Below are 144,179 nucleotides of genomic sequence, written 5' to 3'. Positions count from 1 at the left end.
ATTGAAAGGTCAGTGGCTTCTGCCTCATCAGCCAGCTATCTCAGCTAGCTCAAAGTGAGACAAGGATGAACTCTGGAGCTCCGTGGTACAGGATTTATCCTCACCTACTCCAGTGTGACACAAACACAAAACAGCAAACCAACCAACACAATTTCTGCTCATCTTGTAACTAATTTGCCTGTCTTCTACTCGTTCTCCTCTAGCCCTCTGAGGAGATGTACACAGCAGCCTGTGCCACCAGGTACACGACTGGGTCTCCTGCTTCCCTGTTGGGACCAGACGTCTCCACACTGGTGACAATCAGCAAGGAACAACCTGCCGCAACAGACTGTCCCAGGCTGGAATCGGTACAAGAGAAAAAGTGAGTATATTGCAGGATTCAGTGATAACCTCTGCTGGTTGCTGAGCCTACCAAAACCATTGCTCAAGAAATACAAATGCCAACTTAAGGGTACAAGAGCAATCCACAATTTCAATTTATTTTCGTTTTGGCAGGAGAGAGAAAACGTAAGGAACAGAAAGCACTGCAGTAGCTGAGAACCTATCATAGCCCAGCAATATTCTCATTTTACAGTGTTAGCACATCTTGACTTCACAATTCAACAGACCAATGGCCCATAGCGGAGGAAGCTAGATCCCACAAAACCAAGTAAAACGAAATGCCATCTACACTTTCCCCCATAGCTAGTGCAGAGGTGTGGGGGGAAAAAACCAAAACAAACAAATAAATAAATAAAAAAGGTTGCAGATTGAAGGTGAGAGTACATCTTCTCACAAAGATCGAATCGTTTTTCCCAGCTTAACCAAGAGTCCGAGATAAACATGCTGAGCTCCACCACGAGTTAGCCGGGCTCAACAATTTACAACTTTATCCTCTGCATCTTGCTTCCCCCACACCCAAAGGAAAAAAAAAAAAAAAAAAATATAATCCCAAACAAAGGCATGTTGGGCCAGACCAAAAATAGTTTTGGAGAAGCAGGCTGAAAAAACACTCAGGTAGCAGGAGATAACATCTGCCTGAAACAAGAGCCATCTGGCACCAAGGAAAAAGCCACATGGAAGTTTATCCGCAACTAGTCAGCTATCCAGAGAAGGAAAAACCCCTCCCCTTTTGAGTTATCAGCACAGCCAAACCAGAAATGAACCAACAGAAGAAACAGAAAAGCTTCACACCAGTGCACTACAGGAGCCTGAGCCCTTCAGCATCAGTGTGAGAAATCCAGGAGGATGCTAGATTCATCCTGTCCACACAGGAGGAAAACCAGAGGCTCTGACAGATTAACCCAGGAAGCCCCAGGAATTCTGCCTTTAGCCAAGCTTTCCAATTTTCTTCTGCAATTTGGAGAAAACCAAAGGCTGCAGAAACATCTCCAAAGTCTTCTCAAGTACCTGACAAGTTTTGGTATAATATATATTAAATTGACTACTTTCAACTGGTTGCATTTTTTAACAGACTTTCTTTCTTCACACGTGATCCCTTCCACTGACTTTTCATTAAAAACCATCCACATATTTGATTTATCAAAAACTCTTTCTTGAATAGATGAAGTATTTTGAAGCAGAACGCTTTAGCTATGGAAGAAGCAATGAAATATCTGTTTTTAATAAAAGAAAGCCTACATTGATAAAACGAGTAATTTCTCAGGCAAGAAAGAAATTCCATTTTAAGAGTTGCAGTGATGCCTGCTGCCACTTGTGCCTTCGTTGTTCTAGACCGCCTAAGACATCTCTCTCCACACCTTCCCACAAGCCAGAATCAAGGGGGGGCTGCGAGCCTGCCCCCGGCACGGCTTTCCCAGCCTCCGCTGCTTTGCCCAGAGCAAAGCCAGCAGCAGCTCAGCTACGACCCAGGAGAGCCAAAATGCTCAAAGCTGGTGAGAGGGAAACTGCAAGGGACAGCACGATCCTGTTTACGGGATTTAGAGACCGAGAAATAGGAGACTCGGTTTTAACTCTGAGGTCCACGACTTTTCATCTTTTGTGATCATAGAGTATATTTAGCTCTGGTATGTAGCTTGCTCCCATCTGTGGGGAACAAGTTCTTCATATAAGTCATATTTAGAAGTGACCCAGTGTCCTTGCTACCAAATTATCAGCACAACTGTCTAGTTCCCTCGCTGGTGTCCTCAGCTCAGAGGCAGGCCAGTCAGAGCTGCATTTATCATTTGAATTACTGGGCATGTGTTTAATAACTACGGAGTTAGGGACCGGCATGCCAACAGCTGCGCGAAGGAAAGATGAGATCAAGTACAAGCTGGACCGCTCTGAAAATTCAGACACGCGCGTGAGTCTGCCACATCGGGACGATGCGGCACCAGCCAGATCAGAATAGGAGAATTTTGGATCTGCCGCTCCCCAGCTCCTGCAACAAGGGGAAAGGACTTGGGTCTCCGCTGCCAAGGAGGCTGCTCTCGTGCTGGTGAGGATGAAGGCAGAGAAGGCAGCACAACCTGAGCCATGTGCTGGAAAGACAAAGCTAGAGCCAGCTCAGCCTGGCTCTCCATCAGACGCAGGCACGCTGTGCCCCGGCTGCGCTGGAACGGCACCCGGCACCCTTCACCCCGAGCCTGTCCCCTGCAAAAAGTCTACTGCTGCCCTGAGCTCGGCACACCATTCGTGTAGCCAAGCGCAAGGTCAGGACATCGGACCACGCTCCCCTTTTGTCCTACAGGCCTACGCTAGATGCGGGACACAAGCAAATTGTGCCCAAAACCAAAACAAATTGTATACCAAGCCCTCAGGTCTGATAACAGCATTTGCTACCTTGAAGCAGATGCTCAAGAAAATTTGCAAAGCCATCTGATCTGCTTATGAATACATGTCTACCCTTAAAAAAAAGGAGAGAAAAAAAAAAAAAAAAGGAACTCTTTCTGACTGGCAAGCATTTGGTCTGAATAGCAGTAACCATGCCCGAGAACCAGCAGCTGAAGCCATTTGGAAAAAGGATTTGAATGTTTTTTTAGGAAATCCGCCCCCCCCCCCCAAGCATTCATGTTATTGGCACACGACAAACAACAGGTGCCGGGTGCGCCCTCCCCACGGGAGCTGCTTGTGACCAGCAGAGCAGGCTGGGGTCCCGCAGCGGGCCAGCTTTTCGGTAAATGGTGCAATAGGAAGTCGGAGCACGGGGGATGCCAGCTGACAGAGGCTGAGCAGAGCAAGGCCAGCGTGCGCCGGTTTACAAGCATAACCACAGAGAAGATGAAAGTTTGTTTCCTTTTATTTTTAACCCAATAGAGAAGTTTTAAGGATAAACAGCTGCAAAGGGAGGGTGGGCTGACACAAAGAGGGACTTTCTTCACTTCCTAACTGCAGCGGCATCAATGCATGAAATTTCAAACTCAAAGATGTTTAACTCTTTCTGACGCTGCCCGAGACCAAACGTGGGCCAGAGTCAGGGGGCAACCAAAATAAGCAACCGCACAAGGCTGGGCAGCGATGACATCCAACGCGCAGACGCGGAAAGAGTTAGATCCTGCTGCGAGAGACAGCTCTGTGTTTCCAAGAGCTCAGCCACTTACTCAGTCGCTGGTAGATCTCCCACACAGATAGCTCCTTCGCTGAGGCACAGCCACAGGAACGCATCTGCCATACGCTGCTCGCGTCCAGAGCGGCGAGCACGGCTGCGAAGAGGAGAACCGGGGAATCCCTGTTCCCTGCACAGGCTCCAGCCTGTCCCAAGCACCGGAGTCAAGCAAGCAGAGGAGAGGACCAAGAGAGGGGCACCGAGGAGCTTTGCCATGTCACCATGTGCTCCCGGTCAAGCGGTCTACGCGGCTGCTCCTAGCAGCTTCCAAAAAGTTTCAGGTGTTTCTTAAGATTCTTAGAAGGGACGCTGCTGCAGTAAGAGACAGCGCCATTTGGAGAGAGAAGGTCTCCCCCTTCCCTGATGGCGTTAAGCGCAGCTCCGTGCTGTCCGTGCAGGGACACACTGGCACTGCCAGCTGCCTCCAAGCAAAGTGCAGTCCGTAAGCTCCGGATAAAGCCCTCCGGCCTACTGCTGCTTCCCTAAACTCAGAAGCCAGATCTCGAGTCACCCCGACACAGATGCGTCCTTTGCCTTGCATTACCGTTCAGATCTCCGGTTACGACAATCCAGAGACTACTTTTCAAAACGGGATTTACTATCGACTCCGTGCTGTCTGCTGTGCGAGTGCCTCCCCTGCCCGGACAGCAGGAGGAAGGAGAGAGGCTCTTCGTGGTTTCTCTTTCTGTTCCGCATAGCCCAGGCAATAGTTACAGCTGCCATTTGGGTGCCTGGGGCTGGGGGGGGGGGGGGGAAGCCTTCAGTTTATAAATAATCCTCACTGATGTTTGGGTAATTTTCATAGTTTCCATTCATTTCAGGTTTCACCAAAACCTGCACTTTGTGGCTTGATAGCTGGAAGATGACTGGCTGGCTTTCTCTTATTTAACTGCCTAGCAGTTAATGGGTTGTTCATTCATTTCTTCCTTGCCAAGTCCAGCTTGCACACCTAGTACCCCGTGTCCCTTAACAATCATCTTTAGGAAACTGCATGCCAACCCCCGGGGAAAAAAAAAAAACCTCTGCAGAGAGAGGAACTGCAGGAGGGAGAACCGGGCAGCGTCGTACACCGTGGGCAAAGCAGACGAACCCCTGAGCTTCGTTTGGGGAAGGTCAGGATCCGCTCCACGTGGTGCAAAGGGACAACAGCAATTCGATGAAGTTTCCAAAGACAGACAGACCCTGATAAACTCCTCATCTATCCTCAAATCCCACCGAAGGCCAAGGAAATTGTGGGTTCAAGGGAACGCAAGAGCGGAGCCTGGCAGGCTCTTAATTTTGTTGGGTCTGCTGACAAGACAAAGAGGGAACCAGCAGCCAAGCTCCGTTGCCTGACGGACCACCTGATGCTTTGCTCAGAAGCCACAGAGCAGCCCCAGATGTGGTGCTCAGGTAAACGGCTCCACATTTTGCCAAACCCACATTTTCAGTGATTCTGCTGCAGCGATGACTGAATGCAACGAAATTCTTGTTTACTGATGCTTGCAAATAATGATATCTAATCCTCTTCCTCCAACCCTCTAGTCTGCTGGTTCCTGTCTCTTGGCAACTGATAAATAATTTATAGTGCTCTCTGCTGCGTGTGCTAACTGCAGCTCTGACGGTTTAATGATGAAACCAATGCCTAAGAACTGGAACAGTAACTGTCTAGATCACAAGGAACACGTAGTTAGTTGATCCCACACTCCTCTGCATGTGAAACTAAAAGCAAACCGTTCAAAAAAGAAAAACTATGTTTTCCAGAGCTGCAGGGCTGCGGCTGCTGGGTAGGAACAGCACCCACAGGAACAGCAGATTATCTGCAAGAGGAACAGGCGTGCGCCGGCACCCCTGCCAACACAAGAAGTTTAACGTGCTTCACCATTTTGCTCTTTTCTGTTAGCGTGCGTGGAAAGACTCATTAACAGGCTGGTTTTATCGTCAACTTCTCTTATGCACTCCTGTGCAATGTGGAAAGCCTCTGGGGTTCACAGCTCGAAGGTACTGCTGCTGCCTGACACTGGGGGCTAAGAAAGCTATTGTAGCTGCCATGCAAAGAGAGCGATTACAAAGCAGCATCTTGTCTACGTAGACTACTGTGGCTCTTGTACCAAAAAAAAAAAAAAAAAAAAAAAAAAAAGAGAGACTTCATTTCATGACAGATGTTCTTTGAGTCTTTCCAACAGAGCCGTAACCGCTTATGAAAACTGGCATGTTTGAACCGTACACAACACCCATACACTGGGTGTGCACTATTGTGGCAACACAGTCTCTTACATCCATAAACTCATTGGAATGAGATTACCCAGGCAGTTGGCAACTGCAGCCATGAGGGCAGAGGAGCGAAAGTTTCTTTTGTTGTTAGCAGATCCCTTTTTTCTTAGAAAAAACCAAACCAAAACAAAAACCCAGCAAAACCAAAAAACTCCCACTCCCAAAAAACACGAGCAGAGAGCAGGAAAGGGATGAAGTCTTTCTGTTGACAAAGGCCAAAATCCCATCTATTTATATTACAGTCACACAAAAACCACAACAGAGCAGTGCTCAAAAGCTTTAAAAAATGCACCTACTTTCTTAATGCTCTTAGAAAATAATAATAAAAAACCCCTATCAATATTCACTTTCTGAAATGGTGTAAAAAAAGAACTGCATCAATCATTAAACAGTTAAATGAAGGCAGTATGACAGTCACTATTGTTCTCGTGAAGCACACTTGTCTTTTGCCGAGCAGCTGCCAGATCCTATTAGATGTATAAAAAGAGGACTTTTCTGGACCGAGTAGGGATGGTATAAGCTATTGAAAACAGCAGACAAAAGCCCACTTTTGCAGACTATTCAAGCCTTGTATAACATCTGTCCAAAATCAATTTTTGACCTAATGTTACTTTCATTAAGTAACAGACTTTGTTTCCAATGCAATTTGTTTTCTAGGATAAGACTGTATCCTAAGCATTATTACGTGGGAAACGGCACAGAGAAGGCAGATCTTATTTGAGAAACATGAGAACAAAATTTGCTTAATTGTTTTGACACCTTAAGTACTATAATAGAGAAACTATTTTCCATTTATTTGAATTCTTAAAGTTGGCAAAGCAGCAAGCAATGCATTGGGTTTATTATGACTAAGATTTACTGAGGATAAAGGAGGATCTTTGGGAATTACATTAAAGCTGACAAATGCACAAAACTTCTGAAATCTTCACCAGAAATAAAGTACTCCAAACATTAACAACAGCTGTTGAAACTGTCCACTCTTGACAGCTAAGGCTTTTTTCATGCATTTTAAATAATGAGGAAGTTGATGCATGAATTTGATTTCAAAAAGACTGTTAAGAAACACTTCCACTTACCCAAAGGGTCTCTGAATGAAGGCTGGATGTAGTTGCTGCACACCTATGGTAAAACCTAAAAAAAAAAAAAAAAAAAAAAAAAAATTCAGAAAAAAAAAAAAGAACCATTAACGAACAGCATCCACTATACCATTCGACTCATTCTATAGAGGCATAATTACAACTCGGACCACACCTACGTGGATTTTATCTGCTATGCATGTGAGCAAATTCAGAGCCCCATTTAGAAGCAAGTTAATTTTCATATGCGTATGTGATAAGCTCGAGGACCAGATGGGAATTCAGATTAAAGAACAGCGTGAAAGTTGACCAGACAATGGGGTATAACGCCTTACTTTACACACCGGGTACTGCGGTCGTTAAACCAAAAGGCAGACTGATGAAATGGATATTACTGTTCATACCGACGTAACGAAGAGGATAACGGGAAAACAGATTAGCCGGGGAGATAGACAGCTTTAACTCAGTTATATGAACTTAGGTGCTTAACACTAGTGTAACAGGTACGAGTAAGAAGATACGGAGGAGAGGCAACTGGACTACGCGGTGTCCTCAGTCGACAATCAGAACCGCGAGGGCTAAGCACGCATCGTCAGATCAGATGAATGCAGCCCGAGCAACTTGCTTTCTCGTTTTACAAGTTATTCTAATGGATTGAGACGGGATCTCCTGGATGCCTCACCAGTCTGAATACTCCTCGGTTTTGCTCCCAAATAGGCCAGGTTCACGTTTGCTTTCCTGCCATCAATGATGGGGTTTGGGTCTTTGCACGCTCTTTCAGCTGCGGCTCTGTCCGCCATGGTCACCTGGAATTAAGCACAGCCTTGTTTGTAGCAACAGCGCTTTGTAAACGCTCCGGCAACAGGCGCTAAGTGGAGTTTATTTATTGTCCTGTTTTGAATCAGGAGCTAAACTCCGCTTCGTGCGGACCCACTTGCATGGCAAGATCGACAGGCTCGGGGGGGGGGGGGGGGGGGGGGCTCGACAGAAAAGAGGGCTCCCCCCTCGCCGAGTTCCTCCGTTGGGCTCACACCGGTTGGTTTTTTCCCCCCTTGCCTTTCCACCTCCTCTCCCGTGTTGTTTTTTTTTTTAAGAAGTTGGTGGAGCAAGACCCAAAACTCCCCGAAGCAGAGCCAGCTCAGTGGGGGGGGGGGGGGGGCAGCTCGGGTCCCCGCTCCCGAGGGCACCGCAGCGCGACCGCCCGAAACCCGCAACGGGGGAAAGGAGGTGCTGAAAGGAACGGCACGACCCCGGCCGATACCGGGGTTTTGGGGTGTTTTTTTTTTCCTCCCGGGGTCCCCCACCCCGCTCCCCCGGCCGGGGGGGGGGGGGGGAGTCACCAGCCAAGTCCCCTTCGCTGGGGGCGGCGGGCGGAGCGGGGCCGGGGCGGGTGGGTGGGGGGGTTACGCACGGAGCGGCACTTACAAAGCCGTATCCCCGGGATTTGCCGGTCTGCCGGTCGGTGATGACCACCGCCTCCTCGATGTCCCCGAAGACCTCGAAGTACTTCCTGAGGGAGGAGTCGGTGGTGTGGTAGGGCAGCCCCCCGACGAAGATCTTGGTAAACGTGGTGTCCTTCTGCACGGTGTGCATGGTGCCGGGGCGACGCCGGCCCCAGCCGGCATCCACCCCGCTCCACCGGGGGCGACGAAAAAAAGAAACTCCCCCCACCACCCCCAGCTCCGAGCCCCCCCCCCCCTGCGGACGGCCGAAGAGGAGCGGAGCGGCGGCTGGATCCCCCGGTTGGGGCGGGGTGGAGGGGGGAAGGGGGAGGGGGGGGGGTGGGGAATCGGAACCTCGCAGCCTACACCCGGTTCATGGCCGCGCTTTGTCCCGGGAGCGCGGGCGGGCGCCGCCGCCGCCGCCCCCTCCCGCCGGTACCGGTGAGTAGCGGCCGCCCGCCGCCGCCGCCGCCTTTGTAGGGCCGCGCCCCGCCCCGCCCCGCCCCGCCCCGCCCCGCCCCGCCCCGCCCCGCCCCGCCCCGCCCCGCCCCGCCCCGCCCCGCGCGCAGGGGCGCTCGGGGCGCGTAGTCCGGCCCCGCGCCCGCCCGGGCACCGGCTTCGGCCCTGCCGGTTGGCCGTGAGGGGAGGGGGGGGGGGGGGGTCGGGTCAGTCCCGCTGCGGCCACCGGTCCCACTCCCACCCCCCCACGCCGGTCCGGCAGCGGAGCCGCCTGGAACCGCGGGGGCTTTGTCCCACGGGGGAAGGGGCCCACGGGAAGGTGGAGAGGTCCCTGCCGGGCATCGGGACCTCCGCCGGGCCTTGCGGACCCCCGGGGAGACGGCGACACCCCCCACCCCCCCGCCCCGGGCTGAGCATGGCCCAAGACTACAAGTCCCGGCGGCTCCCGGGGAGCAGCTCCAAACCCCACGGGGGGACGGACACACACACACACACACACACACGAGGGGACTGTTCCTGCAGGAGCCCGCCAAAGAAAACCGCCTCGAAAGAGGTTTGGGATTTTTTTTTTAATTTTTTTTTTCACCCCTCCTTCCCTCTTTTCAGTTGCACAATAAAGCTCAACTGCAAGCGTTTAATCCCTGGCAGGTTCGGACACGGGGGACAAAGCCATCGAGCTTTTGCCAGCCTTTGTGGCAAGCTGGGTGGCAAAGGCGCGTCGGGATGCCAAGGCAGGAGGAAGGGATGGTCTCCAACCAAGTCGACGAGGAGGAAGAGCCAGGGGTTTCAACGCCGAACAGAGGTCCAAAAAGATCTTTCTTAAGCAAGTTCCTAAGCTGCCTGCTTCTCCACTGGACGCACGGACAACATCTATCTGTGCAGCCTGCCTCTGGGGGACAGGGATGCGTTATTCCCATTTCCACGGGCAGTCAGCAATGGGGTTCCCCTCCGCTGTCCCCCTTTTGCATTTTGTGCCCTCTAAGGACCGGCAGCTGACAGAAGGGAGGCTGTGAAATAAACGCCGCTGCCTTTGGTCTGACCTGCAGTTTTCAGCCCTGTCCGGGGAAAGCTGTGATTCAAACCTCAGAGTATTGTTCCTGTAGCGTAGCCCCACGTTCGATTCACGTACCCCTCCGTTCATAACTGCAGGAAAACAAAAGCTGAAAAGCTACTCGGTGCCTCAAAATCCACCCTTGGAGAACACTCCAACGGTGGAGGGCTTGCAGTGCTTTCATTCCTCCCCTCCAACACCGGTGAGAGCCTGGGGTGTGGGAGGGGGTCCTGGAAATCGTTTTTCATTCACAGTTCCCATCACTCAGATACTGATCAAGAACTGCCCCTGTGCCTTAGATTTATCTTGCCTCTACAGGGTTATCATTTTGCATAGAAAGAGATTTTTTTGCCACGTGATAAATGCAGAGGTAATATTTTAGCAAAAAAGCCAGTGAAGTTCTAAATCACCATCCACTTTGGCTTCTATACAGCAGGTTCGGACTCTACAAGACATTTTTCTTTTACAGAGCCCACAGAGAAAAGCCAATTATTTCAAGAGAAAGGAATGCATTAATGTCTGCACTCCGTAGTTATTCATTAATATTTTTCTTGCGCTGCTTCCATAGTTCTAAACACCCTATGCTTCATAAAAGAAAGAGGGGGGGAAAAAAAGCCAAGGAAAGCCATTAAGCTTTTCATTCCTAAAGTGCCAGACTTCAAGACTAGGACACGTTTCCATTGATTACTGTGGAAGAAAGATGGAGCTGGGCCAGCAGCACCCAACATCACTGCGACGTTAACAGCCTTCTGCAAAAGGGAGGGTCACGTGGGAGTCCTCGGAGCCTTTGTGTTTTACGCAGCGATGTGTGTGTGTGCAGCCCCTCGCTGTCCCTGGTCCAGCCCAACGGCAAGCCCGGAATACACCTTTGGGGTCGGAACAGAGCCAGAGGCCGGGGCCTCTCCACCACTGAGTCATTCCCCTTCTGTCTGCATGACTTCCACCGCAAACTGCACATCAGCTGCTTCCTGGGCCGCCCCGGCTAACGACAACCCAGTTGGCATTCAGTCGCTGTCCTTTTACAGAGCTTCATTCTGCTCCAAATGATGGCAAAGATTCAAATCATCCAAATAGAATCCGGCTCCTCGGCAAGGGAGGCAAAGCTCGCAGAGTTCTCAAAAGCTACCAGAAGTCTCTCGGTTCTCGATGCTTACGCTGGTCGGGGGGAGAAAAACATTACATAATTTTTTCCCCTTCAAACACCAGCCCCACATCTCTCAGAGGAGGAATCCCAGTTCCTTTTCTTTCCCAGAGGCAGGAACAGAAGTTCCCTTACAGGCAGAGCAGAGCAAGAAAGAAGTTGGGGCTAAACCTGTACGTGGCGAACGCTGCCAACCCCACAGCGCTGCTGGCGTGGCTGGGGGCAGCGCGCATTTGTTTTGCCACACCCTGGAAAGCAGGACGGGAAATGAAATCTCCTGTCTCATGGTACAGCTATTACAAGCACAGGGTCTAATGAGCTGTTACCACAAACACAGCGGGAAAGAGGAGACCAAGCGAGTAAGGGTAACTTCATGGGAGGTTTTTTTTGTTGTTTTTTTTTTTTTTTTTTTTTACATTTTTTCCCTCGCTCTTGTGATAAGCAGTCATCTTCCCCAAAACACCAACAGTTTAAATCCAGCCGTCGGATCAAAACTACAGGAGCTTGGCAGAGCTGGTTTGCTGACACCTTCCTGTGCTTTTACTACCATGAGAAGAGTACCCGAGAAGAGTACATTTCAAGTTTCTGTGGTCAAAGAGAGCTCCCGCAGAGATAGGCGTATCTCAAAGTACGAAGCTGCCTTGGGGAATGCTGGACAATGCTTAGCACCAATCTGAGAGCAGACTGCAAACAAAAAGGGGACCGTGTATCTGAGACGTGCTATCGTAGGGCTGTATTTAGTTCTTTGTAGTTATTAAGAAATAAAACTACACTGGCCGATCACTGAAAAGGCTGGGAGAAAAGTCATCTTTAGGAGCGGTGTGCAATCATCCATATTCTTAATGTATAGGATTTGTATTGCAGGCCAGAGCATCCTATTCTCATACAGATTGGGAAGATTAATTTTATGGGAACTCAACATAGTCAAGAGAACTCACTGGCTTTTTACTTACATGTTAATATATTCATTGAGGCTTACGCAAAACTGGTACACAAAGGCTCCTTCTGGTGGACTTCAGCAGCATTATCTAAGACATGAAATGGAGCAGCTGCAGATCACCAAACCAGGTGTCCTGGATTCCACTGAAAATCTTAGAGAAGGTGCAAGACCATCCAGGTACAGAACTATGTAGAAAGGGTCCCCATGTAAAGGAAGAAAACCAAATTATGGCAAAGGCAGTTGTACCTCTGGGAGCACAAGGACAGGACAGAGAGATGGGGAAAGAATAGCAAATTCGTTGCAGGGGGAAAGCTAGCCCTGTTCCTTGCTCTCTGCAAAGCCGCAAAGTCTTTTCTGTTCTTGTCCCTCCCTTGGCAGGGAGCGGTGGAACGAATGTCAGTGAAGCTCTGCGGTGCTCTCCTTGTATACTTGTCTGAGCATTTCCCTTCCTTCCCCTGGTGTTTTTGGGAGGATTGTGTTGAGGCACCGCAGGTCTGATCCGAAAGCCATTGAAGAACCTCCTTCATCACTCCTCAGGGAACTGATGGGCTTTATTTTTAAAATGGAGCAGGGCTACTGTGGAGCTCTGACCTTTTTCGGTTTCTGCTGCTGCTTAGCCAAGACTTCATTGCTGTAGGGCAGTGCCCTTTGGTTTTGTCATGGATACCCGCTTACTGGTTATTGCAACAACAGTAGATGAAACATCCCTCTTAGAAGCTCCGCAGTTAAATAAGTTAGCTGGAAAGCAAGGGACTTACTGTGGGAACTGTTTGGTTTGTTAGTTTTACTAATGCTCAGTCTGGATGCTGGCCACCAGCGAGGCTGTGAACAGTAGCGTAGCTGGGAGATCTTGAGGGAAGCTGCATTCAGTGGCATTTGGTTTAGGTTATAGCAGGAAATTCTGCATCTGGGCCCTTTGTCTCAGATTTTCTGCTTTGATGCCCTGAACACACCATGACCATTGCTTAACTCAGAGCTGCTGCTGCAACAAGAATTAAAAAATAAAAATTCTTCCTCTTCGGGCCACTTGTAACAAAATATTTGAGTAGAGGATGTTCCTAATTGGGACTGCTTTTTGAATAGGCTTTTGCTTCAGTAGGAATCTTTCCATAGGACTATTTCCTCTTCTGAAATATTTTGGAACTGGGGATGCTGAGTAAGCTCTGTTTCCTTTGCTGGCTACACTAGTTACATAGAAGCAGACCATCAGCTCTAGTGGTCACAGAATGATCCCTTTCAATGCTGCAAGTAACCTGCAATAAAAGAACATAATAAGATGCCGCATGGATATGGAGATCGGTAACTCTGGGATTGAGAGAAGCGACAAATGGGACACCTGACTCGACTCTGCTGGACCACAAACACATTTTAGAGAGTGGTGAAAGGAAATGTCATTAAAAGACTAGTTCCACTTCTCCAAACCTGCCTGCCCTCCCACTTGATATCCCTTTGCAAAATGAAAGTTGTGAGTTTGTATCATGAATCACGGTAACGGCTAACAAGATTCCCTACGATTAAAACAGAGGCTAGGGAGAGACATCGCAGAGCTCATAACTGCTTGGAGGATCTGGCCACAGGAAGGCAGAGCTGCAACGCAAGCCTTGGGTAGAAGTCTAGATTAAAGTATAGGCATAAGAGGAATAACGGCCAATGAAGCTAAGAGGCTGTGCCATCACATCGCTCATACGCCTGGCAACTACCAGCAAGGAGAACTTCTATATTCAGGAATGTTGGGCTTTGTTCTTTATTGATGGTATGTGTCCAGAGCTTGCTATTTCTGTCGCCCCTCCTCTGGTCCTGCACTTCCCAGGACCAACAGGCAATGTTAGGAATCAATGTCCACTGGATGGTCTACTACTTCCAATTGCTACTGCTGGCTGCTGCCACTGTCAGAGCTTCCTTTGCTCCTGTCCACCAGGAGATGAGCTGTGGCGGTGTGAGCTGCAGGGAGTCTTGCTGCCACCATCACCATTTCCCACGAGTTTCTCGGAGGCTACGCTCAGCTGCAACGCAGCAGCGTGGTGCTTTTTCTTCCCCGTGCTCTTGTGCCGATCACGCGTGTCACCGGGGAAGAATGACCCACCTGTTTGGGACCAGAAAGGACTGGGTCAGCAAGGAGAGTTGCTTCAGTGGACCAGCGGTGAACACGTGCTGCAGCACACCTCGAGCGGTCAAACCTACATTTATTGGTGCTGGTATCAGCAAACGGGTGCTGGTTACTCTGCTCTTGGGGAATTTCTCCTCCGGGATCTAGGATGCGCTGTTCATCACAGGTAGCCTCCTGGGAGTTGGGTGTGTAAATGTCCCGGTTACCCGGACTATACCCAGGCTTGGCAAAGCACGCTGGGGAGCTGGAATGACAATGCAGCGAGGACGCAGTACATCTGGTCGGGCCGGCCAGCTGGGGATTGTCAGTCTGACAGCAGGGAGCTGGGCTGGCTTTCCGAGCAATGAAAATACTGCCCTTGATTAGGATGGTGACTTGTTTTCTGGCATGGTTGGCATCTATACCAAATAGTTTTGTCATCATCGGTATTGTAATGTCTTGGCGTAGAGCAACGGTAACCCTTGCCTTTCCTGTGACCTTGGGGATGATCGCTCTTGGGCATATTAGCGAATAAACTAATGAAAAGTGCCGTGATGTTCATCCTGCAGCTAAATTAAATTACACAACAAATCCATGAAACCCTTCACTAGCTGATTTCAGTTTCTTCTTTACTTTGTCGGAGAAGGCAGGAAGGGATGATAAAGGTTAGAAACAGAAAAGGAGCAGGACAAAGCAAACAACTCGTGTTGATTCCTGGACCAGAAGTTTCTATCCAGATTTTCTACCACAACTCCTCCACTGATAGTAAGTAAGTAATGGTGAACATAAGCTGCAAGATAAAGAGAGATCCAGCAAACATATTCCTGCTATCGACAGCATTAGGTGATGTCAGAAGAACATTAAATAAGTAGGCCAAAATACTGCCCGTTTCCTCAAGTTTACCTTTGGTGATGCCATGGAGGAAGAGTCTCTTCAGGAACAGGCTCAGGTATCCCCCAATCTGAAGGGCAGGGCAGGGCATGGGGAGAAGGGAGAGAAAGATAAAGAGACAAAACCACTAGTCATCATCTGCTAAACACAACCTCCAGTAAAGATACTGTTCCTTTCCTGAATTTCTGCACAGAAATTCTGGCTCTCTCTAATGGAAATATTGTCCCATCTCTCTCAGGCTGGGATTTTATTATCAAACATAAAGGGGTTTCCTCCCTGAAAAAGTTTTTTAAAAAAAACATTCCACTTGAGTCTAACTGCAAAGCTTACATCTCAAAATAGTTCAACAAATGTTTTCACTATTTTGATTTTATGTTGTACTTTGGGAAAATATTAATTGTTACTTCATACTTTTGTTAGCACTTTGAAAACCACAAACTACATTTTAAAATGAGCAAGAAATAATTTCATGTTCTCTAAAGGAAGGAAGCAGAAAATTTCAGGCATTTTGAAACAGCGTTAATAATTATTTTTATTTTTCTTCAAATATTTGTTGAGCTGTTATGTTAGGACTAAGTGGTATTTTCTGATTTCAAAAAAAGAAGAGAAAACGCCAGAAGGTTCCTAACAATCTCTGCCAGGGCCACATCCCATGACCCTTCCATGGGATTGCATGTGACACTGGTAGCACAAACCGAGCAGGAACTGTCCACCCGCTCCAACCAGGGAATAGTCAGGACACACAAGAACATTAAACAAGATGTCTCAGCTCCGGGACATACAACACAGTTGTATGGGCATAACAGACATTCTTAATAGCTAAAGAAAAGTTAATTCAGAGCTGAAACACATCGATAGCGCTGGGTCAGACCTCAGGCGGGCCATTTCTATCCACCTTCCCAGAGGCGAGCATACCCAGCTCTGATCCATGCACCTGGGGCGCCTCCTTAGGTGTCCTCTTCTCCGGGTTGCTGGATTTTGGACCTTATTAATAGAGACTCTTCTGCCTTGTCACATCCAATGAGATAAATAATCCATCTACTCTGATTATCAGCCTTCCAATTTCTGATACTTTTAAAAGGTATTTAATGCCTGCAACCAACGTGGCCAAGTACAGAATACCACGCACACAAAAAAAAAATAGATGATCGGCATGGTATGTAATTAACCTTCTTTAAAGGTTTAGTTAGAAACTCTTATAGCCTTCTAGTTACCACGTCTATGCTATTAAAACAAAAGGCAGCAAAGATTCACTGCAGTGGCTCTGAACAGGATACCAACACGAACTGTCAAGACATCAAAACAACCTATCAGCCCTGGATACAAAAGCTATATTCATGACATTTAAAAAGAAAAAACACAGTTACCTGGACTGAAATCTGGGCAGAATGATCCCAGCTTCTACATGATCTCAAAAGGCCTAAAATGTGCCTTTTATAAAAAAACTCGGTTACCGCACTGCCACGGAAGGGCAGCACAATCACAGGCTGCAAGGGTCAAAGCTCACTCAGGCGATGCCATCCAGTTCCTTACAGTACAACACTCGCACCCGATCGGCTGGGGCATCGCAGTCATTGCTAACGAGGAAAAGCCATCAATAGCTCAACGGGCAATTGTCAGCAACACCGTGTCCCCACCGCTGCAGCAGGACAATGGCATCAGCTGAACACGACAAGCGAGACAAAGGCAGGCCGGTTCCTGCTAAATCACAGACCGGTTACTACACCCCGCTTTTAGTTAGTGGATAAGCACACGGAGAATAGCATAAGACAATACAGAGGGTATGTATTACATGCATTCTCAGAACGACAAAAAGGCTGACAGATCAGTTGATCTGTATTTTTGAAGTAAAGGCACGCTCGTGAATGAAGCGTACGGATTGGTGCTAAATCAGGAAATCCATTCTGCTTGCCGGAGTATGGTTTTCCTTTTGCCAGCGTAGGGGTGCCAAGGCCAGTCCTACCTCAAAGGACATTTTCATCAACCTACAAGAACTAAAACCAACTCTGTTTCCTTACCAGAAGGGCAGCTTTGACAGCACTGTCCATGAAGATAAGGAGGCCTAATAAGAGCAAGACAGTAGCAAGCAGGTTCTCAGATGACTCCGTGATAGGAAAGTTACTACTGAGGAACTTTACCCTGGGCCAAGCCACGTTCAGAATAGTTCGGAGAGTTCGATCTTCTCTCTCATTTCCCCACTGCTGCTGGCAGGACCACCAAAGAAAGGTGCTCAGATGATGAACGGGATGACCTAAGCCATTGTGAAGGACATAGGTCAGCGTTACAGAATGACTCGAACTGCATCGCACAGCCTATGGTTGAACAAAAGCTCGATAGAAGGGTTTAGTGAAAAAAAGGTTTTGCTAAGCTGTTCTCTTTTAATAGACATTTCCCATCTTTCTGTGGTTTTGTGAAAAGCCATTTCAGTTCAGTGAATCTGTTTCTGAAATGCTACATATTAATATTTGAAGCCTGACAACATTCAACAGACGTGAAAGTTGGTCTTTACAAATATATAGGTACTGTTCCATAAATTAAACATTAATGCATAATCAACCAATTACTGTCTGCAGCCCTGCTGCTTTAGACCATGAATGGACATTATGTAGAAAAAGGAGACCTCCAAGGAAAAGAGTCAGCTATCTGCAGAAAGCAATTACCTGTCAGTAAGTGATATCTGTCCTTTTGAGTCCATACAAATCCCACTGTGTTACAGCAGGAGCATGGCAGACAGCTGTCCTTCCAAAGAAAGATTGTATTTTAACTCTGGTTTTAGTCATTTGAGAATAGTTTGAGCTACTGCATTATCTCTGCACTTTACCAAGTACAATAATGATGGTCTATTCTAAACAAAATGTATCTCCCTTTGCTGTAGATTGGTAGTTGTACTGTAGGGTAGCAGAGGAAGGTGATTGAACCAGCTGACAGTGGCTCAGAGGCCATTTTAAGTTAAATGCCCCCAAAGGGCATTTGAACTTACACCTTTCTGGGAGACGGCACAACTGTGATTAAGTACCTTGGGAAGGTCTGAAGAAAATCCGTTATTTGAGTTTTGCTTTATCATGTTTCCAGGAACTGAACGTTATCATTCTCCTTATCTGGTCCAGCAAACCAAAGAACGCAACACTAATCATTTGCACTTAAGAAGCATTACTGACAGAAAGCAACCAGTATCAAACGATAAAGCATTTGTTAATACACCGTAAAGTAAGGAGAGACTTAACTGACCCGGGTATTTAACATGCAGTTTCCAGCATTTTTCTATTACTACAACAAACTCATTACTGGATCACGGCATATACATACTTCACTTGTGTAAAGCAAGTGCAAAAGATATAGTGGACAGTAAAGGGTAAACTTTCGCTATTGACAGTTAAGAGCATTACCTTAATCTTTTATCTAGGCCTGCCTTTCAGTGGCACTTGATACAGGAGCTATACCAAACACTTCCTTGAATACATAAAGCCAGAGATTGAGTTACACATGATTGAAGATCTATGCTGCCAGTAAGACAAAAGCTCCTATATTACCTGGCACATGCCTGCTAAATTATTGAAGTGTCTCTTCAAACTGAATATATTCACTGGATAATTAGTCAACAGAAGAAAACGGTCTCTCTTTACAAAGCTAACGTTGACAGGTATTGTATCTTTTATACACTATCACAAAAAGTATTTGCAGAACTGATGCAACACAAACATTTGGAATTGCCCTGTCAATGCGCAAGTGTTCCCGAGGCACACGGCGTCCTTTGTGATATTGCCTCAGTCTCGTTATTACCTTACAAGCAAGTCCTAAACGGCGCGAATCCCTTTCACCTGCTGTAGCACTACCCCCATTCCAGAAGCCGGAAAAAGGTACAAATAAACAGAGGCTTGCTTTGCATTTGAGGAACGAGCCCGATCAAAGTGAAATAGATATCTGTAAGCCTGACTCCAGCCGCTGCTGCCGTGTCAAGCGGGACGTACCCGGGGCAGCGCAGACAGACCGCTGCCGCTTTGAATTCGTAATGCTTGTAGTTGCGATATCCCCGTGTGCCACTCCAGCAGCTGTATTCTTGGGAGCTTGTTTCCTGCTGCAGATTCTTGGGAACACAGCCTACTCCATGTGTACACAGAACATACCGCCCAATGGAAGAGCTAGCATCTGTCTGCTGAAACCATCACGGCCAGCCAGCTGATGTTGCTTCGTTTATCCTGACCTGGCAAGGAAAGAACAGTAGCCGTTTCCACACTTAAAATGGCTGTCCTATTGCCGAGAGCAGTGGGACGGCCACCGTACTGCCTGTATATAAACCTAAGCTTACCTGGAAATAAGAACAGACGGCTCTCAGCTGTTCGAACATGAGCTGTAGGATGAAATACACAGTTCTATCAACCCCAGCTCACAGCCTGAGGTGTGCAAAGGTGACATTCTGCCAATGCGGATATTACGGGGTTGTGGTTGTTTTTTTTAAACTACGCCTGTCGCCTGCCACTAAGGGGACAGAGAGGTTCTTTTAGGGATCCTTGGCAGAATGATGATGACACTAAATCACAGTTACAGTTAGAGCTTTATTTTCTTAACAGGGTATTATGATTAGCGTAGCACAGAATTTATGATTACAATGGCACAGGATTTCTACAAGTAGAAGCAATTAGTACAATCTATGAATAGCATAATACAGAATTTATAATACAACACAATTTATCACCTGGCCCTTCTGAAGATCAGGATGGATCTTAATACATGGTCTGCTGTATCAATATAACAATCATACTCTAGACTCGAAAAATCATATGAAAGAATACGAGTCACTCAGTCCTCGGAGGAAGCAGATGACAGCGGAGGCATCCCTGGCCACGGGGAAGGGGGTAGTCACGGGACTCTCCGGCAGCAGTTTGGGTCCCAGTTCCCCACTTAAGGCTTCCAAGTGCTTGATTTTATAGACGGCGCTCTGTGTGCCGCTAACGCTTCCCCGTTCTGCGACGGGGTCATCACCACCACCTGGCTGGCCGGGCGCCTGGACCTTCAAGGCCAGCGAGGGAGTAATGGGCCTGGTGCCCAGGAATCTTGGGGCCGGCAGGGAGGTGAAGAAGAAATCGGTTTGGTTTGTCTACTCGGTTCACACGACCTTCAGGGCTTGACAGAGGGAAAGGGAACAAATACATGACCTGCTCGGTCTCAGAGAATGGCTGCTTGCCTTATAAAATGGCATTGGTTACGCTAACCACATTGCCAGGGGTCGGGAGCAGGGGCTACCGGTCACATACACCCCAGGGGCAAAATAGCTGCATGGGGTAAATAAGCAATTTAAAACCATATTCAAATCTTATAATTCAAGACTATTTCTCACTTTCGTTATCTTGTGCATTTCCAAGCTTTGAAAATTAAAATAAGAAAGACATTGCGTTTCAATTTTTTTGAAAAAAGTGCCCTTGTTTTTAAATAGCACATCACTGAGCTTATCTGTTTGGTTTTTAGTGAAGTATTTTTATTGGCTCTTTTCTTTTTTCCTTCAAGAAATCCAGTTTATGAAAAAGCCTGGAGCTGCTTACCAGTTTTAAACCTACAGTCTCCTACGATAGCAGTATGAAAACCAGTCTAAATTATTAAGATTTGTCTTAGAAAGAGAAGTTAATTAGAACACTAGTAGCCAATAGTCCAGCTCATATGCCAACTCCCTCAGCTACACCCTTACCTAATTCTAAACTTAAATGCCTGGTCCCCAAACACGCTACCAACACCTTTAATACTACCCAGGTCCCCAAAACTCAAGCAGCCATACAGACATCTCCCTAAGCAGCTAAAAGAGCATCTCACAGTTTGTTCTAAAAAGGTCTTGGTTTACATTTATGGATAGGTATCATGTACACTCCTGTAGAACTGAAATTAAAAAATATTTCCATCTTGTATGTATCTTCTTCCATTCTCTGAGTATTTTGGGATAGCCTGATATTACAAGTAACTGTATCTTGTGTTACAGCACACGTGCAGTAGCTTGGCATGGCACTGCAAGCTCCACAGAGAACTTTGGCAGAACCAAAGGAGCAGCAGTCCATGCTGCAAGGAAAGCTTTCGTTAAGAAGCCACCAATACTGCCATCTCCTGGCACAACAGGAGATTTACAGCAACAGCTTTAAATCGCACATTTAGAGCATTTTGTGCATACTGCAACTGCTAGTGTAGAAAATTTTGTTAGGGAATTGTTTTTATTCCGAATTTGTTCCATTCATTATTTTGTGTTGCAGCACGAGATGATGATTCCCACCTGGCTGGTAAGCTGAACAACCTAAGGGAAGTTTTTGATGGAGATTCACTTTGAAAGAAGTTAAGTCTTACCCCAGACTGCAAATGACACTTAGCTATTGACTCTGGAGATGTAAAAATGTAACAGCATAAAACCTTAACATTTCATTTTGCCCTGGTCCATCTCTACAAACAGCAACAGCAGAAAAGAAAATGAGAAATAAGTGGCTTCTATCATTTCAAAGGCCAGATAGTAAAAACTTTTTGATATTGATTTGACACAATTCCTTATTCTGGACAGTTGCCCAAACACCTCATCTGCAAACAGCACTTAACCACCATTAAATTGAACTAGGCCTAAGCAACAGTTTTATTGAAATTTCCCACATACACCTAACCACACCTTTATCTCAAATCCATACTTCTCCGGAGAATGATTCAAACTAACCTGTTTTCCTAGCCAAGGAGCTAGGCTGGAGTACTCACCAATTCAGCTATTACATTTCATCTGACAGATGGTAAATTAAGATACTCTGCCTGACTGCTTGCCATTGTGCAAACATGTCTTGCTTTCATTTGTGAAAGGCTTTAGCAGACAAGCTTTTTGTCAATCGCTTCGTTTTCCGAAATACACTTCATTAAACCAACATGCAAGACCACTGACATGCAAGACCAGCAGGAGGAAGGTTAAAGATTGTTTATAAACAATTTTCAGATAAGCTAAGTCCCCATTTTGGGGGGTTTAAATGAGCTGCTCTTTATGCCAAAGATTATTTTTCTGCAATAAATCACAAACATTGACAGCAAACTTTCAAAAAATTAATAAAAATAATTTATTTTATAAATCTAGCATTCCTGTGGTTAGTGTTGTGTACACGTTAGAATCTTACATTCTACTCCATTCAGGTTTTTTTGACAGGTAACTGCCATAGAATAGCAAATTAATACATTTGCAGAGCATGTGCTAATGCTTATTTGCGTGTGAATAAGCTCTCACTACATGTTTGATGCTTGAAGGGATACAGCTGTGTGTACTTCACAAGAGAATCTTGCCATAATTCCAGGTAGGAATAAATTGCCAATGCATTCTCTTAACTTGGGTAATGGAAAACAAATCAGTTCAAAGTTTGATTCTGCCCTCCCAATTGAATATATCTAATGTGCACAGCAACGTAATGGAAAATATGCCCTTCTGAAATTAGTCTGAACAATTAATGCGATGACTAAATAATTCTGAAACCTTGCTGACAGATCAGAAGAAACTGATTCCAATAGGAGAGTAAGGACTCAACATATTAATACAGAACTGTATTACCAAACAAGAGAGACTTACCAGTGCTGGCTTGATAATGAAAATATATTTTGGCTAAACTTAGTACCCACTTAAGTAGGTGCAACTCTCATTGGATCCAGTAGAAACGTACCTGCTGAACTGGACTGACTCTATTTTCTCATCACTCGTTCACATTCTTAAGTATTTAAACAAAGAAACAGGGTTTTTTTTAACAAGAAACAGATGATACATTCCATTCTTCCCTGTTTACACCAGTGGGAGTTCTGCACATGAGAGATTAGAAATTTTATATTTTTTGGTCATCAATGATCACACACACTTAACCCTTCAGCCTTCAATAGCTTGGTGGCATTCATTTGACTGGGAAGACTGGAAAAAATGTACTAACAACCAAAGATTACAGCATAATAATCACAACCTTGAAAAATAAAATTCAACAAAACCAAAAGAAATGTTTGAACAAATGGCCAGCTATTGATTTAACTACTGAGAACTCTTCCCTATCTTAAAGAAAACAAATAGCCCATGAATGTGAAATCTAAAGATACGTAAACCATAGAAGTAGGAGGGGAAAAAAACCTAACTTGAGGAATAAAACCCAAAAAAGAGCATCTCTAAACAACAGCAGAGTATATTTTATGGGCTTCCTTCAACTATACCAAACAAGAAATACACACCCAACAAAAACTGATAAATGCTGTAGAGAGAAGAGTCTGAAGTTACAGGACCAGTAGGCTACAGAGAGTTTGAACGTAGTGTGATTCATTTGTACTAAAGACAAATTGTCAGGTGTTCAGCTGTTGAGATAGCAAAAGAACTTGATTCATTCTTGTAAAACAAAAGGCCTTTCATGCTAGTCCTCTTAATTCTTTGACGCAAAACCACAGGAATCGTTCATAATGGAATGGCGACTTGAAAAAGCATTAGATTTCCAGCTCAAGCAGCTGGGGAAAAAGTACTTTCAGAAAATGTATCTGAATTACAGTGAAAGGACAAGAAGCTGCTTTTAGAAGTGAAGCACACCACCTTGCCTATGTCATTATAAGAGAACTTTTGAATATAAAAAAGCATTTAGTAAAAATTTTATTTGAAATGTAGCACGAATCCATAACCATAAGCATTACAACATACAGTTTTACAGAGAATTTGTACAATATGACAGGTACTTCTATACATGCGCCCCCCCCATTTTTATTTAGTCATTAACAAACAAACAATAGTTAAACAGGAATAATAAGCATTCACTTCTAAAAAGAAAACTTTGGCATGTATATAATTGGCTAGTTAAAAGTAAACAGTGGTAGATTCAAGTCAGAAAGAGACCCACTTGTTTTGTTTCACAGCATTTTTGATCAGGATGAAACTCACCAGCACTATTTTCTAGTTAATACAAAAATGAGTACTTTTTTTCAGTCCAGAAACCCCTGTTAAGGGACAAAAGTATGTTAAGAGATGTAGAAGAATCAACTATTAACTCTAAAAGGTGTCAGTTTTAAAGCAGTTTAGGCCACAAGTATTTTGCACACGTTGGTGTGGTCATGAACAAAACAAACCCTTTAATGGTTTGCTCTTATTACTGAACTACGTATCACTTGGCACAACTGACAATTTCTCCTTTGGACTGAAGAATGAGCCTGAGTGTTGTTGGCTCAAAAATCATGTCCATTGCTGGAGCACAAGAAAAAACTAAAGCAGAATTTGCATTGTGCCCATCATCTGTCTTGAGTTTCTGTCACTGCTGTTGGCCACTCACATACCTACCAAATTAATCAAAAAAAAAAAAAAAGAGGGAAAACAATTTGCAAGGCATTTCTTCCTGGCATACAGTAGACAGTATTTCCATTTTAAAAAATCAGAAAACAATGAAAGAACCCCTGAACAATAAGTAATAACAAGCCTCCTTTGAGAAGAATTACTTGCAATTCTTCAAGTACTTACAAAAAATACAGTATTTATACAACTTCTCCAGAACTATTATAATTAACATATTTTAAGGTAGTACTAATAAAATAAATCCATAGATATAAATGGTTGCACTTGTAAGCAGGAATATCTAACCCAGATTTAGATTTTGCTGCAATTTCATTATTGCTGTGGAACAGACAGTGGTTAAGTCATGTGAATACTAGTTTCTCTTTCTTATACACATCAGAATTTCTAATTTCAAAAAATGTTCTCCAGCAAGTCAGAATACATTTAATGTAATTTTTACAGTTCCTGCTAAATGTTAGCGATCCAAAGTTGACTGAACCGTGGTGCAATAGGGCACAAATGGCAGAAGAGCAGTGGAGTAGAGGCAGGAATGGCAGAAAAACAGTAGAGTAACACAAGTCACACCCATACTCACTACTTCTTATTCCTGGGCTTTAACTCTTCCGCTGCATTTCGCAGAAAAATGTAGTTTTTCTTTTGTGGATTATAAAATTCATGACCCTAAAGAGAAAAATTATCTGTATTTACTCTCTTCAAAGAAGAAATACCATCATTACCTTAAAAGGTAAGAAGATGAATACACCATTAGTTTGGTTTATTAAGATTTAATCTTAAAGTCTTTAAGACCAGATATTGGACAACATTGGTGGATTAGAAACAGCTTACTATAACAAGTAATTACAAGAACTGTGCATATAAAGTAAAATTTAAGGGACGTTTATCCATTTTTAAGGTATAAAAAGCTTTTCATAAAAAAATAACCATGTATCTCTAAGCTCTGCTTTACAGATGCAGCATAAGAGCTCAATATGATTATTTTTTTTTAATGTCATTCTAGGCAGAGAAGAAACTAAAATGTTAACGGCCACCCAGTTTCACTTTATGTTTTCTATCTTCTAAATGAAATAAGGTCACATTTTTTCAAAGTTCTACAGACAACTGCAAAAATATCTCTGTTCCCCAACTGCAGATGCAAATATACTATTTTGCATATTGACATTATTTGCATACACATCACCCACTCAATATGCAAGTATTCAAATCGGGGAGAGTAGACACTAAAAAAGTTATTGAAGTCCAATGCATAATTTGAAAATTACCAACTCCACTTGACAGAAATGGTTCTAGAAAGGAAATTTAGTACCTACTGATTTTATTACATAATATTGGTTTACAGATCTGAAAGATACCTTGGTACCTATCTACCACTGCAGTCTACCCAAGCATCTAGAACAGAAGAATTCATCTGCCCTAGCATCTAACAAAGTTATCTTACTTTGGACAGCATCCCAAAGACTAGATACAATGCAGTAAATTAAAATTTTGCTCTCTTTGTGGCATGCAATCAAGTTCATCTGTGTGATCTCTGCATTCATTTCAGTCAAAACCACAAGGAATGTTATCCTCAAATTTAAAAGCACTAGTTATCAGAGGAAAGTAACGCTTTTAATGGAAGTTGCCATTCCATTAAAATCACTTACATTTCAGCCTTGCTACCCCTTCTTTAACTATTAAGGAGCATTGGTCCTCCACATACCATGGTTTGCTGCGATTCTCTTGCATCTGTATGACTTATTGTTGAGTCAAGTTTGGATGAGAAATACATAAATAAGTGCTACCAACAAGCTGTGCTGAATGGTACTGGAAATTTAGTACATGGCATTCAAACACTGGTTTAAATGTTTATAACCACAGTCACAGCTTTTTTTAAAGTTAAAGAGAATCTGCAAAAGAAGCAGAGATTTGTGGGAACCTGTCAGGGTGCCACATTGCCCCATGACACTCCCCACAACAGAACGTGTGCGAGCAACCAGAATAACTCTGAATCATGTAATTTACATTTTGCTCATCCACATTTGCAAGAGAGCATTATTTAGCAATCTTATCCAACTGAAGCTAAAAACCAAAGAACGCACTGCTTCAGTGCTAAATTGTCAGATGTCTAAAACGACCACTGTAAGTTCTCTTGCATGCTTGTGAAATTAGAAAGACTCAGCTACTATTTACAAAGAACAGCGAAAGCCTCATATGAAAAGATAGTCTTAGTTGTCAGCTGTAAATACAAATATGAGTCTAAACCTTTCTTACCTTTGACCAATCGTAACTGGAAGCATATGCAAATATATTGCCATTATGGTTGAAACAACAAGCAGATATTGGCTGGTCAAGTTGTTCTGATGTTTTTAGCTTTGTTCGTGCATCTTTATCCCAAAAGCTGAATCTACCATCAGATCCTACTGTTGCAAGAGTACCATGGACAGGGTGAAATGCTATCCCGTTTACCTGCAGAATCATAAAAAATACTGTGTAAAACACCACACATGGGAACACTCACAACACATGTACTGAATCCTGAGAGTAAATACACAGCAAAGACTTTTTTCAACTAGATATAGTTCTTAATTTTCTTTTAAATGTTTTCAGGTATGTTTTCTGGAAAAACAAAAACAAAAAAACCCCAAAACCCACCAAAGCAACAAGGAAAGCATCATCTTTTTTGCAGTACCTAAAAATTCAATGCATAATCCCATTACACAAAATATATTAAGTATTGCTTCAATATCAGCAAAATTAACAAGTGTCATCTCCACCACGATGATTTTATCAATGGTTGATCTGGTGCTTGTTTTAAGGGAAGTACAAGAGCTTGTCTTTTCCTCTTAATGTACAACTGGTCTTTAAACATACATCTAAGATAACTTCAGGCAAGATAAGAGGTCAGGGAGAACAAACAATTCACAGCCAATTTTACATTGAGTGCGTATTGCCCTGTATAAAAGCTCTAGTGGTATATGCTGAATACTTACAGCATAGATATCCTGAGGTGCTGAAGTGTTTGTTCCATTGGAGCGATGACACTTAAAAGTGAAATTATCTTTTGCACTGGGGAGGGGAAAAAGAAGTCTTTTTACTTTCCTCGTTGTAAATTGAGCAATAAAGAAGGGATGTTTTATTAAATGAGACTTACGGATTTGGGGGGTTGATATAATGAATAGCTACTCTTCCTTCAATACTTCCAAGGGCAAATCCAGTAGGTTTGTTCACTTTGTCTTTAAAAATAGCAACACAGCGATGCTAAATTTGAGAAAGATAGAGAGGATTTTAGATGGAGGACTGAGGGCCAGATTTTCTGAATGCTGTCTGTTTTCCACAAGGACACAAAACATCACATACATCAATGGAAAGTAAAGCAAAAACACAAACAAGGTCAAGAGATAGGCCAAATTCTATTGAGAATTTGGGCCACAGTATTTAGATTTCTAAATCCTTACAAAAATTAGCAACAGATCAACGGCAAACCGGGACACGTGCCATACCAAGATAAAGTACTTTGGTTTTGAAACACTCTTTTTACCCAAAAATGGCAAGCCTGGAATTTCAACAATCTATATAAATAAGCTTGTAATAAATATAATCATTTACCTGGTGTTTAAGAGGAGATTCTATTCTTCTAAATTCAGAAGGCTGATTCTCTAACTGATAAACTATCAAACCCCTTTCTGCAGTGGCCACAGCAGCCATAGGATGAACCTGGGTAAGGTTGTAAAATAGGTTGGAAGAGAGACATTTGTGTTAAATAGCATGGCAGAGAATTCTATTTATTATTTCGCAGAAATCTCTGAAGAAGTTAAAGGAATTAGACTATTTTCTGGGGAGAAGAGAGGGAGGGAAAAGGGAAGACGAGAAAGAACAAAATTCATTTGTAGACATATCTTCACACAAATCAAATCAGTTCTTCCCTGCCATTGAGAAATTAAACATACCAAAAATCATCTCATTATTAGCTGACCCTTCCAATGTGAGTCACAATAAGGGTAATGCAAACTCATCCAGAAATGAGGGTAGGTCAGTCCTGATTCGGTTTTGTGATGATTTGGAGTCCTGATTCGGCTGATTTGGTTTTGTGATGTTAAAAGGATACTAAGTATGTTTTGTATGATGCAAACACGTATTTTTCCAGAGCCTGATCAAGAAGGTCAATTTATGTTTTATTGCTAAAATCACACAGATGGAATACTATTCTATGATTCTATACTAACAGTCAGTATTTAGTGCGAACCTACAGAAGCCTCCAAAACTGCCAGTTTATTCATACTCCCAGTCACCTAGCTGACACTAGTTTACCGTATATCATGGCTTACCACATCTGCACAGTAACATCTTTCAGGGAGCTGCAATGTCATCATAGGTGTTGGTGAACGGGTATCCCAGAACTGATGGAAACAGAAAAATGAACGAACTTATGCTTGGAGTTGAGGATACACCATTTAAATTACTTTAGTAAAGAGAATGCAATTGGTACCGAGTTGTTTCATTCTTGTCTGTAGTCAGAATACTGCAAACCTCTGTGAAGTGAGGCTATTTCATGAATCTGTTTTTTGTATTAGTACTTAGTAAAATATTTTAACTTCACAAGTATTTTCATACACAGATTACTAGCACACTTTGTGTCAATTTGTTCAGGTAAAAATCATACCTTCAAAGTTTTATCCCAGCTTCCTGTCATCACACAGCTATAATTTGGTGCTTTAATCCAATGGATAGTCTTCACAGGAGCATCATGCTGAAGAAAAAAAAAATTACAAACACACGTACATTTACTAGGACAACAGTTCATATTTCTTAAGTTCCTCATACTTTTTGTATGTATTTATACTTTTTTAATCCATTCAAAAAAAGTGATTCAATATTTTAGTCACAACAGTTAGGATGAAGGTTGGTCATGACCTTATTGTGTTTAATGCTGTAAAAACACCCACATAAGAAAAAAATGGATCCTGACACAAAGAACTACAATCAAGTCACCCTGTATAGGAATATGGTCACAGCAGAAACACAAATTATGAACAGCAGGACTTTCTATTTACTTACAAAGGGTATTATCTAGCATGGTAAAAAAATCAACAATTTGTAATAAATAATGTACTAAACTAATTAACATATTAAACTAATGAAAAAACCAGCTTCTGCAACAGCTGCAGAAGGCCTACGTTAATTACATTAACAAGATTTTAAAATCAAGGCTGAGAATCTGCATTTTATTACCCCAAATGAGATACAAGAAGCAATCATTAAAAGGGCTACCTCTCTTAAGTTATATAACTGGTAACTCATTTTAGTCACCACAACTACATATTCTACAAACAGACATTTCACTTCTAAATTGAGAACATAAATTATAATCCCTGTTACTGCTGCAGCAGAAAGCTAGTATTTGTGAAAGTGAGTTCAATGATTTCTTAAATTTTTTTTCCTCTATAATGCAGCAGGGTGACTTAGTGAGATCACTGCAGCAATGGGAAGAGCTCTCTTGAGTACAGTAGAGGAAACAGCTGTACAGGTTATTCAAATCACTTTGATTGCAGGCCTCCCTGTGCATGTGCACTTCATTATCTCAAAAATATAAAAAGGACCCTACAGCCTCTTCTTCAAATAGCAGCATCTACTTCAGAAGCACTAAACATTAGCTTAATTTGCTAATAAAGGTAGCTTTTAATAAAAATAGAAAAGGAAAAAAAACCACCTAATAGCTTGGGGCTTGCTTGCTTACTTGTGCAATCTGAATAGCTTGATTACTGTTGAGATCCCACATTTTGGCAGTTTTATCACAGGAAGCAGTAAATACTTTACTCCCATCCTAAAAAAAAACAAGAATAAGGCCAAGAGATTAAATAGCCCTATCATGCAGTATCTATTAGAAAACTGTCAAGTCTTACTCTCTTCTAGTAATAGTATAACATGAATGTAACATATACAGGGACTGCAAGACAAAGAAAAAACATAAAAATGGAAATTTATTTACGACTGTATGCGTCATAAAAGAGAAAACTGTGCTAGCTATTATCTAGCTTTAAATACATTATTACTTTTAAACTCGCTTTTACCCTTCTTAGGCCCATGCTAGTCTCTTCTATTAGGACGTGCTTAGCACATATTTACAGTAACATAAGTCTATACAATAATCATGGGCTGCATCTACATGTGGCTCTTGTGTCTGTCTGGAAACCACATGACAATTTATTTAGGGTTTTGGTAAAAATTGTTTTTTTATTTTTAAATAGGAACATACATCACTCCAGCAGCCATCTAGTACAGGCCCTGTGTGCATCTGCTGAGCCTTTGGAATTGTCTGTCCATTATCTTGAACTTCCCAGCAGCGAACCTGTAACAGGAGAACCATATACAGATGTAACATAGTAACACTAAGAACTTAAAACACCTCCCTTCTTGAAGATCCCAGTCTTAAGTTTATCTAACAAAAAGCACGATTACAAACACCAAGCTTTTTTCAGAACTATTGAAACCTTATTTTCTCTGATTATGTTCCTTTTAACTGTACAGCCACAACTCAACCCCACTTCAAAAGTACCTTACGATCATGTAACACCTCCCAGTGCTCTCCTGTGGAGCCTTTAACCATCAGCTAGGAAGAAGCTGCCTGCTGCAGGCTACCGGCCAACAGACCAAACAGAACAGTTAAAAAAATGCACTCAGGTTTGTCTTCCCCTCCCTGTTTTCCAGCTGGGATCTCACCCTTCAATCCAACCAAACTTCATTAAGGTTGTAGGAACTTAATCTTTTTGAGACAACACTGTCAAACGGGATGATTTACCATCGTGTTCATGGTTCTTTCACTGGGCAAAGCATAACTATATTAGCCTAATTGTGTAAGAAAATGAAGCTAAAAACCAAACAAGTAGGAAAAAGAAAAGTCAAAGTAATAAAAATCTGAGAGGGAAAACTTTAACTGCATATTCCAAGCTGAAGCTTAAAACACACAGGCAGAGGAATGACTTATACGAAGACCACAACTGAATTTCTCAGTTGAAGCAGGTCAGCTATGTCAAACTTAGTGCCTTGGCACCAGACAAAGATTTTGCAGTTCTGCAACAAGGAAGATTCTTCAGGTGCCCTGGCACAAGTGTTTAGAGTCACATTTTGCAGTTTAGGCACCAATGTTCCCACTGTATTCATCTGTAGGTCTGACTGTGAGTACTTACATCATTTGCCCATGATCCCGCAATTAGGAAATTACCCGGCAATGTTGGCGGACTAAATGCTAAGCAAGATATGCTATCATCAGGTGGAGATGTTACTTCAATATCCTATAAAGGACAGAAGACAAACCAAAATTAGCCACGTTTGAAAACTGCGTACCGAGATCCTACTGCTTCCCTGGGGTGAGTTAGTAGGTACTGCCGTGACACATCAAACCACAGCAGAACAGCAGCAGTTCCCACGGGGGCTAACGCACATACCTTCATCGGATTATGGTTATCTGCAGTCGTACTGCCAAACATGCTGGTACCTCCAGTACCAAACCCTGATGTTGATCCAAACAGACTCATCCTTGCCCTGCAAACGAGGAAAAGCCTTACTGAGACCTGCAAAGCCCTGAAGCATCCCTAGGGTGTCAGACCGCAGCCACTACACCAGCACACCCCTCACCCCGCCTGGGAGGCACCCAGGGATAGATGAGTACACAAAATTTATTAAAAAAAAAAACAAACAAACAAAAAAAACCCCCACACTTCTCGTTGCAGCTGGATCCCTGACACCTCCCGGTCGGCCACTCCGCCACCGCTGTCAGGGATCTCTCGCCGGTCGTCACCTGGCGAGACCGAGCACCCACCCACCCACCCACCTACCTCGGTGCCCCTCAACCCTCCCCCGGCGCCTCAGGGAGCCCCGCGCCCGGCACAGCCCTCCCCGGGGGTGCTCCCCCTCCGGCACACGCCCCCGCCTCCCGTCTCTGCCTACAGCCCGCCCGGCGGGGCAGCGAGGATGCCCGGCAGACGAGGACGCGCCATTTCGCGGAGGGGCCGCTTCCCCGCCGCCAGAACCGGCACCGCGGCCGGCGCACGGGCCGGGCGGCCGTTGGAGGGGAGGGGGGGGGCGGAGGGCGCCCGCGGGCGAGGCCGGGCCGGGCCGTCCGGGAGCACGGGGCCTCCCCTCACTCACCCGCGTGACGGGCCCGCTCCGGCCCGCTGCCTCCAGCGACGCGGCCCGGCGGCTAACGCGGCGGCGGCGACGGGGGGCAGGCCGCGTCTCTCTGCGCAGGCGCCGCGGCCGGTGGGGCGGTGGCGGCGCCTGCGCCCTTGGCCAGGCGGGGCGGGAAGGGGCCGGGTGCGGGGAGGCGCAGGGCGGCGCAGGGCGGTGAGGGGCCGCGGGGAGAGGCCGCTCTCTCGGCCGGGAAGAGCGCGGTTGGGAGCGGACACGGTCCTGGTCCTGCTCCGCTCGGCCCGTTGGGGAGCTCCGCGGCGCTGCGGCTAAGGCAAGAGGAAAAGGATTAACGACGGTGCTGTTTCCCTGGGCTGTGTGTGAGGAGCTGGGTGAGCCCAGTAGTGCCGTCTGTGGCGCTGCAGCAGGCGCTGCGGGGAGGGTGGTTTTTTTCCCGACGTGGAGGAGCTGGGGCGGTCGGGCGGGTCCCAGCACCTTCAGCTCCCCTGGGGCGTCGGGGTGGCGCCGGGTGGGACGGCGAGGGGAGACGGCACCTGTGGAGGCCGCGGGAGCGTTAGCCTCTGGTAGGGTTCCGAAGTCTCGCCTGTTCTCGTGAATTAAATAAAGCCTCGCTTAGGGCCAGCCGTAGGAGCTCTCTGCTCCCCAGCCCTACGTTAGGCCCCGGCGCCATCGCCCCTGCTGATGGAAAAGCCCTGTCCTCGTTCTGGATGTAGGTTGTTTGTGCACCTGGACGCTAGAAATTACTAGTAGGTAGAAACGGTGCTACGGTGCAGTAAAGAAAAAAGAACCTTAATTCCTTTTGAATTTACTACTGGTGGGACAGTAGTAGAAAAACCCAACTAGATAAGTCTGCTGAAAGTACTGTCTCTCAGACCCTTGCTGATGACTGTGTACACCAATTTTGGAAGTATTTTCCACGCAGTCAGTCTGGTTTCCTCATGTCAAATTTGTTGTACGCTTTAATCGCCACAGTTTCTTGCTCCTTTTTACTGTTTTAGAGCCAACTAAGTAAAGAGAATGAACAAGAGATTCTGTTATGATGTGCATCATTAACAGGCTTGTTTATTAAACTCTTAATCAGTAACATCTGCTTGCTTACTTGTTCACTGAAGACAAATAGTAATTTGGTTGCTGGAACATTTATAGCTGCTTGAGACATGCAGTAATGAAGAATTATCTCTGACTTTTCGGTCTGAATTTACAGTGAACACAGCATGCCACAATGCTGTACTTAAAATGATTTCCAAAAGGAGGCATGTGCAATAAATTGTTAATGAAGTCTTTTACTCTCTTCAGAAATAAAAAGGTTGGTACAGCATCATCTTGTGCTTTAAGACAGAATGAAAAGCAATTCCTTGACACGCTTTTTAACTTAACATTTTCTGGCCAGAAAGAACATATCTCATTATTTTTTTATGTGTGTACCATCTCATTTGGCATTGTTACACTGCAGAAGCCACAGAATTGAAGCAACAGTATTCTGTAAAAGAACTGTAATTTGTCTTATGGTTTGAAAGAGGAAAAAGAGATAATGATAATCTACATACAATACAGTGATAAAGAAACCTAACAAGAAGGTGAAGCATACTCCTCTGTCTCTGCATTTTTTCTAAGAGCAGTCAACAAAATAAATCAATATCAAGAAAAACATTTCATTTGCAAACAAGCGTTCATAGCCATCCACCAAATTGCAGTTTGTTTGGTAAATAGACTCTGGAAAGGTAATCTGATGAAAGAGAAGTTAAAACTTGAATTTCAGCCTTCAGTTTAGATGCTGCCATAATTTCCAGCTAAAAAAAAAGAACAAATTAATGTGTGATGCTGTAATAGCCTGATCCAGGCTTAGGTGATTATTTAAGTAAGAATTACACTTGTTGGATGTGCATGTAGAACTGTAGAGTTAGTATTACTAGAAATGGTGCTGCAAAATCCCTGTCACTGAGCTGAGATGAATTTTATTGTATGTTTATGTGTTCTCTAGTGTGTACCTCACAGTGACATAAACAATTTGTAAGATGAGTATAAACAGGAAGGAGAAGGTACACGCTACCTTTTCTTCCTTTCTAACCATTTTAGACAATATATGCCTGCATTGAAATATATGCTTTAAAAGCTACAGGCACAATTAGGTCTAGTACTAAGTAACTGCTGTAAGCATTCCCCTGCTTGTAAAGATGTAATATATTCTGTAATACTTAGGAAAGCAGTAAAGTCCCATGGGATCATTGGATGACTAATGGCAGGAAGGCTTAAAATGCTGCCAGTTCTGGCCTGTGAGCCATTGAGGCCCACAGATTCAGAGACACATCCCAGGGCATGGGCTTTCTCAATCTTGCCTTCTTGTAGGGCTGCAAAACCTTACTGGTTCTGCCCTACTAAGAGTGTGTCATCATAATGAGGAACAGAATTGTGGACGATAGGATTTGTCCTGCGGGGAGTAAGAAATAGGAAACAACAGGTTTATACATACTTCTTTTTTCCACATTGGCTGACAAGCAATGTAAGGTCTCTTTTGTATACTTGCTAACTTATTTTGATCTTGCTTTGTAAATGGAATCAGGACATCTTTGCGTATATTTAATCTGAAAAGAAAATAAAGTTGTTAAGTTTTCTCATATACTTAAAAAATATTTATTCCAACTTCTTTCTTTATATTAAGCAAAAATAATGTATGAAAAGAATAATGGACTTAAATGTCAGTTGTGTTTTTGTGCATTAAGTCAGACTGCATTTTCTGTCTGTGAAACAGAATAATTCTTCTGTTTCTTTTGGGGAAGTAACTAACCTCTCAAGATCAGATGGAAGGAGACCAAGCCACTTTATAGATGGAACGGTGAGATGATGGGCCTCAAAAGACATTGACTAAAATAAGAAAGGTCAGCCGTTACATTCAGTGACTTGTAGTTTAAATTATTTGAGATATATGCCTTCCGAGGACATGGTCAGGTTTTATTACAAAGATAATTAGGTATTTTTACTATCAGAATGGTATAGGAGAACATAGTGCAACTGAAGCTTACCATATCCCCTTGCTGGAAACCGTCCCTTTGCTAAGATTTGTGCCCTTCAGCCTGTGACATTCTAGACTAGTCCAGTTTAGGCTGGTCTAGTCCAAATGGTTTTATTTTTTTACAGTCAATATGAGTATGACTGTCAAAAAAGAAATTAAGCTGGGAGGAGCAATGACAATCAAATCTGGAAATTTCAGATATTTTCTGCTGGAAAGCACCATATCATATAAAAACAGCCCGAACAAAGGTTCATCTGGTCCAGCATCATGGCTACAGTAAATATCTTAGGGAAAAAGTGTAAAAACAAATAAGCAATTAATGATACTTTTCAGAATACTCCCCCTGCTCCCAACGGTTTGTGACTCCAACATTCTGAGCCAGAAGTGGTGGTGGTGTAATACTTGATTTTGTCAGGTTGCTTTTAGAATCCATGAAAACTTTTGTCATCTACAGCACCCTACAGCAAAGTATCACAGTTAAATTACATGTTGTATAAAGGAATACTTCCATTGTTTGTAATGAACTTGACATATTCTAGTTTCGTTTGATACACCTGTTGCTCTAACTGAACAAAATAGACTTTCAAAGGAACCTGACAATTTAATTTGATCCTGAAGACAGTCTTTTATCAGTTTACACACCTTTGTAGGAGAGCTGAAGGTGTGACAGATCACCTGAAAACTTGGGAATTCTGTCTCCCTGGATCTCCTTGAGGCATATGTTAGGACATATATTTGAAGTCTGACATCATCGATATCTGACAGTTTTCTGAAGTTCATTTTATTTGTTGTTGGTTTTTTGTTTGTTTGGTTTTTACTTTGGATGTTCTTTCTCTATTGCTCTACTGAACAGTTCACCCACCTGCTCCTGCCCTCTGCCTTCACCTTAGTCTGCCTGTCTTCCATATTGTCTCCCTGTATGTCATCTTTTAGCAATGTGATATAATAATGCCTTCTGGTTCCCTTTTCCTCTTCTTCCATAATGTTCCACACTAACACATGTATCCATAAGCAAATTCTCACCCCAGAACAAAACCTTTACCAACATAACATGATTTTGCAGAGAATCAGCCATTTCACAAGTTATGTCCTTCTCCTCCCAAGATCCCTTCCAGCCTTCATTTCTCTTCTAAGGTAGAAACAAAGCAAAATTGAGAACACTTTTCTATTTGGACTGCCTGAAAACTGCCTGTGCAGCAGGGAAAAACTGTGAAATATAGTAAATGAAACACCTGTCATTGTTATCCAGTTTCTTTTTGTTGCAGGAAAAAGCCATTTCTGCAAATACACAGGGCCTAAAAACTGTGTCTTTGTGTTGAAACAAAATGATAGTAAAAAGAAAAAAAAAGGCAGTAACTGTTCTAACAAAGGCTATAACATTTCATACATTCCAGCTTCAAGGCTGGGCTACAAAACAATGAATCTCAAGTAGAAAAATTATACTCACCACAGATCCATATTTGTAGATGCACATTATTTCTACACCTAGGTTGCAGAATACCAAATGTCAAGTGTCTGTTTATCTGCACACTGGGCATGTTTAAGAAGACTGCATTAAGAATTCAGTTTTATGGCATAACAGTTTATGGCTTTATGGTTAGTGAGGTTCTTTATAGTTTACAATTATTTTTAGAGAATGTCAAAATAATCAGAATTTTATTTAGCATAATATGTCACCTTTATATGTGAAATGTTTCACGCTGTCTGTGCATAGTCAATTCAAAACCAAGGATAATCGGCTCTTGCACGTTGTCCAACATCTATCATCTTTATCCTCTGTAGTCTGTATGTCTTAATACTACTGCTTTGAGCAGCTGCTTCTCATTTTGCAGCAATCTCCCTAATTTCAGGTGGGATCAGTGTAGATACATAAGAGATTTTCTACATTTTGTGTACGTGAATTCAGGTTCTGAATTCAAACTAAGGCATACACACTCAAATACACAGAATCCCTCATAAAATGAGGACAATTTCAGACCTGCGACTGATGTAATAGAATAGCACATCCAGAATGTGATGGACTTGGTTTACGATTAACTTTATTCCTGCTGTCATCAGACTTGTAGTTTCTAGCTTTCACTACTGTAAACTATTGATGTGAGTGCTGAATTATTAATATAAATGTATGTTAACTACTTTAAAACCAATAAAAGACTCCCTTCGCTCAAACATACTATTTTCTTCATGTTTGTCTGGCCTAAGGATCATAATGTAGTTAAAATTTTTGCTTTATACAAAACTGAGCAACGTTTACAAAAGTTCCTGTTATTTCCTTTTATTTCACAAAAGGAATAGCATGGCCAACAGCTGGAATTCTTGACAGAGCAACATTTTCAATGGTATTTAACTCTGTAAAGATACAGCTAGGACCTCCTGAAGTGGTCAAGTGCCTAACTCCCGTTAAAATCAGTGGAATCAGGCAATGGATCATAAAATGCCATTATCCTTATCCTCATTTTCAGGCAGACAGGTACTTTCAAAATCTAGCTCTATGCTGAGTTAAGAGTTCTATAATTTACCTTTTTTTATTTTTTTTTAGGTACAATGTAAGAGTCTTACTAATACCTCAAAGCACAAAAAATCATCACAGAGGGTAAGGGTATATTCAATGGGGATGTAAAGCCAGTACTGATGTTTCAGTTAAACTCATTCTGTACTCCTACATACATTCTGCATAAATCAAGAACCTTCCGATGGTGTTGGATCTCTGTGCTCTGCATACCTTCCCATAAAAGTGAGAAAGACATTCTAAATAAATTTTGCTTTCCTTTTATGTCATTGAACCTCTACACATTTACCATGTGGATCTGCATCCATAAGGGTGAAAATAGGAATTTGAAAAGAATCCCACAGCTTTCTGACCAAAAGTCGTGTGTTAAGATCTGGTACGCCTCTTCCCTAAGGAAATAAAATAAAAGCAGACAGTTTTAAATTCATTAAAACAACATCTGGCTACATATGTGTTTACATTTGTCATTTAAAAGCAAGCAAACAAACAAAATGTTGGCAGAAATATTTCTCCAGCAGCTATTTCGCAGGGAAAGTTCTATGCTCCTCTTTTGGCTCTGTGAGGAGCGAAGGAGGACCGGGCTGGGATGCAGGGCAGCCGATGTTCTGGATTACAGGCACTATAGAAGTATCATACAGTCCTCTATTTAAGGAGTTAGTTTGTAAGGTCTGGGAGTTGATGTATAGATGTACCCTGATATCTGTATAAGCTGGTGTAAGAAGGCCACTTTTTTCTTGTCAAAAATATTTATGGCACTAATGAAACAGTGTGAACCAAGTTCTTGCTATGACTGACTACAGCTGGACAATATGTGGCATAGTATATAAATGCTTATCTCTCTTTGGTGTAGGGATATGGTTTTTCCTCATTGTGGGCCAAATTTGTCCCAGAACAAGTAGGTATGCATATTCCATTTACACATTCTTATTAATTTTCTAGGTTTCATAGCTCTTTCAGTACATTCCAAAATCAACCAATTCTGTTTCATTTGGGTTTGCTAAACCTAGGATCCTGAAGGACAAAAGGTTACTCAACAGTTAAGCCTTTCTGAGACTGAGTGGGGCAGCTACTTTGCAGCAGCACACGAAGTTGATAAGCTACCAAGCTCTAAGGAGATGTTTGGAGGAAATAAGACTTTAGAATGTGCATTTTGTTTTTCTATGAGGCTAATAAAATTTAAAAAAATATTGTTAGACATGTTTCATATTAATTTTATTATGGTCTTTTGGCCAAGTTTGAGCACCACTACAATGCTGAAGTATTATATAAATTCTTATGTCTAGCTAGACGATATGAAATGTAAGATGCATACCGTAATCATTATACATGGGGACAATTTATTGCAGAAGTCATCATCCAGGAGTCTCTGAAAAGTTGCATCTTTTTCTACAATTAACATAAATTTGGCATGTGAGATTAAATCTTTTCTGTTAAGGCTAGCTGCATGTAAAATGATCCATCACACCAATCAATTAAAATGAAATGCTCTAAAGTACCTGTTCTGGAGCCAAAAGCAGTGTTCATGACTCAACTTCAGAGCCAACAAGCAAAGAAAAAATTACCAGAACATTGTTTAACTTGGAATATTCTTTGTTTTTACTTTATTTTTTCAGTCTGCAATGAGAGTTCTTGCGCAAAGGATACTTTTAATTCCTTGAACATTAGATGGCACAGTGACTGCCTAAAACAACAAAAATGAGATTAATCATTTTAAATAGAGAAAATGATATATTTTAAAATAACAACATTAGGTAATGAAGGACACAATTACATCCTGAAACAACCATTCATCTTCTATATACAAGATCAATCTTGACATTTTCACCTCTTTATAAGCGTATTCAACCATTCATATCCTGCTCTATTGTATGGTTGTGTAGGAGTCCTCCTGTAATAACAAGATGCTTTTCAAAAGTGTTTGTGCTACTGTCACGGAAGATTGTTCATCATATGGGCATTACAGAGATAACAATGTCCTGATTAATTTTTTATCTGTCTTAGCCAGAAAAAAAAGTCACCTGGGTGCGAAGACTGCAAATTTAATACAGGCTTAATGTATGTATTCTTTTTGGAAGACCATTAAATCCTTTCTGTTATTAACCTATAACCTGATTATATAAGTATTTTGGAGCAACAATTTGAAGACATAGTAATGTTTACTTTACACCTTATATTAGGATTGGCTCAATCTGGCAAGCACATGGATGAGAAAACAGGAACTGGAGAAAGAACTTGGCAAAACAGTATGTATATATTGAAGTGTGTGGTCTGTTTTTACTTCTGACTGCTAAATCACCTCTGGTGCCAGGGTGGAACAACTCAACAAATAAAAACATGAAGAGCTGTAGAAGAGCATTAATAACAGGGGACTTTACGCTCTGCTTAAAATACAAAGTATAATAGGCAGCTAAGGTTATCTTTCCATTTTGAAATTACTGACTTCGGCTTACAGTGAACAACACATTTTCCAGGAAATCACGACAACAGTCAGCAAGTCTGAGTTCTGTTCCTGCTTTCATATTCTGTGTGGCTATAGGAAATCTTTCAGGACCAGATTAGTTGAATCTCATCTCCTCAAACCACTTTTGACTCTTGACTCTTATGAAGGTTCGCTTTAGCTCAGCACCACCTTTGATACAATTAGTTGACAATACAAGCCTTCTAATGTCTGTAATTCCTGTATAAGTGATAATCCTGAGACCAGACAGCCTGGTATTATACACCTTTGGTTGTACAGTGCTGGGCACATGAAGACAATATCAACTCTTATGCTGAAGGATTATCATCATTAAACTTCTGTAAATGAGAACATAATTTTGGTCCAGAAAGAGGTTTCCTTCTCTAATTACAGAGGCTCAGTTCAGGCTTTCATCTGTGCTGCTGCTACTAGAGGAGTATCCCCAGTGTGGCAGAAGCTCATTGAGGACCATATGAGTATGTTAGCTCAAGCTGTAAGACTTGTTTTCTTACTCTGCCAGAATTCGATCTGTTGTGACAGAAACAAAGTACGTTCAGAGTGCCCGGGATTCTTTGATTCAGAGCACTTATTTGACAGAACATTGTAATATAAAGCCTAAGATACCCAGCATAAATGCCTTCCTCTGCAAGGCTCCCATGGTAGAAGGTAGTGCTAAAAAACATATCCGAAGGTTATATTCCTGGTGAGTATATAGCTGAGCTTCAGAATTGCAATACAGTTGAGCAACACTTTTTCTCTCTCTTTTTTCACCCAGGTTGTAATGTCTCTATTTGCCACAAGCACGGGTCTGTATAATAATAAGTAACCTGGGCTACAAGAAGCGCAGGATATCATGCAAAGTTAGATGCTATGAATTACTGTTACTGTTTTATAATACATACTGTTGCACTGCAGGTACAATTCACTTTTGTACCATCTTCCTCAGTGTAACTTAAATTACCAGCAACAAAACCTTTAGTTGTAGACAGCTGAAAAAAATAGTAAGTTGTATACATAAACTGGAAGTTACATGCTGTTATGTTACTATACTGCACAGGCAAAAACTTCTGAAACTTCTGAAAAAAATTCTGACTGGTAATAAGCAGTTACTGACTGCCATCAACCTTTTGAACACTAAGCAATGTTGTTGTCATCGTGGACGTAAAGGCATACAGTAAATTATGTTAACAACTGCATTTTTAGATACAAAGGAATTCTTGTAAGGCATGAGATACATCTCTGACATACTTTAAATCTTCATTTAACCCCCAAGTTAGCAAATCATTTGAGTACAAATTGCTAAACAGATGTCTTGCACTCTGAATTTTAAACACTGCCTTCATGAAATAATAGCAAAAGGCCCTGTGATTTTAGCTGGCAGTTTGTCCCAAACTCTTTGGATCAAGGAAATTAAGAATTTTCTCTGAAGAAAGAAACCTTTCGAGTGCTATGATAAAGCCATAATTAGGTTTCATTTGCACAAATTACATTTTTTATTTACCTATGTATTTCCTACTGATAACTTTTCTTGATATTTCACCTTTCAGTTCAATTTATATGATTTGGAAATAATAATAATAAAAACATTCACAACAAGCCACTTACTATATGTAGACTTCTCCGAGGTATCTTAAGCATGCAAGAAATGTCATTGATTATATTGTCCACAACACTTTGGCTACCAAACAGTAGTGTATCTGAATAATATATATCTCTATCAAGACAAAATATTGTATTTTTAATTATAATACTGAAATAGCTGTAGGCTCATAAGAATTTTATAGAGGGCATGGATAATCAGATCAACCTAAAACATTTTATGTACAGGAATCCATTATCCCACAGGTTTGCTTCCTACAGGCATTTTTTCACAATAACATTCTTAAAATACAACTTTATTTGAAATTACAGAAATGTAGTATGTTACCTTTTAGTTGCATAAGTATTGCTCTGCACCATCTTATAGATCATAGATAATATTTTGAGCATCAGAGCTGAAAAAATACATTTTACAAAATATTTTATCCATTTTCAGAAATGCATATACAATAATTTGTCTTGATATTGACCCATGTTTGTGTGTCATAAAATAAAACTTTGAAACATATATTTTAATGTGCTGTGAAAATACAGAGAGACTGTACTAATCAATAGACTAAATAATTTCTAGCACAATTAGAAAAAATATGATGGAGTTAAGTGAGGGAATGTATGCCCTGCTGTCCGGGCCAAGAAATTAAATGGCTGAGTTAGAAAAAGAAATTAGCTTATTGTCTGTATTCCAAGATTCCTTTACTAGCTAGCTTTTTGAAGAAGGGTGATATTTTTACATTAAGACCTTTTGAATATGCCTTCAGCTGATATTCATTCAGGGAGGGTAGAAACTGTAAGAATGCTGTATTAATTTCACTATCACTCACTATAATTCAATAGAGAAGAGAAAAGCTTGGAGGGCTGGTCATAATATCAGGTTATATGAGCCATACACTTCTAAATCACAGTGCATAATACTTTTTTATGGTTTGGTTGGGTTTTTTTGTTTGTTTGTTTGGGTTGGGTTGGATTGGGTTTTTTTTACAAAGTTTTGAACTAAAATACAAGAAGAAACAAGAATTCTGCTTTTGGACATTTTTAACTTACCAAATTTTGGTGCTGATCTAGGGCAGTCACTTCTTATTTGTTTTGTAGTACAATGTGGTATCATCTGTAGACCTACAGAATCTTTAAATCTGATACATTGCAAACAAATACAATAAAACTGTAAAAGTATTGAGTTGTTCTCTGCAAGCTAATTCAGACTCACATCCCTTTCCTCTCATCAAATATGCTAGTGCTATTTTCAGACTCAGTATAGAAACGATCAGCTTGGGTGTAGTTGGAATGGCCAAAGGAGAAAGGCAAGCAGCATTCATCATCTGCTAAAATGACCCATTCAAAAACACTACTGAACTGCCCCTCATCTGATCATTGGCTTCAAAACATGAAAGAGTTTCTCAAGACGATGCTTCAAGACTGAATTTAAGCCTAAAATACATGTTTCCAGACAAAAGTAGAGACCAGAAAAATATTTCATACATGTTCATAACAGTTAATATATCAGCATCAATTATTATTTAGCATTAATATAAAGGAATAAATGACAGGAAAAAATATGAATCATTAATAGAATACAAATCAAGTCTGACACAGTGACCTTCTGATGTAGAATGTATGAAAAAGTGTTATTATTTCATATTACAAGAATACTATCTAATTTATGCCCTTAAATTATTATTGGAATAACTCAGTTATATTCCATCATTAACTTTTGGAAACAAAAATGTGGTCCATCTTATTCTCTAAACAGTTGTTTAATCTAAACGAGCTCTACCATTTCATGCTCCACCATTTCATGTCTGAAGGTGCACATATCACCAAAAGAATCAGTTATTTTCTTAAGGACACCTCATTATTTTACTTAAAATTTTTTTAATACCTTATGACATGACAGTTCTGTCTTTAAAGAATGATCTTTCATTTCAGAGTTTTATGTACTTTTAAAAAAGTATTGGTGGTAAAATGACTATAATTTTATCTAAACCCACATAAAGTTTCTAAATTTCTTTGTCAGAGGTTTTGCTCTGTGCATCCTTTGGGTGGCAGAACACACCGTGGTGCACACATGTAAAGTGACAATAACAAACAGCAGTGGAGCATCTGCCTGCCAGCTTTAAAGTAACTTTCTTGCCTTTGTCCTGCAACATGTAAAAGTTATTTGTGCTTTTCAATTGCAGACTCCCTACATTATAACTGCACGGGACGAAAACAGTAATCAACACTTTGCTGGATTGCTCTCTCAGGTTAAATAAGGAACACTCCTTTCAGTGTGCTGAAGAACCTGATCAATGCAGCTTCCACAGATATTTCACAAGGGCAACTGCAAACTGGCACTAGATCAGACATCCAGCAATTCTTCCTAGGATTGTGTTTACCCCAGCAGAGTAATTTTCTATAAAATCTTCTTTCTACTACTGGGAAATTTTTTTATTTTTTTTTTTTTTTCCTTTTTCTTTTTTCTGGAAAGATACAGCCAGACAATGGAAACTGACTGTACTAATTCAGGCCTGGCATTCTCACTGATTGACATCATTCTCAGGTAAATATCTCTCTGGGCACCTACAAATGTTTACAAGGAACATTTCAAACATGAAATCATTCTCTCGTTCTACTAGTTCCTGCCCAGCGGATTCCAGCTATGTAGATTAGGTATTAAAAGGCTGCCTAAAAAAGAAAAAAAAATGTTCCACTGACTATATTTTCTTCCATTCATTTTATGTTTTGGCATTCTGTTTTTACTTTTATTTGTCTATTTTTATTTTAATCTTCTTAAACTGGGATATGGTCACTATTCAATGAAAATGCATATCATAGATTACATTTCTCCACCATAAATAATGGTTCAGCTTTTTTTTAATGTGATTGATGAGTCTTATTTTTAACATACTGTGATGTTAACTTGTTTTAATTTGAACATTTTCCCCCCTATGTGTTCTGGTGGCAAATAACATCTCACATTTGTTTTTCTAGCCTGGAATGCCATTTCCCTGAAGATTGCCAAAAACTGCAAAACTTTGTTACAGTATTTTAATTTTACAGACAACTGAGTGAAACATTTTTGTCAAACTATCAAGACACAAACCATTGAATTCCCTGGGACATACAAGCCTTTCAGTTAACTGGTTACCTTCAGTCCCCTCAGGTTTTCTGATTGACAGAAATTTAATGTTCTCATTAAATGAATATTCCACCAAAGTGTTACATGTGGAAGGTTTGCTATGCTTCCTCAAATGTTGGTAACGTGTCCACTTATGAGCATCTCTGCAATCTTATCAATCTAAATATCCTTTAACCCACTGATGTCCAAAGCTATTACAAGGCAAGAAATAGATTTGTGTCTTCCTTTATACTTCTGCTTCTGTATTATAGAAAGCAATTAATCTCTCAGTTTCAGGTGTTTTCAGTTTAAATGAGCTCCTTGGAAAAATACTGTTGCACAAGGAACTTCTACAAATTACAAAAATGTGTTATGAAGGAGGACAGGTTGCTTTTTCTCTGATCCTGTCTAGATAAGCTGGCATAAGACCTGAAATTTAGATAACATATTAGAAACTTGGTTTGCTTTATTTGGCTGGTAATGAACTTAGAACACAGCACAGAGGTAAGAAATACATCAGGAAGAGGTGGGATGCATCTTCTCTGAAGAACAAAAAGATAAATTTATCACTATCATTTTAAGAAGCGATACCACAAGGAAAAGAAGAGAAAAAGAAAAGAGGAAGCATAGAAAGGGCATTGGAAGATGAAATTGCTAGTAATTGTTTCCAGCCTAAAACAGATTTTTTCACACTCTAACACAACTTACTATTTCTGGCTTCTACTGCTTCCAGAAAATGATTGTTTATAGGACCTCCCTTTCCTTTCTAACCTCTGTTACGGTAGTTTTACATTCCCCTTTATGCTATGGTCTGCTATTACTTAATACGTGATGCTTGTTCATGCAGAGTGGTTACTAAGCATTACTTTTATTTGTCCATTACTTTTTAAGAAGTCAAATTATTTATTGATTCTAGTACTTATAAAACTATGTATAATTAACTTTTTTGGAAATTACATAATCAAATTTATATTAATGGCATTTCTATTAATATAAGGCAGGACTTTAAAATATGTAATACTTACTCTATGTTCCTCCAATCTGATCTGTTAGCCAGTGTGAGAACAGGTGCTTTCTTTTGGGCCAAGCTTTTAAGTACATCTTGAATAACATTTTCTATTGCTTCAAGAACTTCAGAACTGAAACAAAGAAAATTAATGATAGAGATCACATGATAAAATCTAGTTCTGCTTTGAGTTTTGATCATCTACCCCTGCTCCTACAAAAATTATGTAATCCAAAAGTGCTTCAAGGATGCATTTGTTTCAAAACTGTGGAGGAACTCATTTGGTTTTTAATTTTGTTTTGCTCAGTTTCCCTAAAATCTTTGACTTTCCATTCCAGATGCATGACTGAGGACACAATTAAAAGTACATTTCTATTCAATCCTGAAACCATCAAATTTTTCACCAGCTCAACTTTTAGACCAACTGGCTGGTTTGTGACTAATGATTAATGTTTTACTATAAATGATGTAATATTGGCTTTGGCTATGATTTGGGCTAAGTTGTTTTTAAAAGCTGTAAATTTAAAAAATGTTCAAGACTACAAATACTTCCTGTTGTACCATTGCACATTAACCTTTTGATCTGCTGCCCTAAACAAACTGTTAAGTATTTTAATTATATGAAGGCTTAATCTCAACAGATGCACTGTGAAAAGAAAAAAATCTGTATCTTTCACCTAAAAACACAAAGTAACCTCACAGCACATCCCTTACACCAAAACTGTAGGCTGGTTTGAGTGTTATGACAGATGCTTTTTATTTTCATAAGCAATCTGACTCCAACATTTCAGCTGTCCTTAAAATTACAAGTGTACGATATACCATCATAAGTTTAGGTAGGAATTAAAAGAATAGACAAAACTTATTTTATCTCAAAGTTTTATGAGCAAAGTCCAATTCTGTCATTAAGTAATATACTAAGAAAAGATGAGTCAACACCACTGCACACCACACAAGATGAATTACCCCACTGTCCACAAAATCAGCAAGAATGATTTTTAAAACCTAGCTATGAGTCTTCTTAATAATGAAGTGTCATTAAAGCTCTCTTCTATCAGCTGAATGTGTTTCTTCCATTTTGTAGCTCAGCTTCCACTTACTCCTCATTCTGCTGAAACTAGATTATAATTTTTTGAAAGCAATTTCTGGAAAGTATTAACCTTTTATTTTAAAATGTTATGCGTAATAGTATCGGTATAAAAAACCCCTACTAGTATTACTAACATTTTTGTCCTATAATATTAAACCATTCAACAAACACAATGTAAGATTTTTTCTGGTTTTCGGATGAATAAACTTGGACACAGAGAGGCTAATGGCTTTCCAAAGGTAAAACAGTGAAGCATTGGCAGTGCTGATAATACAAGAAGGCCTAGTCATGCAGCCAATATGTAAATTCATTTTCTACTGTATAATAGCTTCATAATCAAGTCCAAGATTCCCTAACTTTCAGACTCATAGTCTCTTCCTCCAAATTAAAATCATACATCTCACTGCCATATCCAAAATAGAAATTCTATTAAGCACAGAGGAAATGGTTGGCTGGTGAGCTAAAGGTATAATGCAGCAAATGGTAAGAGTAAAATAAGTAAGCAAAGCTGACTGTGGTGCAGAGCTCCAACATAACAAAAATTAGATTGTTGAAGACAGTAAAAATATGTATCGGCAGATAGATAAAAGAACAGAAAGGTAGATAGGAAATCTAAACCATGTCATTGCTTTGATACTCATCAATATTTTATGTATTCATTTGGTTCTCTCCACTGTAACTGTCTTAATATTCCAGATGTACTTCAAAGTTTGCTGCAGAATTTGAAAGTCCAGGTTTCTGTTCCAATCCCAGTTTCTCAATTTATTGGCCAACAGGAGTTGTAAATGTGGCAAAATAGGAGGCAGAGGGCAGCAATTCTCTGTGCACCCCCTGCTGAAATTCTATCTCCTTTTGCAGAGATTAACTGAATTTTAATAAGCAAACTTACAATACTGGCCAAGTATGCCTACTTAAAATTCACTCTGGTTTAGCTAACGGTGAAATCTGAGCAGAGAAGGGGTGGGCACTGTATATCTCACAGGGTTTGCCTGCTCATTTCTAACAGGTTGCAGCATGAGTAGATACTTGTTTCTGTATAGTACAAGAAATGGTTTTCAACATGAATAGCATAAAAGATTAATATTATAGCACCTTTAGCAAGCAAACAATATAAATACACAAGAGAAACAGTTACAAATAAAAATCTGCAATGTAATAAACCAACACACTCCAAAACCCAGGACTGTACATTGCTAAAGCCATGCTGTTCTTGTACCCTGCCACAAAGACCAAGAACTCTCCAAGTAATTCCTTTTCTTTTTAAAATACTTTTAAGATGCTCCCCGTCTGTTCTAGCTTCTAAGGCTGATATATTGTGTACAGGAACAGTCTTTAAAAAAATAATGAAAGTTTTTGTGAGTGAAATTCAGTATATTTGTTTTGTCAAGGTTTTCTGTATTTCTGTCTGTACCTACAGATTTTTTGGAGAGGTCTGTGGGAATGGAGATGCTGTTTGTAGTGTGAGAGCCCCTTTGTTTTTGTAGGGGAGCATGTTTTTCAATTTTGCCCAAGCCCATCAGGTGCAGTGGTGGACTACCTACTTAAGTATTACCACAGAAAGAGAGTATGGGTGCTATTTTTCACATCTTTTACCTAGGGACATGGCTCTCATGACCAGACAGACTTGTTTCCCTGAAGCTGGCCTTGTTCCCAGCTGGCACTTCAGTGGAACACACAATGTGGTCCTTCATTACAGTCGGTGCAGACCAATCCAACTTCTCTGGAAGGGATGAAGCCATGTTAAAAAGAGGCAAAAGAGATTACCAAAGAAATTAGAAAAGGCTGTTCTGTATGCTGGATTTGAATCTCATGATCTGAGGTCAAACCATAGGGACAGAAAGAAAAAGCAGAACATTTCTGTAGAAACCAAAGTCAAGGTTTTCCCGCCCTTCCTGACTGACTGACAAAGAGCTTTTCCCGCCCTTTCTAACTGACAGGAGCTTGCCCTGCCCTTCCTGACTGACCAAGGGCTTTTTTCCCGCTCTTCCTGACTGACCAATGGCTTTTCCTGCTCTTGCTGACAGACAGGGGATGGCCCCGCCCACCCTAACTGCCAGGGTCCTTCTCCCGCCCTTCCTGACTGACTGTGTCCTCCGCTGGGAGCTGAACCTCAAAACTGTCGCTGGAGTTGCTGTGCGTGAGCAGACATGTAATCACCAGCTCTGTAGCACCCATATCTCGGGGTCACTGGAATAAATCTGACCAGACTGGCTAAAAAGCGGCCAAATGGCTCATCAATACTTTTTTCATCCTTTCTGAATGACTAGCAATTTTTTTCCCCCCTCAACATCAAATGTCTTTTCCTGACTGTACTTAGTGGCTGGAAGAAAGCTGAAAGCTCCAGTGCAACTCCAGGTGTTGAAAAATCAGCTTCCTTCCCCTAAATGGAATTCAACTTCTATTGATATTAAAGACTTAACACTATTTTTATCATCTGCCTTCAGCATTCTGAAGTTTTAGAATAGACCTCGGATATGTTTTCAAATCTTTCTCAATACATTGTTAAAAACTCGTGTTCTGAACAAACAATAAACCCCCAATTCTAAGAGTCATGAGTCACCAGCTTCCAAGGAAGGCAAGATTTAAGAAAAAAAATGCTAAATTTTGTAAGCTTATGGGTGAACCAGGACTTTTATGATTGACACGGCGTCCTCGGCCAGAGGGCATCACTTCAAAATGGACGATACACAGCCAGAATTTGAAAAGAAGCCCCACATGCGATTATCAGTTTGGTGCATTGCGTACCTTTTGTCTTCAGGTGTTCAGCTTTTCCTACAAAAATTCCTGTCTTCTCTTTCACTTCAGAAAGTTTAAGCTCATCATGATTTTAAAGAGTAAATGCAGTACTTCGGGGAGACCTTGTGAAGGCCGGAAGAGTGCACCAGCGGGTTGCCAGTTCCTGTTCATTGCCGAAACAGCCCCTCTGCAGTTCCCGGTACTACTGGAGCAGAACCGTGTGCTCGGTCCCTTCAGTTTGAGTTTTGAGTGCAGAGGTGAGGGCTCCTTCACTGGCAGCTTGATGGTGAAAAAAAGCAAATCCTAGGAATTTAAACTGCTCTTACCTTTACAGTTATGATAAGCCAAAGCGTATTTTCAAATCCTAACCATGTCAATGTAATTGATTGCCTTAAAGTGATCATTCTGAAAGTGTTAGCAGTTACTTAGGAGATAAATATCTTAAGGCTTGTCCTTTCTAGAGAAAATTTTTTAAAGCCCACTGTTGATAACATCATCTTTTATACACAGCAGTCAGTAATATTGGAAGCTGTGCTGTATCTAGCTCGCTGCCAACAGTGTTTCAAATGTTGCAATGCTTAGACTTGTTAGCAAATTAGATGACATAGTGCTTAAAATGTTGGAGGCAGCTGATTTCTCCTGCTGTTCCATTAGCTACTACCCCTGAACCTCTCTTCTTTGGTACTTGTAAGAGTAAGCAGTGCAAATCCAGCTTGGGTAGGTAATTAAAAAAATCATACATTGATTTATTCATGGAAAACCGCAGGCTATGATGATATGAACACAAGGTGCTTCAATTAACAGAGGCAAGCAAAAGAAAGGGGAATTAATAAATTGAAATTTTCAGATCTTTCATCTTAAGTCTTTGGCCTTTAGGTACCTTGAGATCACTCCGGAAATATTTATGTAAAATCTCTGTAGCTCTTTCCAAGAATTCAACATCAAAATCAACAGATTTTTGTTTGATATAGAACTGACAAAATTATATCATGCCCCTAGCAACAGATTGCAAACAAAACTATATATAACAACTTGTGAGAAACTAATTTAATGACTTGACTCTTCTTCATAGCAGCAAATAGCAACTATAAAAAAGCAAAACCAAAATACTCAATGCTTCACCTGAGTTAACAAAACAGAGATTGAAAAACAAGGAACGGTAACAAAAATTTCCATGCTTCAACCTTCATATTGCAGACATATATGTAAATATATATACACATACATATAACCACATAAACTAGTATCCAGAATATGACCAATGAATGAACTACAATCAATAAATGATCTAGCAGGTTAATTTCCTAAAGCCCTTTTTATTTATTTTTCCCCCCTTTTTAAACTCTGCTTGAAAAAGAACATTAAGAAAAAAAATTGAATGGCAAATACTGATTGCTTTTTATATATATATATATATATAAAAGAAGGAAAATTGTTAGGAAAACAAATAATGAACCATGATTAAATGGCAAGATGGAAAGAAAAATGTGAAAAAAAGCCATGTAACCGATGCAGTTATCTCAGTGTCTGTCTTGCTTCTACAAAGATGTGCAGTAGAGGGCACCACAGATGGCACGGAAAAGAAGATGACTACTTCGAAGCGGTTAAATTTAACACTATGGTTTCAATAATCCTTGATAAAACGAGTATGATAGGTAATAAAGCACTTTCAGATTTGTTCACTTTAAAAGATAGCCTGTTACCAAAAAGTTCCCTTAAGATCGTCTCCTGTTCTAAACATACGCTTTTATCAGGATATTTTTGCAGGAAGCTGTACTATGAAATTGTATGAGCTGTCTGATGCCAATTTCAAAGTCTGTCTGTAACTGCTGAAGAAGAACCTGTCTGGATCAAAACCTGTTGCTATATATTACACAACAAAAGAACTATACAGAAAAAAAAATGTGCATTTATCTTGGTGCCAAGATTTTAAATTGCTGGTTACTGATTTCTCATACATAAATGACTGCATCAGTAGAATAAATACTATATATAAAATATGTAAAAGCATATGTATGCTTTTCCCTTTTCTTCACTGCACACCTTATGAAAAGATCTTTCCTCTTTTAGTATGTAGTTAGTCTCTTACATAAAGTTCACATGATTGCTATGGTAAGTATTTCTCTCCAAGTGGTCTGTCCTTAATTCTTTTAATAGACTGGTGGGCACACCAGTGGACCTGATATGCCTATTTTCAATTAATGTCAAATGGCATGTGAAATCCAGTCTTTCACTTAAACCTAAAAAAAAAAGGGAGACCTCTGTAAAAGGTAGTGATTCTGTGCAAGCAGAATTATTTGGGCCAGTTTGGAGTGTTAAGGAGATAGATGGAGGCTCAAAAACTACAGTAAGAACAGGAAAAAGAAAAAATTCCCACTTATGAGCTTGTTGGGAATATGGCTACTGTGTTCCAGCAAGCTTCAATTTCTTTCCAGCTTCCTTGGTTGTGATCTAGACAATCTTTGGGAGGACACGTTTTGCGAGCCAACAGATTTTACTGTGAATAAGTTAGGACGAAACAGGAGCCAGATCTATCACCTGCCAGTTACATGAAAAGTTACAGATCTTTTTCTAATGAGCAAAGCCCAGTGAAACAGGAGATGAAAAGTCATTCACTGCTAACACCTAACAACTTCAAATGGGATATCTCCTTCCAGCTAACATGGCTGGTTAAAAAAAAACCCCAAAACTAATACATGTTTTCAGTTTACCTAGCTCTGGAGTGACAAACACCTATAAAATATTTATTCTGCAGTGAGCCAAATCACTGTAAGAGGAAGTGTCTTTTGTTACCATCCCTTCTTTTTGTGTCTTATCTTTCAGCCAGAAATAAACTCCAACAGGCCTTTCTTAAAAGGAAAAGTAACTTTCATCTAACCTCTGTTATAGTGATTTTTCAGGTCCAACATTTCCTAATGCTTTTAGGGGCAGTAATGTATATTTGGGTGGCAGGGAAAGACAGGTATTTGAGACAAGGAAACACAAAGTAAATTAAATAAAAAGCATACCTTTTCCCAATTTAGCATAAATGCCACATGCACTCTGGTTCATTGACAATAATTAAGCTGCAAACAGGCAGCATTATGTGACTGAACATTCGAAGACATAATTTTTATATGCTGAGAAGTTTCAGCTTGCCAAATACTATCATAGCCACTATTTCTAATTCCTAAACTGGTCTCACACTAAGACAGAACACTCTTTCAGCCTGATTCTCCCTCTGTAGTCCCAGTTACTGTTTCAGCTTCAAATACTTGCCACAGTTTTAAAATAGGAACTGCAGGCTGTAGGCATATAACCTGCCTGAAATCAATCAATCAATCAATCAATCAATTGTAGCAGCTCTAAGGCTTGGAAAAGTTAGAAGAAAATGAGCATAGGATTTTATATGGGGAAGTTGGGCATTCTACTACTTTTATTATTCTTTTGAAGACCATGTTGTGGAGGAACATAGAGAAAATATTTTGAAACATCCAAGTCTCCATGTATCATTGAATCATAGAATGGTTTGAGTTGGAAGGGACCTCCAAAGGTCATCTAGTTCCAGCCCCCCTGCAATGTGCAGGGACGTCTTCCACTAGATCAGGTTGCTCAGAGCCCCGTCCAACCCGACCTTGAGTGTTTCCAGGGATGAGGCATCTACCGCCTCTCTGGGAAACCTGTACCAGTACATCACCACCCCCATCATAAAAAATTTCTTCCTTAGATCTAGTCTGAATCTACCCTCTTTTAATTTAAAACCACTACCCCTTGTCCTATCGCAACGGGCCCTACTAAAAAGCGTGTCCCCATCTTATAAGCCCCCTTTAGGCACTGGAAGGCTGCTAGAAGGTCTCCCCAGAGCCTTCTCTTCTCCAGGCTGAACAACCCTAACTCTCTCAGCCTTTCCTCATAGGAGAGGTGCTCCAGCCCTCTGATCATTTTTGTGGCCCTCCTCCGGACCCACTCCAACAGGTCTGTGTCTTTCCTGTGCTGAGTGTAAGTGACTGCTGAAAATAAAATGAAGTTATTGTCTGCCTGTTGAAGAACCTACATGCCTCTCACATACAAATAATGAGTATAATTGTCTATATTATAGACAAAATGTTAAACTCTTTCTCTGCTGTCTTTTGTATCAAAATCCCCATGACAGCTGAATAATAAAAGAGATCAGGCAAATACGTGGTGCAACTCTCTGCACCTAATGCCCATCTATTTCTAAGAGGGATAAATACCTGTCATTTACCTATTACCCTGTTTCTCATAGCTAGGAATGGGAATCAAATTAAAATCTGGGCTGAAGTGCTTATATAGCAGCTAAATAAATAATAAGGCTAGGGGACTATGGGTGAGTTGCAACAAATTCCCTGCACTCTCTCTGGCAGCTCCCAGAAATCAGCTGCTCTTCTTGTCTGTACAGTAAAAACCTGACCAAAACCACTTGTCAACAGTGGTAAATTCTCATATGTCTCTTATGTCATACCATAGAAGCAGTAATAATATCAAATGAATTGATTTGTAAACATCTATATACTTGTAAAAATCCAAATCTGGTTTTAACTGTACATTGAATAAACATGTTATTAGGAAAAATTCTAGTTAAAAAAATGTGTTAAAGGGAAAACATGTTGAAACAAACAAATGGAAGACCTTTGTGCTAAAACATAACTGGAAAGCATGAATGTCTTCTATTCCATGTTCATGTGACAGCTTGAACATAGCGGTCTTGGAAACAGCTGCACCATTTCTTCTGGCTTTCAAAAGGTAAAATGTCTTGTTTATCTTCTGTTTTCCTTTTGTTGGCAAAATCCTAGAAAGCATGAAAACTCAGGTGTGATTTTGCTCTTTAAACCCAAAAATGCCAGCTGCTGTACATTAAAAGTACTTGAGCCAAAATCTGTTCTTTCATTTATATGAATGCTACACCAGTGCTGTCATGGCCCCAGATTTATGCCAACAGGTAAAATTCAGGATGGACTTTAGACCTTTGTTATTAACTATTTAATAATGCCTGGGGAAAATGAAGTAAGAGGATGACGTAGGAGTCTATTCTTACACTGAGTACTGTGGGTCATGTAAATAACAAAAAGGGTGGGGAAGTTGATTAACAGACTTCTACTTCATTTTTGGAAGCCTAGATTAAAATCAGCTTTATGTCATCCTTTAAAATGCATTTGGTGATTTTAATTAAGCTACTAATGTTAATTGGTCCACACCTCAAAAACGCCAGGGGGACTGTGATGTAATTTTGGATAAATGGCAACCTTTGCTTTTGAGGGTCCTAAGGCTCAGTAAAAAGTATATCAAATAAAAAAAATAGCGTAGATGTCTTATCTTGGTTTGCTGCGGTTTTTTACTGGAGGAGAAGAGAAAAAAACATGATTCAAATACAAACATGAATCCAGCCCAAAACATCTCTTACTGAGTTGTATAAGTAGTTCTGGATCCAGTGAGATCGTTAACTGGCCTTCAGTGAAGACTTCTCTGCGCTGCCTTTCCAGGATATATTTTTAGTTCATTCAAACATTTTATAAAGTCTTTCTATATATTTATAGACCACTCTTTTCTCTGTACTTAGAGCAAACTCAAGCGTGTCAGCTGGATGTCACTGCTGAAACCAACTTCTCTATTTGGCCATGGAGGAAGGTATGACATTTTGCTCTGTTTTGCCTTGTTTCACTGCTGTTGGCAATGAAAGCTACCAACTCTCTTGAGTCTGGCTTGATGGATCTTCTTCCAGGCTACTTTCTGTCTGCTGGTTTAGGACTGGCCTCTAGAAGGTACAGGACCAGAAGAATCACAAGGATGTCCCACAGCCAAAAATGTATACAGCTCACAGCTACAAGAAGATGTTAATTAAATGTTTGGTTAATAAAACTATGGAGTCTGTGCACATAAATACAAACTTCTACAATATAAAGCTCTCCCTGGCTGATCTCATGTATTGATCCCAAAGGGAGTTCAGTGCTGAATTTGGGCCTTAAAGAATTGAATAGAACAAATTTATACTATTCTCTAAAGACAAAATCTTCTGGCACAAACTGGACTTTGGAGCTGTGGACTAACAGCTTTTCTACACTGGAAAATTGACTGGAATTGCTATTGCAGAATAAGCTATTCTGCAACGACTTACTGTCTGACCCATGACTTTTCCAGACTAGAATATCCACACAGGGAGCTATTATGGATAGTTTATTCAGAAACTGCAGTCACTTTTCCCACACAGATAAATGCACAGTGTCCATGCATATCTGTAGTAAGGAAAAACCTTGGGGTTTTTTTACAGAAGAATACTTCTTTTCTGATATATAACATGTGGCAAAATGGTAAAGTACACAGGGAACTTTCAATCAGATCCTGATGCAATTGATTAAGACCCTTTATCAAATTTACTAATATAAGATAAATCATAATAATTTACTATGATTACTTACATGCTAAGAACATCTCTACATCTGCAAAGCTATGACCATTACAGGATGTTGCATCAGCCTAACTAAATCATTTAAAAAAAGAAAAAAACCACCATATCTAATTAAGTCAGTGCAAAAATATTAATGAAATTATTTGCTGTAGTCTCTGATTGACGGATCTCACATCTCAGTCATCAGCCTTCTGATAACATCATACACATTGTTAGAAAGAAATATACAACAGTTCCATGCCTCTGCAAAAGCCAAGCTTTTCTGGTGTTAGCTAATTAATTTTGATAAACAATAAATAAACAATAAGTAGCCACTTGCTGTCAGCAGTACCTCTTCTAGGTTAAGAATTCCCGTTTCTCTGTTAGGCACAGGTGGATGACTGGTGGGTCTAGCACTTGTTACCAGAGAGAGAGTTCCTGATGTAGTGTTGATTTATTATTTCAATATTTTCTGCATGTCCTCTACTCTGTAATGTTAAAGGATATCTCATGCATTGTGCTGGAATGCTTCCATGTTTGGATCTGCTCACGAGGAGTTTTGAGTGCCAGGAATGCAAGATCGGGACCCTAACATGTCAAGGAGAAGAAATAAAAAATAACTGGTGTAGAAATGGCATTGCTGAAGATACTATCATCCATCCGTTAGTCCTAAGAAAACAATATTTAAAGCTTTCTTTATAAATTAAGCTGAAGGTTTTCTTTCAGCCATTTAATAAAGTTTGATACTTCATCAGAAGGAAAACTAACATGCTCATCAACCAATCCAGATTCTTATTTGGTGTGGAGAGCTGGATGAGATCATATCCTCAGCAAAATTATAGAATGCTAAGAAGCAAATCAGGAGAGCCAATTCCTAACTCTCATTTTAACGACAGGGTGCCTCATATTAGTGATGTAATGTAAGCAAATAATAGGTGTTGCTGAACAGCTGCTATTACACTATATTGGCTCTTCTCTCTTAAAGATTCAAGCAGGAGAGAACTGTTCCTTTAAGTTTTAAGTAAATTGATTTTCTAGATATTTGAGCCATATTATGATGGCCAATACATCAAAGTCTTCATTTTGACTTAAAATAATTTAAAAAATTATTCCATTCAAATGTAGTACATGCTTATTCTATAGAGACGACATTTGCTGAGATGTAGATTTACTTCCAGAAAATTGGATTCACCAAACAAATTATATTGTGACATGTAAGGAGAGTAGTAAGAAAAACAAAATATTGCCTCTTGGATACTTCTAAAATATTTTTTATTTTCCATAGTTTTTCAAGGACTTTTGAATATAAAGATTTGCAATCTAAAATAAATATTCATATACATATAAATATATATGATGTATTCTGACAGAGAAAAGCAAAACTTTATATAAAGGCATTTTTGCCAACAACAAAAAAAAAAGAAAGTTGCCTCAGGAAAGTAAATACTCAGATTCATACAAACATAAAAGCAATAAAATGATAATTTGAATAATTAATAGGAGGAAGACAATTACACCACATCAGTTGTCTGGAAGGATCCAAATCTCTACAGATTTGTGTATGTATTGGGATTGCTGACACTACTGAAATATAGGCACTTCTGGCCTGGCATTTGGAAGTAATTCTAACGGTTCTAAGAAGTGCTGTGCTGACAGTATGTTTTCTGGGAATCGTGGCTCTACCCATGGGAACTGATGGGAATCAGATTGTCCACTCATACTGACAGAATGAATTGCCACAAGAACAATTTTGTATAATCTCCTTGGGGAGAAAAAGGCTGTGGCAAAAGGATTCCCAGGGAGTCCTGGGAAAAAATAAATGAGGTTTTATTCTGGTACAGCAATCCATTACAAGATTATTACCTAAACCCTTTCATGTCACTGTTACACTGGAAAGAACCAAAAGAGTGGCTAGTAGGAAGAAAATGATAAATAGAAGTTGGAAAGCCAAACTAGACATCTCTCAGGCTAGAAGTGGAAGAAACAGGACAAAGAAAGGCCAAAATAGGAGAGTTCAGTTAAGCAAACAGGTGGAATTATGGAAGAAAACACTATATTTTTTCTATTGGAATATATTTTGAAAAACTAGGGCATAGCCTTCAAACTCAGAGACCGGAGGTCTGGAAGATGACTGAATGAAAGTTTTCGCAACACCCTGTGCCCATCTTTTGATTTCAGTAGTGTGCGTCTCTTGGGAACTTATTTTGCATTTATATTGTACTTATTCTCCTTGTGTGGAGAGAAAAACAAACCAAAGAGGTCACTGTACTTGTATCAAATGGATTTAGTCACTAATAATGTAGAATTAAAAAAAAAAAACCACCACCAAACAAACAATCATTTACATGATGCAAAAGCCAAAATTAAATAGCACCTGTTTTACAAGATAAGTTCTTGCAGAATATATAGTCATCATCCCCACTCTTACTAATTTTCTACTATTATGGGGTAACAATAACAGAGTCTTGATTTTTTTTTTCTGTGTTACAGATCATTCAGTCTTCTGATGGAGAGTTAAACTGAAAGTAAACTTTTACTTTGAAATTATATGTTTCAGTGTTTTATATGACACACTTGTAATAAATATATTAAATTATATACTGAGGTCAGTCATGCTAAAACACTGTAATAAAAATACTTTCTGCTGAGTGTTTGAGAAATGATTATCCATAACTGTTTTCAAGTTTTCATAATTGTAAAATCCCAAGAGGGACTTGGTATTTGAGAAACATTTCTGTGCAGCACAAATGCATCTTTTAATCATAATTTTAAAAAGAAAAAACTGTAAGTTTTGCCAACTGACTTTCTTGGTAAGAGCCTTGCCTATAAATGCAGTGAGGCAGATTGGTGCTAATGATATGTAAAGTTCATCTTTGTACTCCATTCATTCTCACATCATTACTGGCAAGATTAGTACTAGCGTATTTGCATTGATTTATACTAGCTATTTACAGTCCCCAGGGCACAGATGCAGAAGTTATTAATCCATGGAAAAACCTGTCGTACTCTCCTTTTTCCTAGTCATGCCCCTATCCATGTGGTAATAGAGAGATGGAGTTTCTGTCACTGGAGTATCCTGCACAGAAGTCAACTTCTCTAAAGCCAAGTATAATGGAAAAATAGGGCTTTGCTAATAGTTGGGGAAGGTGACCTAAAGATGACAGTGAGGAAAAGGCTGAAGATCTTAAACCTTTTCTTGCACTGACTTGCACAGGCACAACACGATCCCAGACATCTGTGTGTACCAGCACAATTTGGCAAGGAAAAGGGCAGCCAGCAGTGGTGGAGCAACACCGTAGTAAAGTGGGACATATTCGAATAGATGGGGCTGGTTATCCTGTGCCCAGTTTTGGCTGCCCCAATTCAAGAGCAGGGTGGAGAATCTAAAGGAGGTGCAGTAGAGGGTTACCAAGATGCTCAGGGCCAAGAACACATGACCCAACTGGAGAGACTGAAGGTGCTGGCCTTGCTTATCCTGGCGAAAAAGAGGCCAAGGACTGATCTCTGACTGAATGGTAGCTACAGAGATGATAGCCAAATTCCTCTTGGTAGGTAGTGTCATATGACAGAACAAGGAGCAATGGCCATAAATTACAGTGTGGGAGGTTCAGCTGAAAATTAGGGAAAAATGTTACTCATTTTTCAGGCACTCTTTGAAAAACAAAAACATCCCCTCTCCCCAACTACAAAACCAACATCCCAGTATGACTACAATTGAAAAACCTAATATAAAATAAAAAATTGCCATCCTCTGGTTTCTCACTATTCCAGATATCCCCTACCCTCAATACTACACATATTTCACTATTACACATGTATGTTATATATGTTACCTGTATGCTACATTTTTGGTTAAAATTCTTCGTATGCAATTAGTAGTTGACAGAATGCCATTTTTTTGGTGAGGAATGAGTTCTTTTTGTACAAGTGAAATCCAGAAGTGCTTAATTTGCAATGTAATATTGACTATCATCTCCCTGAATCAAAAATTAGCTTTTTGTAATGAATTCATTTAATTGTTTGGTCACCATTGCATCACTTTGTCCAATGGAATAAAGAAAAAAGTTGAAAAGAAAAGAAAAACTATTGAAAGGAAACTGCAAAAATCTATTGGCCTAAACAATGTGAGCAGGCTAATTAACTAGCAGCAATTATTTGAATAATCAAGACAGGTTATTTCTTGTATTTATTACCGGCGCTTTCAGGTATTTATTACATCAGCTGTGATGTTTATCTATCATCTGTTTAGAACACCACATTGGAAGATATGTGCTAGAGTAAAGGGGTTAATTTTGATCATTTAAACTGCAGATATTCTATTCAAGGCACTTTGTGACACTGACAAGTTTTCACCTTACCCTTAGGATTTTAAATTTACTAGCACTTTTCAGATGGCTTATACTAATTTTAGTGCTTCCCAAACCCGGTTCCAACCGTTCAGCTTTTCAGTACCCAGTGAGAAAAATTGGTTTCCTTTCCTTTGTGTCTTTCCAGTTTCCACACACCAGTGGTTAATATTTTCAATACAGACTCTCTATTCAAGAAACACGGAATGTTTACAACATGGGTGACATATTATCTCTACAATGTTAAAACCTGAGGCATGGACTTGCCTACAGGCAAACCAAGGCTTTCTGACAATTTGATTCCTGTCTCTACAGAAAATTTGCAATGGTAAAGATAATGACTGGAGGTATATAAATATTGATTTATGCTTTATCAGATCAACTAGTGTTTGAAACTATTTTTTTTAAAGTTATCCCTGAGAGTTCACATCCATTAAATTGAATTAATCAGTTTGAATCTGATTTAATAATGTCTCTGTGCTTCAACATGCTGCTGAAAGGACTCATGAATCACCACATAAATTGTGATCTCTCAATGAGAGGAGCTTTTGTACGACCTTTTTAGAGCAGGTGGCAACAATGTATAAGAAACATCCACCATGCTTCCCTGGATTGGTTTAAAGGATGGAAAAGTAGGAGGAGAGCAAACACCACAACACTTTGTAGTCCTGTTTGACAACTAAGGGCTAAATTGTCTCCCGCTTTCTATTCTTAATAAAAAGCATAAGACATATTATCCTTGTTAATACAAAGTCCACCTAGCCTAATATTCTGCTTCTGACAGCAAGCAATACTGGACATCATGAGAAGAGTATAAGAAAAGCATCTAGGGATGCTTTCCCAGCATACTCTCCCAGTCTCCTTCTGTTTATGACCCAAGGACTTCTGGAACCAGAGGTGGTGTCTTCATACTCATTGAATTTCTCTTCTTTGGATTTGCACATGCACATTTTTAACATACAAAATGTCCTGTGATAGGGAGTTCCACAGATTAACTACTCACTCTCACAGATGCGTCTCCCTGAACCTGCTGTTAGTTATGATGCCCCTTACTGTGTTGAACAAGACAGTGAACAATCAGCCTATGTCCACCTTTCCCATGCCACTCAGTTGGGGTTATTTTTTAGATTTTTCACATATCCCCACAATCCTTCCCCTGACTCCTATTGTCAAGGACTAGGGAAGGGGGGAAAAAAAGAAAAAGGTGCAGAGGAAAGTGGGAAAAAGCAAAGACAGAACCACTTAGGACCCTGAACCAAGGAGAAGGGAACACAGTGCTCAGGATGTTTGCAGGATGATACCTGGGGCAGAGAGTCAGAGCAGGAAAACAGGCTGGGAACAAACACACAGGAAGGAGAGTGGAAATCCCTAAATGACAAAACAGGTGACAATTCCAGGCAAGACTCTGTCTTGTTTTGGATGATACAGGTATTGAGATTCAGAAGGAATTTTGGCCATCTGAACTTGGCTGGAAGCTACACACTCCTTCTATTCTTTCCTTCCCCCATACACATCAGCTCTGCAATCAAATGAAAAAAACAGGTTTTGGATTCCTTAACATTTGGGTGTACATAGCCAGGTTTTACCTCCGTTATACTCACTGCAGTCCCACTGATATTTCAACTCATGGGAATCTGAGATCATAGTTTGACTCCAAGGAAATTCAATGTACAGAAGTACATTAAGGAGATATACCATCTTTTCTCACCACTGGAGGGAACTTTTTTGCCCTAGCTTGAAAAAGAACTTGGGTGTGATTAAGATAAAATAGATTATGAAGAATTTGATATACGTGTAAATGCCTCCAGATATTTAATCAATGGGGAAGCAGTGGAACAGGTTTGGGCAGCCTACAGGTTGATGATCTGTTCTGATAAAATCTGGCTGGACTATAGAAGTCATTCAATATCCATCCTTGCTGCAGTTTCTCATGGCCAGCTAGCTACATGAAACTCAGATTCCTGATTTTATTAGACTTTAACTTGCCACCCTCGTACAGGTTATTGCATCAGGATATAAGAAAGTAATCTGAAAGGAACGTTGAAGTTTTACCTATCAAAAAAGAAAAGAAAAAAAACACCAAAAACCATTATATATCCAGATTGGGATGGAGAGGAGGAAACTGTAAGAAATATTGGCTAGGACTCCTACTATATGCATAGACATGAAATCTTGGCTGCTCAACGTATGAGCTAAAATGTTGGATAGTAACAGTGCTCTAGAAAAGATTGAACCCTGGGGCTTACTGCTAGGCAATGATGGATTTAATTAGCAGGGTGTGTCTAGAGGGAATGAAGGAGATTCTTCTCAGGACATGCCTACACTTGAAACTGTGTGGGGTTTGAGCATCTCTGTTAAATGATTTGAAAAAAACTATTGTATGATCAATGCACACATACCTCTTCACAAGACTGTCCTGCACATAAGATATCCTTATTTTCTGTCACTGTAGTTCTTCATGCAATAACAACATACTCTTTAGGAGCTTAGTTTAATTTCTCATCTTGTTAAACTCCTTTAGTGTTTTGTGCTATTTCCCACATGTTCAGTAGTGAATCATTTCACACCTTTTCAGTTACAAATAGAATAAAGAACGGCAGATTAGTGTGCAACTGAAAAAAAAATACCCAGTGAAAATGCTAATGCTATGGTTTTGCCTCTGATCAGCAGCCTACATTAAATTACACATTTCCACTTATGCAACAGAAGATTTTGTTAGTCAATAAATCCATGCAATCTTAGAGGAAAGAATTAATCTTACATAATTGGAGTTTTGTTCCAGGAAATGAATTTATACTAAGAGATTCAGTCTCTTAATTGAAAAGCCTTAGTGTGTTTGTGTTCCACCTAGCAGTTTTATTTGTTCCTTAATTTGCAGGAGTCCATACTAGGAAATAATTTAACAAAAATGCCAAGAGGAAAGGGATGCGCATACCAGGTTTGTGCGCAGATGAGAAACAGGGTCTCCTGTGCTGTGCTACTAGTTGTTACTCTTAAGACCTCAGAAAACCTCTGAACATTTACCTGTTAGTTGCTTTGTGTGTAAAAAGGAAATTGAGTACTTGGATATCTCACGTAACTGCTGTTAGTGTTGGTATCCATAGAACATTCGGTTGGTAAGTGCACTACTAGTATTACAAGTGTAACAAAATCAAAGAAAGCAGGGTAAGATTTCATAGATGGGAAACCCTGCCTTAACAAGAGCCTTTTTCAACTGTCTTTCTCTCCCAACAAAAGATGAGGAAATTATTAGTAAATGCATTAAATTGTATCACAGGAGGAAGAAAACGCCATCTTTATATTCTGCCAAGAGGAGAAAACCAGCACTGAACTGTACTACATACAAAAATGTTTGTATATTGAGAGTGATCCTGTATCAAGCTTGTGTCCCAGTGTGGGAGTTCCATTTGCAAAAGAACTGCAGGGATTGTTCTGCAAAAAGCATCTAAGCCTACGGACCCCCCTGCCTTTCCCAGGAACTCTTGCTGCTTAGCTTACTCTTTCTGGCTGTGAAGTCTGAAAAGAGTTCACAGAGGAGCAACAGGATCAGACTTCCCTCCTCACCTTTTGTTGCAGAGAAAGAAAAGGGTTTGATCCAGTCCTCTAAAACCACTTCAGACTAAATTAGACCACAAACAAACCCATATTACACTCAAAATGTACACTCACAAAAACCATCACCTTCCTAACTCCTGGGATTAAAATCTTTAAAGCTGCTATATACAACCAAATATAGCCAAATATCTTTAAGACCCAATACAACGGATACTGAAACTATCATTTGCTATGACTTATAGAAGTATTCCATGGGTCTAATTTTAGCGTCCATTGCAAACTGCTTAAGGAACCACCACCCATGGACGCGCAGGCATATACACATGCACATATTTCATCCAACCCGCCACTACCAGTTCCAGGTCACACTGATTAACACTTTTCACATAAACACACTTTTTCTTATTTCAAATGTTAATGCCTGCTTAGTGCAAGGTGAAAGTCTACCCAACGATAGAATCCCTTAAGAGTGTTAATTAAACAGGACAATAATAATCCACTGGTGATTTATAGTGAGGTGGATTACTAGACCATAGTGGTTGGTCTGATAGGCATTTATTGCCTACTTAACCATTTAAGTATAACAAAAAAAATCATTGTAGTACAAAAGGTGATGAATGTTTCTGCTAAAACAGTCCATTAAGATGATTCATTAACATTACAAAGAGGTCTGCAGCCTGTGTGCCACTTGGAGCCTTTAAAAGTCTGGGAAAGTGAGAGGCATTACCATAGGAAATGCTTTATGCTAAATGTGCGCTGATAGAATCTAAAGTCCACTTTCTGCAGATAACATCACTTTTTACATTTTGCACTACAAGGTCTAAGGATGCTTTGTACTTCTCAGTTCTCCAGCTAGAGAATGTATCTTCCTAACAGAGGAGTGCGGGAGGAGAGGAGTAATAAAAGTCACAATGCTCTGGCATACATTTGAGTCCCTCATACTTCCCTTTGAACTGATGTTACTGGAATGCTGAATCGCTGGTTACACCACTGCAGAATGACATGGGAATCATGAGTTACAGTCACAACAGCTACAACTTTATTAAATGCACACCAAATAAAGCTAGTATAATGATCTTTCCAGGTCAAATAACAGCAGATTCCTGCTGTGTAACAGCAAGGCAGTATACCAGCTACAACTGATAGACGGAATTGTAGAAGGGTTAAATCAGCATGTAAATGTATCCGAAATACCAAAATTAAGACCTCAATATTTTCCTAACAAATTATTCCCTGAAAAGTGGAACTAATGAAGCCTGATTCTTTATGGGTTTATGTTGCACCTCTTATACTTCCCTATTGGAATAACCCCAGCTGTCCTCCTATCCTCTGCCATATCACAGTGCAATGCCTCCAGCCCCCTTCATCCTTGAAGAGTCTCACCCCCGCCCCCCCGCCGAACATGCAGTATCTCTTATTCTCTGGGGAGTACCCTAGCATGCCTTGGCATCTTCCCCCTAGCCATCCCTTGACTTTTTTGATTTGGCAGCTGAATAAAGCAGTGCTTTTGCCAAGGAACATCAGAGCAACGTACAAATCAGTCGAATGGCTTGCTGTTGTCAAACGCAATGAATAATCGCTGAATTCTCCCTTATTCCTCAGTGGCAGCATTAATAAGGATTCCTTCGTCTACTTAGGTGCTAATTCTCGCAAAAGCGGCAAGGACATCATAGTATCTCTGAAACATCTATGTAACCCGTGACAAATGTGTCAGCATATTGGAAACTGGGTCAGACAAATAATAAGATTGTGTAAGTAGTTTCCCTAGGGAAGCAGACTAAGAGGTGTGATAGGATCTCCACTGACCAGAATTCAGTAGAATCTTGTTTATGTATTTCGTCTAAAGTAGAGCATCACCCAGCGCTTCCTAAATTACAGGAAGTGTGTACAGCACCTGTTCAGACTACCTGCGTTAGCTCAAAACAAGCTAGACCAGGTTCTAGGAGTAGAACAAGAAACTTGCACCAGAGCTAATAAATTCTGTTTCTCAGTAGGTAATTAGCCTATTTTATTTCGCAGTAGGTGAATTAGCACACCTATACCAAATCCCGGGCTGGAGATGACTTAGATAGCTTTGCTGTCACTGCATGGCACTCATTTTCACTTCTAGACACTTCAGTTGTTCAGAAATGAATGTTGAAAGTGAAACATTACAGATACTGAATCTGTACAATGGAATGGAGCTGAGACACGTGTGACATCAAAAAGAGCTACCCCCAATACTGTTCAACATTTAACTGCTTGGGGAATTGGGCAAGTCATATTTAATGTCTGATGCAAAATGTATTTCCATTTATTCTCCTAGGAAAACAAGGCCTTGACTGCATACATAATCTGTAACAACGCTTTATTACAAGGCATGCTGAACTGGATTGACTTCATCTGCAGTAATGGGATAACTGTTTTCAAGTAGGGCCTTTAACCCAGTAATCAGCTTTCCAATAACCAGTTGCAGAAATGGTAAACGTCTTTAAAATTAACTATGCTGATTAATGAATTAAGAGAGCTGAGGCATGGAGACAGTGTGCTGTTGAAACGCACGCTCTCCACCTCATGTAGATAGATCTTTACCTGATCTACACCTTTAGATTCCCCTGGGACACATGCAAGTCTCAGTTCTTAGTCAATAATGCCCAAGGGTGCACAGAGCTAGGGAAGTGCATTTGTGATAGGATCAGGTCTGGGTGTAAGACAGACAGCAGGGAGGAAGGAAGACAAATTAATGGAAGGTTGGCAGGAGCACAGGCTAAACCAGAAAGAGAAGCTGAACATGTGTGTCCACTGGAGCCTGATGAGATTCAGAGTGGGACTGGGAACAAGGATGAAAGGAGTGCATTGAAAGATCCATGTTTACAAAGCAAAGGATAAGAGTTGAAACTTCAACACAATACATTTTCTGATTTTTTTTTTCCCTATGTACTGAATTTAACACACTTCCCTTGTGATCTCTTCTTAAACCTACAAAAATACTGAAGGTAAATGCCTCACATTTGTACAATACGGAGGTAGGTCTCAGCTCAGAAAAGCTGGTTGGGAATTTTTGGACAAAGTGCTTTTTACCATCATAAAATGCCAACTTGCCAAAAATAAAATTTTTAGAAGTAATATACTGATTTGATTTCCATGGAAATATAGTTAGGCAGGTTCAAATATTTCCATGAGAAAAATCTGTTCTGAATGAGAATGGAGTAGAAATGAGAATGTTACTTTATTCATTCCCAAAGTCAGAAAAATACCCAAATATATGATAGCACCCTACCAAATGCAACAGAATATTTGTCTGTCTATTCTCTACACAGCTACTTCATTTAAAAAAAATAAAATTCCCTAAGCCAAAGAGAGACTGAGTGATGAAACAGCCTGGTGACTAAGTCTCACCTATGAAGGACGGGACTCCAAGCAAGCTCTTTTTTCAACCCACTTCAGAGCCCAAACTTGAGTCTGACAAAAATAATGTTGAAAACATTATGTCAAATGTCTGCTCCAAATCCCATAAAGCACTACTTGGATCTGGCCCAACTAAATACCCTAGCCACTGGATGTTGGCTATTCTGGGATGTCTCATTCTTTCTATTCATGTTTTGTTTTTTAAATCATTCTGTGACAAATCTAAAACAAATGTCAAAACTCTTAATTTTTTTATATACTAGATTTTTTTTTGTTTCTGGACAACTCTAATTCTCAGTGCACCACCCTTAACTCTTCAATTCATTTTTTCTCTTAAAACTTGATCCAAGTTGCTGGCCTTTAGAAGAGTGAGAGCCTTTTAGCTCTTGCATAGGGAAAATGAATTTGATTTGTGCATTCTGTATTGTCCTTTTATCACTGATTTTTAAAGTGTGCTTCACAAGTATTTGAGGCACATGAGCTGCTTTTATAGGGATCCAAAAAGGTAAATAAGACAGATTGCTTTGATATGGCATAAAGAATTGGCTGCCGCCAAAGTCTGCAAATTGGAAAATTTTAAAGATTGCTGCTTTATACCAATATACTTGTGCCCTACTGTTATTAGTATAGTTTGAAAGCTTGCAATAAGCTTTTATTTGCACTAGGATAAATAACTAGTAATATTATTAAAATCTAGGAGAATCACAAGATTGTTCGAAAGACGGCAAGAAGAATACTTTGGCTCAGGAGATTCATGTATAACCAGATTCATCACTTTCAAGAGAAAGCAATTTTACATCAGTCAAAGTTAATATAAAGTTCATGTTGTTACTTCTTCCTCATCTTTATCCTAACTTAACCAAACCAAAACTAGAAAAAAATGATCCCCTTTGACACTGTTGTTCTTCGTGATTAACAGTTATCACATCTGTAATATGACCCCTAAATATGAGTGTTTCTAGTCAAAACATTAAATAAAATCTGGTTTACGTGGTATTGAACACAGTTAGAAGCCCATTTGTTCATTTATTCTGATAAATTAATTCCCATAAACTTCTGTAGATAGATTCAGAAAACAAGGTGTTTTTTCAGCCTATCCATCTGGACTTCTCAACCAGAAAGTCTCTGAGGCAGCAAATTTTAATCAGATACTGTTAGTCTTTTTTCAGAAATTTTCAGTAAAAACAGTCCTCAAATGTGGATTTTTGAGGAAAGGTGTGACAAATTTAATACTGTACCTTCGTGCTGTCACATTAGACAGTTACAATATTGAATCTTGAAAACTAGATCTACAGCACTCTGTACAATACTTACATGCATACAAATAAGAAAAATAAAATTGCATTCCTGGAAAACCTTGGTGCGTGCTTATGGACCTCGGCTACACTGCTGTGAAAACAGTCGTTTTCACAAAAGGCCAGGTCAAGTCTCAGCTGCTCTTCCTCAGACCTGTCCTTTAACAGAAGCATTTTCTCTATCCCTAGCGCAACAACACAGCTTGCAGTAAAGAGACGAATTACGCTCTGCATTTTATTAGCTCCCTTGATGTCCAGACTGCTCTTCCATACATACCAAATATAGTAAACAGTAAATGCTCAGCTTTTTGTTCTTGCCTCAAGGCTTAGAAACAACTTGCAAATCCTCGCAATTCATTTTTCATCCCCATCCCTTCCATTAGACTTGCTAACAGTATCTTTTACAAAGATTCTTTTGTTTCTACTGGAAATCTCTTAAAGATTTCTTTGACATTTCTCTTTCTCTCAGTATCCTGTCACAGGGAACTAGACCTTCATCCTGCACTTACCCAAATCCTTCCTTTTTCCAAGACACACTGAAACCTTCCATCCCACTCTCCTATGAAGGAAGAGTGTGGACGCTATCCATAATCAAAAACCAAAAGCCCAAAGCTGCGAACTGCTGAGCACTTCCCACAAGTCACAGAGTGCCCTCAGACCCCCATCACATCGTGGAGACTTGAAGGTGTTCTGAATTTTGTAGGAGTTACTTTTCTCCATGGTTTAGCCTTTACTTAGAATATGTGTCTCCTGTCTGAAGGGATGTTCTTCTCTCTTCTCCTTCCATGATCCCTTCTTATCTGTTTCCAATTGAAGCAGTAGCCCATGCTTTAAGTCAGAAATACCCCCAGTAAATCAGATGCTAGAACACAACCTCCAGCTTCTTTCAGAAGAAACTGGCATTTCTATTTGCAAATGTAGCCAGTGTAATTCCAAAATCATCCAAATTACGGACTTTTGCTGCATGACCTATCGTTGCTTCCCAATTACATACAATGAAGATGCTCTGTAAATAGGCTTTTGTTTAAGTGGAAGGTCTTCTGTGCTATTCTTCTGATGTATTCAGGACACAGAAACAGGAACAGAAATGATCAGGAAGTGATTCACGATCTCCATAGCCTTCAACCGCGTGAAGACACACTGTCTATGCTACACGTATCTGTCTGTACAGAGCATCCTACAGTTACTCATCTGGAAGAACAAGAGTTTGGTCCTTAGTGGTTTCAGTTTGTCACCATATCTCCAATTTCTCTAGAAACTAAACAACTGAAACCTTTCCCCTGCTCATGAGAAACACATGATAAATTTTACCCCTCAAACAAACATGAGGATCTTACTGGAATGTAAAAATCTTAACTTCTTTGGACTTTACATTTTTATTTCCATATGAGCTTAACAGATAACAAGTAATATCCTCAAAAAAAAAAAAAATTAAGCTTTTATCTGGAGCTTATAAGAGTCTATTTTATAGCCCCTTGATTTAAGTAAACAAACAAACAAACAAACAAACTGCTTCCTTCTGCTCTTTTCCCGACAATCCAAATATTTAGAACTCTTTATAGAATGCTAATTGTGGAAATTCATGCTTTTAAATTATTCTTTTTGGGTGCCTTGAACAACAAAAACAACAGATTCTCTCTTGTGGTCAGACCACCAAAGCGGAGTAAAGTGCAGTAACTCTGAGAGTTTCTGCCCCATGTTCTGCTCTGCTTGTCCTTTTGAAAGGGGTCTCAATGAAGAGCCTTGTTGAGACCTCCGCTGGTGCCACTGTTTATAGAGGGGGTCATTAGGAACAGTTTAGTCAGAACAAAAGGGGTTTTGTTTCTATTGTCCCGCTTGCAGTTTGACGATGTCTTAACTGAAAAATTATCTTAATAGTCTAACAGTATATATTTGCCTATGGGGCTCAGACAACTGCAGAAAAGGCTTTCGATGAATGCTGAAAAGATGCACTTTACAAAGCAAACTCAGTGCACGCTAAGCACTATTTAGGAAGCAGAAATTTTCCGACTGAAAACTTAGAAGTCGCAGTCTCAGAAAGATAAACTCTTACAGCTTTGCACTTAGAACTAAAGTATCCTTCACAAAGAGCAGCAGTAATACCAACCGCTCCATATCCAGCCACAGGAGAGCCCCAGGTTAGTTCCTTGGCTGGTGTAAATAAGCGTACCTCCGTCTACTCACATGGTGCTATGCCAATTTGCACCAGCAGAGGAAACAGTCCCTTCATATTATTTTAAAATTCTCCGGCATAAACTTCTGATTAATGATTTTCTGCTGCTAAAGCTCTGGGAGATTTCTTCATGCAGCCACTTGTAATGTGGCAAACCTCCTCCCTCGGTCAGACCGGGAGCTGGAACGTTCCTCAAACCACGGAGAATTGGGGCCAAACCGTGCTACTCTGCGCAACTTGGGAAGGGATTTTTGTGGCCAGGGCTTTAGAGAATCAAATGAATCTCTAACTTCCATCTTGTTTCAGACCAGTTCTGAAACACCGCTATAAATCATTGCAGATATAAAGTTATTTTAGAGGCAGAACCAGACACAAAAAAATGCACATTGTATCTCTGCAGCCCCATGCAGCTCAAAATTGGCAGCTCAGAACTTCGAATTTGAGTGGCTCTAATACGTATTCAAAATAAACTGTTAAAATAATTGTTCCTATGGAAATGAAATATAAATAAAAGTAGAAGCTGAGACCATATAAGATAATGTTGGACCAAATTCTGTTTCCTGCTTATTTAAATGCACAAGATAAGCCTCAACAGGAGAGAAACTGGGGTGCAGCTGTTGTATATAATCCTGCTTCCTACAGACCTGTAAAATCCACAGTCTCCAAAGATCTCTCTGCTCCAGCAACAGAAGTTTTATGATTCAGGGGCATGGTACATATGGTTTAGCATACACACCCCAATTTTCCATGCAACCTCCCCTGTTAGGATTACTAATACTTGTGGCATGAGTAGTTTGTACAGCAGCTGTGCAAGGGTTATGCAAGCCTTTATGTACACATTGGAATAAAGGCACAAAATAATGGTTCTTTTGAGGTATTACTCTGCACCTGCCTGGAGAGAAAAAGTAAAGGCATCCAAATTTGTCCCATCACATTTTACAGGTCAGAATCAGTTATTGTTGTTCCCTTTGAAAACAATGAATAGGTTTTATATGCTTTTTGTACATAGCTGAGTGCAAAAATACCAAACATCTCTACTTTTAGTGAATACAAACAGCAGAAAACCAAAAAATACTCTAGAAGACATTAAATACACATTAATAAAAAGAATTCTGAATGTCTGATGACGGACTGTAGAAGCAAAGATCACCATTTACTATAAGAAAACATCACAACTAAGCAGACTTTCAGAGGCACATTTCCAAGGTGCTGCAGCATGGCTTAAGTCCGCCCCTAACAGTGACATACCAGTGTGTTCTTAGCGTAGTTCTTCACAAATATGAGCCTAAGATTTCATATGTTCAGATTACAGTGTTACCAATGAAGGAAATGCCTGGGTTTATGCCAAAAGCTTCAACCAAATCAAGTGTGCACAGGATAATTTAATAGTACAAAACTAAATTCAGTTTTGTTTGGGCTGCTTCGGCAACATACGGACCAAAAAGTGGTCCTACGTTAAATAATATTCATATGTATGTATCTGTGCTACAGAAGTATATTACTTACATAAAGTTTAAAGACTGGTGTATGTACACATACACATGCTCATACCAATATACAAGCAATTACATACAAATATATATATATAAAATATAACACAGGCCTATATTCAAGCTGTATATATGTATGATAAATATACTACAACAAATGTTTCAATGACATGAACTCATTTCTAAAGTTCTCTGGAGTAAATAATAATAATAAAAGAATCCCCACAGACATCCCATTTTATAAAGTGAGGTCCTCTGAAGTGCTGAACTGTGGAGAACGGAACTTTGTCCACCTCACTCAGTTGAGGAACGTTATATTCAGGACTAGTGTCCCATTTCATAAATCCAAAGGTCTTTTTCTGGTTTAGTTACCACTAGCATCTCCAGAAGTAATAATGCCCTTTCAGACCCCAAAACACAGATTTCATTTCTGACACTCCTCTGAGCAGTAGCAATGAGAATCAATACTTAATTTTTATAGCATAATCAGGATAGTTCAATCCAGCACAGTTCAACCCAGATCTGTTCAAATTCCTGGATTAGAGCTAATATAATGGCTTACCCATAATGCAATTACTTTCGTGTTGGTGAGTATGTTCTCAGTAATAATGCTGAAGAGATGAATAGAAACTTTTGATAAGAATGATCCGATATAGTGTAATTAAATATGCAAGCTAATTGCACATTTTTACACAAATAATAACACCATTATTTTTGTTACTTAAGTGTTTTGCATGCACAGGGCCCAGAGGAACAGTTCAAAATTCCCCAAATGCATGCTATTTTAGTGGGAATATTTGGAAGAAGAAAAAAGTTTGCTACAATTTAGGACTTGCACTTTGTTCAAGACAAATGAGAGAAGATGCAAAACAGAAAGGAAAAGAAACATGGTTAAAGTTAAAAAGAGGACATCAAAGTAGGAAGGCAAGGAGCTTGAAACTGATTCAGCAGAAAAGAGGAAAAAAATGCTTTGTGTCTGATTTTTAAAAAGTCATGAAACAAGCTTTTGGGCAGAACCCACACTTTTTACTGCCCATTTGGTAAAACTGAATGCAAATGGCCAAATTCTGCCAGCGGCATATGCCTAATATGGGTCCACAATGATGACAGCAGCACATACAAATTCATCAAGCATAAACCTGCATATTTTTGTCCGTTTTGTGTTTTAAAATCAGACCCTTTATCTCCTAAATACATGCTTCCAACTATACTGACTTCCACACAAACAAAAACAATGGCAGTAGTTGGTACAAAAATCAGATAAGAGCTTACACACAAAGCTCAAAGAGATCAAAAGTTACACAATTGGTAATGCGGCTTGCGCAGAACCTCAGAAACATTGGGAGTTTGTTTTTATAGAAATTATCTGAAGCGGCAAGTGCCAACAAACAGGGATTACTTCATCATAAGCATTTAGTTTTCCTTTTCAAGGAGAGGAGGACAGACAAGAGAAGCAGAGAAGAGTAAGAGGAAAAACTGGTTTCTTAATTGATCCAGGAAGGAGGAGGAAAAAGACAATGACATGAGGGTGCCAATATTTCAGCAACCTGTGTGGAACTGATCCTACAGGAAGCAGGATGGGGTTTATGCAGCAGGCGAGAAAGGAGGGAAGAGAAAGACGTTGTCCATGAGAAAGGCAATCCAGTTTGTACCTTTTCTGTTTGAAAGGTATTTGAAATTCAAGCTCGGATCTGAGGACTGAACCGTTGCAGTTTGAGCTGCATCATCCTTTATTGTATGCAGCAGAATAAAGGCTGCTCTTTGTTGTGTCCCAAAGCAAGCTGAAGTCAAGAGCCGAGGACCTCACACTCAAAAGTTTTGGTTATGCTGTTTTAAGAATACATGCAAGCAGAACCTCCATTGCAAACTATCATGCATTTATTTAATGCTGTACCTGGTGCAATAGGATCATAGAAAATACTGCTATAAAAGATTCAACTCTTGCAACTATTCCCATGAAAGCACAGGATACAGTTGCAGCATTGCCCCCTCTTTAAAGAACACATCCTGCATTAAATCAGGATGTATCCAAACTTGGCCAGACCCAGACCACTTAGGCAAAACAAGAAGGAAATCGATTCAAACACAACTTTTTCAAGAGATTTGTCAAATCAAGAGGTTTCAAGGTTTACTTTTCTTCCTCTGCTGTTTCTTCAGTGACACATAGAGCTTCCATAGTAGTTACCTGAGGTGTCAACGAGTCAGGATCCAAACCTCCCAAACTATCTTCTTTTTTTTTTTTCTTTCCCTCGAAGAGTAATGTAATTCCAAAGCACAACACTGACCTGAAATTTAGTCAGTTTTTAAACGTGAGGCACAAGCAATTCAGGTGGAAGTAATTCAGGCAGCAGAGACACCTGCTCGCCAGTCCACTGTTCCATCCTTACAGATTTTTTAATCTCATCGTCCACGACACAGGCAAGTCTACTTGCCCTGCTGCTGCTTGATGAAAGGCCAACACTCAAAACTCAGGAAAAACAAACTGCCTACAAGGACCGAAAAAGAAAGTGAAGTCAAGTTATCTGCAGCTAAAAGGGAGAGCGGAGGGATACTGAATCATCTGTCTGCCCTTCCACCACCAGTTTAAGCCAACCTAAGGCAGCCCAGCCCAGACACCCTCTCCTTGCCCCCCAGCTGCACATTCCTGTGGCCTCCCTAATTCCAGCACAATATGTAGTCAGTCCGAACAAGGAGCTGATCCAGCAGAAAATTAATTCAGCAAAAACAAATATATAAATGGTTAAAAAGAGATTATTTTTCAAACCAGAATCTGACCTGTGTGTGGATATAAGTATTAGTACCAGCATTGGAGAGGGGTGGGGTTGCACATCTGAGGATCCAGGCTGGGGTGGGATGAGAAAAAAACCATGTTTCTCAGGAGGAGCCTGGCTTTAGAACAGCTTAAATTGATCTAGAAACCACACCCTCGGCAAGAGAGAAATTTAGGCAAATACCTGCCTGGTTAAGAGCAGGTTAGAGCTGCTCCTCAGGAAGTACAAAAGATGGTAGAGAGTTTGATCTTAACTGGGCATCCAAAATGCAACTGCTTAGGTATTGGTGCTTTCATTAGTGGGGAGCAATGGAAAGGCAGCTACAGGGATGGCAGTTGAGCACCCCCATCAGCAGCAGTGAGTTTAGCAAGTGCTCTCATGATACCTAAGGTGGATGTGGCTTCACAGCTTGTCTCCCCCCCCACCATCCTCCCAGAGCTTGAGCCATTCACAAACATGTGTTAGGACTGAGCTAGGAGGTTAATGCTGGTTCCACCACTACTTCAACACCTCTGTGATTCATTTCAATGTCATGCCTCAGTTTCCCTGTTATTAAGAGGTGCACATGCATGCATACAAACACTCTAAATCACTCAACATGTTTCCCATGCAGCTTTTCTGACTAGTTACCTGCCATTCACGCAAGAATCTTAAACGTAAAGAACTAAAAGAAGTGCTCGATATTAGTTTCCAGAACAGATGCAAGATCTGGTGCTGGATACTACTAGATGTTGCTCCTGAAAACATCAGATGAACAATCTATCAAAAAAACAGCGCTGACCTCCTTTATCCCCTGCCCCTCTTCTTCCTCCTTTGCCTAAGGAACGAATCTTAATGTCAGTGTAAACTTACTGTATATATATATATACACACACATATAGTGTCTGAAATTACCTCGGGCTGGATTCAGTGACTCAGATAAACCCTTCCATCCCACCTTCCCCTTGCTTTCCAAGTAAAATTTGGGAAGCAGTAGCCTACATTTGTTATCCGAGGTTATAATTTACTGTTGCAGTAGACATCTACCTGGACTAATCAGGACTGGGGCTCCATTACTGTAGATGGTAGACCCACCGAGGTAAAAAAAAAAAAAAAAAAATTCACTGCTTTAAAAAGTTGACAATCCATCCTATGACAGTATTCCACAAAGGCGTGTACCAGAGAGCAGGAGGAAAGTGGAAGGCGAGGGAGCAGGATAATGTAATGGCATAAACCACCCGTGTGCACAGGTTGATGGGTCCAGTCCAAGTAAAGGCTGCTGGTTTTAGGACTCTCGTATGAGAACTCCCCCCTCGGATTTCGAATGCTTCTCCATTAACTCTCCCCGCTGCCAGTTGGAAAAGGTGACCTGGGGCTCTATGCACACGGCCGTACATGCCTACGTCCGTGAATATACAATCATCGCATTTTAAGTAATTTAGCGCTGTCGGTTTTGTCGCGGACAGTCTCTCCCTATCATCTGTACTTCTTTAAAAAAAAAAAAAAGAAAAAAAAAAGGGGGTGGAAGGGAGGCAAAAAGCATGCCCGCGTACGTGTGCTTGTGCAGACGGACGGTACGCTTGCATCTTTCGACTCTGTGGGAGTTTGGGCCCCTTCCCTATACATAAGCCACCGTCCCTCCTGCGGTGTCTTCTCCTTAATTACGTTCACGTTAATTTAGGCGCTTGGGACCGGCTCACCCTCTCCGCCAAGCCAGCAGCCTCCACAAACATCCTGAAAAGCAACCTGATCAGATGTTCCTCCTCTAGGCAGTTACAGGGATTTTTCTCTCCCAAGCGGTTTGGAGCGGGCGAGCGAGAGCGCTTGGGTTTTCCAGCCTGCTCCTCCCACCAGAGACAACCTCCCGCTGCCTCTCTCCGCCGAGCACCACTGCACACACGGCTCCGCCGCGGCGTGCGGGACCGCGGGCAGACCGCGCCGCTCCCGCTCCCGCTCCCGCTCCCGCCGCCGCCGCCGCCGCCGCCGCCGGGGGAAGCGCCTCGGGCCGCCGCCGCCGCCGCCGCCGCCGCTCCGTCCATGGGCCGGGGCCGCTAGGCAGCCCCCGGCGGGCCATGAGCGGGCTGCGGCGCCTCCGCGGGGGCTGCCGGCCGCCGCAGTGAGCGCGGGGCCGCGCCGACCCTCCGCGCCGCTCCGCGCCGCGCATGCTGCTGGGGCGCGTCCCGCGGCGGGGCAGCCCCGCGCCGCCCCCCCGCAGCAGCAGCAGCAGCAGCAGCGGCGGCAGCAGCAGCGGCAGCAGCAGCGGCAGCAGCACCAGCACCAGCAGCAGCACCAGCAGCAGCCGCCGCCGCCGCAGCGCCGCGATGCCGGCGGCGGGGCGCGGGCAGCCCGCCTCCTGGCTCCTGGTGCTGGGCGCCGCCGCCCCCGCCCTCTGGTTGCGCTGCGTCCTCGCCGACTTCACGGTGGACAACGAGGTGCACTCCAGCTTCATCCACCGGCGGCTGCGCGGCCCCGAGCGCCGAGAGATGCAGCGGGAGATCCTCTCCATCCTCGGCCTGCCGCACCGCCCGCGGCCCCACCTCCACGGCAAGCACAACTCGGCCCCCATGTTCATGCTGGACCTCTACAATGCCATGTCCGTGGAGGAGGGGGCGGCGGGGGCCGCCGCCGAGGAGGGCGAGGGCTTCTCCTACCCCTACAAGCCCATCTTCAGCACCCAGGGGCCGCCCCTGGCCAGCCTGCAGGACAGCAACTTCCTCACCGAGGCCGACATGGTCATGAGCTTCGTCAACTTGGGTGAGTGCCTGCCCTCGCCGGGATGACCGGGCGAGGGAACCGTGCCGGGGCGGCGGAGGTGTGTGTGTGCGTGTGGGGGGGAAGGCCGGAGCAGGGTCCCGGCCACCGACGGGAGGGCCAGGGGCTTGGTGGCGCAGGTGGTCCCGGCGGGGACCAACGTCCGCGGCGGGTCGGATGGGCGGCAGCCCGCTGGGGCGAGGAAGGGCAGGTAGCGGCCCTCGGGAAGGCGGCCGCTCTGCGAGGCGGCGGTTAAATGGCAGCAACGTGGAGAAGGGCTCCCGCTTCCCGTCACGGCATTTGGACGGCCACGAGCTCCCGCCACGCTCCACCCCGCGCGCCGACACGCTAAGTTCTTTGTCGTCTTCTCCCTTTGATAGTCGCTTGCCACGCTTCGGAAATTGGATTTGCAGGTAGGAGCCGGACAGGACGGTTAGCAAGGTCCGTTCCGCATCTCGCACCGCCGAGGAAGACGCGAAACCGGGGCAGGACCACGGGTCCCGGCACGGCTCCCGGCAGCGGGCTGGCGCTCGTGCGGGATGCGGAGCCACCAGGGCTGCCTAGAGGGATAGTTCCTTGCGGCATCCCAGCGCCGCGCTCCCTCGGCCAAAGGGGCCGAGCTGCTCGCACATGTTTTCCTAATGGCTTGAGAGGGATTCCACAGTAAATCTTTATTTACTCCTGCAGCTTTTTCTGTTGACCCCGGTTCATGCAGCTAACTCGCCTCTTTTCACAAGCACATGTGGATGGGTTTATGCAAATGCTAGAAAGTTGGCATGCTTTGTATGCGGCTCGCTAGGCCTCTCTAATTGGATGCCACGGCCCAGTCTGATTTCTATTTGCTTGCTGTAGATCGCACACCCGTGTGGACTGACTTGGCCGGATTTGAGTAAAATGTTGTCGGGATGAGCATTCTATTTTAAATATATAATTATAGACCTGGTTCACTCTATCCATTTTTAGACCTCGTCATGTGCAGCTCGGAAACCACCACACGTACAGATTGGGTGCCTGCAAGTTCGAGACAGAATCTGAATGGTATTTCCAAAACAAGATCAACTCAAACTTTGTCCCAAACAAAGGGACGCTCAAAGAGCAAGAGGAGCCCACCTCTGGCACGTAACCCGCTAGGGATTACAGACACCCCCATCGCCAATAAATCCATTAACACCTTTACGGATGTCACTGTTCTGGACGCTTCCACTGTCTGGAACTTCAGAGGCGACAAAGATTAAATCACCACCTAAATCACCACCTCTCTAATCCCAGCGCGTTAACTAACTGAAAAAGATCAGTAGCTGTGAAGGCTCTGTGACACACATTAATAATTATTAGACACGGTAGCCATCCCGGCACGATTCTTGCGTGACAGGGAGACGTGGGACGCTGTGGGAGATCTCTAGTTTGCATGAGCTGCACCTCCTTATTAACTACCATAAGCTTCGCAGCGGGAAGCTCTGAATTACATCTGGCCTGGGGGCTGCGCTCTTGCAGAGCGCTGGTGCTTTCCATTTGGAATTACAGTGTTTGTCTAATTGCTGCTAGATGCTTAAGCCGATCAGCAATGATACGTTTAAAATCAAATATTTGAGCAGCCAAAAAAACCAATGGCGGTCAAATACTTGACTTTAGAGATAAGAGTGATCTTGCTAACATTGTTCTCTGTGGTTCTTGGGTCATACACCATGTACAACCACAGCCCAGGGAGAGTCCCGAACAGAAGACAAAGGATGTTGAAATAACGATAGCGAAATTCACACTTCTGTTTCTGTTTCGGTAGAGAGGCGAGAACCTTTATGAAACATGTAAGTACCTAATGGAAGGGAGTTGAGCTCTGGGGAAGCAGCTCTGCTCCTCGGGTGTAGTTATTTACCACATAACTTTCAGCAGCGAAACCGCGGCGCTCCCGCCCTATGCTTCCTACGTAAGGAAAAGTCACCTTTGCGGCCCATGGCAGTTTTGCATGAAAGTAATTAATATCCCCGGTAATCAGGTCCCTGATTATTTTGAGTACAAAGGAGTGGCATGGATCCATAAACTGTGAAATAAAAATTACATTTTGGATATGTCTGTTTCTATGTGAGAACTTTTTATAGAGCAGGTTTTACCTGTATAAGCTGTACATAATCAATAATTGACATCACAATGTGATGTGATGACTACAGTGAATGTATTCATTCATTTCAACCTGCTGAGTTCTGTAGTCGGCTTAGAAATCCAAAAGTGTTCTTTGTGCAAAATACTAATTACCATTTTATTTAATTGCTGTCAGGATGGCCAGCGAGTAGTAAGAGCGCAGGCAAAATCCAATAGGTTTTAAGAAGGACAGGTGGACTTATTACCAGCAAGGCACATTTCGGAGGTTTATCTGTACTGTCTTGTTCCCTTGTCAACAGTGCATGCCAGGACGAGTTTAAAAAGGACATAGATCTATAATAGCTTTCTTCATCACTGTGCACACCTTTCATCCCATTATAGTCATTGGTCTTTCATCTTTATAGGACAAAGACAGGCTTGTTTATGGACGTTTTAATGAATTAGACCAGCCACTCGCTCCCGTATATAGTCAAGTACAACACCTGCTTTGATATGAAGGGGAAATTAGAAGATCTATTGTAGAACTGATATTTTTTTGGAGACTTTCTACAATGATCCCTTTTAAAGCAGAGCTGAATTGCTAAATGCAGACTGTAGTAAACTGTGTCCTAGTTTTGTAAGAGATACTCTGTGAGCATTGCGTTTCACAGGTAGGCTTTTATTACTATACTAGAGCCATCACAATGTGGAAGTGTCACAGCATAATAAAGTTTCACCTTAGAATGGAGGAAGTAAAAGTGAGTAAGAAATAATACTTTTAAATTTCAAGAAATAAAACATGTTATTCCAGGCTTCCAAATGCTAATCTACAAACCCACTTTTTTGCTTTATTCAAAAACTTACGTTGCTAGAATTACTGGGCTACATAGTAAAAAAAACCCAACAACAAAACTCCCACACATTGATTTCTATGGAGATACTGTGTATATTTATTCCAGAGAATTTATACTGGGTATTGGTAGGGAGGAACCAGAATACAGGTGCTCCATTTCAGAGTTATGTTGCAGGAAGCTTTGTACTAAGCATGTAATGTTACTGTAAAATCTTGACAATTAATTAGATTTAGATTTATAACCAGTTAATTCACAGGCTACATTTTGTCTTAGCTTACACCTGTGCTAAGATGGATGGGGAATGGATTTGTGTCAAGAATGAAGTTACATGTAAATTAAAAGAGAACTTAGCCACAGTGGTCTGACTAAGTTAGTCAGTTAATTACTGGCTAATTTTATAAAATTTATTACTGTAATTTCACTATTTGGAATTTAATTTCAGATCCTGTCCAAGTACAGTTTACAAACTGATCCATTTTAGGAACTGGAAAAATGCAAAGCATTTTTTTGCACAAGTTTAATTTCAAGTTTATAAACAGCAACTAAGGAGTAAACATCCTCTAGATTACTTAGACCCTCTCTTCTAAAAATAATTGAGTTGTCCTTATGTGGGTAATCTTGCCTTGGTAAACAGACTTGCTTAGAATATTTTTCAAAAGAGTCGGCACAAGTGATATGCAACTTGTTAATTGGTCTCGTGGTTGATTATAAAATGAACAACATTGTTTAATCCTGGCAAAAAATGGGGGGGGTGGGGGGGGTGGCTTGGAATTAGTCATTCTTGGAAAGAGCACATGAAAGTGGCTTTTGTTAATGTAAATCAAGAAGCTGAAGAGCCCCCAAGTTTCCTTTTATTTCATACCATCTGGCTATCCTTTTTGTTGACAAGTGTTTGGCATAGAGAACCATCTCTTTGCCCTTTAATAACAGGCTTTAACACTGTAGGGTATTAGAAAAAGATTCTATAACAGTTAAAAAATTTCCTTCGGGGAATACTTTATAAAGTGAGCACGGGCTGCAGGCATTTGCAGCTGTAACCTGGCTTGTGTTAAAATTTGGAAGGGGCTGCCTTGCATTCCAGCTCACTACAGGCCTTCATTGGTGTACAGCCAAAGGTTAATATAGATGTCACACAGTTTTTCTTTGGAGAGCCTCAGATATAAGAGTACGCGTACAGCTGTGTTTTTAGTAACCCTTTCATAATCACTTCTTTTAAACCTCATTTTCCTGCTTATATAAATCAAAGATTTTCAAGGATATTTGACCTGGATTTGAACTTATTTGATCTTCACATATTTCTCACTTGAAACAAAGCAGATTAAATGCTAGCCCTGGATGCCTGGTCATGATCACATGGTTTGTCCATACATTAGGGCAAGCCCTCAGCTTTTTTTTTTTTTTTTTTTTTTTTTCCTCCTCCACCTAGCGCTGCTATAAGCTCTCAAGCCTGAACAGGTACATCCTGTAATTGTTTTGGACAGTATGGATATAGGCAACACTTGGTGGTATAAGATTAGCTAAGGTAGAAAGCTTGCAGCCTACTAAAGGTAGGAAGTACAGTGACCGTGCAGCAAGTCACCGGCCGGTATTCTTTGAACGTACAGACCTGCTCTAGAGAGAAATTAATTCATTTTCTAATTTTCAGGTGCAAACCGGCAGAGCAGAACAGGAACTATTTACCTCCGCCATAGGGGTGCGGTGGTAGCAGAGAATGGAGCGGCCGAGGACAGATGTCCTCATGTGGGGCAAAACCACCTGGAAATCGTCCCCAGCCGCTCACACGCTTCTGCGGCGGATTTATCCCAGAAGCAGGGTCTTTCCTCCGCTCCCACACAGGCTGTCCCGGGGAGGTGAAGTCCCCTCCGGGAACTGTGGTTTAAAAGCCAAAACCCAGCGGCACGTAAAGTGCTTTGAAGGAGCCCAGCCTTGATGGCCAGATCTTGTGATGCTTGTAAGAGGAGTTAGGCACAAGTGAAGCGTACAGGACCTGCTCCCACCCGAGCTCTGCTTGCCGTCGGTTTTGCTTGGGTGCGTGCGTGTGTGTGTGTGTGCGCGCATCCCCCCGTTGCTCCTTTTGCAAAGGAGGTTTAATGGCCTCTGGGCAGGCAGCATGAAACCAGGCATTACGTTTTCGGCTGTAAATAAGCTTGAAACACATTTTCGGGTAGGGGGGGGAGAGATGTGCGAGAGAAGGTTACACAAGTGGTTGGAAACATTAATTAAAAAAAAGATTATAACTATTAAAGCCTAGTCAGGGCTGTTGACAGGCTCCTTTTAAATAGGACACTGCAATGTTTTAGTTTAATACATTCTGGCAGTGTCACCGGGGTTAAGGCTAATACTGGGATGTGTGGATCCTGTCATGTTATTGTCAGGAGGAATGCAGGGATTAGGTTTAAAAGTGGCGGTGGGTGAGCGGTGCAGCTGTGTACACTTATTATAAAAGATTTAAGTCCCACTGGTAAAATCAATATATTAAATTGCAAGAGCCTCTGTTTTTAATTAGTTTAAATCAAATATACTGTTAGTGCCATTATGGCTTCTATCCTTGGACCAAGTGAGGAAATGCTAATATTTATACGGAAACTGTTAATTTGTGGTTAGAATGATAACACATTTAGTTTTACGCATCTAAATTGTTCTAACTCAATGAATACCAGCGAGAAGTCGCAAGGATGGATGACATTATCTGAGCAAGAACACAAGTAAGAAAATTTTGATAGCACGCCCGATGAAGAAGACTACCTGTTGATACAGAGCATTAATGTGTACAACAATACACCACAGTATTTTAAGCACTTTCTGGTGGTATAATCCTCCTCTCTGGGGCCTGCATCAAAATATTCATGTGAATTAACTATAAATATATTATATATATATATAAAAATAAAATATGCTATTTTATGTATAATTTTTTTCCTCTAAAGGGAAGGAACTTCTAAAGAAATGAGCGAGCTGTTTAAATTAGTTTCAGGATGAAGATTTTCATTCTACAACTCTTTGAAGTAAATGGGACTAATCACATGGATAAAGTTCTGCACACACATGTGTTTGGAAAATGGAAACCCAAGAGAAAGTTCTTGGCTAGGTCTTCATTGGTGTAAATTGTCAAATTTCTACTGAAGCTGGCCCTGTGGTCTCATTTATACAACTGTACGTCCAGAGTAATTCCCATAAACTCCCTCTTGATTTGTACTATCACAGTTGAGGGCAGAATTGGGCCAAAGAAATGCCCCTGTGTTGAAATAATGAGCATGCAGTAGTTTCTGCTAGAGCTTCAAACAGTTTTCTCTCCTAGTCTTGAAATTGTTTTTGAGGGAGGTTTACTTTACTGCAAATAATCAAAACATGAACTAGCTCCTATTAGTCACTGCCTATCATTATTAGCCCAATCCATGTTGTTGAACTACAGCTGAATTCCCATCTTTGCAACAAAGAGCATTTAACAAATAATGTTTGACAAAAATGTGAAACTGATATTTCTTAATAGAAGACATATTTCATATGGAGAAACTTCAGTGATGAAAGATTCCTGGTATCAAAATATCTGAATCACAGTACAAATAAACAGTGTGTTGTAAAGACTGCGGGGCCAAATTCCGTGCTGGAGTAATTCCGCTGAAGTCAGTGGAGTTGTGCCAGGAGATGAACTGCCATCTAGATTTTTTTGGTGTACACGTGGAAAAACCAGAAGCTTTTAAGATTTTGTCGGTAAACATCTTTGCTACGAAAAACGTTGCAGGTAGCAAAGCTTGAATCGATTCAAATTCAAATACCTCTTTCAGAAATCCTTATTTTGTTGATGAAGAGTACAAAGTTCACCAAGAGCCCCTTTATTTGGGTATACGTCGTACAATTCCATTATTTATATGTAAATTTATCTGATCCGTTACAACAGGTAACGTAAGAGGATCTTGGGTGTGAGCTCATATGTGCAAGCCCCACGATACTGTGCCATGCACACTCTTTTAAACAGTTGTGTTGACTACATCTTGAAGTCAGTGAAAATCCTTTAGTGATCCAGATTGAGTGGATTGAATTAATGGCAACTTTGAGACTACAAGTTTTAGTGTAATTGCTTTATTGTTTTGGAACCAAGATGCTTACAATCCAGTTCCTGTGCAAACATGTTTAACGTGTGTTAATGTGTTTCAAAACCAGACCCTCTCCGCAAAATTCTGCTTTTCATTAATTGACATCAGTAGCATGGTACAGTATTTCAAAGCGCTGGCCAAATATAAACTGTGTTTCTAATTTCCTTACTTTCCTGTGTTTGGAATGCCAATGTTAATTTGTTCCCATGGAAGAGTGAGAGCTGCCAACCACAGTTTTATATAAATGGCTTTACAGTGCAGGGCTGCCAACATTAAATGATACTTAGGAATTTTCATGACATTTTGTATTTAATGCTTGTGTGTGTATGTGTGAGAGAAATAGAGAGAGATATATGGGATGTTGAACAGCACAGCCACTGATGATCAAGGCAGATGTTGGAAGAAATTTATCCTTTGAGTAGCTGTTACTTAATGTTTCTTCTCATTTAAGACTTTTTAATAATCTATCAGATATTACGCAGCATATGCCTTCTGCCTAGAAAAAACTATTTTGCGGTGAATTTTGTTGCTAACTATCCAAACAGTTCTGTGGTTCCCCCCACCTCCCACAATTTTAGTTATTTATTAATAGATGAGCAGGACTTTTGTTTGTGTTGCTATTCTGATCATTATGAACTAGATTGTAAGAATGTTATATTACTCAGCATGAGAAAACGTGAAAGGAGAAAAAGCTGCCACAACTCAGGAATAGGGGGATTAGCCGATTTTCATTAAAACTGCCAACAGATAATTTTTCTTTAAAAGAATAGGTGTAACTAGATAAAATCATTTGCTTTCTTAAAGAAATTCAAGCATAAACATAGTTTCTTTAGTGATACGTACTGTCTTTGTACATAAAACAAATATGAAGTTCCCTTTAAACAGATTTATTTTAAAGTGATGGTCAAAACAAGATCTGTTTATGTATTTCTCCTTTTATTCCTGGAGGACATTCAGAATACAAATTGTTCATGTTTTAGTAGATTCCTCTTAATGAGTGCTATGGTTTATCTCTCAATTTTCCCATTTTATTGGAACAGGTGCAACGTCTACCATCTGTGCCAGCCCCACGCTATACCAACAAACAAAGTGTTGTTTTGGTTCACTGGATTTAAAAGTCTCCTGAGAGTAAAGAAATGAAAGAGAAAGAATTTAGAAAGTGCCTAGTGAAGGAAAGGCACTTCAAGTAATGTGCTTTGTCACTCAAGTCTTCCCGTAAATTACCTTAAACTATTTCTAAACTGTTTGAAAAATTTTATCCATAGAGTATTAAGTTTCTGTTGCATCTCAGAGGTCCCATGCTATTCTTTATCATCTTTATCCTACCACAGTAGATTCCAAGTTAGACTTTTTTATTGTCAGGTTGAATTAAATTTTACAGGAGTAAGAATTCCTTTTTCCTTGCCTTAAAGTAGAAGACTTGTAAATTTTCAGTTTTTCACTGTTTCTGATTCCAACTCATTTAAAAGATACTGCAAATAGCCATCCAAGTTTAAACAAGATTATGTTGTAATTAGACAGACAAACTCATAATTATTTAAGGGCTAAACCAACAACAACCCTTTCAGGTTCATTTTGACAGTGTTTATCCAGTGTATCTGGAAAGGCTTACAATTAAAGTGCCTGAAGGGTGGGGATGAGATTTTTCAGCATGCAGTCAGTGCTATCGGGTCCACCTGGCCTGGGAAACTATGCAGGCTTTGTAGTAGAGAAAATCCTTTAACTTAGATCTTCATGGCAAGCTCTTAAAAGCTACCTTCCTTTACAAAAAAAAAAAAAAAAAAGAAGGGGGGGGGGGGAGAGGGAAGGCACTGCTTCCCTCTAAATAACAATTAAAATGAGCAAGTGCCGCCTTAGGCTCTTTAGGATGAGGGAACACTATCAGGCTGATCGGGCCGATGATCTTGCAGCGCATCCCTTTTTAGAGTTTTGCCTGTTGTGCGCAACTGCCTTTCAAATGAGCAAAAAGTTTCCTCTCGTTAGGCAGCAACCTCCCAACGCGCGATGCTGCTCTGAATTACACCTCCACGCGAACCCACTGATGTCACCGGGCAATATCCTCAGCTGGAGCAACCTGGCCCAAGGCCAGCCCAGCAGTGAAGTCACCACAGTTGACACCATCTGAGGAGCTGGCACAGTGTCTGTACCAAGTTTGGGGGGGCTGTAAATCAGGTCGAGCTTTGACTGTTCCTGGAGCCGCCGGGCCAAATCCTGCCTTCGCTGGCACCGGGGGGAGTGCCTCGGTCCTCTGATTTTACCAATTGTTCTTCCCACAGCACAGTGGCAGTAAAACTTTTTAAGAGAGACCAGAAGAACCCTGGGAGAACTACTACAAAATGCTCATAAAATAATACAGCATCAGTAGTTGGGAGTTATAATTCTGATGGAGAGACAGGTTTCTTGCTGAGCAAGGATTAGGAACAGGGCTGGTAGTATTTCACTGCTTGTGTACCTGAAACGCCCATCGACTTTCATGAGTCCTTCAGCACCCCAAGGGAAAGCAAGTTCAGCTTTATCATTGAAATGGAAGATTAAAAATTACTATAATTTAGAAACTCTGAATCCTGGTGCTTACAATTCAGTAGCGTTCAAATACTTTTGTATCGATATTTTAACAACAATTTATTTACATCAGCCAAGTATCTATAATGCCACAAATGGTAACCATTCACCACTAACAGGAATCAATTCCTAATTGTATCTGTTCTACCCACATGCTCGATGCTGCTCCTCCCTTGGTTCTCAAGGTTAAAAATTAATTGCTTCCATCACTAAAAATATTCTGAACATTTTAATCTTGCTGCTTTTGTTTATTACTGTGAAGTAATTATAATCCCACAGGGACTTTTTAGATGTTAATAAAGAGTACTGCACATCACTTTTGCTGAAGCTTGTGTGGCACTATAAACATCATGCTGAGTTTAAGTTCCCCTTTCTGACCATATCCTTAAAACATCCAGCATTTGTTTAAGAGAAAGGAGAGGATTTTTTTTTTTCCTTTTTAACAAAAAGAAATAGAAAGAGAAAAAAAAAAAGAAGTAACTTTAGCCTCACAATCTGCTAGCTACATAAAGCAGTAAATGTTCAGTTGAGACAGGGAAAAACCAGAACTGCTGGAGATTGGTTGTTTCCTTTTGGAGGAAACAATAAATGTGCCCACTTGTATTTTAACAACATTACTACTGGGCCCCCTAATTACACAAATATACTTGTAATAAAGTGCAGAAGAGAAGAGCTGAAAAAGAATCATTCAGCACAGATCTTTCTCTTCAGCTCGAAAAGAAGGGTTTGAGTAACCACTCTTTTAAATCTTGGCCCAAATCAGAAGATGAAGATATTTCAGCACTATGTGATGAATCATTTGTCTCCCGAGACAGGTGAAAAGGAGAAGCAAATCAGACATGTGGTGTAAAACTTCTCTCATTGGTGTGAACAGAACTTTGACCTCTGAATACAATGGTTCCTGCAACTCAGTGGCATGCATTATAATCAAATTACAAGAATATTAGACTCCATATCCACAGAAATCTCTGACCGTTACGCTACATTAAAACCTGACACAGGGAATACAGAAATACATAAAAGAATCCAGAATGATGCAGAAACACGTTCAAGCAAATGCCAAATGTTTTTTCAGAAAACAGCAACTGTCATTTTGCTCATTAGTCCACAACCGTGAGATGAGGACTGTTGCACTGAAAAATCTCAGTCAGTGTGTCTAATGTGCTGAGAGTCTTTCCTCCCCACATTGGCAGTTGTAGCCCAACTAGAGAGTAGCGACTGGTAGGCGAGAGACCGAGCCGGAGAAGAATGATCTGTGTTCCAGCTCCTTGAACGACACTTTCGTAAACGCCATATTCCCATTTCTGTGCTATTTTTAACAGTTGCACGCAACAGGACGTGAACTGCGTTCCCTTCATTCATACCAAACCGATGTGAGGACGCGAGGGTGTATTACAACAGCTGATCTTTTACCCCAGAACTGCAATTGCAAAATTGTGTTTGAAGACACACAAACCCAAAACAAAACAGAAAATGCTGTTGTTAGGGGCTGACTCAGGAGGCCTGGATGGCCCAACCCTAGTGAGAGGCTCAGTGTCAGGAATCCAGCCCTGCGATCCGCAGTGTGGTATGCAGGGCTAGGTGCTGCTGATGTCACCGATGGGCTTATCTTCTACCAAAAAAAAATATAAAAATTCCTCTTGTATAATAGGGATCGTGGGTGGGAATTAAACTGAAAATAAATCTTCTCCTAACCTTCAGATGCTGTTACGCCTGGGGCGTTGGCCACCAACGTTTCAAGTGTAAACGGGACAGACACATCCTCGCACTCTATACATGGACATATATATATATGTATATAAAAGTTTCCTGAGGACATTTCTGAAATAATAGTTTAAACTTGCCACCACTCTAAGACACTAGCATTTTATGTCTACCGATGGAAATATACATGGATGTCATCGACTTACAGATCTTTAATATTCATAGATCTCAGGCCCGCATACCAAGTTATTACAGGAATAAACAGTCCCCTGCCTGTTTCTCAATAAAAAAATAAATGCGTTGCACAGCAAACATTCCTAGAAAGCAAAAAGGTTGTACCCAGAAGCTACGAGTCCCGTCACAGGCAAAAGGACAGCGAGTGGATGTGCGGCGGTTGGCAGGGAGGATCATTCCCGGGCAATGAGCTCCTCTCCCGTTCCCGCGTCTCAAACCCCAGAGGCTGTGCTCCGTGCCCCACCTGATCTCAACTATCTTGGCAGCACAGAGGAAACACGACGATCTCAAAGAAAAATGTGAAATAGGTCACAAAGTCCTACTATCTTGAGGAAGGGCACTGCGGAGTATCTTTTTAAGCAGTAATTGAAGTCTCTTATCTTTATTTTCCAAAATGTTTCCTCCCACCCCTCCAAACACTGTATTTCTATCTAATAATCCTGGTTTATAAACTGTGTTAATATCCCTGGACCTCCCACGAACAGAACACCTGAAAAATATGCAATAGATGTAACAACATGGCTGCAAGAGGAGCTCTGCCCTTGCAGGGATTTCCCCTCCAGGGCAGACGGACCTTTCCCCTGAATAGTTTGTTGCCCCCTAATCTCCCAGCGCTTGCCTGACCGAGAAAGGCACAGATGTTTGTTATTGCATAGACAAGCTCAAAAGGTCCAGCCGATTGCAGTCTTACTGCACAGCTCGGAGTGTATACATTCCAAGTTGAAATTTTGCTGATTATAATCGAAGGCTGAGATTCTTATCTGATGGCCGCATGTCTGATATCGACTGGTTATTTTGTAATTTCCCACAAACTACTTTCTCAACAAAACCAGAATCTGGGATTTCAGCTGAGAAATCCAGCAAGTCATATGGTCTCCAACCTGGAAAACTGGTTTTTGAATTATTTTCCTTTTATCACAGTAAACCACAAAAAAGGCTTGATTCCCTGTGCCTGCGACTCCCGCTGTGTTCCTCCCAGAGAGCCTGTGCAGGTGGAGACCCACACTCTGGAATATCTGGGGGATGCTGGTATTGTTGTGGCAATACAATATTAAAGGACGATTAATTAGATATATGTTATTTATTTGGGCAGCTGTTCAGTAGATGAAAGGAAGTCTAATGCAAATGAAATGAATAAGTCTTAAGAGGCCAATGTGCAGTCACTTCTCCACTCACGTCCCTTAGCGTGGCCGGGACAGAAACGGGCACATTCCTTTGACAAAAATGAGGCATCTGAAGATTCCATCAGCTGAACTTTCTCTTTCAAGTGTTGCCAGTAGATGCACAATATATACATGTGCTTTTAAAAGACTTTTATTTTGAACTCAAGATGTGAATCTATGGTATTAAGGAAAGCAGAACAATCCTTTATTTAGCTGCACCTGCACCTTAATGCCTAATGAGTTTAGTCTGATGGAATCCAGACCTCAGGAAGGATTATAAATTCTCATTTGATTTCATTTACTTCTAAAATACCTTAAACCAGCTGTACCAGTCCAGAATCCAGTCCTTCTTTCTATATCAGTTTTGCAAATGTTGTTGAATCTTTTGCTGTATTAAGTAACTTTATGCTATATAGTAATACACCAATAGTAATAAGGAACAGAAGGCAACTTGAAAAAAAATCATGTAGTGGAAGATAATTAGCAGCATATAAGCTTGAAAAGCATCAGTTTATGAGCACAACTTTCATAAAGTTCTTCATGCTCTGGAAGTAAGATTTGGAAAAAAATGAAACTAAGTTGGTAGGCAATATCCTCTCTCACTGGCCCAGTGTAAAGCAGAGGAGTTTGACCTTGCAATTGTGGGTGAACATGCTCTCCAGGGCATTAGTGGTACGTTTAGCCATTTCTGTCTGTTTTGTATAAACACATCAGAGACGCTTGGGCAGTGACTTTCCCAAGATTACTGACTCGGGCTGTTTATTATGAACAGTATCTAATTTATCAAATACATTTGAAGCCTTCTTAGTTTGCCCCAGTGTAGTAACTGGGATGCAAGAGCATAATTTGGTGCTGCCGGATCTCTGCATCATGAAATCCTGGCATCAAAGAGTTACTATAACATGATTTGTTTTTTCTCTGCATGTCCTCCGCACATGCCTTCTTGCAGATCAGGGTGCCTGTGCCGCAGGCTCGTAGCTTCCTGCAGAGATGCTTAGTCCTTCCCTTGGACAGACTTTGGGGTGTGAGCAGACACCCTCAGAAGAGCAGGGAAGCTTGCGGTGCTGCTGCCCTCACCCTCCGAGGATGAGCACCCCTCCAGACTACCAGTCACGAGTGGGCTATCTTCCTTTACCTGAGGTTAGGTTAGAGCTGCCTAAAACCACTATGGGAAAACTTTCTTGCCTTCCCCTGATCTGAAGTTTGGTCCAAGCTGAAGAAGAACTGTTTCACACTTGGAAGCTTTAGAGAATAACCTGGATCTTTTTATTCTAAAATTTGCATTACATCCCAAATAGCCCATTTTAGGTTTCCCTGTAGTAGTCTCTCTCGCTGCCTCTTACCTTCCCTGGCTGAATACATGTTATTTCTGACCAGATCTGTTCAGCCACTTGTCTCTCCTTCCTTGGGCCTGTGGATGTGTTTCCATTTGCTCAGCGCCGTGTGTACTAGCAGACAGGGCAGACTGCTGGTTTTTGCATCAGTGATCTTTTGAGAGGCCTCCAGCCTCAGAGCAGGTTGCAGGAAGCACCTTGGGCCCCATTTGTCTGCTGGTTGGACTGGGGGATTATTTTTCTCAATGAACCATATTGTAACTAACTTTTCTCCCTCTGTGCTCTGCAAACTCCTCCCCGTTGAGACACCCATCGCCCTGCTTTCTCCTCTAGACCCATATTACCCTTTTCTGTGCTGCAGCTCTCACCTCGGTCTCCACCGTCCTGACCCTCATCCATGATTCCTCCCCCTCCTCCCCAGGCTGCCACTATCTCCTTGACCCTTGGATGCACTGGCAAAAGGCGTGACTTGGAGTTCACACCTAACGCTGGCACAGCTGCCCCGGCAAGTTGGCCTCACCAGATACGACTCACTGATTTCACAGCACCAGGAAAGCAGCCTCGCTGTCCCCTGAATTACAAAAAGAGAGAGCGAGCCGTGTAACGTAGCAGTCATCTCTGTTCAAAGAGGGAAAAGAAAAATGTATTCCTGCATCTCCACATACCTCCCACAGCTGCATGCAGAGGGTTTAGGGGATGTATTAGACAGCGGCACGCCTCTGCTCTTAGGCTGTGTTATTCCACGCTCTACATTACGGTGCAGACAGAGAAAAGAAAGCGGGAGTAATGATGACCTTCTACCTGTCACTTTGCTCACTGCTCAGTTTGACTACAGGGACATTTCTAGACGAGGGTGTAGAGAAGAGCCAAGATTGCCTTTGGTGGGCAGGAAGCTTTGCAGCTGCCTTAGCCTGCCCTGGGCAGCCCACGGTCCCTGCAGCGAGCTGCAGGAGTCCTGGGCTCGGAGCTGCTCTCCAGGTGCATCCCCATCTTTCACATACCCAGAGACACAAAACCCGAATCTGTTGGTGGTGCACTCTGTCGAGGGTAAATACCAGCCTCAGTTAACCTGCTCCCAGTGACGGCATGAGAGCTGGAGACATTTCGTGATGGCCACAACGCTGGCCAGTTGGGAGGACATAGAAGGAGCCGCGTTTTGCAGCATCACCACAGTCCCCAGCTTGCCTCTGTCTCTCCGGAAAAATGCCATCCTCGAGGTGCTGGGAAAGGGAGAGCTGCCGGGAGCAAATCCCCAGGTCAGCGCTGTCCTGGGTCCCCCCCTTCCCAGTGAAGCGGGGAAGAGAAACAAGATTTGAGAGGCAGATGAGGGAGGCCCTGCAGGAGATTTCCTTATACTGGATTCCTGGAAGATGAAGGTAGAAATAGAGGGAGTCTGTCTAAAGAAACAACTTCATGAACTCCCATTTATTTTTTTCCCTTGTCATCCCCCTGGTTTCTCCATTCCCTCACACACCCCAAATCCCACAGCGATCCTAAGTGCGTTACAGCAGCTGCAGATGGATGGCAGCGCTATGTGCTGCCGTGTTTCACGTGCTAAGGCCGTGAATAAGGTATTCTGAAGAAACACGACTCTTCCCTGCTTATTTAACTTTGCTTTCCCCAGATACACACACAGACACTGCAAACTCAGCATCAGGAGTCGCACCACGATCAGTCTGTTTACTATTAGGAGAGTTTCGTGTTCACAGAGCAGTCCCACGTGTAAATTTTTCACAATACCTTTCATCTAGTCTGGCTCTGATTTCAGCAGAGAAACCACAGCGTAAATGGGTACCAATCAGGGCACATGTGGAAAAGAAAATGGATTATCTGTGCATAACCTGCCCAGATAGTTAATGGATGTTCTTTAAGGGGAAATAGTTTTACCATCCAGCATTGCCTTAAAGTGCCCGCAAAGAAATTCCGGCAGGGGAATGTCTCCAAAAGCAGAAGGCGGCATGCGCGCTTCTCCCTGTCCTTTCCCTCCCGGTTACTATGTTTCCCCTTTGCCGTCTACCGTCCTAAGGAATTTTAACTTCAGAGTCGCCTGGGTGACACATGGGGTGAGAGGATGTGGTGACTCGCAGCATCCTCTCGTCCCCAAACCGCGTTCCTTGGCAGCGTGGCTCCCAGGGAAGCAGGTGGCTCCGCATCGCGCTCCGAAGCCCTGCCCGAGGTGGGTACGGCACTAACCCTAACCCTGGAAGAACATCGGAAAGGGCCCAGGCGTTTTGTTAGAGAAATACCAATTTCGGCCCTGAGCAGTCCTTGCTAGCTGAAGTTTAACTTGGTCAGGAAGAACTTGCTGCTGCTTCGGAGATAATTAAACCCATCTTCCTTCAACCCGCTGTTTGTACACGCACAATGATACCATTGTTCAGAGTCATGCAACACATATGCTGACATTAAAGTGTTTAATCTTGTAGTACAGTATTCCATTATTTTTTGGACATCTGTACATGATAGAAAGGGTACGTATTAAGGGATTTGTTGACAAAGAAATGGCTAATGCTGATACATGTGTGGACTGAAAGGATCTTTCCAAGTTGTGTTGAGCAGTAGGGAGAGTGCTCCTTCCCAGGCCCGAAGCCTGGCACAGATGTGATATGCACTGTTGCTATTACCACTTTTCAATTTATAACAAGGAGTCAGTGTTTAGAAGAATTTTGGAAGCTCCCTGCTGGGTTTGTGGCTAGGTGGTCTTGCTGGCAACACCACCTTCATGCTGAAAGCTGAAAAAATGAACTGATGGCTAAAGGAAGAATATTAACTCCAGAGGGCTTTCCCCCCGCCCCTTTCGAAGCAAAAATGCTTACCCCAGATCACTTTGCAGAGTGAGCACTAAAGAATTTTGACCCCCTCTGTTTCTAACCGCTGGGGTTGGGAATCGGGATTTATGGAGCCTGGTTTTCATCTCATTTGAAATTAATGCATTAGTCCTGCTTTCCACCCGTGGACAGGGCAGGACTTTGCCTTGCCACACACTGAATTTACCATGGAAGAAATAGCTTATCACCTTTACCTCCCTTTACCGGGCTGTGAAATGGGTACGTGAGCACTGAGCGCTGCCTTGGCTCAGAGCAGCCCCTTCTGCAAAGGGCAGACGGGGCAAGACCATCAGGCCAGGGCTTTGGCAGATGAACCCAGACCCCCCCGAGATGCCTGAGGGTCCTGGGCCTATGGCTGAAGGACAGACTGTGTTTTTAGATAGTGGCAGGATGATGACGGTTCCTGATGATGTGATGCATTAATGAGTTACAGAAAAACCACCGACTATTTTTCTAGTAAGCTTATCTCATAGACCAAAATCCAGGGTGCATTTGGTTTTCCTTAGGTTTCTCCAAAAACCTGCAGTAGCTTTTAGATGAGTTTGGGGGCTGCACCTATCCAATGTAAAAAAGCCCTCCAAATACTGTTTTTATCACTCTTAAAAAAAATAAATCCCATCACACAACCCAGGACATTTGCTCTAGTCCATTTATAGGACTCCCAATTTATATTCTTTAACTATTTCTTCAAATATTTCTTTAACTGCTGCTTTAGCTGCCTAATGTCAGCATGTAAATCTTGTAGCCACGAGGATGAAGCAAATGAAAACCAATCACAGAACTTTGCATTCCCAGATTCTTACCATTATAAATTTACTGCCACTGCTCCTGTAACTCTTGCTGTCAAGTACAATGAAGAGGGAAACATGTGCCTTAGCAGACTGTGGCCTGGCATGACATTATTGCAATCTTTATTATACTCCCCCTTTTCCTCAGAAAAATATAAGGACTGACCTTGCACTTCTTGCTCAATCGGGAATCCCGCTGAGCCCAGTAGGCTGTTTCAGCTGCAGAGACCACTGGATCCTTCCCCTAATTAGTTTCGTCCTTCTTGAACCTCACTAACATAAGGAGAAAAGGCCTATATTTCATAAGTGACATGGGTTTACCCACCAATTTAGAGACAAAGAAGTGCAATTTATAGAGGGAACATTTAATGCCTGTTAATTAGAATCCCATCAAGAGGTCTCGAATTTGGCATCCTGAAGATTTACAGCGCAGTTTCACAACCGCTGCGAGCCCAGAGTCCAAGGGGTGGCCCCGCCGTCCCCCCCGACGCGCGGGGAGGTCCCCGGTCCTCCTCCTGCCACCGCTGCTCTTGGGGCACCGCGGCGAGCTGGGCGAGGATGGGATCCACCTGAAAACTCATCTGGGGAAGGGAAAATTATCTTCCAGGTGAATCCGTTTCCCAAGGGAGACAGCAGGGTGAAGCAATAGATAGGAGCCGGACCTTCCCTTCAGAAGTGGTAACGTATGTAGGCTGAAAACGCTCGTGGACCCCAGGCAGAGCTGGTGGTCCCAGGGCAGCTGGTTTCTAGGAATCTCGTGCTCTACGCTGAAATGATCCAAGAGAGTTTCTGAAGTTTTGGCTTCTGTTTCAAGGGGTGGTGATAGAGGGAACTAAAGGTAAATTTTCTTGGAAAATCCAAACAAGATTTTGCACTGCTGGATGAAAACAGTGTAACTCAAAGCGTAGGTTTTTGCCCTTTCATGAAAACACTTAAGGCTAAAATCAATCCACTGGCTCACGGGACAAGCCAGCCGGCCCTCAGCCATCTCTGAAGAAATAGGACTCATTTTCTGTAGCTCTGCAGCTACCAGAGGGAAAGCAGGTGAAGATTTTCCTACCCGCTAAACTCACCTACACAACTTCTTCAGTCCCTGGGGCCAGGCAGACACAGGTAGACTCTGAGAACCTGTTAGACCTTGATGCCAGAGTGTGGCAGATTTCTTTTGGCATCCAAATCTCTGAGGGCTTTCTTAGGCAACTGCTGATGGCTGAGAGGCTGAGGTGAGGGGGTGTTGTCTTTTGGAATCTATTTTCCTTCGACTTATCTTTCAGTCTCAGGAATTCAGGACCTTTAATCTATTTGAGATTAAAGTCCTTTACAAATCCCTTCTGGCCTTTTTTGGGAGTAAAGAAGTTACAGACACCCTACTGCACATTCCTTTTGGTGCTTTTTTTCATTGTAAATGAGAAACAAGTAGCACTCTAATTGTTGTGAGCGCTACAACAAATTAGACAACTACTCTTAAAGTGCCTTATAAAAACAATTAACATATCAGGTGCAAGTGTTAATAGGAAAACTTAAGTTTTTACTTGTTTAAATATTCAAAATATATTCCAAGTGCTTCACCCAAATGTGCCAGGGAGGACGAGGTACGGAATTACCGAAGCTTTTCCAGTTTGGCAGCCTGAGCACAGAATCTATTCATCTAGTGTTTGCTTGTAAAAAAGAGATTTTTTATGTCTTCAGAAAACAAGAGCATAAAAATACTTAGGTAGGTAGATTAGCAAGAGTAAGGCTTCCCATGAAATCCATTGAAATTAGTGGAAATATTTCTATTGACTTCCCTGGGGTTTGGATTAGCTCTTTAACACTCCAGTATTAATTATTTTTTAACACAGTCATTCTTGGAAAGTTATTGCTGTGATTCACTGGTTCTTTGCTTGGCACATGGAGTTACTGATTGACATTGTGCTACTGCACTTAGTACTAAGGTTAAAACAGTATGGTTTCTTTGGTATGTGTAGAGAGAAATAATAGCTACTGCAAGCTATGCCTCAACACAATCTTTGCTGTCATGTGACATGCCTTGCCCACCATCAATCCAAATTTACAAAACCAGTGGTCCAACCAATGTTTACAGAATTAGCTCAGGCCAGCTTTTCACTTACCGGTAGGAATTTACAAAGTAGCTGAAAATAGTCGGGGCTCTTATTTCTAGTCTCAACATATTTTGTTGTGAAAACAACCAAATGTGGGATCAGCTCAAGTTTCCCAGCTTTATGCTGATGTGTCATTTGTTTTAGAAGTTTGGGTACCCTGGGGTGTTAAACCAGGATCACAAGACTTTCTGTCCAACCTTACTTTTTTAGTACTGGTTTCAACTGTTATTGCTACGAGTTCTAGCTGTAACTACACTTTTTCATCCCTGCATCGTAATGTTTTCAAGTTTTGTAGCTGAAAAGAGTACACTTTAGGACATGTCACGAGAACCAGGGGTTCGTTCACATTTTATCTCCAGCTTTCCCATATTTTTGCATCTGATACCTGGCTACTTCACACCTGAGCACATGTATCTATCATGTTTTCTTTTAACCATCCCTGCTGTTGCACAACTATGCTGTCCTGCCTCCTCTTGCATCACCATAATGCCACAACAGAGTCGGTTTGGAGAGACAAAAGACTTCAGAGAGATCAGAGCCCTATCTGTATCAGATAGACGAGCGCAGTCTGTGCAGCATTCAGATTGTAGACAGATAGTCAAGGCCAGGCTTTCAAAGATGCTGAGCTTACTTGCATATTTGCAACAGAGGTGTGGCAAATTTACTGATAACCACTAACCTAAGTGCTTGTTTTGTTTGGATCACCTTAATAGTCCTGCACGCTTTTTGGTGTCTTGCTTATTTTCTCATGAATCTGTTGTCTGCCTCCACCCTACAGCTCTCAAGTCCCATCATCTTGACCTTTCCTTTCCCAGAGGACTCTGGCAAAGGGAGTGCCTGGTGATCCCCACCTACTGTAGCTATGATTTACTGCCACTCTCACCATGCCCAAGAGTTATTTTGCACCAGCAGATTTTGAGCCATGTCTTAAACTAGGTCATAATTTCTCTATCGTGGTTGTGCCTCCAAAATGGGAGACCACTTCTAGAAACGAGAGGAGAGGTGCATTGACACATGCATCACCTGTAAGTGACTTTGGATTGTTTCTTTAGGAGAGGAAATGCACCGTTTTCACACAGCTAAGGCACACGGTCTGTTTCATAGCAGAATTATTTTTCAAGGGTGTTCTTCCTTCTCATATTTTACAACCTTTGATTGCACATCCAGAGCTTTGGCTTCCTCTCCAAGCAGCTGCCTTGCCAAGGCATTTGAATTGTGACAGTGTCTGAGCTGGAATTTCCAATGTTTGAAATAAGGAACTGGGCTAAAACCATTCACCAAAAGCCTTTGTGTAGTTGTGATTTGTAAGAACCACGAACCTGGGACAAACATGAGTTCAAGTTCTTGGGGCAGAAGGGCTATTAAGTATACCCAACGAATATTCATATTGCTTGATGATTTTTAAGGGAGCATTTAACACATAATGGCTGACAAATAGCTGAGATCAAGTCCTTCAAGAATGACCAGAAGATTCTCATTGCTGTATGTTGTGTCAACAGGGATCATGGATTTTATAGATCTAACGGAGTAACTACAGTCACATTCAAAGAGCTGTAGCAATTCGCTTGACTGTTTCAGCGAACACTTAAAATACCACCCACTTCTCCACCCCCCTGCCCCGTTCAACTCCTCAGGTGATTAATTGGAAACAACCCAGTTGCAGTATTGTCAAAGGTCTGACTAACACCCACCAAACCCAGGAAACTCGGACTTCTTGAGCACTCCCCTGCTTACCTCGTGCTGTTGTGCTTAAGGTATTACTGGGGTCTACAAAAAGTGCACGGTCATATATACTGTACCATATGTTCACAAATACCAACACACAGCAGCATGAATTAAGGATAGGATTTCAGCCTTCATAATGAAGAGTCTTGCTTTTATGAGTTCAAGTCAGACCCTTAACGTTATTTTAACATAGATTTTGGTGTTTAATTATGTAATAAGATTTACTGCAGTCATCTAACAGATGTTGATTCAGGGTCAGTGTTTCTCATAAATTAGTTCTGAAAGGATTTGTTACTTCTGGGTCAGCAGATAGGTCCAGAGTGCAAAGAAAAAGGGGAAAAACAATAAACACAGAGTTGAAGGGTTTCTTGGGATTCTTTCTTGAGTTACATATCCACATATTTTCATGATCTTAATGACTATAGCCACAGGAATGTTTGCTTTAACACTAAAGATGGCTCAGCCCAAAACCCTATATCCAAACATCTGCAAAGCATGGGAAAGTTCAAACTTTGGGGCTCTTTATTTTATGACCCTGGCCGTTAATTTTTCATACTAATATGACACATTTTTTCTAGGGCTCTGCAGTGGGAATCACTGTGAACTCTAGCAGCACCTGAACAAGTTTCATCTTCATGTGTTTGTTGTCAGACTACGTGCATAAAGTACAGCTAAAGACCGGTGTTGGCCGGTGTAGTTGTCATCACATATGTACACTGAAAAGGTGCACCCACCTTCCTTTGAAAACTCAGCCTTCCCGTGTCTTTGGGAGCAAATCATACTGGGACACCCAACTGCTAGACCTCTCTATAATACACCCTGCTGGTGATGTTATCCAGAATATAACTAAAACCACACAACATTATATTCATTCTTCTATAGTTGTGGTTAAAGGAGCTATTCCATATTAAAATATTTTTTCCTCCCCTCTATAATTTAGGTGCAGGCAAATTCCTTTGAGACTGAAATCATACTCTTTATATCTTATCCTGCTGAGAATACTTTGGCGGAAGGGGATTGAGACACATTTAATAGAGTTGCTAGCATTTATAGGGCAGTTTTAGCCTGCCAATTGTTTTGCAAACACTGGTGAATGTTTGCAATATTCCCCCACTTCAGGGTATGAGAGATTGAGTGATCTTCCTGCGGCCGTATGAGATGTTATAGCTAGAGGTGCAAAAATAACTTTATTCATTCAGTGCACGCAAAGACTGCTCAACGTGCAAAACCATTTGCTGAACTTAATCGCCTTTGTCTTGGAAAGTTTAGGGGTTTCATACCTCAACAACTCCTCTAAGATGAATCCCAGCTATTAGGAGGAGCTCTGAAGTATTTCCCTGAACAGCAATCACACAGTGGCAAACTGTGAGCCCTGGACTCCTTGCAGAAGTAATGTGCGAGAGGAGGAAGAGCCCGTGGCCAGCTGCTGAATCTCGGCCAGCGAAGCAGCGCTGAACCTGCTCTGTGTAAGCGCTTGGACACAGCCCGGTTGCCGGAGGCTCCCCACGCTCCGTCCCTGCCACAGGGGAGGCCCTCCTGAGTGCTGATATACATTTGTACAGTGCAGTACTATAAATTTAAATAGCACTTTCCAGACTCGGGCTTGAAACTCCTCTTTTTCAGGAGTAATTCCATTTAAGTCAATGGATTTACACAATGGATTTACTGCTGCCAGAAGAGAATCAGGCCTGTAGAAAGACACACATTCTTTGCCAAGAAAATCTCAGAGCTAACTACTTGAATTGTGCAGTCGAGCTGCAGGGAGGTCAAGTGGACAGATGACGGGACTGGGACATACGGGAAGTCCCTGGTTCAAACCTCAGCTCTTAAAATGTCACGCGGTGTGACCTCTGTCGAGTCAGTTCATCCCCTTATACCTCTGTTTCCCCATTTTCCTTTGTCCAACTTGTCTAGTTAATTTGGAATTTGTTCCAAGAAGGGTGCTTCACTTCATGTGTTGGGATGGAGCACGGACACCTCGCCTTCCCCTTGCCGGAGGACGGTCTCGAGGTCTTTGTTTCCCCACAACACTGACCCTCAGCTTCAATATCCACAAGCAGTGTCACGCGAGACCATCAGTTGTCCGTCAGAAGACAGGCAGACCTGTCACTTGGTGGGATAACGTGTTGTCCTAACACTGTCTTGGGAGGACTCTGGCACTTGTTATTTCACGGTCAGGGTTGGGAGGTGGAAGAAGGTCGTTGCTCTGAACATTTGCTTCGCAGCCCTGATCACTAAAGATGCTTTAAAATGAAAGCTTTGACCCTTCGGAGTGGGTCTGTGAGCCTGTGATGAATTCAGCTGGCACCAAATGTGGGTCACTGGCATGAAAAGCCTCAAGGACTGGAATTTGTGTATATATGTGTGTGGGTATGCGTGTGCGTGCATAATTTTCAGAAGCAGAGTCAGGCCAAGAACCAGCACTCCTGAAAAGCCCCATCTGTTTCTTTCAGCTCCTTCCCACAGCAGCTCGGTCGTTATCAGTGGCAAATGTCCAGAGTCGCTTGTCAAGCATGAAGCTGCCAAAAATCATTAAAACACAACGGTCACCCACACCCTGTACCAGCCAGCTGTAAAACTGTTTCAAAGAGAGTCTGATAAACACATATATGCTTATAATAGCCCAGACAGAGTCATGTATTTCCTACGTGCTTTAATGAGCCGAACAACAGCATGCGATGCTGCAATCAGATATTCTTGCCCTTTTCTGTTGTGGCAACTCACAAGCTTGTTTGACGGTGAGGCGAAAGGGAACAAAGCAGGTGGCTAATGGGCTGTTTTTCTGTTTCAGTGGAGCATGACAGAGAGTTTCACCATCAGCGCTGCCACTACCGAGAGTTCAGGTTTGATCTCTCCAGAATCCCAGAGGGGGAAGCGGTGACGGCTGCCGAGTTCAGGATATATAAGGATTACATCCGCGAACGCTTCGATAATGAAACGTTCCAGATTAGCGTCTACCAGGTACTCCAGGAGCACCCGGGAAGGTGAGTGACCCACAGGGAAATCCCGATGAAAGCACAAGCAGAGTACGTTCCTTCAGAGAACTATGTCTAATACTTTTAGGAATATTGGTGCCATCGGCAAAAGTGTCTGAAGAGCTGGGTTTGGGCATCAGGGTTGTACGCTGAAATCTCAGTCGACGCCGACGCAGTGGGCACGTAGCTGCCACGTGTGGTCAGCCACCGAGGGCATGGGGAGAAGGTGCCCTGTGAGCCTCCGCACGCTCAGGAGCTGAGGAGCCAACAAGCCTAGCCATGTGCTAGCGCGGGGAAAGATCATAAACTGAGAGTATTTCCAGGTTTCTGGGAGACCTACTCTCTTCCTCCTGCCGCTTATGGATCCTGAGGTGGCAAAACCACATCCGAATGCTTCCTTCCTAATTGTAGCTTAATTACTAGCCTTTATTACCAAAGGCATTCGAGATCCCTAATTAACAGAGACAGATGACACCATGCTTTTTATATTGACTGATTGTTTTGCATGTGCAAAACTACAAGATGAGCTATTAAATCCATTCCAAGCAATTATTAATGTATGCAAAGCTCCCTGACAAATCCTCCAGGGAACTTGAATAAGAACATATGTTCAATTTTCTCATCTGTTTTCAGTTCCAATTAATCAGCAATCCCAAACCATTTATCAAAGGCACTTCGTTTCATTTGCACATATTTCTTTTACATACAAATCCTACCAAAAGTGAGATCGCATTTATTTACATGAAAAATATTTAGAGTCATATGCAAGTCAGAAGTTATTCTTTAGGACTACTAAATGTGGGGTAATAATACTACAGCCCTAATTTAGGTTTATGAAAAGAGAAATGCTAGGGATTTAAAAAGGGGAAAGTCCAAAAAGGTAAGGAAAAAAAAAAAAGTGTAATCAGGACTCTGGCTTTATATTTTTATAAGAGCTAATAAAAATGCAGAAAAAGAAATTGAAATATGACAGGAAACCTTATCAACATTTTTAAATGGTGACAATTTCTACCGGCTTTGCTGTATGGTGAAAGTATTTAACCACTGGTGTGTTTTCTTTCACATCTGAAATTCTGTGTTTATGGCTTAAAACTCATGGTTCTCTTGGCATTTCTAATGACAGAATAATTTGCAGGATTTGGGGGGGAGTATGCTAATATTAATCTATTATCAAAGAGTGATAAGTCAAACTATACATTTTAACCAGGCTTTCTTAAAGCAGAAGGCAACAAACCACAAATGTGCACAGGACCCATTAGATGTCCTGGTTGCCCTAAGCATTTATTAGATCTTAGGCCCTTCCAGAGATAGAAGCCTCCCTTTGCTGTATTTCTTGAGTAGGTTATTTAGGTACAAGCCTGCAGGGATGACTTTTCATTCTTGGGAAGAGCAGAAACAAGAGATGTGTTGGCAGATGAAGGGGCCCTAACCCACGTGCCAGGGCATTAGGGAATTGCCAGAAACCTGTTCTTGAAGTAAATGTCCTTCCTCATCAGATGCCACGGAAGTTCTTCTTCAGATCCTGATGAGTGAGGTAGGTGCCCGCTAGGAATCTTACTGACAGAGTTAGGATGACATTTATTACCTTAATTTTATGACAATACATCCACAGGTTTGTTAAAACTATGTTGAGGGAGGGCTGGAAGGTACCTACTAAGAATAGTTATGTGTGGAGCAGCAAGTGTTTCTGCAAAGTGTCTCCTTCACAAAGTCTTATTCCTAAAGGAAAAAATGTACGCAAAGGGCAGGCATATACATGAACCGCTGGCTGGAAGAGGTGAGGAATCTTGCTAATTATACAGATGTTCCAGCTACAAGATTAGATGCAGTTTTACTGCATCACAGTCACCACAGGAACACTATTTTTAACGAGCGTTCCTGCATATTCACCCTTTGCATACATTTTGGCACGGGCAATGGTGAATTTTGAACAGTTTGTCCTGAAAAAATATTCCTGTTGGTTTGGATTGACCAAAGGTAAAAATATTGTCACTAACATTTGTAAAAATATTTGCTCTTTTTCTGCATTTTTCCACTGACATTTTCCAACCGGCTCTGTCACAGACCAGTCATCCAAGTCAGTGTGTCATTGGGCAAGTGGAGAAAGAAAACAAACTCTCTCCAATGTTGATCAAAAAACACCCATTCACTTTGATGCTTCCTTGGCTGTTTGTCTCACCCTGAGCAGGCTGGAAAGTCAGACCCATCTGACGTTGTTAGCAACAAGAGCAAAACAAAGCCAAACCCTCCCCCCCACGCAGGCAAGAAAACCTTTGCTCGCGTTTGACTTTGTAGATTCCTCTCCCTAGAGCCCGGCAGGTACAATGGCCAACAAAAACCCAAATGGTTTTCCGGCTCCCTGCGCTCTCACGACGATACAAGAGCAGTGGGATCTCCCAGGAGGTCGCTGGAATTGCCGTTCAGGATCTGAAAGAGCAGGTATTCTCCAGGCCCGCGGCCCCCCGCTACGTGCGCGCCGTTTAAGCGCGCCAACGCGCAGGAGCTCAGCGCCAGGCTCCCCAGAGGCAGCTGCAGCATCGTCTCTCCTTCGTAACACGGCTACACACAGCAGAGATCAGGACAGCTTCCAGGGCCACAAAACCAGCACGGGATGCAGCTGGGAAGCCCAAGCGGAGGCTGACTGGAGATTTTTTTCCTTTGAGGGTGAAGAGATCGCCAGATACGCTGAAGGCTTGGTTTTCAGTTAAACCTCAGATGAGCCTCCAGTTTGGAGGGTGTGATGGTGTGCCCTCAGTTCAAATAAACCATAAGTATGAGCAGTTCAACAATTAATGACTTGCTTTACGAGTTCAGACAGGCTGGCAGGTATCTAACCAGCAACATCTCTTGTCTGCAATTTATTGTCGGTGAAAAATACAGGCATAGGTCTTTCCAGACAAACAGCTGCACCCACAGCAGACTATTTCTGAAATCCTGCCCCTGAATAGTACCAACATTTGAACACGGGGTGGAAGCTCTCTGCCATCTACCTGCTCAGTCATGGACAGATAGACACCTAACAACCCTGGCAGTAAAAATGAGAGCCCAGCCCTGACCTTTGTAGCAGATGGGATGCCACTCTGGACTTTGACTTACAGAAATTATATCTATGTCAGACTGAAGATATTATTACAGGTGTTTATAGGAAACCAGACTGAATGATCAAATATTCTTTCTAGCCTTTCCAAATCTATGAATTAATTGCAAGGCAAGCTTTTCAAACTGGCAACATCTCCTTTATAAAGAGGCACGTACAGCATTCTTTAGGCACAAAGCATCAGTTATTCACTTTAAGCAAACAAGTACATTCATGAAAAAAAATGTTCCTAATATCATAAACACTGCAAAAACAGTTGATGTTTTGACTAATATGTCTCAAAGCTTTTGCATACATAACTTTAAGTCCAGTGACTCATGTCCAACTTCTGTTTGGTCTTCATGGTTCACTCACCCAAAAGCCTGGGAAAAAGTTTTATAAAGCCAGTGACTGGCTTGAGAAGGGTGCGGAGCAGCAGGACATCAAGTCCCCGTTTGGGGTCACAAACCCTGCTAGTGGGAACTAAAGGTTGCCATCAGGAAGCCAGGTGCTGCTTAAGCCTCCGTCTCCTCTCTCCTGGGTGCTGCGGAAAAGCAAAGCAGATTCCAGTGCTAGGGAGCACACATCACAGGGCACAGGGCTTGCTACAAGGTGTTGAAGGTTGTTTATCTGGGGCATCTACACAGGGAACATGTCAAAATAAAGCTTATGGACATGAGCCTGAGAAAAATGAACTTTGATACTTTTACAGTGGAATCATGAAATAGTTTGTGAATTACTTTGCAAAAGAAATATCCATTACCCTTAGACTCTCCACTATTGTTGTAAGCAATGGCCAAAGCAAGAATTTCAAAGGGACTTAAGTGCTGAAGAGACACACAGGTATGTAGTGGGACTTCTAGCAGCAGCCAAGCAGGTTGGATACCTAACTCCTATTGCAATTGATAGCAACTTGTGTATTTTCAAAAAGTGCCCATGCAGTTCTGGGGCAGATTATCAGTCGGGGCATCATCCTCAGCTTATTAACCTGAAGCTGCAGAAAAAATGCAGACTGTATAGCTCCCATCAACATCAGAGCTCGATCCTGCCCATCTGTCTCCACCTTCAGAAGCTAAAATACCTTGTCCCAGAGTTACATCTCCAATTTCATTGGACCCAGCACTTGCACTGTGGAGTAAATCCCAACCCCTTTGAAGTCGATGGGAGTTTTGTTACTGGAAAGAATAAAGCCAGGTACTTGACCAGCCTTTGGTAATTGAAATGTAGTTGCTACATGTTCACTTTGTGGCCATTATGGATTTCACAGGCTTCAAAGGCAGTGAATGATTTGAATGCTCATGTTACCAGCCCTACAGAAAAATAAGATCTCGCACGATGCATTCCTGGGTTTGACTTGCAGCTGGAACGCTTTAGTTTGTGCTTCAAACTACACCACTTCTGCACCCAGATCAAACCTGAGCCCCTCTCCAGACCCCTTTCTTCCATTCATTGGAGTCTGTTTCCATGTTGTGGGTTGAAACATGTAATTCTAGTAACTAAGAAAGGTTTAGGCCCACCCAACCCGTGAAGCAGATGTGCCTTCTTTTTGGAGCTTTTTTAAGTACCGGTGCGATCGTTCTAGAGATGGTGCAGCAAAGGGCATAGTTTGTTTTAACGTTGTGCCCCAGCACCACAACGGTATCTGCAAGTACTAACAGCATCTAGAAAGATACCGACAATAGCTTTGATTTTTTTTTTTGGTGACTTATCTGCAAGTCAGTTGATAACTGTACTCATCTCTTAGCAAGTAGCAAGGGAACTTCAGCATGGAAACCCTGTAGCTCTCCAAGAACAGAGCTGTATCTAGTTATCTTTTTCAGACCATTCCTGAAAGCCACTGCAGCCTGCAAACCCTCTGAAAAATCTTGAACTCACTTAGCAAGGCACAACTCTTCACAGGCACTTGAGTAGCCACAGGAGGCATTTTGCATACCCCAGTGGGCTCTTGCTCAGCTAAGTGATGCACTAATAAACAGCGATTCAATGCTGAATAGAAACAGCTGTATATAAAGTGTCAGCGATATGTATATAACCTCATTTCTCTCAGCACTGCTTTTACAAGAGGCTTCATATTTGGGAAACATGTTGCATCTCTCTGTAACAGACTCCCATTGCCACTTTTAATCAGTCTTTGAAACCTAGATCTTGCCCTTCTCAAACACTACATAGGAAAGGGAGCACGACTACTAGAAACACACAAACCAGAATCAAGAATCTGCTGAAATTTTAAAGTGAATTTAATTTCCCCCAAGATTCAACAAAATTTACACCGATCCGTTTCACTACCAGTACAGCCAGTTTTCAGACCAGTCCTTGGAAACCACCTCCAGCAAACTGTATTCCTGCTGTGGCCATCCCTTCACCTGGAGGAGACCCCCAGCCTTGTTTGGCTGGCGGCTCCTCCCCAGGGGCACGGGGGGGGGGAAAGGGAAGGATAACCAGGGGATCCCAGGCACGCAGGGAAGGGAAGGTGTGGGAGGAGGGCTGCATCAGGTCTGTGTATAGAGGGTGTTGCAAACGTGCCAGGGAGAGGCCCAGGGAGATCCTGGGGCCCTCTCAAAGTAGGAAAGTCTGAAAAATATTTTCCTAAGCTTGTCTTTGGACAGCTGCAGCCGACTTTAAGCAATGACACCAAGCAAACTGGAATCTGGATACTGCAGTTTTTTAATGCAAACAGATGTCTTCTAACCCCAGATCTCCTCTCACCCTCCCAGGATGCCCTTTATGCCTTCTCCTCCCTCCACCCGCTCAAACCTGGAGGTGAATTGCCCCTGTCTCCCCATGCCAGCTCTGTCCTTGGGCTGCCTGTTGGCAAACTTGCTATCTTGCGCTATGCCTGTGACCCAAACAGCCCCTCTAGGGTTAGGATACCAGTCAAGAGGACAGGATTATGCTCCTGGCTCAGTGGCTGTGGTTTACGTGCCGACTCAATAGGACAGTTAACATACCCATACCTCAAGTGTTTCCCACTTTAAAACGGAAGCAGGAGGGTTGACCCGTATTTGTGGAACGATTCGAAGTCTGCTGCTAGGTGTCACAGTATGGTTATTGTTTAAAATGCTGTTAGATCTGTAATTCCTCAAACTAGCAGGTAGGGATTAGAGCAGTGTGGCTGTCGGGCAGCCTCAGTGTGCTCTTTGGGCTGGCAGATGACCTGAACGCAGGCAGGGGACGGCAGGACCTGGTGACAGTGGCCCTGGGCTAGCGGCTGCCAGGACACGGCCAGGTGAGCCAGGGCTCCCAGTCTGCTCCCAACCCAGAGCGCCGGCACGTCACAGAAATCAGCTTGTCTTGCAATGTGATGAAAGTTGCCAAGAGTCACCTTTGCTGCTGCTGCCTGTCCTTCCCATTTATTTTTATCCCACTTGGAAGTGCTCATTAGCGTTTACTACCACTTGTCAACCAGCAGCTTGAAATAACAGAGCTGATGAGGGGGATGGGGAAAGTGAGTGAAGAAAACAGATGCAAAAGCAGGGGCTGTTTGGCGAGAGGGCTACCCTCAAGCAGTGTAGACCTTGTAGCATTATAATTTATAAATACAGAGTTTCATCTCCTGTTCTCTCTTGCTATTGCAGAATTGCTAACTCTCCTATTTTCACTGAGTCTCTCTCGCTAGTCCATGTTCTTCCTTGTGCCCTGACTTATCAGGGCAGGTGATTAGGGGAAATGCTGCACTTGATTTTTGGATATGTTTCTAATGTTTATGGCTTCAAATGAAACTGCATCCTAGAGGCTGAAAAAATACCTCAGCAAAAGGCAAAGAGCCCATACCCATACATACCATTTTCATGAAGCTTCGTGCTTGTTAATCCTTTCTCTTCTCTTAGAATTACTGCATTGGAACTTAGTAACTCTCTTCCTCACTGCTTCCTTTCAGGATACTCTTACTTGCCTTTTCTGTATTTTGTCTCCCCTTATTTCTCCACTCATCCCCACATACCTCACTTCTTCCAGTCCTTTTCTCTCCCCAAAATCACCTGTGATTCCTTTTCTTACCCCACTCATGCCCCCAGCCTTCCACAGCCCTTTGGCAGCTTCAGCCCTTCCACCTCCATAACTCCAGCTGCTTTCCAGACACGATCTCACATGGATCCTCCCCAGCCACCCTCACTTTGCAATACTTGTTACTCACCCTTGAGTCCAGAAAACATGTTCACTAAGGAAATTTCATAGACCACACAGCAGTTATATGACCTGTAGATAAATTTTTGGGAGTGCTTTCCAACGGGAGGTGACTCTCCTTTCTGGCATCCAGTGCCAGACACTACCAAAGTGATTAGTAGGCAAGTGCCAACCTCCTGTCCTCATCTTAGGCTCCCCTGACAGCCTGATGCTTGAGAAAACTGAGCTGAAAGTCCTGAGTTTTATCATTGCGAAAAGCTTTGACACTCCTGCTGATGTCAGTACTTTGAACGCTGAACCATTTTGATGTGGTCTCAACAAAACATACTTGTGGTCTGGATCCAGCCTTCATAATTTATGTAACTCTAATCTAGACATTAACATTTCCACGTCCCAGCTTAATTTTCTGTAAAATGAAGATCATGTGCTTTTTCCTATCTCTTGGTCTGGTAAGAGGTTCCGTATAGTTTCTCACATGCTCTGAAGTTCTCAAATGAAGGGACTGAATGCAGGGCCATAGAACCCAAGTGATTTTCTGCCTCCTGGTTGCAGAGCCATTATTCACATCGTTCCAAGAACGCTCTAAATATGCATACAGTTGGAAGGTAAGGTAGCAGAGAGTAAGATGTGCACTAGAAACCTTCTCCCTTTGTGCTTAGATCTTTATCTCAAAGCTAAAACTCAAACTAGCCACATTAGACTTAACTAGCACTATCTCATGACAAGTCATTAGATGGGAGCCCTCAGAGCAAATTTTGTTTAAGTCTAAGCAGAATAACATTTCTTTGCCATGTTTATTATGTCTTGTCCAACAATGATGTCTAAAGGGCCTGCTGTCTATTAGCTAGTGATTTAATGTTGTTTGCTATAAGTCTTTGGAGAGGAGGGCATTTCACTTAAAGAGAGGTTGTTCTTTTAAAAAGAACAAGAGGTTTCTTTACATCGGAGCAGGCGCCACAATCTCAGGAGCCTCTGCTTACAACACCAGTCAGGTTTTGCATCCCATACCTGGCAGCTGCTGGTGGGCCAGAGTGGAAAGTGCTAATCCAGGAGTGCTTGAACTTCACCAGAGAGCATCTGAAACAGGGCCTTTTTGGGTCCAAATGTTCCAAGTGTGTGTGGGAAGGACATTTCCCTTTAGTGGGTCCCTTTGATCTCTCTCACTTCGGGCTTCCCCTCCAGGCCTATTGTTTGCACATTGCTGTAACTACAGGAAAACAAACGCATTATACAATTTCCCAGACTGACTCACCCTGGTACTTGATGCCTCATGTTGTCTGGTTACCCTGATTGCATCATGTCAGCATGGGAAGCTTAAAGGCTGGTTTTTCTGAGTAATAATACTTCAGTTGAGCAGTAGCTAAAACCCCAAAAAGTTATCATTATTGCTATTATCTTCAACCTGCAAACTACAAGGGAGAAAAACCAAGCAAGCCAAGTCCCTGTTAACTAAACCTTGTGTGAATCATGAGTTCCAGTCAGGGGCCATGCTTAAATGATGCAGTATGTGAATATAAAAACCCTTTACTTCTGGAAACTTGGACTCAGCCATTGGAACGGGCCAATCTGTACTACTCCCTCGTCCCTGGCTCCTCTGGGATGCGTTTTGTTCAGCGTGTTGTAAACAGGGAAGGGCGGGAGGTGTCCACGCGGCTATGTCATGCACTGTGGGAACAGGGCCATTGCTTCTGGGTGGGGATGAAACCCCAGGAAATTTGTCCCCCGGTTAGAGTTCAAGCATCTTACATTCCTGTAACTAATGCGTATGTGGAGGGAGGGGGTTATCCGTACTGTTTATCTTCAGCTGTCCTAGGTGCACTCAGCAAAGCTGACTGAGCTCCAGAGAGCAGCTCCTAACACCTGGGTTGAGCCTCTCCAACGCTGCACCGCGGCTCCTTCCTGAGCCGCTCGCTTTGGCTGCCCCAACACCAGCCGAGATACTCCCCATAGGATCCCCAGTGCCGAGGAAACGTTGCAGCGAGTTCAGTTCTGATGTAAGGCTCACTTCCACAACCCAAAACTTTGTTTACAAGAAAGCAAAACTCCCTCTCCCCTGCCTTCCTCCATGGCAGGGACGTGCCGGGCGAGGGGCGGAATTACAATCGTTATAATCCCGCACCTGCAAAACATCTCTTGCAAGCAGCAGACCTTGCCCTCTCTTTCTGAATTGAGCTGACACAGAAAGCCACTGCTTTCCCTCAGGCTGCCACATGCGGCACTAATTGCACCCTCAGCAGCATTGGCTGCATCTACATATTCAGCCAGGTATCGTGCATTGGTGAGGAAAGGGCAGGTTCCTCCTCTTATGCGTGCCGGGCGATGTGCTCACATGCTCTGCAGGAACTAATTTCAGAAGTTTAATTTCGTGTCAGCCAGCACAGAGCCAGGGGCAGTGGCATCTCTTAGCTCATGGAGGAAAGCCATTCTCTCTTACACACTCTGGCCCACAAGGGTTGAAAGGAAAGCTAGATAGTAAAAACATTGCAATAAAACTCCATTTCTGTTTTGAGTCAGCTGTGTGGGACAAAAGCCTCTAATTTCTCGGTATCTCACGGGGAAAAGAATCGCCAAAAGCTACGAGACAAAAGCCTCTATGCTGACAGCACTTCTCAGATTCATTTTTGATCACTTGATATTTCGTGCAAACAAGAGGCACTGTTTAAACTATATTAAATACATATATTTGCACTGACAAATCAATAGTGACAAAATTAATAAGGCCTTCTTTAAGCTTTGAGGACGTGATTAAAGGGTTTTCCAAGGATATTTCTGCATTCAAAAGGATATAATTACACTTAAACAAGTTATCATGTTTGTGCACTGCAAGTACAAAAGCAGCTCTTACGGGACTTGTCTAGACACTTCCACTGTGTTTCTTTGTTCTTCTCATAAAGTCGTTTTTTTATAAAGGCACTGCACCACTATCCAATTTTTTCATCCAAGTTTTATCTCTTTCTTGATTTCTGATAAGAGAAGATTCCTTCCTTTACAGAATCTGTGTTTTCTCAAATTTTCATTTTACAGAAATTTGCCAGGAAATGTTTTGTAAATCCAGAATGATTTCACCCTTTTCACATGCACAAAATCCTCTCTATTTCGGATCTTTCTCATTTTCTGATGTTAGTTCTTCAACTAGAAGAACTCAGCAGTGGCCTTTAAAAAAATTAAGCAATGAATTGGAAGAAAATTGCCACCCAAAGTAATGCAGACCTGTGACTGTGCAGAGTGTTATTGCCTCAATCAATCATCTGTAACCTCAGACGAACAAATTTAGAAAACCATTACATATGTTAATGTATGCACACCCGTGTTCCAGCTGGCTTGCACCAATGCTACAATTATGCATAAACGTCAGGAAATTATGTGTGGAAAGGATAATGAGCAGCATTGTCTGCCCAATTACCAAGTTTGCATATGCAAACAATAATTTTGCAAATCTGTGCCTGGCAAGTGTTTTTTCTGAAGTTGCATCGGCAGCTCTAAGGTTAACTGTAACAGCAAAGTAACCCCAAACCACCTCAACTCTCCTTCGACCCATTCTCCCTTTTTTGAAGGGAAGAAAAGCGCTCCATCTGAAGGTGATTAGGTGGGAAAGCATGCCAGCCCAGCTCCGGCATAATCTGCCCATTGCTTGAAAGGCTGACCAAGTGGTGTTGCTTAAAGCATGTGCGTGGATGCCTATAGAGACTCCAGTGGAAAGCCCGGGTAACTCGGAATTATGCTTCTTTATTTCAGGGATTCAGATTTGTTCCTGCTTGACTCTCGAACAATCTGGGCTGCAGAAGAAGGGTGGCTGGTGTTTGACATTACCGCAACCAGTAATCACTGGGTGGTGAATCCCCAACACAATCTTGGCCTGCAGCTATCCGTGGAAGGCATCGACGGTGAGTGTCAGACACCAACGTCAATTAGTGAATCTGTTCCAGGTACACGATTGCCAGCCAGGGGAAGCCTTTAGCATTCAGTGCTCTTTCCTTTGAACAGGATTTCTTAAGCGTGTTTTTCCCGCATTTGCCTAAGATGGAAATAACAATAATAAAAAAAATAATCTGTAGATGTATTTCAAGTTAAGGATGTACTCAAATGTTTTAACAGATTGGAAACCTGTCTGCAGTCATTTCAGTATTAGCTATGTACACATTGTCATCAAGGTATGTATACGCTGCTGGCTAATTTGCAGGTAGTACAGTCCAGTCAAGGAGAGAGGAAGAAACTTTGCTATGTGCGAAAAGACACAACTGAGTGATAGAGAAGACTGGTGTTAATTGGCACAAAAGTCCTTTCAAATTCAGAAGACAGCTAGGAACCATTTTAATTGCCTTTGTGGCAGCAGAAATTACTAGTAAAGTCATGCCTGGTCTGGAGTCCAAGGTCTGCAGTGTGCTTATGGTACAAACCTGTGAGGTTTGGGAATGGGTGGGAAGACCTGGCTCTGAAGTGTCTCCAGAAAGGATGTGTTTAGAATCAGGCAGGGAATTTTCCTAACCTGGTCTTAACTAAAAAGTCATGCTGCTTTATCTTAAAGTTAAGATTCCTGATGCTCACTTGGAAACTTGTGCAAGGAAACTAAAGTATTCTGGATCTTCTGGAGGGTTCCCAGGACCTGGGACCATCTGACACAGCCTGGCTGCCCCACAAGAGAGGTTAAGAAAAACCCAGCTCAAAACTACTATAAATACTCTGAATGTAGTTATCTAAGGACATACTTCCATTCTCCAGATATGCATCTATGATATCACTTGCTATTGGTTTTTATGCAACACTCTGAACGTTTCCAGTAAGTAGTATTTTGCGTAAAGACTGTGCAAAGCAGTTTTGAAACAGGCAACCTACAGAGAATCATTTACGTGAAAGGGTAATTTTATTCATGTGAGACCTGCGCACAGAGAGGCGCACAGGGTTTGTTTTAACCTGCCCTGAGTGATCAGTGAATACAGAAACCCAAACACAGATACAAAGCTGGAGCTTCACCATGGAAGTTGCTAGTCCCCACCCCAGTGATAGATGCCTTTTGCCATCTTTGTATAAAGATTCAAATTCAACTTGATTTACAAGTTAATCTTAACTCATAAAGTTAAAACAGTAAGGTGAATTAACAGCTAAGACAAGCTTAACCTGTTTTCAAACACTTGCCCTTGGTTTTAATTTCCAGTTTGCCTCCTAAATGAAATACTTGGAAGTACAGAAGTTGTGTCCATGATCGTGGCACATTTGTTCAATTGTGGCTCACATATAGGAAAACCATCAAGACCCAGCCCAGAGTCCACAGAAAAGTGATAGCTAGAAGTAGGCTTAATATATCTAAATACTATGGATACCACAGTGTTACACTCACGCTCTTCTACCGATAAAGTCTTCTTATCGCTCTGTCCTCCCCCATCCTCACCTAGTGATTTTACAGCAAATCCCATTTTTCAGCATTAAGGAGGAAGGCAGCTGATTTATGAATGTTACAGATTTCAGTGGAGACTTGTCAGGGTCCTGCATCCAAGGAAACGCTGCAACTTTGCGCACACTTACAGTAACCCTGTCTGCTCTGCTGGAGCAATTAGAAGTGGACCCTTAAAAGCATACAGCCAGATCTATCACAGAGAGAGCTTTCAAAGACAGAAACTCCCAGGTTCAGTGATAAGTGCATTCTCATCTGTTATTCGACTCAATGAAAACCAGGAATCCGATTTCTTTTTGCACTCCTGAGAAATCTAACTGAGTTTATGTATGATTTCCACCCTTTGCTAAGTAACTTGCTGCTTTCTCAAAATAGATTAACAAAATACTTTAATCATCCTGTCATTAAAGCTAGAAAAGCCAACTGCAATGTTTAAGTAAATATAGAGATACAGGAACCAGTTGTCTGCTTGTCTTCTGTAACCAAGTCCCCTGGCAGCGCACCTTTGCACTCACATTTCTCCACCACACACGTGATTTTTTTGTTTCTATTTTGAATGGCGAGGACATGTCCTTCCTTGCTCCCCAAGTTTCACTTTGGATTTAGACCAACTGTGTGGACTAACAAGAAAGCTGCTTTTACACCTGGACTTCTTATGAAAATCATGTGCTGCAAGCAGCAGAATTTTGATGCAACACTATATGCTTGGGCAACCCCCAAAGCTTTAAGTGAATTGGAAGAAAAACCCTTTCCTTTGTATCTGTTGTTACATAGAGATCTGTAATCATGAAGTCTATTTAAAAAAAATTCTGACGTCACAAGCACTGTTCAGATGAAATTATACAAAAGAAATTAATTAACTGATCTTTGTATTTCTTTATAATCTTGCCAGATAAGTCTATCAACACGTATAACTAGGGTGGAATCAAAGGGTATTTGTTTACTTTTAGAAAATGGAGATCAACTCAAGCAGCAAGCAAAAGAAACGTTCGAGTGACTCAGTAGCCTTCAGCGAGCTCTCAGCCCAGCACCCAATACGCTTGCTTGGCAGCAGCACATGGGAACAGCAGCTGCCCACTTAAGTTTACTTAGTTTATTACTTAAGATCCCATTTTTGACAGTATTAAAAAAGTAGCTTCATAAAAGCAGATAAAGCCATGCCCTCTGGTTCAAGAGCACAGTTCTAGTTCTTTTGGGAGACGTTTATCATTGTCTAGTGGTGACTACACATGCGTCCTTGTGTCTAACCTTGCTTTCCAGATGTATAAGAAAGTTAGAAAGGGATTTTTTTCCTCATCTTTATTAAAAAGAAATATGCTACTTTGCATACAGAGTGTTACATGCCTTTTCCCCCCTGCCAAGGGAACACTGCCACCACGCTGGTCTTGAACGTGACATCTTGGTGTTAGACGAGGAATTCATTGGTCAAATGCTACTTATTGCTGCACTAATGCAAATCCATTAAACATATCAGTGTGAAGTTGGGTCCCCTCACTGCATACTGCTGACCTACTCTAGAGAGACATGGTAAAGGTAAAATAATTTACACTGGAAAAACCACAGCTGTAGAGGTACTTGCTAGTTTAAACAGCTTTGGGAAGCAGAAAGGCTTCTTTAAAGGGGCAGGAAAAGCCATAGGAGCAGTATTCAGTGAGCTCTGACTCCTGCAGCTGAGCTTGTTTTCAGGAAATAAGGCTTCAATCCAGCAAAGCCTGGGCACAAGTGGAACTACTTATATATTTAGCATTAGCTACTTGCTTAAGCACTTTGTGGGCTCAGCCTCAAATGTTTAAAATGAAAACTGTTTGGACAAGTTTCCGGAAAGTAGCTTAAGCAGAAGATGAAGAAGTTGTTGATGTGTGTCCACGTATAAATCTACATACATGAGTTTTTGCAATTGCTATTTTTACCCAAGCTTTCCTGGTGCCCTGTCCCAAAATTAATTTTGCTTTATCTAGTTTGCAAGGCCTGGCCATGCCGGGCAGTTGTTCTGCTGCCAAGCTTCCATTAAAACACCTCTTGAGCCAGTCCTCTCCACAAATCCCACGTATTGCAGCTTGGGACTTACTCACTGGGCTGCACACTTTTAGAAAAACAGCAAATGGACTCCAGCCTGAGGCTGGTCCATTTCTTGGCCTCGAGCTTTGACCACAGCCCCCTTTTTCTGCGTCTGTCACATTTACCAATCTTTTGGCCACATGCAAGAGCAAGGATAGAAACAATTCCATAAAGACAATAATTTATAAGCCTTAGCATTTACTTTACTCATCTTAAAAACAGCAGTATAGAATATGACCTAGAAATGTTTCAGGTTACCAGCTGCTTTTGACACAGTAGTCAGAAGCAAGTAAGATAAGGACATTTTTGTCAGTAGACTGTAGAGCCCCTCGCCTGCTCTCCCTGGCCAGGTTGCCTTTCAGGGCTTCTCTAGGAAAGTGTCAGCTGTCCTTTGGCATATTTGATTTGTGGCTGACGAGGCCAGCTCTGTCCTTAGCAAAAGGATCAAAAAGCCATTAACATAGCTTTGACTTAGCAGCAGTACTCAGTAGCTTGGAACAGGATAATTCTGGATATCACCCCTACATTTCACAACAGCACCCAGACATCCTTTGGAGACAACAGGGAAAAATATTAAATTTCCCACCGCCACCCCCTCCTTGTGTTTTTTGTAAATAATTGATTTCGTTCTAGAGAGAAACCACCTAATCATCTTTTACCAAAAATCAAATTATTTTAAAAGCCCAGGATGAAGAAAGCATGAACGGTAATCAACAGTTTTGCAACAAAGTTATCAGGTGCAGTAGTGCTGGGATGCAGCAATAAGCAAAATGTCTCTAAAGATCTGAACTATTTGTTTCTCTCAGCTACAGTGTATCTGGAACTCTGTCAACATTTCATACAAGGCATTTTTATTTTAAGTTAATAACCTTCCAGTGGGAATTTAGTGTTCCTATGGGCTGAGTTTTATGGTTCCTTTTATAGGATCGCTTCAAATTATAGGTTGGTGAACTTAAAGAAACCCCTCTAAAGAATGCAGGAAAAGTTAATGCTAAGCGGATTTAGGGTAAAATAATTATATGTAGGACTATTTTATGTAACTTTTACACGCAGATATAAAATGAAGTTAGCTGTGCTGAGCTGCTCTTGTCAGAAGCAGCTTTGCCGATTAAGTCCAGGCCCTTGGTGGATCGACGCATACAGACGTGCCTAGGAATCACCCTTACCAGCCAGACAGCAGCTCTCCTTGTTATCCTTACTACGTCTGCTGAAAATGAAAAGTTACTGCAGGCTCTCTTATCCGTCCATTCTGTTATTAAGGGCAAAGCATCAATCCCAAACTGGCGGGTCTTATTGGAAGGCACGGCCCGCAGAACAAGCAGCCGTTCACAGTAGCCTTCTTCAAAGCCACCGAGGTCCACCTCCGCAGTATTCGCTCTACGGGAGGGAAGCAAAGGAGCCAGAATCGATCAAAAACGCCAAAGAACCAGGAAGCTTTCCGGGTGTCCAACATCGCAGGTACAGCACGGGCTGCCGGGGTCCGTGTTTCTGGGCTTGGGATAATGTGGGAAAGGTTTCTCCCACGTTCAGTCTGTTTGTTGTCTCTTTGGTCTACCACTAGTGTTCAGTTGCTGGTTTGAAACTATTTGGGATTAGGGATTATTCAAAAGAAGTTGGAAAAATAGTGTTTCTTCAAAACAATGCTAAACTGAAGGATTTCTTAATCCAGTTTAAAAAAAAGAGGCACCTAACCAGAATATCTCCTTTTCTCCCACATAAACTCTCATTTTGAAATGCAAGATAATTACATTACAGCAATGAATGATCAAAACGACAATATATTTCAGTGGATCTGAATCAAAACGCTGTAGATTTTCAGAGTTTGTGATTTTAAGCCTAGCCCCCCAAAAGTAGTCCCAAAAATTTTGCACAGAAGAGGAAAACCCATTTGTTGCTCAGGATAACCACAGCTATTTTGGGGGAGCTGTGCTTCCTAATATGGAAGAAAACTCCGTCAGGCATTTGAAATAGAAACGTGGCTTTCTTATGAGATACCTCAGAATAATGGGCCCTTGGTGACCTTCCCAGCAGGAACCACAGCACGGGGCCATCTCTGCTGAGGGCAGGGGCAAATTCCAGCTCTATTTCTGCCAGCACTTCACTGAATGGAAGGCAAGCTGGCAAGAGATGGAAGGAAAATGACAACATAGGGCACAATATCATCTTATGCAACTCACCTTTGCCTTGGATCGCTTGGGGTTACCTGCGAAGTTATGGGAGAACTCTCTCCCATCAGTCTTGTTGCAGCTTCCCTATATTTAATCAGGTCATTCCTGTCCTAGAACTAGTGATGTTTTTCTGCAGCCCTGGTGATCAGTGTGGCTTCTCTGACCTGCCCGTGTGTGTGTATTTCTGTACCTCTCACCTGAAATCCAAGAGTCTCTTAAAAAGGTTTTCCATAGCTTACGTTTCTGAGCTCCGGGTTTTGCAGTTCCACAAGCATAGATGGTCTGCAGTTTTAAGTGTGCATTTTCATCATTTCTTTGCTATATCAATTCAATTTTTAAAGGATGGGTAGTGGACAAAAGAATTTCTTACTTCTGCGAGTAGGTTAGAAAAGTCCCTGTGACCAGTGTCCTGATTCCAGCTTGTGGACCCTGTATTGAGTTAGCTTCCAACAACAAGTGTTGAAAAAAATATTCTTCTGGTACTTCTACTTGGGTCTCCAGCTCAGGCTACGTGTCCAGGATGGACGCAACTTTAAAACTGCACTGATAGTCATGGTTATTCAGATCCATGCTTTATTCTTTGGCTTCAGCATTAGGCCTGAAGTTGCAACTATCACCAGTAACGCAGGTGATTCAAAGACAGGAATTTAGAAAATAGGTAAAGGGTGCCTTTCCCCGTCACTCGTTTCATAGGTTCTCCTTTTGTATAGTAGGCAATAATCAGAAAAATCTGCTTTTTTGCTAATATGAGGTCAGAGGAAGCCCAGGGAAAAAAGAAAAATAAAAATCTATTTTCTCAGGCCTTTTTTGGCTTTGCACAAAGTGCCAGAGGGGCATTTCATACGTATTGAACCCAGCCATTATTTTATGACTAAAACTGAAAATGTTTAAAAAAAAAAAAGCAAGCCTTAAGTGCAACAGACGAGCAGTGATGCCTCACTCCCTGTTGGGGCATTGCTGTGGGTGCTGGGGCATGCAGCAAGCGCAGGGGCAGCCCAGCCTCATGGCCACCCATTCTTCCCATGCAGAGAACAGCAGCAGCGACCAGCGACAAGCCTGCAAGAAGCACGAGCTCTACGTCAGCTTCAGGGACCTAGGGTGGCAGGTAAGGCTGTGCGTGACCGGGATGCGAGCTGGAGTGCCTTTGCAGATCGCTTATCGAGCTGCAATAGTGAGATCAAGCCAATAAGTTGATTTATTTTTTTTTATCCCCGAGGGAAAAAAAATTGTATATTGCCTTTAGCATGCTTAAGAAATGCTTCTGCAAAGTCAGGGTATATAAATATTTAGTGTGAGACTGTCTAGAAACTCAAAACACTTAGGTCCTTTTGAGAAACTGTGGCCCTGAATTTCCTCTGGCAGTGCTGAACGCGCATACGGCTCTCTCCATTTTCATCTATCAATTCTTTTAAATCTGGTTAAAGACATTTTCATTTCTGAAAGCTTGTACCTGCATTTCAGTGATGGGTGAAGTGATCCTTGTGGACAGCCAGGAGGACACTGCTGAATGGATAAACTAAACCCTGAAGTTCACCTACTCTATGGGCACATTTGCAAAGTGGGATATGTCCCTCCAGGAAAAGCAGCTGCTTTAGAGGTGTACAAGATAGCATTAGAAAGGCCAGCGTACCAGATTTTATTTTGCAGGCCACTGTAATTGCATGTGAATGTATGAATCGATAGTTTTATGTGTTCTTTTACTCTTTGTTTCACTGCACAATATTTCTGTCTTTCTCCACAATCTAACATACTCAATTTAATCAAGGACTGGATCATTGCTCCGGAGGGCTACGCTGCGTATTACTGTGAAGGAGAATGTGCTTTCCCGTTGAATTCATACATGAATGCTACAAATCACGCCATTGTACAGACACTGGTAGGTGCACTGTAGCTCCTACTACAGTATTATATCTGATAGGTGCTACTCAGAAATAAGCTTGTATGCAAAAAAATCTCTAAGCTAACAAGAGAAGGAAGGTCTGCATTAGCTCATTAAGATGCCTGCAGCATCTGGCTCAACATGTCTAGCCAAGTGGCCTGAATTAATAGTTGGCTAGGAATTACCCTGTCTTTGCTGCGAGCATTGACATGCTCTCTCTAGTTTAAAAGGGCCCAACGATAGGCATCTCAGTGGTGGTATAGTCCCACTGCATGGGAAGGAAAGAGCAGGACGCGAGACCCACTATCAGCACCTCTTGGAAAAACTCTGTAAGGATCCGCACGCTGCCGCCAAAAGCGGATTTGGAGGCAGACTGAGAAAGGGGTCAGCGAATCCCCAAATTACACAGCCCAGCTGCTCTGTGGGTGTATTTGTTTTATGAAATCGTGCAAAGATGTCCAGATGGGAGCCCCGAGCTGGCGTGTCCTCACGCCACAGCGCCTGTGCTCAGGGGGACCGTTGGCTGGGGGCCACCCAGCCCCAGCTGTGTCACCAAAGCCAATGCACCACAGCTCTTGGCATGGGCCAGAAGACACGTTGGTTCCGAGTACCCCGGCCAGGCAGGACCCCCAGCTGACCTGCCTGGATGCCCATCCCTACCCAGTTCGGGTCCAGCTTAACGTCCCAGGCATCTACGTCCCATGCACATCTAAGGACAACGTTGCAAAAAGCGTTAAGAAAACTAGAAGCATCTACATTCCCAAGGGAAGAAGTATCTGCGTGTGTTTCTCCTGGTAGATTGCTTTTTATTTGCTTTTTTCCCCCCTCTCCTCGGAGGTCCCACAGCAGGGAGCACAGGGGACGCGGAGCCCTTGGCCCCAGCTGGGTGTCAGTGCTGCCAGCCGCCGGGACAGGGGCCCCCCGCCCAGGGCTGATGGGATTTCTCACAAAACCTCGCCCGCACGTCCCCCAGAGTTTATCGTAACTGGTACACTTCTGCAGAATGCTGACTGCTCTGACAAATGGGAATTTTCTAATGAAAACCTGCCTCACTGAAAGATTTCCAACTAGATCTGACTTGGGTGCTTGCGTCAGCCTCTGTACAGGCAGGGGACATCTCAAAACGTTTGTACACAAAGCCAGGTGTTTGAAACATGTCAGAGTGAGTGTATGGGACAGACAGAAGAAGGTTGCCTGGGAAAGAAAAATATGGGGGAGGAGAGGGGAAAAGTAAATCTTAACACGCCTCTACTTTCATTCCCCAGGTTCACTTTATAAACCCAGAGACTGTGCCGAAACCCTGCTGCGCTCCTACGCAACTCAATGCCATCTCAGTGCTCTATTTTGATGACAGCTCCAATGTTATCTTAAAAAAATACAGGAACATGGTGGTACGAGCATGTGGCTGTCATTAGATTTGTAGGAAAGAAAAAAAAAGTTATTTGTAAAGAGTGGTTTTGTATGGCTATATGGGGGAAGGGAAAAGGTTAGCACTCCAGCAATGGGTTTAAAAAAATCCCAAACAGTTTTTAGGACCGGGCTTCTGAAAGTTCAGACAATGGAACAGTTTCTGGATCTAAGTGGTATTTGAACACATTTTGTTTTAGTTTATTACAGACAATGAGCTTGTAAACTGAAACAAGCCAGAGAAACCATTTAAAACCAAATCTGCCTACAAAATTGGCTCCTACAATACATACTTTTGCAAATGAGTCTTTCTGAAGATTGCAAACTCAGTGTTGATTGTGAGTTAAAAAATAATAATCTATCCAAGGTGAGAATGTGCTGTGACTAATAAGCATGTGTAGTTCCTGTAACACAGTTTGCAATAAAATAAGTGAACAAAATATACCTGGAGTGAACAGGTATTTTGTTAGAGAATTATTACTTCCATTCCTCTGTTTGCTTCAATTTCATAAGCAAAACCAAAGATTAATTATGTGCAACTTCTAGTTTTAAACTATAGTAGCAAAACCTATATCTGGATCAATGCAAATTCAAAGGGCAGATCAGTCTAAGAAAAAAAATAATTCTAATTGGCAAGCAAAAGAACTGAAGAAAATAATTCCAAAGAGCAAGACTTTTGGGGTATACTTTTTTTCTGTCAGCAGGGAAGGAAATTTCCTCTAGCAACCAGAAAGAATTTGAATTTGCTATGAACTTGAAACAGGAAAGCAGCAAAATGTTAAGAAACAGGGATTAAACCTAATGTTTAGCTGGGGTATCCTAAGCAGTTACGGAGTTGTGAAAGCCAGCTAAAGATCCTGCTTCTGTTTGGAAAATGTCCATTGACTTCACTGACAGAACAAGTTCCAATGCTTTTTTGACAATGTGGAGGCTCAAGTGCAGAAGGTGCTGTCAGCTGGGACATACACCCAGCACCACACAGACCCAGCTAGAAACTAGGAAACGTTACTGCCCAGGGTCAGTGTTTACAATAAAACCCCTGCTCTACTATTGGCTTCACCTTTTAAAAAAAAAAAAAAATTAAAAAAATGTCCTTTTCAAGAGCAACACCAACAAACTGGAACGAGGAGCAAGAAAACGTCCCCTGAAGGCTTTTCTTTTTCCTTTTTTTTAAGTCACAGGTTACACAAACATCACACTTATGCAATTAAAACTCAATTAAAGTTATTGTGAAGAAGAATACAAAGTAGCACTAACCAATCACAAACCAATTCAACACTTTGGCATATGCTGTGGTTACAAAAGTAGGATTGGCATAAATTTCACCAGGGAGATAAAAAAGAAAATTCTGTCCAATAAAACACCAGGTCCACAGCACATCCAGCTCTAAATCTCCAAACTTCAAAAACCTAAGCCTCCAACAGATGGGTTCAGAACATAATAAATCCATGGAGATGGTTCCCTCTGCTCAGTGAGTGGACAGGGCGATGCAGCCGCAGTGGGAACTTGGCTCCGTATCTTGCCTTAGAGGAGAGTTAGAGAAAGAAGATAAATGAACGCAACCGCCCGATTCTGGAAATCGCTCACTGCTCTTCTTCCTTTAAGTCACAGATCAAATCCAGACCAGATGCCCCACTTTACAAAGAATAAGCAAAGGAAGAAAAAAATTACTGTCTATGAAATAAATTGGAAGCTTGTTTCTGATGGTCTAATACTAATCTCATTTAAGTCAATTGGTGTTTTCCCAGCAGTTTTCTAAGTAGCAGGATTAGGCTCATGGGAAAGTGGAATTCTCTCCACGACATTGGTAGGTTTTGGAGCAGGGCCTCGGTGAGCAGTTGCCACATTGCCAGATGTGACCAGCTTCCAGCCCAGGCAACTCAAACTTCTGCAGGACCAGCCTGGCCGCAGCACACAGGCTCCGCAAGTGCAACTCCAGCAAACTTCCCAGCTGCCCCAAGGTGAGACTTGGACCACACGCAGCCAGACGGCAGGACAACAGCTCTGGCCCAAAGCCCACCTCTCCCTGGAGCCTGCAGACAAGACCATCTATGATAAACAGCCAAAACCGCCCTCGGTGCGTCTCTTATTTAGAGCGAGGTACTGAAATCACACAGATTGGAAGTGTCTTTTGGCATTGTATACGTATATACACCAGTGCTTCTGTAAACCTCCTGAGGGAGGTTAAGGTGCTGCCTAGAAAGTTAAAAGCTAATCACGCCTAAACTTTCACTATTTAGTAGTCAAGGATTAGTTTTTCTTGCGGGTGTTTCAGTGTTGGTGGTCACTGCGTTGGTGTATTGCATTTTGAACTCGGACCACGGTATCTTGCTGTATAGGATTCATATATTAAATATTATGTGGGGATTGTTTCTGTTTTGTTTTTTTTTGAAACGTAATAACAGGATTTCTGTTGCTAGGCTCAACATCAGCTTCACTGTTTGTACATTTTTATGTAAATAGTTGTCACAAGCGGAAGAAGAATTATTTATTTCCACCTCGGAATTCCTTTTCAGTCACATCCAGGAAAAATGATTCTCGGTTCTTAAACACATTTGTTTCCTTATTTAAGAAGATATTTATTAACAGTTGGCAAAAATGCATACACGTTTCTGGTTCTTTTCATACAGGAGTTGTCAGAAGCCTTTTGTACAAACTAGTAAAATAAATCATTGCAACTTTGCAAAAGATATCCCAACAACATTGTGTATCTGCGTGGTTATTCTCCCTATGTTCAAAGAACCTTTTTGGCTGGGCAGTATTTCATCCCGAGCCTCTGTTTTCACGTAGATCAGTCTCTACGTACAGGCAAAACCGGCACATGTCGCTATTCGGTGCGACTCCCTCAGTCCAAATACAACAGAGAGGGAAGAATACAAAAAATATGAATATGTTTTGCAGTCTGCACTGCAAAGATCCATGATTGAATTATAGTGCAGCTGTCAGCAGCTGTTTCAAAGAAGCAGGGGGTAAATTAGTTCTGTTTACTGCTAACATAGTTCAGAGATTTAGTCATCCCAATAAAATTATAGAGGCACAAGAAAGGAAGAAAGAAACTCCAAAGGAACATCAGCCAAGAAGCTGACATTTTCTAATTTAGATTGTTTTAGCATATTTCAGAGATGCTGCTGGCATGAGGTTTCCTACTGTGGATACCACACCGCATTGCTATGGAGGCAGCTGAAAAAAATAACGGTCTAAATCCCTGTATTAACTAAACATTATATCTTCAGGGCATACCAGCAATTTTTGGTTCTTGTTTACTTTGAACTGTGAGCAGAGTTGTGCCAGTTTATGTAGATGTATTTGCTGATCCAGAGGCTTAAATCATCAGCAATTTGGAGTTAAACTACCATCTTTCACAAGCGATTACAAATTCATAAGTATATTTGGTTCACGCACTGAAGTCCAGCAAAGCATCAGTGGAAAGACCTTTACTGACCTAAACTGATGCCTACTACGCTTCCGTATGCCTAGACTAATTTTAGAAGGAGGATCCTCTGGTATTTCTCAGTATGGTCCCAGTTCTCTGCATTTAGACCCAGCGTAAGTCAGAGGTGCTTCCAGCAAGGGGAAGGGAAGAGACACATAAAAAAAGAAAAGCGATCCTGCTTTACAGTGCCAGTCTTGCAGCCAACAGAAGCTTTACCACTAACTTCAACACGTCCAGCCTTATATCATGAAATATCGGTTGGTTTCCAGCTCTGCCACAAAGACACTCAACTTGCTGGATATGCTTCGGAGCAGCTTTCCCAGCCTGGGAGCCAAAACTCCATTCCCGAGCCGGTTGCAGCCTCCCCTCAGTCCGCAGCGCTACTGTGGCTTTGTCTCCTCATCTACTGTTCTGGAAGAGGCATTCTTGACATCAATACGTATGCTGCCATAAACTGGCAGGGCCATAAAACTCTAGTGAACCAGCTTCAAAACAGCTAGATTTATCTGAGTAATGACATTTTAAAGCACATTTAAAACATTTTATAGATCAGTTATTTTAACTTCCTTTCAGGCCAAACTTTGAGGACCTTATGTTTGCTTAATTGAGCTGGTTTAGATCTGTTCCAGTACTGACAGTAGGATCCTTTTGTCCCTGCGCAGGAAACTGCCTCCGTTGCTGCCAACGTTCATATAATAAAAGATAATGATTTAAGTAAGCCTTAGTGTAATTTTAAGATTTCTGATTTTTATGGAAGCGTCAGCTGTAAAGCCTAAAACCAGAGAGGGAGAGCAGAGCACAGCTCGCACAAGCGCAGCTCAGTGGCATTGCCAGGGATCGCGGGATTTCCTCCGCTGCTCTATTCAATCCTTTCGGCTCTGCCTGCAATGGGAACAGACACTTTTTGGATAAGTAAAACCAAAAAGACTCATCTTTTGAGTTCAGGATTTGCATCCTCTGTATGTCTCCATCCAAATACCCTGCTTGCTGACTACCATTGCTGCCACAAACACATTATTCTCTCTATTCAGCCGTTCCTTTGGAGAGAAACTCTGCCCAATTAAGCTAAAAGGACCCTGTTTGAAGTTTTTATTTATCAGGTAATGATTGACAAGACCTTGAGGCAAAAAATAGGAGCACTTTATACTACAGTCATTCATTACCCAAGTACAAAAGCAACACAAATGGGTTATTATGGCCACTTTGGGTTACTCTGTTTTAAATAAAAATATCTATTCCCTTTTTCTCCTTAATGCAGTAGAATTTGTGTTCCTAAACCCGCAGCTAAGAAAGATCAGAAGTTTTGGATAACACACATTTAATGCACTGATTTGTTTCCTAGCATGCACACTGGTTTTCCTAGGGTCTGTTTGCTGACCAGGCAGTAGGAGCAGACTTTTTAATTTTAACGTTTTGAGAGTTATTTTGATATTGTGAGGTTTGCCACTTTGGGACAAATCTGCTGTTTTCTCCAATTAATAGAATCCTGATGTTTGAAATAATTCCATAAATGAAGACAGCACAATCTTTAGACAGCTTCACTTCCCCCCCCCCCCCCCCCCCCCATATCAGAGAAAGTACTGGGGAAACTAAGGGAGAAAAGGGGGCTACAGCCTCAGTCCCACAAACCCTTAGAGAGGTTGCTTTGCACTTGACTAATTTCTGCAGGCATGGTTAAGCATTTAACCATTTGCAGAATAAAGCTCTACATGGGGCTGCTTGAATTAACCTCACCCTCAAAAGAATTGGCTTGCTTGTCTGCAATAAAACCCAATCCCAGGCCAGTCAGCAGTAATTTGGGGAATGGAGCATTTGTGTCTGGAATTGGGAGGGGGCGAGTGGCTGTATTCACTGCAATGTCCATGGGCTTGCCTGTAATTAAAACCATGCACTCACCCTTTCTGAATGCGAAGCTGAAGTGACTCCTGAGTTAGCAGCTCTGTGCTGCTGATAACTTTGGCCTAATGGTCTTATTTTAAGCAACTCTTAAGAAAAAGCGGGGGATGCCAGGATCTCAGCAGATCCCTTGTGCTTTAGCGTGTCAGCACCTGTAGCTCAAGCCCAGGATATTGGGTTTATGCTAAATTTCCAACACAGCACATACAGATTTGGGATGTCACTGTGGTTGTGGGGTACAAAAAGCCCCACAGAGGCATTGGGAGCCTTCTGACCTGGTTCCCCACCTTCCCCTCCAATGCATGATCTCTCTGCTAAGGTCTAGAGCAGGCAATGGCCCTGGTAGTGGCCAGGCACTAATGGTGACACCAGCAAGGTGACCTTTGGCTTGGCTAATGAAGGCAAACTGTTGCAGGCTGCTGGATTTATTCCTGTGTTATTTGTTGCTGCTGTGTCAGGTGCTTCATATAAAATATGTGGAAGCAGAGACATTCAATGTCTGGATTCAGTTATGAAGGGTCAGAGCTCAAAGATATCATTTCTCAGGTCCCAACAATTTAAGCCATTTTGTTCAGCGTTTATAACAAGCTGTAGACAAGAGCAGAGAGGTCGATGGTTCTACATCTGTCTGCCTTGGATAGAAGTACTAGCCAGCCTCTTTAAAAAAAAAAAAAGGTATTTGGGCAATTGCTTAATGAGAACAAATTCCTCATGTTGGCTTCTATCTTTGACTATATACTAGGTGTACAGGAAAGGAGTACAAACCAACACACTCAGCTGATCCCAAACTGACCTATGAAGAGTTTTGTTTCTGATTTGTTTATTCATCTCTCGGTGATCTACTGCCACTACTGACCTATATTTGGCTTCTGAAGCTAGAATCCAGCTCTTAAATCCACTGAATTGAGTTGTTCTCACTTAACAGGGAATGACTTGGCTGGACAGCAGTTTTAGGACTTGGTTAATTACTCCAAGGATTTATTTCATGAAACCTCAGGGCTAAATTTTGGAGTAGACAGCAAGTAGAGATAGGGCCAAGCATTTGCAAGAAGAAAGTGTGCAGGTACTCACTTTGTAACTGTACAACCAGGTGTTAAAATCCATCTTGCAGGGTTCCCCTGGAAGCCCGGCCAGTGGTTTGGGGGAGAAGGAACAAACTCACAGACGTTTGGCCACCATTGACTTGCAGCAACTTTAATCAAGAGATCTTTTTCCTAACAGCAAGGCACGCACTTTTTTTTTTTTTTTTTTACTTTTTTTTTTTTTTAAATTAGAGAAATGCACAAGTGATTCTAAGTTCAGCCCATCAGTTGTTTTGCTTTCACATGACTACCAAGGAATCAACTGTAAAAGCGGGTGCAGTTATATACACACACACCACGCACAGAACCTGAACTATAAATACTGGCAGGGAGTCTGGTTTAAGAAGCTGTAGTGAACAGTGTGTCAGAACAGCTCTTGGAACCCCCATTTCCAGAGATTTATATTGCAGGGGGTGGGGAGGGAATAAATCCGATTTTGCTGGAACATTGCCTACAACTTCTCAGCCATAAAGCCTTTATTTATGGCTGTTACACAGCATGAAGGATTCAATTTGTCCTTTGTTATGAATTTCAGTGGATCATGTAACTGTTTATTTCCAGATATTTTAAAAAGTTGGTGGTTTTGGTTTGCAGGAAGAAACAAAGCTCTTAATAGTCCATACTAGTGGGGATGTGCTTAGAGCACACCTGATAGAGACAGTACAGTGAGGTTTCAATGTCCCACAGTTTCTTCCAGTAGGTCCACAGAAAAGAACGAGACAATGTAGTAAAGGACTTTCACGAGGTTGGTGTGCTTGGGAACAAAGTCTAGGCTCTAGGCTGAGGTATCCCCCAACCCAACCTCCACCACCTCAGTCATGATCTTGCAACCATTTCAGTCTTTAGTCAGGAACGGCAGCCAGCTCCCTTCAAGAGCTGCTGGAGGCACTTCTGCTCAGAAGAATAGCTCCAGCTTCACCGGAGTAGGTGGAAAAGCATAACCAATTCAAGGCACAAACTGTACCAGCTCTTCCCAGCTTTGAGTGATTTCCTGCTTCTAGTAGCAGCTGAGAACAAGATGCTCAATAAAAAAATATCACAACCAGAGAGAGACATGACTTTAGTGACACATTGCACTTTGCAGCCCGATTCCTCTGCAGTGGCAATGCAGAGTCGCAGTGACAATCCTATTAATTAGCACTGGCAAAGCACTCTCTCTTCAAAGTATTATCTTATTGGTATTAGTTAAAAAGGAAGAAGATTGTGTTTTGCATTCATTTATTTCGTGTTTCTCATCCGTCTCAAGAACAAGCCTTGGGAAACCTGTTGTTTGGGCAAGAGGTAACAGCCTCAAGTTAAAAGAGATGGAGACTCCTTCCTGGGAGATGTGGGAGAGTGACAGCAAATTAAGCCTGCAGGTCAAATATTATGTTCTCCAGATGGGAGTGACAGTCTTTGAGGAAGCAGATCTGGTTTTCTGCTGCAGCACCTCTCAGAAAAGGAAAAGAAAAACATCTCTGCCAACACTGCAGGATACTGGAGTTGCCTTTGCTTCATTTCCAGACCATGTGTCAGACATACTCTGATGTCCCCTCAGATGTGTCCTCCTTCCCTTTATGAGAAGGGGTGGAAGACCAGGGAAGTATCAAGTCCGTGATTCACCTGCTTCCTCTTGAAAGACGCTCAGCAAATGGAGAGCTGGAAGAGATCATCTAGGTCAGTCCCTGGCTGATCAATCAAACACTGGATCAATACTCAGTTTGTAAGAGCGTGGCATAGATATTCTGTGGCCCCTATCCACACTGCAAGCAAGACAACGTCCCTCTTCCACAGCTACACTGGGACAAATTAAAAACCTTTAGTTAGCAACCTACTAAAGAACTGTGTAAACTACAGGCTTTCAAGAAGAGACCTGGGACAATGATGTCCCTACAGCAGGAGCACTTACTAGACAAAGACATGAGCACAGCACTCTGCATCTGGTGACAGAGCACCCCCCCTTTATTATGAGGGCAACTGTTTTTCAAGTAGGACTCTGAGGCTGAAGGTGATACTTCCTATTTCTCATTAACAAAGCAAACATTAGTGAGCTTTGCCGTTCCCACTACTTCTTGATGGCAGCAGGTATAGTTCTGTCATTGGTGGGGAAAGCTGTAAACTTGACCCACAGGCTACCAAGCCTCTAAGGCCTGTAATAAAACTGTGACGGCATCAAGGATCACACTGTTAGAGAATGAGTCTTGCAATGTTGTTTAGAAGAGAAAGGATTTCAGATGGCATGGAGGTCCACTGGACACAAGCAAGGAAGAAGACATCCAAGACAGGTTGATGGGAAGCCACTGACTGTACTGGATGGTCGCAGAGAGGAGGACCAAACACTGGAGAGGCAGGCACAGACAGTTCCTCTAGCACCTGAAATGAGCTAGCTCCAACCCTTCTGATGTTTATCTTCCAGCACTAATTTCAAGCCATCTTCCTGAACTGCCCAATTTTTTTCCAGCTCTTAGCCTGCTTCGGCAAGTCCTCACTACTGCTGTGCTTTGGATACCCTTGCAACCATAGATGTATATGTGTTTACATATTTCTCATACATGTGTGTATACATACAAGGAAGGTAACTTGACTACTGCCCTAAGATCTTGGGAGTTGAACACCCGTCTAGGTTTGGAAGAGGGCTTCAAAACCAACAGTAGCTTCAAGCAAAGCCTAGAAAGTAGCAGAGGGAAGGGGGAGAGGGGAGGAAAAAAACCCCAACCAAAACCCACACCAACAAAAAAGGAAAAAGCACACTGTTCTTTTGCCAGACAACAGATTTCTGTGCATCAAATTGATTATTTCTGCTGATGGGGCTAGCTTCAAGTTACACTCTTATGGAGAAAGGTGGAACATACCCAACATCTCTTTTGTTACGTCTCCAAAACACCTTCTACAGCACCTCCTTGCATATGTGTACAGGTGCCACAAACAGAAGCAATTTGGCCCTCACTGGTCTTGCTGCCACCTGGGCATCTGTTAAGACTCCCTGGTTCTAGAGCCAGGTGACGACACTATTTCATTTGATTTAGCTTTAGCTTGCAGATCTCTGGAAAGTGGCAGAAGCAACCTTATACACAGGTTACCACAAAGAAAACTGTTGATACCAGAATCTCTAGTTACATACAGATTCCAAATTCAGCTAGATTTCGGTGAGGTTTTATTGTTTTACAGGAACCACATGACTTCCCATAAGCACTATGGACACAAACACATCCTGGACGTGACATGCTGTGTGTTCAACAGCTCTTTCCTGCAATCTTCAATGTGCTACACGGTCACAGAATATCAGAGAGACTGCATTTACTGCTCCTACTGCTAAAGACTTCAGAAAAAAATGTGATTTTGGTTGATTTATTGTTGGTATGACAGTAGTGACCTCAAGGGCTTGTTCTAGGCTTGGGATCCCCCAGTTTTGTCAGTCTCTAGTTGAAAAATATAGAGATTAATTGGACAGAGGTATGGCAAACCATTCCACCTCTGTTCCTTGCCTCTGAAGGGAGGGTAAGAATGAGCAACTTGCCAGAGGTCACACACACATTTGCAGAAGAGCTTACATTTAATCAACATCTGCCCCTCCCACCCTTCTCTACATATGAGAACCTCCTGGGAAAAACAACAGTTAATCAATACACAAAAATATTAAGCTACAGCTCTTCCCTCTTCAGCCAAATTAAGAGGAGACCTTTTCTGTGCAGTGACGACTGATAAACACCGTGCCCTATACTTTAGGTCTTCATTGCTGGTGCCTACCTTAATTGCTGCTTCCCGTTTGCTTTGGCCTCTTCTCAAAGCAAGCAGCACATATAATTGCACGCTGAGGGAGATGTCTGCCTCTGATCTGTCTGACCAGTTTCTCCCAGAAGTAATTTAGGAGTGTCTCTGTTGGTGGTAGACTTAACCAGTGTCGCGGTTTAACCCCAGCCAGCAACTAAGCACCACGCAGCCGCTGGGAGCGGGGAGGAGAATCGGAAAAAAACTCATGGGTTGAGATAAAAACAGTTTAATAACCAAATTAAAATCCCAGCCGAAACCAGGACAACCAGCAAATGAGAGCAGCTTTGGGATTCGGCCATCTTCCTGAAACCAAAGGATTTTCCTGGTTCAATAGGCTGTTGTCACATTTGGCTGCCAAAACGGTTTATTGTGCTTTGAGTTGTTGGCCAAAATGAAGCTCAACTGAGGCCACCTCATCTTTGAGAGGAAACTGCCACATCCCACCTCAACTGTTAACTTGCGGGGAGCAGACACAAACAACCCAGAGCTTGGTCAGGCATCACCACCACGTTCCTCTGGGGACAGGACAGCCCACCCCACACACCCAGGGCTGCACACCTCGGTGCCAACACCACGGGTTTCTCACTGTGCCCTGGCCTCTTTCACCTCTATCCAGTCTGCTTAGCTCAGGGGAGAAGTCCAGCATATTCACAATCGCTCAACAACTGGAGGAGGACAGGCTGCTGGCACACAACCAAACCCCAAAAGCTGCCTGGCAATGTAACCAACCAGTGCCCACCGCAGCCTGCCAAGCTCACCCCTCTGCCCCCTCCGTTTTCTTCCCCCACTGATTGCATTAGCATGAACAGCAACATCAGAAAGTTTGTGGCAATAGGACCGGAATTTCTCAGTTGAATTTATTTTAACACATCTAGAATACCAGATATTCACCAAACTATATATAGAGATAGGCCTACATCTCTAAAAAAGAAAAAAAAAAAAAAAGCCCTATACTTCTGAAAGCCACAAGGCCACAAAGATAGATTATCTGAATTACTGTCATTACCAAAATTGCTAGCTAAAGAAGAAACTTCTAAGCACCATGCATCGCTCTAGCAGTTTGACTATAGGAACCACTGTAATTACAAAGTATTTTAAATCACGCCAGTACAAACAAGATCTGGAAATGGAAAATACCGTGCTAGTCATTGCATCTGGAAATTAATGGTTGGCATGGAAGTGCATGGAACTGGTTACTCATGCTGAGCAGTGGGCACGGTGAAGTCATGTCCACCACCACTCCTGACTACCTTCGACTACAGGCAAAGGTTATTTCCACAGTCTCACCCACACTTCTGGCAGCCTCCAAATCCAAGCCCTGCTCCTCAAAGGGAAAGCTGGCATCCCCGTCAGGGGAATCTCAGCTCACAACATCCTCAAGTGCCAAGAAAGGTGTGACATACAAAGGCCAAGGGGTGACACAAGCCACATCATCCCCGCTCCAGACATTAAGTAGGTGCCCTTTGCTCTGTTAGACGGCTTGCCTGGAAATGTAGTGGATTCCTGGTGAGGACCAATGCTTGGACTCACAGTGACCCACACTCAACAGAGATCATCCATACAGAATATTTTTCATCCCCTGCAAAAGCTTTGAGGAGAACACTGAGGTTTTTTCCTACTGAAAATACATACATCCAACAGGTTTTTTTGTAATCACTGCAGGAAGCCCAAAATCAACGTTGCCAAACACACCCATCTCAAGTGAATGCTGTCATTCTCTCTTGCAAGACCAAAGCAACATTTAAGTCAAGTAATGCACAAGGAGGCATTTTAGTGAATCTATTTGGAATAACAGATTTTAAGGACTTCTTACTAAAAACTTTAAGGGAAGACTTCATAACCAAGTAATTTCCATTAAAAAGGCAAAAATAAAAAAATCTTTACAGCAACTTCCAGATTCAGCGTACATGCCCCAGATTTAACAGGCAAGAATAGCATTTCTCCCCAGTTTCCATAAGAGGAAACAGTTGTGGGCATACAGCAGAGAGAGACAAAGCAGAACTTCTTCCATTTACATCACACCTAGCACACTAGAACCATGATACGCAAGCAGACAGCTTCCTTCCCTGACACCGCTGTCCCATTTACAGGTGCACACACCAGCAGGACTATCTCACTTTTACGGGCTGCGTTCCTTCATTGCGCAACATCCTGAGGACTAAATCCAAACACCATCAGCCTGGAGAGTGACTGTCCTTATCTATTGCAGAGCAGCTGTTGTGGACTTCTGTCTACAAGATCAAAGGAAAGCTTATTCCAATAAGCCTGCATTACTCAGAAAGCTGGAATCGGCTCACTCTGGGATAAAGCTCACCACGTCCCGCCTAGGGTTGGGGTGCAGACCAGCGGTATCACTCCAGCCAGTGCTGCAGGCTGAACTCTGCTGTCCCAGGGACAAGAGCAAACCAGCTTTCAAAGGCAGAACTTCACTACTTACTCTTGTTTCTGCACCCCTTGTTCCAAGCAACGCTTTTGGTTCCCTACATGGATAAAGCAACACCCGCTCTTCCTTAGAGGACAAGCTCATACTACAGAAGCAAGATTCAGAAGTTCAGGATTTTCTTGTCTGCAGGGTGGGAAGAGGTTCCAGGAACCTTCCCCCTACTCTGTGTTGTAACTCAACCCCAGCAGTAAGTAGAGCAGAGAGCGTAGCAGCAGAACAAGGCACAAAGCACACAGCCAGCAGACAGATTTTGCTAGCCACAGCAAGCGAGGCAACTGCCTAACGTGCCTCTGTTGATAACCAGCCCCAAACCCAGTCACGACCAAGAAGGTGAAGCCAGAGCAAATTAAGCACTTGAATAATAATTATAATAAAATTACACTAAAAACACTGCACAGAGACTCCTCTCATGGGATTCACATAGTATTTTTAAGTTGCCGTCTGTCCAGTGTCCAACCCCAACATCCCAATGCCTCTGCTTCCATACTCATAACCAGGCCAGCTGGAGACCAACAGATAAAGGCTCTTCATCGGCTGTGTCCCACACAGCATGGCAGCTCTGCCCGAGAGCGGGGTTCTCCAGACCCTACTTCTGGCCCTCCAGCTATACGGCCACAAAAACCACACTACCCTATTTCTCAGTCATTCCAAACTACTATATCATTTTATTTAGAACTACAAAAGATAAAGCTTACCTCTCCAGTACCAGATGTCACCTTCTTCATTTCCCCCACACAGAGACTTCTCAAGAGAAGCAGACAGCAACATCAAGGTAGCACCAGCACTTTGTCCTTCCTGGGAGAGGAGAGTTCACACCTTCCCAAAGTCACTGAAGCACCAGAGGCCATAAGACTTTTCACCTCCTCAGGACAAACTCTACCCTTTCTCACCGGGCCTCCAGCACCAAGGTCTGGCTCAGCTTCTCAGTGACTGATTCAAAGTCCTGTAACTCCATCCCTTCTGGGAGCTTCTGATTTTCACCTCATTTGGTGATAATTTACCCATCAGGTTTTCTCAATCACAAAGCATCATTTCCTCTCCCCCAGGTGGTATAGCTTAAGTACAGAGGAGCCTATATCTGCCCTTCTCTTAGGCTCCAGCCCCAAAGAGCTCACTAACGAAGCAGTCATCCATTTACTAAGGGCATGCTGGTGTTCACCTTCACCTAATTGCATTGTGTCGCTACATGGCCTTTCACGGACTCCTTTGCCAGCCACAAGAAGCCACCCGCGCGCCTGGCCCCACTGTGGAGGGACCTTCTGTCCTGTCACCAGGAAGGAGAGGCAGGAGGGCTGAGCATGCCTCTGAGTGGGGGCTTGGGCTTCTTTCACATGGCTGGTTGGGCAGCTGGGGTGTTTCTAGGGAAATCACCAGTTCCCTGGAAAGCCTGATGTAAAAAAAGGTAGATTTTCCACATCCCATGGCTGGTTTGTAATAAGGATCGCTCCCAAGGTAGTCCTCTCCCAAGGTTGTCTGGAAGGTCCCACACGTGCAGAGGGGTTGGGAGCCCTGCTCGTGCGTGTGGGCGTGTGTGCACGGTCTCAGATGCCCAAGGCTGCACGCAAGGAGGTTTGGTAGAGGCACAGAAACCTTTTTCCCTTCACACGTTATTTGAAAAAAGCAATTGTAGGCTGCGTTATCTTTCCCCCAGTCCTGTATCAGCCTCCCAAGCACTTCCGCATCTTCCTCTAGAGCCATAGCTTGTATGATTAACATCACTTTAATGTGGTCTTTGTTATTTTTGCATCTGGGTTCCACATTTAGGAATTCAGCACTTTGCGATGCAGTAGGGATAGAGTGACAGCGGGCTGAACCGCTTAACTGGTTGTTTACCAATTCCCCTGTTTTCTGCGTATAGATTTTCCTCCAGTGTAAATTGATAGGCAGTGTTCCCCACGCTCTCACAAGGCTGTGTTTTAACAGTGAATTTGTGAGTCTAAGGATTACGTTAAACCACACAATGTCTTAACGCAGCCCTTACTATAGCTTAAACGATTAACACAACAGTATTTCAGAGCCTACTACAGAAGAAGTTCCTATATTGAATTTTGATAATTGCTACACTTACTTCTGTACTTTAAACAAGACGTAACTCAGTATGATACGGAAGGAATTGGATCTGGAGTCTCAATCTCTGTTTCTCATCATCCACTGCATAACTTTGGGCAGGAAGCATCACCCACCCATCAGTGCCTCAGTTTCCCTGTCTGTAAAATTTTTATTTTGCAGATGTGGCAGGGTTTTTAAAGGACTGATATGATGAGGTGGGCTGTAAAGCATGTAAAGCCCTGGCACTGCATGCAGGAGGACAGAGTTTATGCCAAGGAGCCTGGTGAGGAGTAATGACACCCAGTGAGCAGAGAGGCACGAGGGCAAATACTGAGTGGCCACAGGTCCTGCCCAGTCCAGCTCTCCCAGACCGGTGACCGGACTGCCCGGGATGGGTCACTTCCAAAGCAATAACAACTGGGAAAACACATAGCAAGTCAGAAACTAGAAAGTGTTTGGCCACCATCCACCTGTCGTCACATAGGCAATGAAATTGTTCTCTCTCTGCTACTTCATTGAATGGAAAATTTACCCTCTCCAGATATTTGTGATGTGTCATATCTCACAGCATGGCGTAGAGGCAGATTTGCCAGCTGAGGATTTTATAGTCCCGTTAGGGAGCAGAAGGGAGTGGCTATGGATAAATAATTAGGAGGTTTTGTTGAGTAAGATTCAGAAATCAAAAAACTGGAAATGGCTGAATGGCTTAATTGAAATAGATTTCAAAGTTTCATTTTTATCAAGAGTTTTCTTTTACTCCACTGAAAAACACCTCTGAAATGAAAAAAAAAATCTATGAAGAAAGGTGTTGCATAAATAAAGTACAGATGTCAGACATGGGGGAAGGATTATTTTAGCTTTAAACCATCAAAATTTGAAGGAAAGCTGTGTGAAGAATTTTTAAAAACGTAGTCATTTTTATCAGAATTTTGTGTTAAAATGTAGTTGCCATTCTTCAGTCTGTCCTCCATAAAAAGGCAAATTTGAGCTTCTGCAGTTTCCAGAAACCGGGTTTGAGTGGGCATTAGACAGCTCCTCCAAGCCAACAACAAGGTGGCTGTTTGCAGGAGGGAGGCGTTGAGAGACGGCGGGAGCTGGATCTGTTGGTGGGAAAGGCTAACACAGCAGCGATTTTAAACTTGTGCGAGTTTAAAAACAAAGCATGTGTTCCGCTGACTTTGGGACTGGAAGAAGATTTTTGGCTCACTCCTTAACTGTTTAAGGGATTCATTCAGTCATAGAAAACAGGGGGTCTGCATGGGTCAGCGAGTTAGGAAATAGGGGTAACCCTGCCGGCTGTGGGCAGCGAGGCCGGCTGCAAGCGCACCTGAAGCAGCGCACAGAAAAGGCAGAGTATTCGGCAGAATTAAGAACAAAGAGGGCTAAAGAGACCGTCGAGTGGTGCTGGCAAGATCAGTGGAGCCAGTGGGACTTCTCTGTCACTCCTTTTCGTGTCTGCACGACAGCAATGTGGGACAGACCTAAATCATCCGCACGGTTTGCCAGTGCCTCGACATGCTCCTGAGTTCACATTTCTCAAAGAAAGTTGACTCTACTTTGAAAGCTTGTCTTGTTTTCTCTAATTCAATCCGGAAAACATTCATATTAATACCAACAGATACCGCCCACACGCAAATCAGAAAAATTAAAGGGCATTGCAAAAGTGACTGTTTCCAGTGGTCAGATTAGCTGCAGACGGAAGCAATTCGAGATGCATTAAAACTAACAGGCTGTAATTGTCCAGAGGCATTGTCTCGCAGTGCAACACTTCTCTTTGGCTCTTCAGAGAGATTTCTTGGAATTTTTTCAATTGCTCTTCTGCTTGAAATATATGCTACATTTCAGATCTTTCCTTTCCATGTCACAAGAGAACGAGCGAAAAGTTCATCAACAGCCTATGGCAACATCTCAGCAGAGAAAGTTGAAGTCATTTCTTAATGCCATTTCTTATTAGCTATCATTATTGTGTAAATGTTGCGAGTACAAGAGCGCAGGAGGTCTGCTGTTAATCATTATGAACCTTCGTTTCTCCCTGCCTAGCAGTTAAACCTTCAGAATCTTTTCATTTCTTTAAAATATACGGAAAAGTGGCTTCTCCCAGACCCTTGGGTGTTCTAGTGAATAATACTGTGAACTTAGTTCTCAACCAGCTTGCTTTAGTTAGTTAGTTAGTTAGATCTTCTATTTAAAGATAAGTTCCATCCCACCCTTCTGCAATCTGGTTATGATTACTGGTTACTGCCACCCGCAGACTGATAAACTTATAACAGCTGCATTGCAGGAAATCACCTCCAATTCAACCCTGATGTTGTATGGATGTCTTTAGTTAGCTTAAATAGGCTTTTAACATTCATTTTTTTGTGTGCAAAACACCTATCATTAATTTTGACTCGAGAGATCAAACAGTTAACAATGTGTTGATCCTAGCTTACTTTCAAGTGATGTATTGTATCATTTCTGAGAGTTATGAGGGGTTGATATTTTCTTTTACTAATGCATCAAAGTCGATAAGTGAATGGGGCAAACCCGCGTCCTGGGAAAGGAAGCTATTAACAGCTCCGCTCGGAAGGTTCTGAGGGCCACATTGCGTCATAGCCCTTGAGTTTATTGAATGTTAACTCTTTTTTTTTCCTTAACCAAAGGAAATGAGTTTCTATAATCCTCTGCTTTGAGCTGCATCCTCAGTGGGGTAATGAAAAATGACCTACGCCATTTGATAGCACACTACTTTGCACACAATAGATCTTCACAAGAGCAAGCACAATGCAACTCCGGCTTTTTCTTTTTCTTCTTGTTGAAACGCACAATGAATTTATTTATTGCTGATCTAAAAGGCACTAGAACAGAACAGGCACAGCAGGAGAATAGCCCGAGTTTAACTTGGCATAGAAAGAAAGCAGTCCCAGAGAAAATGACCAATGTTCAGACCTGGGAGAGCAGAACATTTTTATAAGGAGGATCTTGAAACGGTGGTTTCACGCACACGCAGAGAGCAAGGCAAATTGGTTCCAAGAACAAGGCATCTGCTTCCTTGAAAACTTTTTTTTTGGCAGAATTTGTATGTGAGTTGGGCATGTTGAGTGATTTATGGGGCCATTAAACATACACTAAATCAATCTCTATTAGAAAAAAAAAAAAGCGCCATGTGCTTAAAAAAGGCCCTCGAGCTAGATTTCTGAACCCAAGGTCTGATGTTGCAAGGCGGAATGGTCATTGGTAATTTGGAGATGTAACATGAACTCAGTCAGTCAACTCAGATATGATAGTTTCTAATGTATCATGAATCTAGCAAAATGTGTATCCAATTAACTACTACTAAAGGACCTTATTTATAAAATAATACTTTTGCGGTCAGGTTGCACTTTTTCCATCCGTTTCTGTACACAGTTCAGGTTGCAGATTGTGTGTGTATGATTAATAAAGACAAACATCCGTTTTGTGCCAGCCGCTATTGGCACCGCGGTGCAGGGCTGGGCAGCAGGACTGCGAAAAGCAGTTTTGTCCGCTTTATCACAGTATTAGGCTGGGAACGGAGGTAGCAGAAGGGTTTCCTGCTGGAACTAAGCAGCGAGAATTAAAGAAAGAGGTTGTCCTTTAGAGAGGGATCTCTCTAAGGGGAAGATACAAGTGCTGGAAACACTGAGCTGGCAAAAACCTCAACTATTTACTTAGTGCTGTTTTGGAGCTGAAGAAATAGTAGGTGGTACAAACGTGTCCTTCAGTCCATAGGAAAAATATCCTCCTTTGAAAACATATCTGAGTTATTTAAAGGATATGTGCAAAATGTATGCATCCCAAACCAGTCCCTTTTCCAATGTAATTTCATTTTAAGCCCATGCAGTGGGCAGGCATTCACAAATTCAGGCAAAAAGAGGTTTTATGAACTCCCCTATGAATTGCCTATGCAAACAAGCATAACATTCAAATGGAAACAGGCCAAAAGTATTTTGTGAATAGAGCATTAAGATATTTTCTTCCTGACGTGGTTAGGGATGGAAAATTTGTAGCAAAGCCCTACAGCTTGTCAGAGAAAATTCTCATATGTATATGTATGCACACACACACGTAAGTGCATGAGAGTGACATGTAAAGTTTCTGACACACTACAAGATGAGGTGGCGGAAACCGAGGAATGCTTTGTGAATCCAAGAGCATTTCTCACCCAAGTTCAGCTTTTTATTTCCAGCTTTTCTCCGGTATTGTTTTCAGTTACATTTTTTTCTGGTTTCAAAACAAAAATATTTTTGAAATAGTATGAAATGTCTGAGTTTCAAAAATGGAAAAATAACTTTTAGAAAAAAAAGGAAGAAAAACAAAGTGCTTGGCAAAAACAGAGAAAGAAAGGGCAAAGGACTGAGATTGTAACAGAAGCTGACGTAGATACAAGAGAGGACATGTAAGCGATGAAGCTATCTTTGACTTGCACCAGAGTCCCATCCCTCCATAAGAAACCCTTGAGCTCCACCACAGCCCATGACCTCCTGGAGCACAGGGATCATCTGGGGCAGGTGTCTGGGGCAGAGAATTCATTTTGTGCAGAATAGAGACAGTGGGAGTTAAGTTTTGGATGCCAGTCTCACGGCTATAGGATTCAAGAGTAGTGACAGCTGAAGACACAGTTAATATAACAAGTCTAAACCAGGTAATTACTTGGCAATAAAGCCTAATTACAAGGAAAACAGGTCAACACTGGATTTTTCCTGAGTACAGGCAGATAATATAGACTATTTTCTAGTATTTTGGCCATCAAGTGCGCGCTCATGAGACTCACATTTTGAGAAAATACTTTCTGGGAGAAGTAGATCTTCTCCAGTGGTTTCTCTCTAGAGACCACTAAAACTGCAACAGCATCAAGATTTGATAAAAAAGACACCAGAGAGACACTACCGGATTATAGGGATGTGCATGAGGGTGCTCCTAAAACTGTAGCTGACAAATTTGCAGCAGCAGATAGCCTGGTGGAAACAGAAATGGGGCAAACCACAGGAGCAAATTGGAGGTTGAGAGGTGTCTTGAGGAAATCTAGAGAAAACACTGACTGTAGGCACTTTGCAGAGCTGAATTAGAAATCAGATTAGATTGGGTCTTCCAAAAATGCAAATGATCTTCTCGGGATGCCAACCCTCACCTCCCATCATTTCAGCTCGATGCTGACCTGCACCCTTCCCTGCCCTCTAGCCAGTCTCCCTGGGACCAGGGTGGTCGTTGCTGGAGCGAGGGTGGCCACTGCGTGAACGGGGCCGCCAGGATTTGCCTCTCCTTCCCGAGCAGTCACACACAGACAACGGGAAGGACAGTGCTGCTCACCCTTGGCTCGCCACCAGCAGGACCTACTCCTGCATGAGCTAATACTCATTAGAGCGAGCAGAGCCTGCACGCATCACCCCAGGAGCCTTTGCTATTTAAAGGGAACTGAAAATAATTGAAAAGAAGACACTTGTCTGGAAAGTGTTCCTTGTCAGCTTCCCTTCCTATGTGAATGAGGCTCTGGGGAATATGTCACGCACGTATGCCTGTCTTCCCAAGACCTCTTAACTTTTCAACTCGCCGGTTATGTTTAACCCCATTCGACAGCAGGGATTTTCAAGGGCTGAACGAGAGAGGTGCTCTTGGTGAAACACCCTGGGGTGCTCCTTGCTCGCTGGCCTCCAGGATCCCTTGTGGGAGAGCGCCCTTAAGGACTCTGCGTGCCAGGCAGGCGTTGCTCAGCGCCCACGCTTGCTGGGGGACAAAAGGCCAGGAGAGATGAAGTGGCCTCAGCTCAGGGACTCACAGCCTCTGCCCTACATGGGGGCCACATCTACAGCTGCAGGGTGTCTTTGCACCCAAACTTTGCTGCCACTGCGGTTCAGGCATGAACTATCCCAGGATTTTGACCAAGCTACGATTTCGTTCCTCTTTTGCTTGCACAGCTGGTGAAAAATCCAGAACCTGCCTTGCACATCCTCCTTGGCGTTTCTCCTCTTTTTCATTTGCATTAAAAACCAAAACAAAGCCCAAAAAACCCAAAACAAAACCCCTTTCCTCCTTTCATAGCAAATGGAAAACCAAAATAAACAGAGAAGCAACGGCCTTCCCTCCTCCCTCCTCAAACCCTCCAGGCAGCTTGGAGGTAGAATGCCCTTTCTAATTTCATTGACAGTGCTGCTGATATATAGGGTAATTTTATCTTAACAACCTGTAACAAAGGATAAGACAGTAGTCGTCTTACATTCCAGACAGTAGGAGATGTTTACTCATTCTCCCAGCAGACTCTCTCATCATTCATCTAGACTTTATTAGGATGCCAGGAAATGGGAAACCTATAATTTAAGAAATGTATCACACAGGGAAACTTCTTCTGTTTGGTAAATAAAAGGTAGCTGGGGATCTGAGGTTAATTTGCTTTTTAAAAAATGTTCTCACCAGTTTTCCCATTCCTTCCCCAAATTTTACCTTGAGTTAAACTTTTTACCGAGTGTGATATTGAGGAAAAACATCACAGGACACTTCAATAAGGACCTGGATGTGTCCTCCTCACCCCGGGACTGGGCACGCACCTCTGCTCTGGGATCCTACGCTAGCCAGTTTGCAGGCTGTGCTCCTAGCAGTGGCTGCAGCACACAGCAGCCTTCTGAGCATGATTGCGTGTCTATTGGCAGGGATTTTTTTGTCTTTTTCTTTAGAGTTATCACGTTGTCCAGGATAGCAACATGTTCTGAGCAATCTCCTTTCTTGGGGCTGAAAGAAGGAGAAAGGAGAAGAAAGCGCTTATTTTGTGGCAAACATTCTTATGGGTTTTTGCTTCTTAAGCGAGTTTCACATGAGCGTTTATTCCTGTTTACGTAGCTCGACATGAATGCCTGGCTTTGATTTGAGGACAAACTGCCCCATAAACTCATGAATGTCTGAATTTAACCTTCACCTTTCCCCCCTAACCTCCACTCTTGCTTTTCCCGTCATAATTGGTGACATTCTCACAGCCAAATTTAATAAAATACGTGCTACTGAGAGTGAACTTGATTGTGAGCACAGACTGAGGCAGCGAGGGATGATGTGTGATGCTGCTGGTCATTCCGTCTAAAAATCAGGTGCTA

General features: G+C 42.3%; 4 protein-coding genes and 1 long non-coding RNA gene across 11 annotated transcripts in view; 2 read left to right on the top strand and 3 right to left on the bottom strand.

The window, feature by feature from the left end:
- RBM38 (RNA binding motif protein 38) overlaps positions 1-8,570 on the bottom strand; it is a 15,790-nt gene extending 7,220 nt beyond the window's left edge. The window contains exons 1-3 of the mRNA XM_049816722.1: positions 8,281-8,570; positions 7,538-7,661; positions 6,856-6,910 (exon numbers count right to left, since the gene is read on the bottom strand). Of these exons, the coding sequence (XP_049672679.1) occupies positions 6,856-6,910; positions 7,538-7,661; positions 8,281-8,448 (347 nt within the window). The 5' untranslated portion in view covers positions 8,449-8,570. The remainder of the gene's footprint in view (positions 1-6,855; positions 6,911-7,537; positions 7,662-8,280) is intronic.
- A 764-nt stretch (positions 8,571-9,334) lies between these two features.
- On the bottom strand, positions 9,335-32,356 carry RAE1 (ribonucleic acid export 1). 7 transcript variants are annotated; one of them, XR_007508088.1, is made up of 15 exons: positions 32,282-32,356; positions 31,579-31,675; positions 31,321-31,425; positions 30,390-30,482; positions 29,871-29,957; positions 28,797-28,883; positions 28,462-28,533; positions 27,743-27,850; positions 27,288-27,394; positions 27,127-27,202; positions 26,408-26,602; positions 24,735-24,820; positions 14,878-19,066; positions 11,902-13,141; positions 9,336-10,962 (listed from the first exon to the last, which is right to left on the bottom strand). XR_007508088.1 is itself a non-coding variant. In XM_049816624.1 (13 exons), coding segments are annotated over exons 2-13 (1,107 nt in total). In that variant the 5' UTR covers positions 31,669-31,675; positions 32,282-32,356; the 3' UTR covers positions 23,448-24,143. The 7 variants fall into 7 exon arrangements, 3 of the variants coding, with proteins under 3 accessions (XP_049672581.1, XP_049672583.1, XP_049672580.1); XR_007508087.1 differs by having other exon boundaries at positions 9,337-13,141; positions 14,878-14,935; positions 16,884-19,066; XR_007508086.1 differs by having other exon boundaries at positions 9,335-13,141.
- Positions 32,357-32,460: 104 nt separating this feature from the next.
- On the bottom strand, positions 32,461-48,738 carry SPO11 (SPO11 initiator of meiotic double stranded breaks). Its single transcript, XM_049816832.1, has 13 exons — positions 48,641-48,738; positions 45,977-46,090; positions 42,899-42,987; positions 42,186-42,252; positions 41,864-41,972; positions 41,161-41,247; positions 39,445-39,481; positions 39,113-39,222; positions 38,090-38,189; positions 36,739-36,776; positions 35,067-35,143; positions 34,752-34,863; positions 32,461-34,071 (listed from the first exon to the last, which is right to left on the bottom strand). Exons 1-13 carry the CDS (start codon positions 48,736-48,738, stop codon positions 33,952-33,954), a joined length of 1,158 nt encoding a protein of 385 aa, XP_049672789.1. The 3' UTR covers positions 32,461-33,951.
- On the top strand, positions 39,977-45,748 carry LOC126045542 (uncharacterized). The gene is made up of 3 exons (XR_007508107.1): positions 39,977-40,043; positions 44,032-44,393; positions 44,825-45,748. It is a non-coding gene; the product is annotated as an uncharacterized LOC126045542 (long non-coding RNA).
- Positions 48,739-77,155: 28,417 nt separating the features above from the next.
- On the top strand, positions 77,156-125,123 carry BMP7 (bone morphogenetic protein 7). The gene is made up of 8 exons (XM_049816831.1): positions 77,156-77,915; positions 102,168-102,360; positions 113,285-113,433; positions 118,257-118,454; positions 120,193-120,269; positions 120,930-121,040; positions 122,309-122,434; positions 124,262-125,123. Exons 1-8 carry the CDS (start codon positions 77,324-77,326, stop codon positions 124,307-124,309), a joined length of 1,494 nt encoding a protein of 497 aa, XP_049672788.1. The 5' UTR covers positions 77,156-77,323; the 3' UTR covers positions 124,310-125,123.
- The last annotated feature ends 19,056 nt before the right edge of the window (positions 125,124-144,179 follow it).

The sequence above is a fragment of the Accipiter gentilis genome, chromosome 14 (assembly GCF_929443795.1).
Source record: "Accipiter gentilis chromosome 14, bAccGen1.1, whole genome shotgun sequence".
NCBI lineage: Eukaryota > Metazoa > Chordata > Aves > Accipitriformes > Accipitridae > Astur > Astur gentilis.
The sequence above is the reverse complement of the archived record's forward strand: the minus strand, read 5'-3'. Positions and strand labels throughout refer to the sequence as shown.

Bases quoted from the DNA above. Each gene is read 5' to 3' on its own strand.
- SPO11 (XM_049816832.1), bottom strand. From the start codon at position 48,738: ATGAAGGACCACATTGTGTGTTCCACTGAAGTGCCAGCTGGGAACAAG. The intron at 41,973-42,185 runs GTAACATACTAC...TTGTCTTGATAG, and splicing joins AATACTTATGCAACTAAAAG to AGATATATATTATTCAGATA. The intron at 38,190-39,112 runs GTATGCATCTTA...TTATTTCCTTAG, and splicing joins CCCCATGTATAATGATTACG to GGAAGAGGCGTACCAGATCT.
- RAE1 (XM_049816623.1), bottom strand. From the start codon at position 31,668: ATGAGTCTGTTTGGATCAACATCAGGGTTTGGTACTGGAGGTACCAGC. The intron at 28,534-28,796 runs GTATGATTTTTA...TGTTTCCATCAG, and splicing joins GCTGGGATAAAACTTTGAAG to TTCTGGGATACCCGTTCACC. The intron at 24,821-26,407 runs GTAAGAAAGGTT...TTTTCTCTTTAG, and splicing joins CCAGTTACGATTGGTCAAAG to GGTCATGAATTTTATAATCC.
- BMP7 (XM_049816831.1), top strand. From the start codon at position 77,324: ATGCTGCTGGGGCGCGTCCCGCGGCGGGGCAGCCCCGCGCCGCCCCCC. The intron at 120,270-120,929 runs GTAAGGCTGTGC...AATTTAATCAAG, and splicing joins TCAGGGACCTAGGGTGGCAG to GACTGGATCATTGCTCCGGA. The intron at 121,041-122,308 runs GTAGGTGCACTG...TTCATTCCCCAG, and splicing joins ACGCCATTGTACAGACACTG to GTTCACTTTATAAACCCAGA.